This window comes from Harpia harpyja, chromosome 14 (assembly GCF_026419915.1).
Source record: "Harpia harpyja isolate bHarHar1 chromosome 14, bHarHar1 primary haplotype, whole genome shotgun sequence".
NCBI classification, from domain to species: domain Eukaryota; kingdom Metazoa; phylum Chordata; class Aves; order Accipitriformes; family Accipitridae; genus Harpia; species Harpia harpyja.
The window spans coordinates 24,498,532-24,637,007 of NC_068953.1; the positions used below are offsets into that span (position 1 = coordinate 24,498,532).

Below are 138,476 nucleotides of genomic sequence, written 5' to 3' on the forward strand. Positions count from 1 at the left end.
ATCCCAGTGCCAGTCCTGTCTCAGCCCAGCAAGCCGTGGGGTGTAACACAGATGCCTCTGCCATCCCGGCCTGGCGGTGGCAGAGCTGGTTTTGGGGATGTGCCAAGGGATGTGGCACTGGGTAACACAGCAAGGAGTTGCGGGAAGGGTCACCTCTCCCTCTGGGAACAAGGGTGAGCGATGGAAAACTCCAGGCAGAAGGGAAAACGGTGAGGGAGAGAAAGTGGAGAGAGAAGGGAAAGCTGCCTGCTGAGCAGGGAGGAGGAGATGGGTGAGCAGATAGCCCTGCCGCCCAGGAGAGGACGAGGGGGAGTTATTGACACAGAGGACACGTTGCTAAAAATTAAATCTGTCCCTTCCTCAGGCGGTGTTGACAGAAGAGGATGGGTAGGAGATATCAATGGCAGGCACACGTGTCCCAGGAGAGGGTGAGACACCAGCGGAGACGGAGCAAGAAATGAGCCTTGGACGGCTGCAGAAAAGAAACTCAAACCCTCTTCGGAAAGTGGGGGGCACCTACAGGCTGGGGGCACCCCATGAAACACCCACGCCTCCAAGCATCAGGGAGGATCCAGTGGCCACCAGGGCCTGGCATGGGCCCCATCGGTGTTGGGGAAGTGCAGGACTGTGCGAGGGGCTGGGAGACACCCTGCATCCCTTGTGCATGGAGCTTTTACAGCAGAGAGGGGTGCAGGAGGAAACCCTGAATGTCAGCTGCTCTGGTGGGGCTGTGCCAGGCCTCCGCTGCAGACAAAAACGAGATGGGGAAGAAGAGATACTGAACTCCCCTGCAGCGGGGTGGGGGCTTGTGCCTGCCAGGCTTAGTGTGGGGATGCTCCCTCCTCCGTTGGCCCTCCCTGCGCTACCAACAATTCTCATGCAGGCAGCCAAGCTGAGCAGAGCGGAGCCGGGAGCAGCCAGGGAGGGAGGGAAGGAGGAAGGCAGCAGCCACAGTGACAGGGACTACAGCCTGGGCAACCCTGTGATGTTCATGTGCTGGTGACCGGGAGCACGATGGCATGGTGCTCCTTATGGCATGGACATACAGGGGAGGATGCTCGCAGGGGCACAGCAGAGCAAAGGGAGAGAGGTTGGGAGATGCCACTCAGGACCCATCACACTGCTGGGATGTGCCCACAGGTAGAGGAGGACACGTGAAGGGGACAACCGGGCACCCAGGGAACACAATTACTCCAGCACCTAGAGTAAAGGCCTGAAGGTTGCATGTATGAAGCAAAGGTGGTTTGGGCCCAGATGGGAGAGAAAACCCATTTCCAGAGCACCTCCTCCAGGGGGAGATGACTTCAGAGCAGTCATGGAGGTTTGAGCTGGCCAAGGGTTTGGCTGGGAGAGGTTAGGCTGACATTTCTAACTTGATTGCAACAAAGCAGCTCTGCTGGGGAAGGTTGCAATGTTTATTAATGGTAGTGAAGGAAGGGACCAGCAGATTTTTAGATCCTTGCAAGCGTAAGGAGGGAGAATGGGCCCTTTCCCAGGTGTTGACCATGGACCGTGACCGTACTGCTTCACCATGGGGCTTCCCAGATGTCAGCCATGTCCCAAAAAATAAATGATGAAGAAAGGGGGAATAAACCCCAATGCAAGCAAGGTGGCACAAGCCACCCCTCTGCCTTAGGGCTTCTCTCGCTAAAGGCTCGATCAACCCTATTTTGGGGACCTGCAAGGCAAACCCCAAATGCAGAGCAAATGCCACTTGATGGGGGTCTCTCATTTCACCTTCAGACCAGGGAATCCCCATTTCCACAGCTGCTGGGTGCAGACCTGTGGTCCCACCATCGCAGCCTTTTCTCCCAGGTAAGAGCTTCCTTTGGGAAGGTGATTTCACTCCCATATGCACATTCCCTGGTTTTCTTTGGGGTTGTGTCCCCCCTTTAGCATCCCTTTACCCTATTAATATCCTTTGACTGTCCTCACACCTGCAGACAATCTGGTCCCCAACCACCTCCACCTCCCCCCTCCTCAAAAGCTTCCTCAGCTGTCTTGAAGTCGTAGCTGAAATCTGTGGTATGTAGGAGGAGAAATTCAGTCTGACAGCAGTTTAAAACACCGCACTACTTGGCAGATTTAAATGCTATTTTAAATATAAGCTATGACACAACGGACAAAAATAGCATTGAAAATACCCTGTCATGTTCCATATTGCGAGGAATAGAGAAGCAGACCAGGCTAGAAAGGAGCAGAGAGAGGGGCCAGATGGAGAGGAGAGGTTATTTTATTTGTTTTAAAGAAACTGGATAAATGTATTTTGTATGTGACTGGGTAAATGTGTTTTATGGAGCATGGAGCCAAATAAAAAAAAAATAAACCTTCTCATGAAAAATCTACATATTTTATTCTATGTGGGATCTGCCAAAGCAGGTTTGCTGGTAAAGAATTGGTGAGAGGATATATTTGTTACCAGGTTGTTGTGGTGATGCACAACACCAGCAGCCACCATCTATCGGAGCCCGCTTGGTCCCCTCTGAGCCTTTTTCTCCTCTTTATTTATCTATGATTTAATAGGAATTTTCTCTCCTTGAGAAAAAAAAAAAGCCACCCTAAAACACCTGGAAGTGATGGTTCGCTTGCAGGTCCCGGCTTGGTGACCCCGCAGTGTGCCAGGCTGGGAGCAGGTGCCGTAGGAGCTGATGTGTCGCAGTGCTGGGCTGGGGGTGTCGCTGCAGGGTCAGCCCGTGGGACCAGGGAGGGATGGAGGGATAGAGGGATGTGGGCTGAGCCGCCACCGATTTCCTGAGGCGTGTTGGTGTGTAGCTGGAAGATGCCGGGAGCTCTCCTGACCCTGCAGCACGGTTGCCCACCCGGTGTGGGTGCAAAGCGCCCAGAGCATCTGGGCCCTGAGATCGTGGGGCTGCAGGGAAAGGTTTCTTCTTCATCGTCCTTCCCGAATACAAGCGCTGCTCCAAGCTGCTCTCTCCTCCCAGCATCTTTTTTCCCACTCCTCCACACACCCCAACATACAGGGCAGGACAAACATCCATGCCCTCTTTGGGTTTGTCTCAGAGGAGTGGGTTTTGGTTCCTTCTGATCCCCCCAGTATAACCAGCAGTAAATCTGGTGAGAGAGGGTTGACCTGAGGACGGTCCAAGAGATTTGGGGAGAGGTCGAAGTGTGAGCGAGGCTCAGGCTGCAGCACCACACACCTCCCTGAAAAGCTCTGGAGATAAGGGCTGGCACTCCCCACTGAGCTGTCCCTGCCTGGGGACAGGCGCAGGGGTCAGCACCCACAGCACAGCGGTGCCAGGTGCCAGCTGTACCCCCCAGAATGGTGTAGAGTGTGGGATCTGCTCCCAGTACAAGATCCGAATAGCTCTGCCTCTGGCTGCCTGATTGCAATAGCAATTGCCCCTGCTTATGCTGGGGTAAGGATTTGGTACCCGACAAGCACCCGATGGCACAAGTTACCAGGGTGGCCAAGCTGCCAGCGCCCTGTTGAACTCCCCGGCAGGACTTCAGGGGCTCCCTGAGCCCCCTCCACCCACTGCTAGTCCCACTGCAGTGGCAGAAACCAGCAGCAGAGACCTGGAGTGAAACGTTTTTGCCATCACCTTCAGAAAGGTCTTTTTTATTTTAAACTTAGCATGTTATTATAATAGAAACACACAATTTAAAGAGTTTAACAAAACAGTTCAATGAAGCCACGTTAGCATTAGCAACCAAAGACTGAGATCTTTCAATCCCTTACAAATCACCATGGCCTGGGAAAACGTGCCCTTGGTTTTCCCAGCCAACATCTCTAGGCAGATTTCCCTGACTGTACAGTGTCGATGGCAAAAGCTTTTTACTAGGAGAGAGAACTGCCCTGAAGCTGTGCTCCCATCTCATCCCTTCACACTCTGGGTGCCTGCTCCCAGCCAGGGGCTTGCAGCTTCTCCTGACCCTCTGGCTGTGTCCACCCATGGGATTCCTGTGGACAGCAGCTCCGTGGGCACCATGGGAGTGGGACCTCGAGCACCGCTCGGCATCAGGAACGGCATTGCTGCTCACACAGCCAGGCAGGGAAGAAACTCTGCGAAGCTCTCGACACGTTACCATGACCTTCTCAGGCTCTAGGCTAAGGCAACCTGCAGAGAAGGGCATCCACACCTGCACATCTTAATAAAGATTTTAAAGACCCCCCAGTTGCCCTGCCTGATGCAGGCTGTTGCAGGGGCAGATATACAGCCGTTTCAGCGTGAAGTCTGGCTCTGGACTCTAGCACCAAGTGGGATGTACTTGTACAGCACCTCTTGGCCCTTGTGCACCTTGCAAAGGGGAGCGCGTGCCATTCTCAATACCTCCCTGTGTGTGCAGAAACCCAGAGCGAGAGGGAAATGGGAGGATCCCTGGTGAGAGGTGAAGGAAAACCTCCTGGCAGGGCCAAGAGAGGCTTTGCTGTGTTACAGCCAAAGTAGCATCACTGCTGCCAGAGCTGCTCACCGGGTGATTTTTATGCCCCATTCACAGAAGCAGAACCACTGCTCTGTAAAAGCAGCCTTTTTGTGCTTCTTTTCTATTTTAGATGAAAATAAAAGCATTTCTGTGTGTTTTGATCTGCCTTACTTCCTTACTGACACTTTCAAGATGCTCACAAGCATTTGGGCATGGCAGGTCCCCATAGCTCAGCAGGGTCCCCAGGACTCCCCAGGGAACTGCAGCCATGCAGGTACAACCAGTAGCAGAGATGTGGAGCAAGGATGAGATGGATGTGTCCCCAGTCCCTCTCAGCCTTTCCCCTGGCTGCCTCACCCTCTGAAACATCATCCCCTGTTGCAGTACAAGCCTCGGGGTGCTGTGTTGCTGATGCTCGGGTACACGGCAGGCACAGCCATGGGGGTACGTGGGGCTCATGGCCACCTGCGGCAGGTATCACAAGTCCAAAGCTGCTCACCAGAGCGGTGGCATTGCAGTCCTGCCTCCTTTTACCACCCTGCCCAGCTGCGACGGCAGCTCAGCTCCCTCCCTTGCTCTTTGTTAACCACTGAATTCATCTGACAACTCAAAGAGAGAGAGAGAGAGGGGAGAGACCCTGCGGCCCGCCGTGGCCGGCGCGGTTCCCCGGCTCCCCCTCTGCCCTCATTTGCAATGCTTGAGTGGGGATTTCTCTATTTACTAAGCTAACAATGTGGGTTCCCAGGGCCTGGGCTGATGATGACATCCCGGCGCTGGTGGGTGGTGGGGCGGGGGGGGCGGCGAGGGCTGGGGGGGGGATTGCATAATGCCGAGGCAGGCGTGGGAAACCACAGCATCTGCGAGAAAAGTCTCTGCCAGCCGCTTTCAGCCTGGCTCAAAGGGCTCCTGGGGAAGCCACGGGGCAGAGGGAGCCCCGGGGACCCGGTGGCAAGGGCAGAGGCTCACACCCACCTCCCACGACCCCAGCCCTGCTGCCACGGCCCCGCTGCCACCGTCTCTGTCCCTGGAAGGGTTAACGTGGGCCGCCACGGGTCTGCTCATTACAGGGTTAAGGGGGAGATGGCACTTGCAAATCCCTCAATTACCCAGGCCAGAAGGCTGCTCGGGAAGAGCTTTATTAACGGTTGCCGTCTTCATTAACCGCTTCTCCACAGCTGCCTAATTACGGCCGCCATTAGGCTCGCTGGGTCTCCCCACCACTGCCCTGACCCCCTGGCCCTCTGATTAACCTTAATTACACCTCCATCCCGGGGAACCGGGTGCTCACCTGAGCGGGGCCACGGCCAGGGGCTCGAGGGTTGCCTAATTGCAGGCATCCCCGGCGGCGTGGGGAGGGGGCCAGAGGCGGCCGGTGGCCAGCCGCCCGCAGCTCGCCAGATGTTCGCTGCTGAAAAGCAGAGGCCTGCCCTCGCACTGAGCTAAGCGGCGGCAATGAGATCGGTAGCAGGGCATTGAGGGAGGCGGTGAAAGGGTTTCCCACCTGAGCCGATGGGGCTCGGCCGGGAGGAGAGCGGGACTCGCCAGCGAGGGAAGGCAAGGAATGAGGGATGGGAGATGCTGCAGGTGCTGCTGTTGGTCCCCCGGCGCTCATCCCTGCCAGGAGGCCCAACACCCTTCTGGCTGTCCCCCACAGCCTCGTTCCTCTCTGGTTAGGCTATGGGATGTCTCCCAGGCTGGATGCAGCACATGGGGATGCCTGTCCCCAGAGGTGGGTGTACGGTGCATGCCCATGCTCGGTATTTCAGGCAAGGCCACAGGCGCTATAGAGGGTGGCAGAGACCCCGCTGCCCTCCAGCTCTGCCTTCCCCAGGGTGCTGCCACTGCTGCAGGACAGCCCCAGCCTGACATACCGCCCTGGTCTCCTTCCACAAAGAAGACGCTGCTGCTTTTCTTCTCTCCCTTGCTGAACAGGGCGAAGCACAGCTCCTCGCGTGCAGGGAAAATGGAGCCGCTTTCTCCCGCGAGATGCCCCCACCACCTTATTCCCCCTTCTCACCACACACCTCCCTTTTGGGAGCAAAAAAAAAAAGAGATAATAAAGTTCTTATTTCCACCACATTTGCCATTTCCTGGTCTAAGTAAAGAGTGTCATAAGAGTGACAAGCTAAAAGCCACTGATTACTGTGGATTCATGGCATTTATTCTCCTCGTGAAAAGAGCAAACATCAGAAATAATGTGGTCCGGCCTGCCTTGGAGCCTAACCCTGCAATTAATCAGCATTCATGTACAGAAGGTGCACGAGCATCTGATATGCAGAGAGGGAGTAATTAAAGGCAGATGCAATCCTTGCTTCCCGCAGGCCTGGGGAGGGCAACTGTGCCCCCCCCCCCCCCCCCCGTTGGGGTGCAGCCCCCCAAAGTCACCACTGTCCCCCCTTTCCTCTGCAGCAGCCGGTCACGCTCACCCTGTCCGCCTTTGCTGGGTGCATCGTGGACAGGCTCTGCTCCCCGGAGCAAGCGGGGCGATAGGGAACCCCCATCCCTCGGCTGTTCAGCAAAACAAGCAGGAGGGTTTGGGGATGTGGCATTTAGGCGAGCTTCCGATGCCTTGAACCCTGACATGGCTTGGTGACACCGCGAGGTCCCCAGAGAGGGGGATTGCTGTGGGCTGGGGCTTGTCCGGGACTATCACTGGTCTCCTCCTGCCGGGGTCTGCCCCACTGCTCCTGCTGATCCTGTCGAGACCTTTAATCCGTGGGGGATCAGCAAATTAATCCACTAAAGCATGAAGGGCCTGAGCTGTGTTTAATCGCTCCCTTTTGTGTCAGGGGACAGCTAAATGACCATACAAGAGAAAAACCCACAGAGGGGTCAGAGGGGAGGCGGTGGGCGATTAACCCCTGTCACCTCCCTCCAGGCTGCGGCGCAGGGTGAGACAGGGCCGAGCCCACAGCTGACGGGGCCGGGGCATCATGGGCATCAGTTGAGCCGGCGTCCCCTTGTGCCTCGATGCCCCGTGTCACTGATCAGGGATGGCATTGTGGCCCACGGAGCTCTGCAGCCCCCCAGCATGGTTGGAGCTGCCCCAGCTGCAGGCGAGACGAGCTGTGCGAGGTCTCAGCCTAGCTCCCAGCAGACAAGCTGTTATCACGGCAATTACCCCCCAAAACGCCCTTTGGGAGCTATTTTGGCCGAGGGGTCAGTGGTGTTGACAGCGGCCGAATCCTCCCCTTGCCCCCGGGGAGGAGGAGCTGTGCCGGGGGAGGCTGAGCAGAAGCCGTCTGCTTGCTCCAGCACAGATTGTGCCAACGCGTGGTTGAGCGCGGCAAACACTCACAGCCAGCACCCTTCAAAAATATCACTCGGGGAACAAATGACACCACCTCCCCCTCGCCATCCTCGCACACCAACGCCCTCGCCCCGGCAGGGGCGGCCACACCAGCCTGGGTGCCGCGGCCCCCCCGGTCCCCCCCCCTCCCATTTTCTTCAAAAGGAGAATAACCTGCAATATATATATATTTTTTTTTTCCTTTCTGGAAACTAATGGACTCCTTAAATAGCAAAAATTGCACCCTGTAATTAAGATCTTGCTTTTTAAATGATTAATCATTCTAACCCCTTCCAGCGGCATCCCACTTACTGCTGCTCTCATATTGAAATGCAGATCTGAGAGGGAGGGAGCCGAGCAGGTCTGCAGAGAGGAGCAATTAAATCTTCCAGCTGTCGCTGGTCCACCCCATCCTCCATTTTTTTCGGGAAGCCCTGGGCGTTGTCCGCCAGGCTGGCTCTGTGCCCTGATCCACAACCCCCCTTTTGATCCTCTCATCTCCATCCTCCTCCCTACCTCCATCCCTTCTTTTTCTCTTGTCTCTTGGTTTCCGGGCTCAGTGATACTTTCTCACTGCAAGGTCTGACCTTCTTTTCCTTGGAATTGCTGTCAGCTCCCCAAAAAGCCATCTGTCTCCCTTTTCCCAGGTGAAAGGGGAAAGGATGTGAACGCAGGGTTACAGTAACATCAGCCGGGGGCCGCAGAGAACCAGCAATCCCAGTCCAGCCCATAACAACCAGCTGCCTGTTTGGGGACTGCTGCTCTGCATCTCTGCCTACACCCGTGTCTGCAGCCCTCCGAGGTCTCACCCTTCTGTCCTTCTCTTGGCTTTCCCCTGAACCGCATCCCATTGCGAAAAATCAAATCCTGCAAAAGACACCCGTGAACATGTGCCACCTCCTTGCAAGGGGTTCCCCACAGCCTCGGCACGTCGCCTCCCTCATTCACACTTCCCTGGGACCAGCTACGGATTTCTCAGGATGCTTCAGCAGGAAAACTGCTCAGCTGTGTAGAAACCATAACCAAAAGAAGGTCCTCTGCCTAAATGCCTCCTGTAGACCCTCTTCAGGTTGGAGGGGATCCTTCAGGCGTTTTCTAGAAGCATGCAGTTGGTTTTTCAGCCCACCACGGTGAAGCTATGGGTGGATGGAAACCAACCAGGGGAAAATACATCTGGTTTCAGTCCCCAGCAGTGTCAGGCTGACAGCTTGGGAAGGGCAGGCTCTCTCCTGATCACCACCTGAAGGGGAAGGACCTGGGATGTGCGTTTCTGTTTCAATGCTCTGCAATAAATCCCCCTTTCTGTCACCCTCTCAAGCCAGTCCCATGGCAGGTCTGTGAGGTGGCCAAGACTCCAACCCGCATCCCCATGGGCCGAGGAGGAACCTGGTACTCTGGGTCTATTGAATTCAGTGTAATAGACACAGAGTTTCTCCAAGGAACCAGAGGGGGGTGTCTCCGGAGTTTCTGTGTCTCTCTGCCAGTTTGATTTTTCTGATATAGAAATAGAGAGGAGATAGGAAAGTGTATAACCATGTGAGATGGGGGAAAGGGAATGACAAAAAGGGAAAAAAAAGAGAGGCTGGGATGGGGAGAGGATGCTCCCGACAGAGTGGAAATGAGAGGAGAAAATGGTTTCCCAAGGCAGAGGAATGGGAAGGGGGCTCCTCTGTTACTGTTATCTCTGAAATGCTGCACCTGTCTTCTCAAATGTTTCAAAAAAAGAAGATTACCAGAAGATCTGAGGAAGGGAGGGAGATTGGAGCTCCTCTGGACCATCCATCCCACAGCCACTGCATGGTGCATTGGGCCAGCGCAGTGCTGAGCACCAGGGCAGAGCACGGGAAGGGTGCTCCACGGATCAGGGGAGCAAGGAGTGAGCCTCTTTCACAGTACACGTAAGATACTGTTAGCCCTCAGCATCAGCACTGTTTCCACTCTGATTTTCAGGTTTATTCCTTATATTCTGGGTTGCAACATCTGGCTATGACATGGCTATAGGATAGGACGTGGTTCTCCTCACCAGGCGCTGACCTGTCCCAGGACACAAGGCAAGACTGCTGATGAGGCCAAGGGGAGTTCCAGCCCTCCACCCTCATCCTCTCCACATGGATGTATCCAAGAGCGAAGAAGGTTCCAAGGTACCTTGTCCCTGCTGAATAGTGCTTTGGTCTTTATATGAATATGTTAGGGAAGAAGGTCACAAGGATGGCTTTTAATGGTGTGGACAACACTGATTTGGGACTTCATTCTCCACCCCCACCCCCCCCCCCCCCGCCCCAGCTAGAGCTCAGAGGCCTTTTTCCCATGACAAAATTGAGACAATATCAACAGGCCACATAATAATCAATGGGGAACCATGCAGAGCATGAGCTGCCCTTCCAAAGGAGTGACTCCTTGCAGTCTCCACGCTGCTCTGACACCTTCTCTTATACAGTCTGGATGCTCCAAAAAACCCAGTGACCCTCCAGGATTTTAAAGCATTAAATGCCCAGTTTGTTGGTGTTTTGGCTTTGGTCTTGCTGGGAAAAACCTACACAATCAAGCTTGTATGGCCAGAAGCACCTCAAGGGTTAACCAGCAGGAAGCGGAGTCAGGTACAGACTAGTCCTGGTGGGACCAGATTCCCAGAGTACCAGGAGGAAAGTCAGCAAACTCCACCAAGCTCTATTTATGGATCCCCGCTCCTCTGCATGGCCCCTTTCTTCCTCCTCTTTGCTTTCCTCTTTTTACTCCCTGGCCCGAGTTGTAAGGCACAGGACCCCGTCCCATCCCTGAGCCCCCTCCATGCCATCATTTGCATTTTCACCAGCCTTGATTAATGCCAGAGCCTGTTTATAGAGTTACAATCTCCAAATTAGGTTGCCGAAGGCATCCCAGGCCAGCCCTGGAAAAATCTCGGTGGCTGAAAGGAGCCATAACTAAGCCTCAAGCAGACGTCTTTATTCAGCTGTAATTGACGTTTAACAGACGTCTGTAACTTCGTCTGGACTTATAAAAAAAACCAGAAAAAAGTTCTCCCCTCTCTTTATGTTCCCCCCTTTTATCCAGCAGTCAAAAGTGTAAGAGCCCACCACACCGGCCCCACTCGGTCAGTGTGCAGCAGGGGCCGTGACAATAGTGGGGCTGAGACAAAGCCGCAGCCCACGCTGCACACACTGGCGCCTTGTATGTCTATTTACCTCCTAGAGTGGTTTATGCTAATTTATTGGCGAGCGGCGACCACTTCTGCATACTGATGTGCCGCCACTTCTTTCTGCGCGGGGGCCCTCGTTTGCAGGGAGGCCCATGGGGGGACCCCCTTCCCCACCAGTGGCACCCCAGAAAAGGATGCTGCAATTCTCGAGGCTCCCCATGTGCCCCCCTACCCATCCAAGCTGCCAGTTTGATCGCACGACGGCCTTTTATTTCGGTCCCTTTTGGACATAGGGTGCTGATACCATCCCTTCGCACAGGGATGTTCCAGGCACTGGAGCCAAAGTGAAGCAAACCAGACCCATAGCCATAGGATGGAGCTAAGGGCACAGAAAGAAATGCTATAGATAGCTGTGGAGACAGCCGGATTTTCATATAAATATATCTCTGCTGTGTTCTGCTGACATGTGTGAGTATGGAATGGTGCTCACAAGTCAGGAAGACACTAGAAATCAGGATAAAATTATTTTCTTCTTTCCTGAGTGCTTATATTGTGTACTATTCTTTGCTGCACAATGGTTTATTTCAGCACTGGGACATGAATTCTCAGATCAGGTTTTGCCGACTAGTCCTTGAAGGCAAATTTTCCTTTCTTCCTCAAGAAGATGTGGTGCTGCCCAGCCCATGGCCAGGGAAGAGCCCCTGTGCTCTCCCGCAGATGATCAGACCATCAGGAGGACAGTCAGGTATCTCTCTGCAGACCACATCCTTCCCAGAGGAGGGTTTTATAGAGCATTTTCAATGTAGAGACTACCCAGAGTTAAAGAGTAAATTGGTTTTAGTGGTTCAGGATTCCCCAGAGAAAAGTGAAGCCAAACGGGATGCTGCTGCTCTCACCCACAAAGCACTTTCCAGCACCTACCAAGCACAAGTCAAGGCGAAGCCAAGGCTTGGAGGCAAAGCCAAAGAACCAACCGAGGCAAAGGGAACAAAGTCGGCAGCAATTCATTTTGACGCTGGGGCCTTGCTGTTTGTAGCACATGGACCTCCTAGAAACCTGATTAGTGCCATGATGATGTGAAGGTTGGGGACAGTCAAACATGGGTCTTCATGTCCATGGCATGAGCATTGGGTCATCGTATTGCAGATGATAAAGTGAATGAGTCGGGCAGTTTACCCAAAAGGAACAGAGGCCATTTGCAGGTTTAACCAAGCAGTGGTCCAGGAAGCTTTAAGATGTATGTCAAAAGTCCTTTGGAACTCCCCAGGAGAGGATGCAGGGTGTGCTCCAGCCCCCCAGCTCTCCTACTGCTCCTCCACACAGGCAATTCATGGCTGCAGAGCAAGGCAGGAGACCTGTCTGTGCAGTAAAGGACGTGCCTCATGGCTGGCAGAGCCACCCAAAAAGAGTGAGAAATCTGGCCTGAAGTACCAGAGCAGTGGTAAGGTCCCAAAGCTGGGAGCTTGCTCCTGCTGTGGTGGCCAACAGCCAGAAAAAAAGGGTGGCAGAGTTAGTTGGACAGGTGGGACTGCGAGAGATGTCTCAGAGGTCAGCAGACCTTGCCTGTGCTTTGCTAGCTCAAGCCTAGAGACACTTGAACATGCCCTTGAGAAGCTGCTGGTTGGAAGGGATTTATTTGGGGTGGGTGCCTACTGCCAAGCAGCCTGCACAGCCGCTGCTATCCACAGCAAGCACAAACTGATAGAGCACCTGCACTGCAACACCACCTTCCCTCAGAATGCCAAATGTAGGTACTCCTATTCCCGGGAAGACTGGAGAAAGTCATCATGCCTCCAGTGTGACTTAGGACAACCTCAGGGCACTGGGAATCCCACCCTGCTGCCCATGGAGCTGGAGGTGGCCGTGGCATTGGCATCGGTGCTGCCCATTCAGCGACTGAGGGACCTCCCCAAACTGGAGAAGAGCTCAGCTTGCCAGAGAAGCCATTTTTTCAGCTGCTTTATGCTGCTAAATTTACAGAAAGGGGCTGTGTCACAGCCATGAATCCAGTCTTTTGTGTTTCAAACCCAAAGGCTCAGGGTTTCTTTTCTTTTTGTGCTGCTCAAAGCAGCAGTAACTTTTGCAGCCCCTCTGGCATCTTTCCCTGGGGCTTTTTGCACCAGCTGGGAGCATGGCATGGCTGTGGGGAGGGAGCAGCTTGTGATGCCATGCCAGAGTGGTTCCCCTTTCCTGTGGAAAGGGAAATGGCCTCCCCGTAGGTCTCTTCCACAGTCCTCCTGCATGTCAGTGCAATGAGCCCTGGTCATTTCCCTCTATCATAAGATCAAGGGCTTGCAGGAGTCTGAGGTCAAGAAAGTCCTCCCAGGCCAAGGTAGGGACAAGGGGGTTTCTCCAGGCTTCCTACAGCAGTGGAGAAGGAGGATTTCCCACATAGGGCTGAGCACAAAGAGCCTGAGCTGCCGTGCATCAGTAATACTCAGGGGTGCCTTTGCTTGGGGCCAGCGAGGGAGGTTCAACAGCGGCACTAGAGAATCACTGGAGGGGTACATGCACGAAGGAGAGCCTCCTTCCTCCCCCCCGCAACACCTTGCCTGTGAGGGAGGGCAGGCAGGGCAAGCAGGGCTCTGGGAAGGTGCCAGCCCAGAGCCTGGCAGCCTGCAGTCCTGCCTGCACCGCTGCCTTTCAGGAGAGGAGGGAGATGTGAGCACCATGTCTTAGGCGAGGGCACCTCATGCTGGCAGCTCCAGAAATAGCCTGGAAAGCCTTTGTTTTAGTGATTTCCCTTCTTTCCTGCAGGGCAGTTTGCCCCAGCTGGTGCTGGCAGGGGAGAGGGTGCTCAGGAGCAGCGTGAGGCTGCGGGGACCAAAAAGCTGGCCCAAGCCTGGAGATCACCCTCCTCTTTCCTCTGCCACATGTCCCCCCTGCAAGCCCATGCCCAGAGCCACGCCTGCATGAGGCCAAGCCAGGCTTTTCCTTGGCCACCAGCACCAAGCATCCTCCAAGGCCATGTCCCCAAGGTCCCGCTGCACCCCAACCCACCAGGGCATGGGGGCTGTGTGTGTGTGGGGTGGCTGCCCTTCCACAGCCTGACTAGGGACACCCCCACGCACGGCAGAAAACCCCAGACATTTAAGGCTGAGCCCCCGACCCCAATGCCGAAATCTGCCCTCCAAAGGCTTCTGCATCTTCCCTCTCCTCCCAGGGCAAGCTGCCTCGGCAGGGGCATCCCCAGGCCTCGCCGGTGAGCTGTTATCTGCCAGTCAAAAGTGGGTGAGAAAAGACACCCCCCCCCCCCCAAAAGCAAGATGTCTGGTGTGAATCTCCTGATCCTGCTAACCCAAGGGCTCCACTGGAGCTGGCTGCGTGCAAGCGGCAGCCCTGGGTCTTGCTTAGCAACGGGGCACGGAGCAGCCTGCGGCTGGCGGGAGAAAAAAGGGTCTTTTCTTGTCGGTGAAAGATTCATCGTTGGGCTGAAAGTGGCCCCTCCCCTCTTTCAAATACTTGTCAGCAGGGAGAATACAGCTTAGATACTGGGCTGATCAGATCATGGCTAATCTGTTATTCCTGGCCGCGAAAACTGCCGGAAGACTTTCAAACAACTTCACTGGGAGCGTGTGCGGCGGGAGGGAGCAGGCAGGAGATGCCGAGCTGCTGGCAGCCCCATGCCGGCATCCTGAGGGCATCTCCCGCTCATGAGGTGTGTGGGGAAGGCAGCACCGGTCCCCCACCCCGTGCCGGCTGGGGCTGGCAGCACCCTCTGTGCCACAGGCAGGGGTGACAGAGCGGAAGGGGTCAGTGCTGAGCAGTGGGAATGGAGAAGATGGATTGGCCAAAGCATCCCCTGCCATGAGAACCAGTCCCTCCTGGTTGCATGGCTTTTTCTCCCAAACCAGGTGGTTTGGAGTTGTTTGTCACTGTGGAAGGACCTTTGCCATCTGTACCTGGGAGCCTTGGCGCTGAAGAGAGAGTACCAACAAAAATGTGGACAGCTCGGAGAAAGGTGCTTTCCTGGTTACTTCCTCCCTCTGGGCTGAGATGTTTGCAAGGGAAAAAATAGACCAGGCAAATAAAAAAAGTCATACTCAGTGGTTTGCAGGAATTTCATGTGCTGGCCCAGATTCTGTTCCTGTACATGGGGGTACATCAAAGAGTTGCAGTTAGGGAGCACACTCACAAATATTCCCTACACATTCTCCTATGCCCAGCACTGGGGCCAGTGTGGGCAGCCAGCCCAGGGGACAGTGGCAATGCACCCTTACAGCCAGGAGCCCACTTCTCCCTACAAAACCAGGGTAGATGGAGCTGCTTTAACCATTGTCACTGCACACACAGGTAAGACCTGATGCCCAGGCCTGGCACATGCTGCTCTGCCTCTCCCCAAATGGCCTGCTTGCCCATGCATTTTGCCCAGGCGCCTCACCCTACTCCCTAACTCTCTTGCTGCTGCTGCCTTGCCCTGCCGCATACCGCTGCCAGCCTGGCTTTAGCCCTAAATCTACCTCTTCTGGGCTCAGCACTAACCATGGTTATTGTACAGGACCTGCTGTGGAAATGGACCCTTGGTGGGATGGCTCTGCCTGTGATGGAAAGGAAAACTACCCTCAAGTGGCTCAAGCTGATGGGAGCCTGTGGGAGGGGGATGGATGCCCAGCGAGCCTGGGGACTGGCTCGCACCCCGGCAGGCTCCTCTTAGTCAGGAATAATTAATTACCTTCTCGAGGATCTTAGCTTCAGCCCTTCCCTGTTCATGCCCCAGCCCAGGAGAGGAGGGAGGGAGGAGACGGCAGCGAAGAGGGTAGAGAATTAATTGGACATTGTGTTGGGAATCGCCTCCTGGTTGCTGTCAATCTTGGGAGTGAACAGCCTCTTGTCTCACTCAATAGGAACTTTATATGGTCCTTTAATCCTTCAGTCCGTATTGTCAGAGCTTCCCCCCTCCTCCTGTCTCTCCTTCCCACCACAGGACTTTTGATGACCCCAGCTGTCTGAGGCAATACAAAGAAGCCCCTTAACTAACACCCTGTGATCTATACAGGCAATAAAGAGGCTCCCCTTGACAAGGATTTGCGGGCAGAGTATATGCAAATGCTGGGAGGTGCATGGGTGGGGAGGTGTGCTGAAAAAAAAGCCGCTGCACAGCAGTGCATGGCTCCCAGCCCTGGGGATGTGGTGGCCCAAGTGGGGATGTGGTGCAGGTGAGAGATGGCCAGAGAAAACCAGGGCTGGCTGGGGCTGGCTGGGCATTGCACACTCCGCCATGGGCTAAAGCAAACAGTAGTGCCCCGTTCATCTGGGCTGCAAGGCCAAGGCATCCATGGGCATGTAGATGGGGGGGTCCTGGCCCGTGCCCCCCGTGCTTTGCTGCTCATCGGCCACCTCCTGAAGTCAGGAGGCCATGCTCCTTCCCACATTAGCACATGAATGGGGTTAGGGGTGGGGGGGAGGCGGGAAGGGGGGCAAGCCCCCACTGTCCACTCAAGCAAACAATTTGGCTAGCAAATTGACATAATTACAAGGGACAGAGAGAAAAGAAAGGCGAGCCCCCTCCCCTGCGCTCCAGAGGGCCCGACCCCTGCCGAGTTACTTAGACCCTTTGTGCGACTCAATGCTAGGTACTGATGAGGGGACGTATGCCCTTTTCAAGGGCCCTAAGCGACCGGCTGCCCTAATCTGATTACAATTTACAGCACTCCTTCAGAAGGGGCTGGAGCGGTGCTCACGCAGGCCTGGACACGCCGGGTCTGACACACACGCGCTCTCACCAGCACAAAGGTAGATGGATGTGCACGGCAAAGGTAGATGGACGTGCACGGCAATGCTGTGGCCAGCAGGCTGGCACGTGTGTGCGAGGGCATGCCGACACTGCTGGCAACATGGACAATGTGGTTTTCAGTGCTCTGGTTGCGTGTGGTCAAGAAGGCTGAAGGCACACCTGTGGGGACACAGCTTTGCACACATGGGCACACTGCCAACAGGAGATCTGCTGTGGTCAGCATGTGGGGCATGCAACGAGCCCATTTGAGCCCAAATCTGGGGCTTGCGCACTGTGCCCGCACCCACACGCAGGCACACCAACACGCACATGGGCACAGATGTAAGCATGTGACTCCCCTTCTCACGGGCAGGCTCGCAGACAGGGATCCTCTGCAGAGGCATGGGGGTCCCCACGAGGAGTGGGGGACAGCAGAGGTGAGCAAAGCCCTTCCCCCGAAATCTCTGCAGCAGCTCGCAGGAGCGGGAGTGCAAGCAAAGCCTACCACCTGCCTATTAAAAGCAGGATTAAACGATGCTGTTCCCCCCCCCCCTTCCTGCTCTCCTTAACATCATCCCCTTGGGGAAACCACCACCTTTACATGAGATTTTCCTTCTTTTTTTTAAACCTCTTTTCTGCTCTGTGCCCAATAGATCTCAGGGGATTAGCAGCCAGGCTGGGCCTTCCAGCCTCCTTGAAGGCAGGTTGTTTCAACCAGCCCCCCCATGGGAACCTGCCTGAGGATAACTTTGGTCAATGCCTTCGGTGCTTCCCAGCCAATTTGTACCACCTAATCCCCGCGGGTATCGACAGCCCCTTTCTCACACGTCCTCCCGCCAATCCTCTGCTCCTTGCGCTCCCCTGTTGAGAAACCCTCTGTCCACTGCTGGGGCCGCGACCGCACTTCAAACACGCCAGCCCGACCCCAGCATTGTTTGCCAGGGAATTAAAACTGCAAGGCCAGCCCCAGCGAGTGATTTAGGTACTGAGACCAGACTGAGCCCCGCAAGAGCATAGGCAATAAAATGCTTCGCTGCCCAGCAGCCTGGGTAATTTAGGTGTCTTCCCACGAGGAGGAGGCAGAGCCCAGAGGGACGGGGAGTGGGGTTGGGGCTCCTTCTGCTGGCACGTGCACATGGGGCAGGACCTTCTCCCAGTGCTCACTGACCTGCCCCACCAGAGATGCAGGCTGGCCACCTTGCTAAAGCAATGACAGTCACTCAGTTTTTGCCATTATGGACCCTTGCAAGCTACTAGGAGCAAAGACCGGAGACCATGGGGGCTGGATGCACGGCTGGATGCTGGTTTATCTGGGACATGGCCAGAGATCAAACGGGGTGAGACAGAGGGACAGTGGTCCAGTGACGCAGTAGGAAATGAAGTGCCCAAAAGGTCTGCTTCTGCTTACAGGTTTTGCAGACTTGGGGCAAAAAGTTTAGGACTCCCTTTTTGAAATGAGATTGTCTACAGTGCCTGTCACTAAACATCCCTGTGGTGGTTTCTGACGGGCTCTCTGGATGAAGCTATGAGCAGAATATGGCTGTTACATCCTTTCCCCAGTGCAAAGAGGCTGGGAGGAGATCTTCCTCCAGCGGAAAGCAGCACAGGGAAATCAGGAATTGCCCTTCATCTTCCCATCCGTGCCCTGGGGCAAGGGAGCAGCTCAATGTACACTCAGCCTTGTCAGGGATCATTCTCCGGAGACCATGTCTAACCCCTGTCAGACCTGCCTTTGCCATCATAAAAGGATATAGCATATACCACCAGCTGGCAAGAGGGCTAGAGCTCCTGATGGCCCAGCTACGATATTTCTGCATTTCCCCTTAGCCAACAAGCCGTTTCCCTGCATCCCATGCCACTGCCTGCTTGAGACCATTCCTGTGGACGATTTCAGGCCTTTTGTTATTTTGTTACTCTTCTTTTTTCAAGCTCGGTTGTCTCAGGCCAAACAGAGGCAGTGCCGGTTCAGAAGACAGCATTTCCTGCGCCTGGCTGTCCCTGTCCCCATGGTGGGGGAACACAGTGTTTCGGTGCCTCCTCCTCTGTCACAATGTTTTTCAGCTCCACCAAGCAAAGTGTCCAATTAGAGCAGAGCCTCTTGCTTCCATCTTTGCCGACATTTAATTAACATGCTGCTGCTGGCAGCCGCTGACAAATTCCAGAAACATGTTGTAAAGGGTTTTTGTCTTTACCCAGCATGGAAAATGAGGGTGTCATATCCCAAGGGGATGTGAATAGCTACTTTTGACTCCCCCCCCCCCAGGTGTGAGAATTACAGCTAGACACGGTGAAGAGACATATCAGTCCTCCTACCTCCTTTTTTCCCCATTTTTCCTCTCCTGCTCCTCACATCATATCACCCTGGAAAACATGCAGGTTTTAGGCCTGATTTTCATTCCTGTTTCTTCCAACTCTGGCTGAAGCCTGATGGTCTGGTTAAGAGGCAGGGGCTGTGCTCTGGCTTTGGGCTTTTACCACCAGGATAGCACTGGTAAGTGGAAGGAGTGGTCTGATGACACTGGAAGAAATGGCTGAAACCAAAGAAGAGGAAAGGGTCGTGCCAGCCTGCGCTATACATTTCACACTCCCAAGGATCTGATGGAGGCCTCAGTAGAGCAGGTCAAGAGAAGGTGATGGAGGAGGCACGTAAAAGTATAGACAGACTCAAAGCTGGCCCTCACCCAGGCCTTGGGTGGCAGCACGAGTGCAGGGACAGCTGCTGTACCCCAACGCCCCCCTCCCCCCCCCCAAAAGCGCCAGCCTGGCCTGTGCTTCCCACACAGGCTCAGCCCCCGCTCTGGAAGGTCTGGCTGCTGCTGCCAACTGCTGTATTTTAAGGCGCCGGGTGCTAAGCCAAGGGTCTCCACAGCCTGCGCTATCCCCGCATTGCCATCACTCGTGCATCCACTTTGGCCCCTGGGCACCAGGAGTGTCCCAGCACCTCCGCTTTACCCCCAGCAGCCAAGAGCTCTCCCAGTAGCTGCTCTGTTCCGGCAGTGGGAGAGACAGGGTCTGGGTGACATCGCATCCTCCTCCACTACTGACGTAAGGGAGCACAGGCCTCGAAAGAAGAACACGTTTTTATTTTATTCACAACAGCTCTTTACAAAAGCAGGAGAGAAGGGCAGGGCCGGGTGCCTCGTCGTCTCGGGGAGAAAACGAGCCTTCGCCCACCCGGAGCAGGGCCCGGGGTCCCGTGGTGGGGGAAGAGGCCGGCGGGGGCAGCCCCGCAGGCGGGAAGATGGCGGGCAGCCCCGCCGACCCCCCTGAGGGGGCAGCGCCCTTGGCGGGGGCACGGCGGACGGCCGCGGGCGGCTCAGGGCGAGGCGGGCTTGTCGGGGTTGTGCATGTGGTACACGTCGCTCTCCTCGTCCTCCGGCACCTGCGGCGCGGCAGAGCCCCCTCAGCGCCGCGCCACGGCGGCCCCTCACGCCGCGGGGCGACAGCGCCATCTTGTGCCTCCCGCCCCCTCCGCCCCGCTCCCGCCGCCGGCCTCGACCCCGAGCCCCGCCTCAGCGCCTCGGCCCGCGGCCGGGCCAGCCCGCCCGGCTCCCTCCCTCCCTCCCTCCCTCCCTCCCTTCCTCCTCACCTCCCAGTAAACGTCGTCCTCAAAGCAGTTCTCGGTGGCAGCGTCGCCCCAGACTGGCAGCCTCAGGATGGCCCCTGGAAGCGGGCGGGCAGGGCGGTGGGCAGGGGGCCATAATGCCGTGTGGGATGCAGGCAGGTGCGGATGGCCGGAGTCCACCCATCCCGGCAGCAAAGGGCGCAAATGCAGCCCTGGCACGGTGCTCGGTGCCGATCCCCCCTTTTCTCCAAACCCGTTTGGCCTTGCTTCCCCCCTTGGCTGCCCGGTTTCCCCTGCTCCTATGGTCCCACTGCAGGGCGTCCAAATGTGAGCAAGCCAGGGGCTGCAACCCTTGCAATGCAGGTGGGAAGGACGCATCCAGCCACAGGCAGGAGTACGTGGATGCCTCCATTTCAGCCACAGGCTGGACTCAACCCTCTCCTCTCCGTGCTCCCCTCCTGCTTACCCACAAGGGCCCCCCCGGCAAAAGCTATCAGCAGAGACACCAGAATGCCGGCCGCCTGGAACCCTCCCTGGACGCTGGGTGTCCGTGTCTGGTATGTGCCGGTGAAGTCAAATGCCTTGATGAACCTGCCGAGGGCAGAAATGGCAAGGATTGCTCCCGGCAGGAGATCTTCCCCAGATCTGGAAGAGCCGTGTTGTCCTGCTCCCTCAGGGACTCCTCCCTAGCCCCATCCCTCTTCTGCAATGGACCAGGATAGTGTTGCAATGACACCAGTCTGCTCATTTCCTTGTCCTCTGGCCCCTGGCAAAGCTTTACCTAGGAGGAGCCCAAAATACAAACATTTCTTTTGTATTTCAGACCTTCAGCCTTACCTGACCCGCCAAAACAACACAGGGATGGAGGGAGGAGCACCTCCCCACCCACTGTGCCCCAGAATAATGCCAAGCAGTAGGGTTGTGGCTCACTTTTTGAGGCTACCAGAAGTCAGCTGCAAGAGATGAGTCTTTTACACTTCAATAAGCCCGACACTGCCAGCGCACCCCATGTTTTTGAGGGGGAAAAGGGCAACTGAACAATTAACAAGGTCTGTTAGTTCCTCCTTGCTCCCAGCCCAAGAAGCCCCAGGTGAAATCTATTCTCAGGGAAGATTTTCAAGCTGTCTTACCCTTCCTTTCCATACACATCCTCCGTGGCTGCAGCTGCAGTGATGGCCCCCACAATGCCCCCAATGAGGCCCGGCATGGCGTGGAGGTTGTGGATGCCGCATGTGTCCTGGATGTGCAACCTGGACTCCAAAAAAGGCTGAGGGGAAGGGACGCAGAGGGAGATCAGGGACATGAGCACAGCCCTGGAAAGGATTAATTCCTTCCATGGAGGACTGGGATAAGCAGAGAAGGAAGAGTGGTATTGTGTTCCATCAAAGAGCTAAGGGCTTGTAGACAAAGATGTAAGCCAAGCTCAAGATAAAATAACAACATGTCCTCCAAACAGCCTCCTATTGTGAGACTGAACCTTCCTGAGCATTTTGGGGCAGTAAATGGAGTCAGAAGCGCATCTACATAAGGGATGGTGGAAAGCAGTAACCCTCAAAGGGAAGTGAATCCATTTCTGGTCTCCTTAGCAGGACCAGGGCTGCAGACCCTTAGAGCAGCACTCACCGTGAGGTAGACGTACCCCACCGTGGACACGATGCCACAGATGAACCCGACAATAAGGGAGCCGTATGGAGTTAGCATCATCTCCGCACTGGTGCCCACGGCCACACCGCCTGCCAGTGTTGCGTTCTGGATGTGGACCTGCAGAAGTAATCGCCCTGTCTTGGCATCTCGGGGAGATGCAATTGCTCACGGATGGTGCAAATGGCAAAGTGGGAGAATCAGCTCTGAAAATGTTTCTAGAGGAAATATCAGGGCCCATTTTCCTGCTTGTTGGTGAAAAACGGGAGAACAGGCAGCCTCTGTCTGTAGCACAGGCGCACATAGACTCCTACTCCCTGTACCACACACATTCTTTGCATCCACAGATCTGGGTGGGGAGTTGTGATGAGATGGAAATTGTCTCACCCATGTGTCATGCACGCTCTGCTGTCACAGAGACATGTCACCCACACACATAACACGTACAAGTCAGCCCCCCGATTGCTCACGAGCTGCCGCGCAGGCCCTGCTTGCCAAACATGGCTCTGCAATATGCCTATCAGTAGCTCTCTGGGCAGAGCAAGTCCAGTCCCTGCTGTGACTTAGGTCCACCATGTGCGGGGCATCAGTCTACACATCAAGCAGTGCAGGACTCACTTCCCACTTGCTTATTTTCAATATAGGCTCTGGGTTTCTGCCTGGATGCTGGTTTCACCATCATCCCCTGAAACCCAGTATCTGTTCAGCAAAGGACAAGTGCCAATCGTTTCCTGAACCCTTGATCAACCTCATTATAAGTCCCCTGGGCAGCACAGGGCGCTCTGCTTACCATGTCAAGCTTGCCTTTCTTCTGCAGCATGCTGGAGAAGGCCACTGTGGTGAGGACACAAGCAGCCAGCGAGCAGTATGTGTTAATGGCAGCCCGGTGCTGGGCATCCCCGTGATCAGAAATTGCTGAGTTAAAACTGGGCCAGTATATCCATAGATACAGTGTACCTGGTGGGATGGGAAGGAGGGGACGAAGAAGAGGCGGGGAAAAGAGAGAATACAGGGATTGAAAAAAAACCTCTAAAGAAGATCTTTCTGCACAGGGGGAAGTTAAATCCCATAGTCCTGCTGCCCTGGAGCTGCACCCCCCATGATGGGACCAGCATCAGGAGGGGCTGGCACAGAGGGGGATCAAAACACGTCCTTGTCTTCCCAGGTACCATCTCAGTCCAGCCACTGATGAAGGGAGCTGAGTAGCTCTGAGAGGTGGAAGACGGGGATACAGAGCTTCGCAGCCCCAGATCCTGGTTTCAGTTTGGTTTTTCCAGAGACACAGGAGGGACCAGTCCTCTGCAGCCGAGTGGTCCACATGTACCAGCACCCCTGAGGTGGGGGCTGACTCACCGATCATAGCGAAGAGGTCGGAGTGGTACACAGAGCCCTGTTTGTCCTTACTCTGCTCCAGGTTGGGTCTGTACAGGATGCGTGTCACTGTGAGGCCAAAGTAGGCTCCGAAGGTATGAATGGTCATGGAGCCACCTGCATCCTTAACCTGCAGCCATGGGAAAACAGAGGTTTGCTTCTAGAATTGCCACTCATTATGGAACTGAGGTCTGGTCTGCATCATGCCCACCTTGTCTGCCCACTCATTCTTCCAGCCTGCACTCGGTCATGGGGAGAGGTGGATAAAAATGCTCTGGTCCTGCTATCTATCCTCCTTGCTTGGTCCCATGCATGGCCATGGCATTCCTCTTAGCTTTCCCTTGGAAGGCATCGAGGCAGAGGGGAGTTTCTGACCTGTCCCAATGGCAGTGGGTTGCAGCGATAGCCAGGTTGGCTCCCAAGTGCACTCAGGTCTTCTGGGAGCTCATTTGCTTCCCAGCCATTCAAGCCCTCTCTCGGAGGGCAGGAACCCTGCCTCTGACAGCAGACATCTCGTCCTTTTTGTCACTTGATTTCCTTTTACAATGCCCATATTCCAGCAGGGAAAACAGATGAGAGGGAAATCTCAGGCACGAAGAGAGTGACTGGTCCTTTGTGCTAAGACTTCTTGTCTGCCTCGGGAGCCGTGGCAGAGGGACCCAGTGCTCTTGAATTGCCAGGCTTGTGTACAAAACCCCAGAAGATCTCCCTTCTCAGGGAAGTACCACCCGCTGACCCCCTCCTTCATAACCTGTCTACTTTTTCTGCCTGAATTCTTGCATTTCAAATGCTTATGAAGGCAGTGCCTTGGTGGAGCCATAGCAAAGGGAGACAATTTGGAGAGATGCGGAGAGGAAGGAGCAGAACCAGGTGGGTGCTGCCTAAAGCCTTACATGAAGCAGGTTGAGGAGGATGTACTCATTCACCGCGAAGAGCGTGACTTGAAACAAAGTCATGATGAGGAGCTGTATGGGGCTGGTTTTGCCCAGGATGGCCCCAAAGGCAATGCACACAGAGCCCACACAGAAATCAGCATTGATCAGGCTGGAAGAGGGGAAGGAAAATTGTGGTTCAATAAGGAAATGCTCTTCTGTAACTCACCCTCACCTATCCCCAGCTCTAGAGATCCCACCTGAAGACAAATAGGTGATTAGGAGAGAGCCCTGGATTTCCCACTGACCTTCCTCCCAACTTTACATACTCTCCAGGAAAGGTGCTTTCCCCCAAATTGTTTAAATAATGTGGAATATATGTGTTCTATGCACTGGCATCCATGGTACTTGGCCTGGGACTAAGGGGTGACACTCATCTCACATTTCCCTTTGAGCAGTACCACCATAATGGCAGGTACCTTTGGGCTAAAAGGTGGAAAGCAAGTGGAGGTATGCAGAGGGAAGACAACATTTTAGAGACTTGTTTGCACATAACAGAGGGACAGGCACTGCCAGCTGCTTGGCTCCCATCCCAGTTCTTCCACTGGCTAGTCAAGAGATGGCATCCCAGAGCCCATCTCCTCCTTACTTCTCCACTCCAATGAGGATCTTCCCGCTCTTGAAAGAGTGGAACCAGCCTTGCATCAGGAGAGCCCACTGGATCCCAAAGGCAGCAAGGAGGAAATTGAAACCCACGGCTCCGAATCCGTAACGCTTGAGGAACATCATGAGGAAGCCAAAGCCCACAAAGATCATCACGTGGACATCCTGGAAAGCTGTGCAGAGGGAAGGGACTGTCAGCTCTGTGGCAACACCAGGGCTGTGAATGCTATTTGAATTTGGTTGTGAAAGGAAACTAACCACATCAGTGGCAGTAGGGGGGAAATTCAAGAGAAAATGTGTGTTTGTCCCATGTCCCCACATTTCTAAGTCTGAAAATGGCTCAGTTTTCGGAAACTGGCTTTAGGTTAAAAGGCTCAGTCTTGAAAGTAAAAAATGTTTATTAAAAGCTGCGTGCAAGAAAAGACCGGAAACTAATGGAATGTAAAAAGGAAAACATTTTTCTATTCAGATTGTTTTTTCCTCTTCTGCAAAAAAACTTAGAAAATGTCACATAAAATGAACAGTGAAATTTGTTGAAAACACATGAATGGTTGTTTTGGGTAGATCCATCCAATGCAGGGTCCTGGTGACGGCTCAGAGCAAGAAGAGTACAAGAACAAGGGAAGTTTACAAATACATTTTTAAATGCCACTGAAATCAGTGGCAAAATACCCTTGAGACCAAGATCCCACCTTGTGAGATTTTGAGTGCTTAAACCAGAGAGACCCAGTTCTTCCCACAAATGTTCAGACCTGCTAACTTGAGCCCCTCAGATGCCCTTCCCCGGGGGAAACCAAACCTGCATGAGCCTCTTGAAAGAACTTCTCAGTGCAGTAAACCTGCTGTACTTTTTAATGCTGCACGTTTCTATCAGATAAGCATCACTCTGCAATTAAGTGAGCTGAAACACTGCATACTTACAAAGTGAACCATGCAAACCCTCACACTGGAGGCCACTCTGCCCATGAAAAGAGCAGGAGACCCAAGGCTGGGATCCAATGCTGGGAGATTCCCACTAGCAAACCTGCACTGTAGAACAGGTAAACACAGCATTGACGGAGCTATGCCAGCAAGTTCTGCATTATGCAGCACACAAACCATTATAGTCACTATAACCAGCAACATCTGTGCACCACAGAGAAGGCATAAGCTCAGGGCAAAGGAAATTCAGTGATTGAGAATCTGCTCTACCCTGAACCTGTGCTGAAATCCAGCAGCCCCAGATCCGCTCCTGCAGGGACGGTGGGGTTGTATCTGCTGCTTCCACTAAGGGCTGGGTGAGGATTTGGGTGAGGTGTAGCTCTGCAGGAGCCGTGACTTTTGTCCTTTGGTGCTTTACAAGATCTTGCAACTTGTTTAAGGACAAGCATTTGGACAGGCTCCAGAAATGTAATGCCATGTTGCCAAGACAGGTTAATCTGCTTGTTTTTATAAATGCCCCCCATGCCTATGAAATCACTCGTAAAAAAAGAAAGGAGACGAGATCTGCAGCTGGCACTGTTCAGCAGAGGTCACTTCAAATGCACTTCTCTGCATGTCCTAAGAACCAGTCTTCCTAACTCTGGTTTTACCATACAATCGCACAGGCTTTCCCTCTGCAGCTGCATTTATTCTCCCCACCTCTCTTCTCCAGTGTAAGCAGCACAATACACAGCTAGAATTATCTGCTGCCATTTGCATTATATATTCCCACTTTCATCCTAAAAACAGAAATACACAGGTCAGAGTTAAAGCTGCGGACTGTGTGCCCCCTGAAAACACAGAGGATCCCCACTGTGTGTTAGACCTTGTAAAAAACACAGGAGGAAGAGCAGGTCTTCCTTCAAACTGCATCCAGTCTAAAGCCTTTTTCTAAACCTTGCATTTGTTTTCCCTTGGGAAGAATAACACTGGCATTGCTCAGAGGCAGCCCAGGCACTGCCATGCCCTAAAGGTTTTTTGACCCTGCTTTTGTGGGAGGACAATTGCCATCAGTATTGAGAGGAAGTGTTTAGGCTTTGGGAATGCTACCTGTGCAGAAGAATGTAATTTCTTTTCCCTAGAGAGCAGATGAGTCACCCATTAGGGAATATCAATGTGCAATTCAAAATGAGACGGAATTGTCTCACTGACTGGACCTGGCAATCGGCACCACTGACACAAACATGCATAGGCTTCCCTCTGCCTGCCTTTCCAATCATCTCTGGGCTTGGAAGACCTGTCAGTTTGTCACTCCTATCCCACTGCCATTGCGAACAGGTCCTATGGACAGCAGTGGTCGCAGATACATTAATACAAATGATCCTTCGGTGTTCAACCATTGCACTCTCTTCTGAGCAGCGCTGGATGGACACAGGGATCAAAATGCCAGGGCTTGGCTGCCTTGCCATGTTTGTCCATCTTTGCAGAGAGAGAATATTTCTGATAAGATAATGGAGAAAAACCAGCTGTGCTTTTGGGCACGTGAGCCCTTCCTCAGGTTTGAAACAGAAACATAATTCAAAGCTCAACAGAGTTAAGCAGTTGCTCTTAGGTTGATTTAGTTGCATGAATCCATGTAGCCATTTGAGGGGGAATATTTGGTGCTGCGGAGCAGGGGTGGGAGATGAGGACAGAAAAGACGTCATGCCCTTAGCTCCTACAAGGTCTTTCTTGGACCGCTGATGTCCTCCCAGCACATCAGTGACAAGAGCAGCCCTCAGGCACTGCTGCTGCTTCATGCCAACCAATGTGGGGTTAGTCCCAAGGGCAGATCTCAAGGGAGAGCCCAGGGCAGCCGCGCCCATACACTAACCCAGAGGCTGGCTGAGCAGCAGGTTTCTGCAAGCAAATCCTTTTCTGAACTAGCTAATCCTTAGCAGCTACAGGTTTCTATAGCTCCTTTGATTTAGCAGGTGTTTTTAATGGAAATGTTCTAAATAGATGCATGACTCAGGCCTGTTGCTTCCTTGGAAACAATTGCCTACAGAAGCAGCCTGTTCTGAACGGCTCACAGAGATGACCAGCCCTGGAGATCAAAGCCAGCCAAAGGCACCACCTGGCCAGAAGGGCTTTAACCACCTGAATAATCCCTGTGGTAATACGATGCAGTGACCCAAGAACCTTGGGAACCTGGCAGGTTAGGAGGACTCCAGCATCAAAATGCCGGTAGCTAAAGGGTAATTTACTAGTGAGGGGGAGGATGTAGGAAGGGGAGGAAGATGTCACAGGATCTCAACAGCCATTCCTCTGTATGCACAGAAAAGCTTGCTCTGATCCAGAGCTGAGGGAGGGGGCAGCAAGCCGAAACTTGCAGGGTGCTGGGAACACGTCAGCCCTATTCCTGGAAAAAAGACGTCACGTACTGGTGTCACGGTACCCTGCTGACAGAGCCCCAAGAGCACTGGAGGGCCACGAGGCTTTTCTCTTGCTCTTACGTGTACCCCAAACCAGCCTGAAGGCAAGAGCCTGACTTTCCAGCAATTGGTGGAGATGTCGCCTCTGACAGGCTCTGCCACGGGATGGGCTGGGCTGGGCTGGGCTGGATGCGATGGGCTGGGATGGGATGGATGGGGTGGGGACCAGCCAGCACCAGGACTACGCTTCCCGAATACTCACATGGGTATCGGAAGTAGAAATCATTCTCTATGTCGCTGGTCAGGTTCATCTCTCGCTTCTCTTCCTCCCAGTGCGCATCAGCTTCGGGGCCGAAGCGCACGAAGACCCCGAAGAGGACGATCATGGCCACCTCCCAGAGGAGGCATACGAGCGGGAGCCGCCAGCGCATGTACGTGTTCTTTGCCATCCCCTGGTGCCTCGGACGCTCCATCCACAGGGATCCCCAGGGGCCCAGCAGACCGTGTGAGCCCACAGTGCCTGGCCAAGGCTGGCGACATATATAGGTTGGAGAGGGCGAGGTGGGGCCCAGGGAGGTGCCTGCAGCAGGATCACGTTTCAGGAGCTTCAGCAGGCTTGCTCCTCTCACGCTCCTTCTTCCCTGGGAGGAGGAACAGGTCTCGGCCCCTTTTCTGTGAGCTGCTCCGAGGACCTCTGAACCCTGCCTCCCCTGGGGACGAGTAGCCGTGGAGGCCAGTGCGAGTGGGGATTGGAGCCTGGGCGTCCTGCCCCTTGCTCTGCCCAGTCCCACACCCCTTCCCTTCCCCTTGCAGGAGCACCCTGACCCCCGCCGCCCCGAATGCCCTCCCTCCCTGCACTGGGTGCTCCCCTCGCCACCCCCCCAAGCTCTGCAAGCACCCTTCCCCAGCTGGCACTGAGGGTGAAGGCAGAGCGCCCCTTGCTCCAGCTCTCAGCTGTCTGCCCCTGTCTCATCGGGCACAGCAGCAGCCCCAGGAGCCCTTTGTCCCGGGGTGAGACTGTCCTGCTCCTTGCTTTGCAGCATGCATCCAGACAGTTGGCTGCACCCTGTGAGCCAGGGTGGAGGTGAGCCCCATGCAGGGCAACTCCCAGAGCCTCTTGGGCAACACCAAACTGTCACCAGCATCCGCTTCCTCCTGTGAGCCTCTGTCCTGGGCGCAGAGATGGGGGGACACAGCCCTGCTGCAGCGGGGGTCTGCCTGGGGCTGCCCGCCCCCTAACCAGAGTAGATGGTTCTCTCTGACCAAGAGCAAATGTGGCTGAGCCCAGGGGCCATGCTCCCTTCCGACGACCAGGAGAAGATGAGTTGTGGGGCCTCCCCACATCCCTGCAAGCAGCCTGAGTCACTGGGCTGGGCTTTTGGAAAAGCAGTCTGTGGGGCAGTCCCAGGAGGAAGAGGAAGATATATGCTTCAAACCAAAAGCCAAGATCCTGCATGCATGCACAGGCACGCAATGGCCCTGCCAAGGCTGCCATATATCTATAAGGATGTTCAAGTGACACACGTCCCATCATTTCCCGGAGTGATTTACCCAGCACATCCTCCTGGCAAGACAAGTTGGGCTGGGGCTGCATGAACCTGGGCAGTACTCTGAGATGGTGCTGGAGATGGGGCTAGAGACCTCAGCGCTGCAGCCTAAATGTCCCTCCTCTGGTATGGGGCTTCCTTTAATTAATAAATGTAAACACAATACTCCTTTTTTCCCATGGTTTTGAACCATGTGCTCTTTCTCCAAAGAGCTGGGCAAGTCCTTCAAACACATCCCAGCTCCTTCCTCTGCCTGCAGATCCCCGAGATGCCTGTCAGTCTTCAAGAGATGAAAGACTGCAGCCCAGGCAAGCTGCCCAAATTTGCTGATGGCATCTAATTGTGGCCCGCAGGCTAAGCAAGTAGCACTGATTTCTGTGTTGATTAGGCAATAATTTGAGTTTATTAGTTTTTCTTGTTTGCTTTCTTCTCAAAATGACAGATGGCAGAAAAATGCTGTGGATGGTCTTAAAGAGACTGACAGCCACACAAAATCATTCTCCAACCTCATTTGGGCCCTGTGCAGGCAGCAGGGCAGAGGCAGCTTTGGGAAGAGCTGGGGAGATGCAGCTCAGGAACACTTTTCTATGGCAGTGGGACCAGCTAGTGATCCAGACACACCAGGGAGGGTCAGCTGGGAGTAAGACAGTGAGTGAACCCAGACAGCAAGGGAATGCTGGACCATGGGAGACCATTGGGGTGCAGGCTCCTTCCTGCAGCCCTGGGGGAGCACTGGGAGGTCGGGGCCGCAAACCTGTGCTGTGCTTGTCTTGGCAAGGGTCCAGACCAGCACCCCTCCCCTCCTGTCCATGCCTGGGCTGAGGAAAAGAGAACCCCATCTGCCTAGTCCTTACCCTGCATGAGCTGAGCTTCAGCTGGCTGTGGCTGGACTGGGGTCACTTGGTGGAGACACCTAAAGCAAGTGGATGTTGCTGCTGTCCTGAGGACGGGCACTCCCTCGAGCAATGCTGCTTAGGGCCCACCCACTACGTTTTTGGGTCTCCCATTACACACAGTTTCTGCAGGGCAGTCTCAGCTGTACACACTAGGAAAGAAGAGATCTCCAGCTAGAAAGAAGCTGAAATCCCTAAACAATACCTGAGCCATAATTGCTAAAAGCAGTGTTGATAGTTGCATGTTCTCCTGCCAGCTACGTGGTAGGACCAGTCTTCAGCCCTATCCTAGAGCAGCTCTTAGACAGCTTGAGAAAGGCAACACAGGGGCACAGAGGAGCATCTTATAACATAAGGGAACTTGCTAAGGTACCGTAGCCACCAGCTATTATGCTTTGTGACTACTCTTTAGCAGAAGAAACTAAACTGCTGAGCTTTTCTAATCTGTGGTCTCACTGAAATGGCAGCGTCCCCAGAAAAGCAGCTTGCGAAGCCCTTGCACAGCCCAGGAGGTAGCAGCTCTGTCCCACCCACTGTCCCCAGCCCCTCTCCCCTGTGTCTGGAGGCCGAGGACAAAGGCTAATGGCTTTTCCGCTGGCCCAATAGTCTCACCTTGCCACACTGCCTTGTGCTACCCCTCCTTATCGACCTGCAGATCAGTGCTTTGCTACTGCAGTCCCATCATGGCTGGCATGCTCCACTGACTGCCCATGCTGTGAGAGCCCTTTAAAGGACCAGCTTCTCTCCAGGCTCCTTTGCAGGGCCAGGGTAACACTGGAAAGGCTGACAGGGCTGTGCCAGCACGGGTGCCTGCAGTGACGCTGGCAGGGTGCTTCCTATGGTGGGTTAGACCAAGTCCTTTGTATCCATCCTATGAGGTACCTAACTGTGTGGTAGGACGCATGGGACAGATTTCACCATGCCCCAGTCACAAATATCAAGCTGCTTAAAAGCCCTGTTGGGAACTCCATGCTGGTGTGAGCCAGCACAGTGCCTGCTGGAGGCAATGCTTGCCTGCTCCACCACTGAATTTGGCCCATCATGTCCAGCACCCGTAAGACCGGCAAGGTTTCCCCAAAAAATCAGTGGGATGATGCTGGGGGAAAAGGAGCAGGTACGTTTGCCCTTCTGCTCTGGAGACATGGGAGTAGGGCTGGCAGCGGTCAAGTCTCAGTTGCCTTGGGAAGGCTCTGTGTGAGGGTTGTACAGTACTGGTCCCAGCTGGGTCTCTCCCAGTTTCTCACTTTTATGAGCACTAACAATATTTGAGAGATGTAAAAACAAATTCTGAAGCACACAGAAATCCCTCCCTCTTGCCTAGAGGCCTCAGGGCAATTTCACCCTGGAGAGGAGGGAATGGGGGCTCCTTGGGTCACTGCGAACTGTCTTGGCAGATCTTATCGCAGCCAACGCTGGGCCAAGGCTCTGTGCTGGCTCAGAGAGGTGACCGCAAAGCCAAGGACTCCGGGGGCCTGGAGACACCCCGGGGGAGAGCAGAGCTGGAAGCACCATCTCCACCATCTGCAGCATTGTGGGCGCTGGCCTCACAGTCCTTGCCTGCTTACCCTCGCCTTTCCCTCCTTTATCTCCTGGCAGCTCCAAGGATTCACTGGAGTGAGGAGAACCAGGTAAAACCAGGCAATACCAGAACTTCTCCAGAGGAGGGACATGAGGCTGGGCTAGCCCACATGCAGCAGGCAGCGATCCTTGCTCCTGGCTGGATTTACCCCAGAGCTCATGCTGGCTTGCCTAGCTCGCTGGCAAGCAGAAGGGAAACAGATCAAATTCTTCTCTATTAAGACAGAGAACTGAAGAAGTTGCCCCCCAGGAGGCACCAGTGACCTTCCACATCATGCTGCACCCACGCCAAAGCCACCTCCAAGGACTTTAACACCCAAGAAGCACAGTCAACCCTCCCAGCTGCCGCCTTCCCTTCCTGCAGCTTCCTCCCTTCTCAGACAACTGTCTGGAGATCCACCAAGGAGCCCTGTGCCCAGCTTGACTTGCTTTCCAGAATTAGTGGGCAAAGCAGCAGCAGCCACTACCAGTAGCCTTTGTGCATGTGGGGTGGAGAGGGCACTGGAAGATGACAATATGGAGAGGCTCAGAAGCCTTGATGCAACACAAATGAGTCTCTGGGCATTGCCCAGCATCAAAGGTGACTCATTGCTTGTGCAGGTCCTTGAGGAGTGTCCAGAAACCAAAGTGTCTGAGTCAATCCAAAACAAAACCTTTTTTGGCTGGCTCAGCAGAATGGCAAACAAACTTTCCACCTGGGTGGGAGAGAGTGGTGGTATGGTGGGAGATCAAACAGTTCATTTAGGTCTGGGTTTTCTCAGCCCTTTTTTCAGCCCTCACCACTAAATATCACTTGGAGAGAAATGTTGGAAAAAGGTCAAAATAAAGCAAGACTTTTTTAAGTTAAAAAAACCCCTATCTGGATCAAAGTGCCAACCAAATGTGAGCCCAATTTACAAATGGTTTTTCCTGTGCCCTCTCCTTCCTCCCAAGAAACCACATTTAGCAGCAAGTAAATGATTGTCCAGAAAGAACCCAAGGGCTCTGAGAGAGAAGTCAGTGTCCTTGGGGAGCAGGCAGAGAGGGCGAACATCTCTGTGAGCAGTGCAAGTGCGGGACAGTGCAAGAAGCAGAGGCGTGAGCGACTCCGGCTGTCGTGTTGGGAAACATGCAGGTCACTGGGGCTCAGCCAACACTTCTGATGGCTCTCCCAAGAGTTGAATGGGCTTCAAGAGCAAATATGCTGGAGTGGGGAGGAAAGGAGCAGGGGCTTGAGCAGCCGGTGGCAATTCCCGCATCGGGAGCTGGCGGGCTTTGCTGGGAAACTCCCCCTGTGCCCCAAGTTTGTTTCTGGTCCCAGGTGGACCGTGATAAGGCAGGTTTGGTCACAGTCTGCTAAGCGTCCTCAGCGGGCTGCTGGGACGGACGCCAGTGGCTGGGCAATGGCAGCGGGAGCATGGTGGGGTTGGCTCTTCTTCAGGGCTCATACAGGAGAGTGATGTATTGATAAGCAGCATGAGATGTCTCACAGGGCCAAGAGCAACCCCCAGCCAGGAGGAGGGACCCATGGTTCCCCAGGGAGCCCACATCCCCAAGACCACAGGCTGCCCGCCGCCCTTTCAACCAGGGAGACCTGGTGTCCTTCCCTTGCTCTTGGTGGCAGGTTACTCCTGCGCACCCAAGTGGATCAGCTCCTCGTTCCAGCTCATTAAACCTGCCTGCATTCATAGTCACCAGCGAAGCCGAGTGGGTGCCTTATTGCCCGCTTGTCTTTGTTGCTTTATAAATACGACTGGCTGCTGGTGACACTGGTTTAGGCTGGGGCATTCAAGCTCTGGAGAGAAGGGTGGTGCGGACATCTGGGCAGCTCTGGTCCGTGGGTCTTTCTCCTCCCTGTTACCTGGTGTGATCCATCCACACTTGGATCACACCTTGACTGCTAACACCCATGGAGTAAAGATGTGCTCCAAGACCTGCAGGGAGACGATGCTCGGGGGCAAGGCAGTTGACAACAACCCAGGGTCTTCGTCCTCCACCTCCCCAGACGTCAGCCCCTCTCTTCAGGCGCCCCACCCCTACACCTTTTCACCCATACGGGCCCTAGGTTTTCCTTGCTGTCCTCCGGGGAGGCTCAGGGAGGAGGATAAGCCCTGGGGTGACACCTCCCCCGGGTCTGCAGGACCTTCCGGGGGAAGGCTGTCCCTCCTGCCCTGGGCTGGGCCTGCCCGCGGGCGGCCGATCGGCGACGGGGGCCGCCGCCGTGCCGGTTTGCGGGCTGGCGTTGACCTCTAGCGGCGAGCGGGAGCCTGCTCGGGTGCGGGGCGGGCCGGGGCGGGAACGGGAACGGAAACGGAAGAGGAAGCTCCTGCGGCTCAGCCCCGCGCCCGCCCTGCCTGTCCGCCACCCCCGGCGTGCGCGACCGCCGCCCCCCCATCCCCGCTCTCCGGGCTCCGACGGCCGCGCCTCCTGCCTCGGAGACCCCGCCCCGGGGAGGTCACGGCGCTGACATCATCGTGGCGTCACAGCCTTTACGCCCAATGCGGGGGAAAGGAAGGCAATGACGTCACCGCTACGCGCGCCCCGCCGGCTTTAAATTTTAAAAAGGCGGCGGCGGCCAATCGGCTCGCTCCGGACGCTGGCCTCGCCCTCTACGCTCGACACGGATCCTGGCCAATGGAATGCCGCGCTGCCCCGCACGCACGCCGCGGCCGGCCAATCGGCGGAGAGCGCCACTCGAACGGCCGGCGCCCCACCTCCCTTTCGTCCCCCGCCCGCCGCCAGCGCGGGCGCCGCATTGCGCAGGCGCGCTACACCGCCGCCGCCGCCGCGGCCCAATGGGGAGCGAAGACTGGGGGGGGCGGTCCCTCGGCGGCGGCCAATGAGGGCGCGCGAGGCGAGGGCGCCAGCAGTTGTACCGGGTGATGGCGGCGGGCGCGGCCTGACGGGGCCCGCGCGCGCGGCGGGGGCGGCCGTTGGGCCGTCTGTGAGGTTGTGGGCGGGCGTCATGGCGTGCTCCCACAGCGTGGTGTTCCTGCTGGACACGGCCAGCCCGGGGCGGCGGGCGCGGCTCCAGCGCGGCGCCCTGCGGCTCCTCAACCACCTGGGCTGCCGCTTCGGCCTGCCCCGCCTCCGCTGGGCCTTCAGGTTCTTCGACTCGCTTGGGGGGCGCGGCAGGGCCTCGCGGGGCGGCGGCTTCCGCCCGCCGGGGCCCCACGCCTGGGCCCGCTTCGAGGAGGAGCTGGCGGAGCGGCTCGGGGCGCGGGGACCCGCCGCCGTCCTGCCCGGGCTGGCGTCCCGCGCCGCCCTCACCCACAACGGCCTCAAGGAGACGCTCCTCGACTTCCAGTGGGACCGCCCGGAGATCGCGTCCCCCGCCAAGCCGCTCCGCCGGAGCCGGAGGACGGGGCCGGCCGCCGGAGAGCCCCCGGAGAGCCAGACGCCCCCCGAGGGCTTTGTGAACGCCGTCTTCCTCTTCTCCCCCTGCCCCCACTCGCGGAGGGAGCTGCGGCAGTTCGTGTCGGGGAGCGACGCCCCTTCCTCCCCTCGTGAGCTGCCCACGGCTCAGGAGCTGGCGGAGAGACTCCTGCCCAAGAGTGTCCAGGAGTTGATTGTGGACCAGAAGATCACCCTGTTCTGGGTGGACACTGCCGAGTGGCCTCAGGTAATGAGATTTACCGCACAGCTTTCAGCTGTGGGTACTAGTGGGCCATCTTCTACACTACCTTCCCGTATAAGAAGGGAGAGCCGTTTTATGCTGTAGTCTTTGAGTGGTAGGGAAAGGTCTGCAGTTTCTGTCACGTAATCTTGTTCAGCAAGAGACTGAAATCTGGAATGGTAGTTCTCCCCGTGGAGATATATCAGCAATTGAGTAACTGTACAGTGTTTTTTGATGGGTCATCTTGTGCTTTGAGTTAGGTTGGAGTTACAGCTATTCAGAATTCCAGATAAACAATCTGACAATTCAGGAGTCTAGATACATGCTTGAAAATATTAGCTACCTCTTAATTCAGTGGGAATAGTATTTTTTTTATTGGGTTCCTAATAAGGTTAATAAACTCCATAAAGTACCTGGAAAGCACTGTGTTAAGATGCTCTGTAGGTGTTTCTTATGCCAGTTTTTCTAAAAGCGTGCAATCTCTATTTGTTTGGATGGAAGTTATCTCACTGCCAACATTAACTTGAGATCTCTCTGTTACTTTATTTCAGCTGATCCAATCCCCAGATCATGTTGGATACTGGACAATGTTTGAACTGATCCATCAGATGGGAGGCACCATTTTGCAGTCTGAAACTTTAGTGCAATGTTTGAGTCACCACAGGGCAGATCTTGCTCATGGCTTTCTTGGAGACTCAGGTTCCCCGGTGCCACAGACTGTGCCTTGGACCATGCTTCTGCCATTGGATGCAACTTTGAACTGCTTGTTCTCAAAGCCGTCTGTGTTTCAAGCAGTATTCCCTCAGCAAGAAGGAACGGTGTTTCTCAGCATGCCTGGTAATTAAAAAAAAAAAGAAATTGGTGTGCAGAGTAATGACTGTGATCTCTCATGCAGGGTCCTTGATAAGTTTCCCTTGTGAACAGTATGGGTATAAGTAATTTCAGATATTTAAGAGCCTAAGTTTAAAAAAAAAAATTCCTGCATGTGCTCTAGTTCCTCTGATAAGAGAGCTATTAGCTCATATTTCTGATTTAGTCTCTTCAGTTTTCCATGCTTCCAGAGGTTTGGATGCCTGAAGAGCTCTTTGCTGGTCCCACCTTATATAGGTAATACACCCTTTTCTTCTAAATGCTTTGTCTCAGCTTCAATTTGGCTAAAGAAAGAACACAAAAAGTACCTTCAAAAGACAGCAGATTAGCTTTAAAGCAACATGAAGTGCGCATTGTCTCTTTAGGTCTCCCTTTGTGCACTTCGCTCCTCTATGAGAGCTTGGGAAGATCAGTTCTGCAATATGCTTATGGTAGAACTATTCCCAGTTTAATCTCTGAATTTGTTTTTCTTGCATTGAAGTTGTCTCTTCATCTAGATGAAAAACCTGTTTTATAAGCTTTATCCTATCCTTGCACAGGAGGAAAGAAGCAAGAAAGCTGTGCTGTGGTCCTGGAACCCCTAGCCATGAGCCAAAGACAACTGCATTGTCCAGTCAATATCTTCCTGAAAGGTAGCTTGACGTCTTGGAGCTTGATGCAGGCTGGCCACTTTCTCACAGAGAGCTGGATACTGCAGAGCTCACCGGCTGAGCAGGCAGAACATAACAGGTCACTGTTTCATCAGTTGTTAAGGAGTCTAGTGACTGAAGAACTGCACATGGTAAATTTTTTCTTTGCCTTAAACTAATATCTGTTCTGAAATGAGCTGTGACAAAAGGGGTGACAATTTATCATGTTGTGAAGACAATAGTAGAGGTATTTGTTGCACTGCAAATTGCTCACTTGGAGCTAAATTCAGAACATTCTTTAGAAGGTCAGGTAAATCTATAACCTGTTTGTAAAGTATCTGTACTCCTTAGGTCTCTGTATTTCTAGATAATGTAAACTTTGCTTTTTTTTTTTTTTTAATGTAGGTTGCTGAGGTATCTCTATGTAAAACTTGGTGCCCCTGCACGGCTGTCTTATCACCACTTTCTGAGAGCACTGCAGTTCTGACTATACTTGGTACTGAGAAGACTGCTGAAGTTCAGCAGTGCAACCTTGAAGGAGCTGTAGTGGAGAACTCTGCCCAAGACCATGCTCTTCACATCCCAGACATTGTGAATAGTGTGTTGAGTAAAATTAACACATGGGTGGAAGATTCTCTGGCCGGTATGGGTAGGTGTCAGCCAATGCAAAACTACCATCTTTTGATCATCTCTAGATCTGATTTGGCGTGGAAAAATCTAAAACTAATAATTTCCTCAGCAAGGAGTCTCTCATTTTTGGGACTTGTTAATTTCGTCTTGTCTTCTGTGGCTCAGGCCTTGTAATGCAGAAATCTGCACTGTTGTACCTTTCTGTTTTATTGATAGAGCATTAGTTTCCATTAGCTTGTAGACAAAGCGCAGCTACTTGTGCCTGGGGACAAGTTTTTAGAATGAGGTTTCCTAAAATGTGTCACATAGGCCAGCCCCGGCCAGTAAAGCCTTTGGGTGGGGCTGCAAGGAGGCTGCTTTAGCTCACCTGTTTTGTGTTATAGTAAATCTTAAGAGTCTCCCTGCCTGATGTATTGGCTATTAAGTTGTCTCCCCAGGAGCAAAGGTTTGGAAACCTCTGCTTTAGAGCCTCTGTGGAGGCTGGGACCTTCTGCCACTTCATTTAGTTTTCTAATTTTTTTTTTTTGGTGTGTCTGCTCACAGGAGAAGAAACTCCTATGCCAGAGTGGGTCGAACGGGAACTGTCCCATACAGGGGGCTGGCATCCTTCAATGCTTGAAGCATGGTATCCTGCATCGAATGCTTGTGGAGCAAGCTCAGATCTGATGGAGTCATTCAGGTATTTTTCTGAAACATGTCTCTTAGTAATAATCAAGGATTTCTGCTTCCTGTTAATGGAGTATGGCTGCAGTGTTGCTCAGAGTTCTAGAATTAAATGCTACTCTTAGTGTTTTTATTTCTGTACTTAGTTTACTGTGTGCTTTTGCTTCATTATGTCTTGGTGTATAGACAAAAGGAACTGGGAACAGGATGTTTGGGTAGCAGTTTGTGTGGATTAAGTTCTTGACAGTCTCAGGAGTGATATAGGTGACTTAAAATGACCTTAAGCTATTTGGGGAAATGTCAGACTTCATCTGCTCTTATGGTATGATAAGATCCACTGCAAGATACTGAAGATAGTGGTTGTGTTATCACAGTTGGGATTTAGTAGGAATGAATAAACCTGTTTTCTTCAAAAAGCTTGTTGAGTGAAACAAAAAAAAAAAGCCTAATGCAGGATAGCTTAGCGCAAAGCTGTTCATGTAGTTTTTTTGGCATGGGTCAGTGGCATATCTATTGTACATCAGGCAACTCTTGTTATACTTTTTTCGAACTTGGTGTGACCCTCTTAAGAGGGTGGTTTGTTTTTTTGTATCTTTTAAGGAAGAGTTTTGGGGAGCAGGCATCGGAAAAGTACTAGCATGCTTTAGTCACACTACATTGCTGTGGGCTGGCACCTAGAAAAACTGGATTCCTGTCCACTGGGAGCTTGGGATATGCCTCCCACTCCCATATTTTGTGATAACTGTATTAAATGGTTCTTCTATATAGTCTCCTGCAGGTTCCGTGTGCTAATGGGAAGGATGATGCAGACCAATCTGAAGTGGAACTCTTGGAAAGGCTATGTGAGCTGTACCAGAGAAAATTCAGTGAAACATCTGCTGCAGCTGGACCAGGAAATAATAAAAAAAGACGTATGTATACTTTGGGATTATATGTGTGTGTTGTCAATTAAAGATCATAAAGACTTCTCAGCAGGCCTTTTTAATGCATGAACCCTAGAGATCTGTACTCTGTACTCTCCTCTGAGTAGCCGCATGCTTTGGATTTTTTTTTTTAGAGACAGCATCATTTACATATTAATATTAGGATTGTCCTTTAGTACAATCCAAATGACTAATTCAAGGCTGTGCAGTGACTGACAAAGCTGTTAAAAAGCAGCATGCAGAGCTTTGCAGTTTCACTAACTGTTGAAATAGGGACCGCTCCAACTAGTAGTAAATACTGCAACCTCTCAACTTTGTTCTAATTTTGAGAAATAAAACACTTTCTTCTAGAAGAGTTTTATCATTGCATTTCAGTACACTAACCACAGTTGGTTATATTCTGACCTGATGTATCCCTAAGTCTTGCTCTGTCAGCTGTTTCTATTTCTGTGACACAAGATTGCTTCCTATATATGTAACTTCTGGTTATACCTGTGTAAGTTCTTATGCAGAGCAACAGTTTTCACCTGCTTTTTACTTTTGGCCATGTTTTCCACTAGAAGGTTACTAATCTCACTTGACAGTAACACAGAATTCAGTATTATGCTCTACCTTGGGTTGATCTCCTGCCCCAGTATGTCTGACAGTAAAACTCTCTTTTTGTGGCATTGCAGGTGGGGTTCCCCGAACTCCAGTCAGGCAGAAGATGAAGACCATGTCCAGATCCCTGCAGATGCTCAACGTAGCAAGACTGAATGTAAAAGCTCAGAGGTTTCAACCTGATGGTGTGCCACCAACAGTCAATGAGAAGGTTCCGCAGAAACTTTCAGCAAAAAGATTGGATGAAAAAGTGGAAGAAAAGGAAAAGGCACTTAAAATATCAGTAGGTATGCATTATCAGTTCTGATATCTGTAGGAGGTCATATGGGATTTGTATGGAAGGGAGAGGGAAGGATAATAACGGAGTATTGGGTGCTAGGGAGAAGGTCAATGTTTGGGTTACTGTATCTTCAGCTTGGCACAGAGTGGTTATTTTTTTCCACCGTTTTCCCAGTTAGTTTCTATAAATGTTTACAACCTAGTGTTACAGCTACTCCTGGGGTTAGTTTCTTGCCTTGTCTCTGTCTGAAAAAAGCAATAAGGAACTATCTTTTTTCTTTAACCAAAAGGAGTAGAGGGGAGCGCCCTATTTACTAATTATGCAGAAGTAAAGGAAATTTGACTGCTACAGTAACCTGAAAGCTTGCTAATCTACTCGGAACTAAGCTTATCATTTGTTATGGATCTGGACCTGGGACTGCTTCTATTAGTGTTCTGTGGTCTGGATGTGTCTTTGCTGGAGAAAATATATCTTTTGATGACCTCTGTTCCCCTCTTCAGCTGGAATGGGTGTTTTATCAGTAAGGTGTGGTGAACAGGCATTTAGTTAACTTGGACCATTTCCCTTGCAGACTTCAAAACTGAGGAGGAACTGCAGTTCCATTTAATTGCAAGCTACCAGAAGGCTGTTGCTGAGGGAGTTCTTTCATCTGCGTGTGCCCAGAATATGATTACGGTCATTAAAAGGTTCTTGAAAGTACAAGATACCAAAGAGAAAGAGGTAGGTAAGAGCATGTGGGCAGGGTTGTTACTGATCTGGAAATGAAAGCTTTTAATATTTTAGGCTACCTTTCCTTGATCTTACCTGGAGTTTTTATGCACAGTTGCATGTAGTCAAAACCACAACTGCTAACTACTTCTATCTGTGCTGACTCAATAGCAAAAAACTGTAGGTAGTTGTAAAGAGTGTAGGAAAATCCATTTTGGTTATCAGTTTACACCTTTACTAAAGATTGCAACAGATGTCTTTTTCATTTACATTGACCTCATTCTGAATTCTAATTTCACTTATTCAAAGACACTATTTTAAAAAATACATTCTTGAAAACCATATTTTAAAAAAGATGTATCTTCTGTTTTTTCTTTATATGGCAAATCTAGGCCTACTACTTTTCCAGGAAAGAAAAATAGTTCAAGGTATTTCTTACAATCTTTAACACTACTTATAGATTTAAAGTAACTCACTGAAACCAAAATTGGTAAATTTGTGAGTAATTGAAAAAAATAGTGTGAAAGACAAATCTTATAGTTACTGAAGAAGGCCTGAAGCTGCAAGCAAGTGTCCTTCTCTATGATTTTAAGCTACAATTTCTTCTATGTCTCATGTCATTGTGACTTTGATACTAAAAGAAAAAGAGAATTCTTTTCCTTGAAGGAGAAGAGAAAAATTGAGCTATTCCCAAAAGAATGGGTCAACAGAGGAGGGGGGAAAAAACCTGTCCTGCAGACAGGGAACAGACTTGAAGTTTTTGCTGTAATTATGTGTCTCTGCAGGTGGCCTGTGTGGAAAGAGTTAGAAACCATCTCCTGAAGACCAGCAAAATGCTCAGACAACAGCATGGCTTACAGAAGGAGGCCAAAGTCAGAGAGTATGAGACACTCTATTTACTTCAACTTCTGAGATACTGTGGAGCTGGTTAGCAATTTTTAATGGTGGCTTTTTTGCACAAGTGGAAGAGTATTTACACGGGGTAAATATTCCAAGGAGAATCTCTGGTCACAGTAAAAACATTTCATTAAATTCAAATATACATACGCTGTGTGATAAGCATTGCAGCCTATATCTGAAATGAGGCATCTCCCCTGCCACCAAAATGAAATGCTAACCAAGTTATGCTGTCAGAAGGAGCCACTTCCCCTCCCATTGCTTTTTTGAGCATACCTTTTGCAGTAAATACTCTGTTTCCACCAGAAAAAAGGCAGGGAATGATTACTTGTTTTCTTAGGTGCCGACTTCAGGTGTTTTTGCGCCTTGAGTTATGTCTTCAGTGCCCTTCACTGCAAAGCAACAGTGACAAAATGGAGCAGCTGTTAGAAGAGGCAAGTAAATTATACACCAGGTTGTGTTTCTGGATGGCACTAGAAATGTGGACTTGGAACCTGTAGTTTTCCCTTGGTCTTACTGTAACACTTTATATTACTTGCTAAAGAAATCTGGTGTTGCAACTGTCACAACTTAATCTGTTTTCCCACTGACTTTCTCTTCCAGATGACAGATATGCTGCGCATTTTATGTCTGACTGAAGACCCAGGGTATCTTACAAAGTTTCTAGAGGAAATATTAGAATTGTAAGTTCTTTAGCATGACTTAAGTGTTACTGGGGACTGTGGTTTTGGTTGGATATCTTCTTTGAGTAAACAGCAATCTACAGCTTTGATTTCTTGCATCTTTGTAATTTTCAGAAGTTTAGGCATGTGCTGTTTGTTATATCTTGATTAAAGAAAGTAGCTGATAAGCAAGTAAACTAATGAAAGAGAGTTGATTTTCAGTTGTTTTTTTTTAATTGACACTTAAGAACAAAGATTTAGTTCAAACCTTGGGATTGAAACACTGACAGTTTTATGGGGCATTGTATTTTATGTGGGTTCTCTCTGATGCTCTAGGTATGTGAATTCTATACCAAAGACCCTTGGAGATATTTACTACGGTCTCGGTACACAAATACCCCTGAAGCTGGCATCTGTTCTGCCTTCAGACTTCTTCAGTGATGACTCTGTGACTCTGGATAGCAAATCTCCAGGCCTTCCACCATCTTTATCATCTGCCTTAACTCCCAGTGCTGTTCGCCTACTCACTGAGAGTGATCAGCTGGAGGAGCTGCGCACCAGATCTGCCAAAAAGAGAAGGTAATAATTCCAAATAGGAGGCAGCTTGTTGCAGCCTGGGCTGTGGCTGAGGAGTTGTCTAAACTACAGCTCAGTCATAGTTTCTGTTGCTGGAGAGCTAGTTGGGGCAAGCTGACACCTGCTGATAGCTCTGCAAGCCTGAGAGAAATATTAATTTTTCATTTTAACTTGCTATTGTTGACTATATCAAAGTGTAATCTTGATTCTGTATGTGTATCTTTTGCACAAGTAGAGTTCACGAGCATCTTCCATGAGAGAAAGAGAATGTTCTACTGTGCAGTAGGTGACCCTATATTGTTAAAGTTAAAACTGCAATTTACTGTAGACCTCTATGTGGGGGGTCCTGTGTACATCTTAGCAAATTGTGAAATGAGCTTTAATACCAACCTTAAAGTTAGGTATAGCTATTTATATTGCAAATCATCTTTCAGTTGTTGTAATGTGAAGTACCAATGCAATTTGCAATCTGAATTTAGGTAAAGACTTCCTATCTTTAGAGTCAAACCTAAGTTCAATCGTCATTAGGTTGATAACTATGCTTCTGATCTTATTTTAATTTAATCTTTGTATACTTTCTAAAGGAATAGTGTATTAGCCAGACACAGGAGCATGACAGAAGCACCACAGAACCTGCGTCAAATCGAGATTCCCAAGATAACCAAGAATCCCATCAGAAAGGTAAAACCTTCCAAGAGGATTGTGTGTGTTTTGCTTCTGTAGGGGTGCAGCAATGTTGTGAAGTGACGCTTGAGTGCAAAAACTTTTGCTCTGTATTCACTTAGTAAGTATGCCCTGTATCAGCTGTGCAGAGATCAAAATTGTTTTGAGGGAGAAATTGAAATAATGTGTGGTTCAGAGCTTACAGTTAGTATTCTTAATAATTAAACATAACATGCTGGTGAGGCTAATTTCTTTCTTGTTTCAGGAGAACTTGCGTTCTTACCTTGCCACCGAGAAGTCCCAACAGATGCCTTTGTTGCAGAAAGCAGCAGTGCAAGGTATATTGACTTCTAGCTTTTCCATGGAAAGGTGCATCTTCAGCACATGTTCTCCCTGTAAATTTTAGTGAGCCGTGATGAAATTATGCTGAAGCATGCTGGAAATCGAAGGAAGTTTTGCTGAATTCTGCAAAAACTTTGAGGAAAAAATAATCACTGTATTCTGTGTGTGCTCACATGCAGAAAACTTAAATCATGTATCCTGAAAAGAAAACCTTTCCATTCTTCCTTGAACCTTGTAATTATTTCCATCTTCTCTGTCCTGAAAAGAAAATGAGGACAAGAGTGAACTCCTATATCTGGAAACAGGCTAGCTCTCTGCAAAATACGTAATAAAATTAAATCCCACATAGCGTTCGCTGAACCAACATGTACTTCAGTGGAGATTTTGTAGCTCACTTAATGTTTCTCTGTCTGGGATGCTGACTGGTTGCTTTTTCTGCTACGGATCTGCTCATAGCTTATTGCTGGGATAATGCAAATTTGTAAGAGAAGTCCAGGATGGACTTGTTCCAGTAGCAGAAAAGCAACTTTTCAATGCTTTGTGCCCTCTAAAAAATTGTTTTTCTATGCTGGTATGTGATGTTCCCATCTCTAGTGGCCTGACAAAATTACCTTCCTGTGATTTCCCCCCCCCCCCCCTTTTTTTTTTTCCCTTTTAATCTGATCATTTCTTGCTTTGTCTTGCCTCACAGAGGTTACAAAGGTAAGGAGGAACCTCTTCAATGAAGAGATACTTTCACCATCGAAAAAGTCTATGAAGAAGATGCCTAGAAGCCAGTCAGTATCTGCTGTGGAAGGCTTAAGATACAAATGCACTGATGAAGGCACTAAAGGTAGGATATGACTTGCACATGTAGGATTGTTGTGGAAGAGCTTTTGCTAAAATTCCTATTTTTGCATCCTCAGTTCTATGAAACAATTAATTATGACGTTTTTAGTGAAAGAGGAAAATATTTTTAGGTCACTGCTGTGGTGTTTTGGAGGGTGAATAGGATGGTATTGAAACTGAAACCTATTTTTTATTGAACTCTCTCTGTCTCATAAAAAAACCTGTTAAAAATGCTTGGTTAAAAAAGGATCGGAGAATGAAAGTTATCTCAGTAGGTTAATTATGTCTGACAGTCAGTACTATTAATATTGAGGGAGTGGGAAGGAAGTGTAGACACCGGACTCATAGCTTATAAGCTATGATGATAGCTTATGCGTGCTGAGAGACTGATGCACAATGATTCTATATTGGCTGTCATTCTTCAACTGAAGCCTGTACAAAATGTATGTATGTATTTGTCCTAACTGCTTTATAATTGTGTGATGTTATAGCTCTTGCTTGATTTTTAGATCATCGCAAGTTATTGACCAAGAGAGTTGCAGAAACACCACTACATAAGCAGGTCTCCAGGAGACTACTACATAAGCAGATCAAAGGCCGGTGAGTAAGCTCTTTCTGAATTTCTTCAATAAGTATCGGATGCCTAATTAATGGCTGTGAGCGCAAGAACCAGGTATCTTCTTTGTGGTCAAAGTGTCGTCTTCACCTAAGGCAGTAAGAGAACCAGTGGGGGCTAAGTTCTGTTGTCTCACTGGGGAGAAATACTGCTTGCTTCATCATGTAAGTCAGGGTGCTTTAATTCCTGCAGCTAGCTACTGTTTAGGTTCAGCTGCTGTTTCGAGGGCTTCTGAAGAAAAGGCCTGTGCTGTGTTTTGTGGACTCCAGGCTGAAATTTAGCATTTACTTCCATGTAGAACTGTTACCTATACAGCTAGACAGTTACCCATACTCAATCAAATGTTAATAGGAGGCAAAGTGCTCACTAATTGCTCACTTAGAGTAGCCCACAAAGCAATATATTGTTGTAGAATAGAGTACTGCTTTTCAATCTATGTGGTAAGTTCTGTTTTTGGAAATGTGAACAGTATGCCAAGTCCAAAATGTCTGCTGTTTCTCAAGGTCTTCTGATCCAGGTTGTGACACTGGTGTTGTAGAAGAATCTCCAGAGAAAGCCATAAATGGTAAGCACTTATTTTTTATTAAAGGTGGTTTTGCTGTGTTGTAGCTCCTAAGAGGAGCATGCTTCAATTTAGGTAATTCATGAATAGTCAGTACAAAAGTATTGTGCTATTCTGTTGGTGGAGCACAGCCTTCTCTGACAGAACCACTTGCTGCTCGCTGCTTTGACAACCCTTTATAGTAGAAGTTAAGAAAGGTAGATAGTAACTCTCTTAAATGAAAATACATTAAGGACTTTGAGGGTGAACAAGATTCTGAGCTGCTATAATTACTGTCAAACCAGCACATGCGGGTGTTTTTTTTAATGTAACTTCAACATGTTGTGCTGTGGCCCTAACACTGCTCTGATTTCTACTGTAACAGATAGGCACCTGGCTCTGTGAAGTGTTTCTATGTTATGTTGGCTATTGCTGTTTCTTAGCACCAGGAAGGAAGGAGAAAACAGCATGGTTGGGCAAGTGGAAGATGAAATCACTAGTAAAAAGAGACAGGAGCATTAACTAATCATTTAACATGGATGTAACTTGAATCGAACATGGCTTTTCTAGCATTCCTTTCCATATAATTGCTAGAGAGAGGGATGAGAGTAATCGTGACTTAGAGGAGGGGGCATCATGATTGGAAGAAGATTTGTATGCATTAATGTGCCAAATCCCCAAGAAAGTTGAAGCTTTCTTCTTCGCACGCTTGCCTTCCTGCATGAGATAGTTAGCTGTGTGGAAGTTTCTTCTTAGAGTGTGTTCTTTTTGGTTATGAACTGTTCCTGAAGATGTCCCCATGGTTGAGGGAGAGAAAGAAGGCTCAATCTCCAATATCCTTACCTTTTCAGAAGCAGGCTTGAGAAGAAGCCCACGCATCAAACAGCTGTCTTTGAATAGGACCTGCTCTGGTGTTTTCTATTCCACTACACAGCCCAGCTCACAAAATTCACACCGAGTCCATCAGGGACAAGAAGAGAGCTGTACACTGCCAGATGTAGAAGGTACTGAATGGGATTTGAGCAGGCTGATATTGCTGATCTGAAGAGCTGACATGGATAGCTCTGATTTGATTTGTCTCTACAAGAGACTGTAAGAAGTTAAGAGCTATCATGTAGTATCTTCTGTAGACAGAAATTCATCCCCAGTAATTATTTTTGAACTGGGATACTGAATTTGGACGATGTTAAGGCAGCTATTTCTATGATGAATACACTCCCATCCTAAGAAACCAGTCAGGCCCATCTAACAGAATACCACTGATTGTCAGTCTGCATTCCCTAAATGCAGTGAAATCCCTGTAAAATATGGGACAGAAATCCTAAAGCTTACTTCCAGTCTACTTTGGCAGCATAAAGGAATGACTGATGGGATCTTCTTTGCTGGCTTTCTCAGTAGGATTATCAGCTATAAATGGTTCTTTATATTGTACTTACTAGAATCCTTAGTTGTGAACCAGAACTTTCTTAAGCTACAAGCTATAAATAGAATAAGAGGCTGAGCTATTTTGTACTTTTTTCTGCTAGAGCACTCTTTCTACAGATGGATATTAGTTTTGTATTGGGAAATAACAATAATTCTGGTGAAGCTTTAACAGTTGGCTAGAAAAGAACATGCCAGGGCTATAGGCTTTGTATGCTACTTGTCCATACATCTGAAGTGATTGAGACAATTGTTCGTGGCAGGTTACTTGGTGTTAGTTGTATTGTACTGTTCCACTTTATAGGCATTAAGCAGCATTCAGAGAGCCCCACTGTCCAGACTCCCAAGAGGTTTTTCTTTGGTGCAGTCATTGACGTGTGTAGTCCTGCAGTGAAGCATTCGCCTGGAAGGAGGAGAACAAGAAAAGATTCTTTAAACTTAGAGGAGCTGCCTGCCTGTCAGGTAGAAACACTTACCTCTCTCTTCCTATCCCCTTTTTCAATTCATGTTTAGTGAGACCTACACATCTTAAATTTAGTGTTTCTGTTAAGTCTAATCAAATGTTCTTTGTGTTTTAAATCTTGAGAAGTAAATATCAAGAGGGGTAGATAATACTGCTGGAATAGAACAAGCATGATTCTTTTTTTTTTTTTTTTTTTTCCCCTGCAGACTCCTAGAAAAACACCTCATAAATTTTCCCAGAAGCCACTGAATTCTGCCAGTAAGCTACCAAGGAGGTCACCTCGCATTCTCCACAGGACACCACAGAAGCTGGAGAAGGCTGTTGGCAAAAGTCCAGCTGCTAAGCAGACTGCAGCTAAGTGTCTGGGAAAGTACTTTTCTCATCCTGTACAGAGGGTCAAATCGCCATCTGCGTTAACTGAAAGTAAGAGGGTTCACTTACTCCAAGTAATTTCTAAGGATTGTTCTCCAGCAGAAGGACTTTCCCCTCCTTGCAAAGAGGCTGGCTTACAACTACCAGAACCTGAAGGGTTTGCAGTGCTCAATGCTTCATTATTACCTCTGACATCTTCAAATCCAGCTGCTTCTTCCCTCTCTGCTGTCCAGGAAAGATGTTTTACAGAACTGCAAACTCCAAGACGTTCTTTGAGATACCTCTCAAAATTAGCATCTCCAGTTAGTACTCGGAGGCAAATCCTCTCAAAGGAAATTCAGGTGCAGTCAGATCCGTTATCTCAAGCAATTAAAAGTACTCCCAGGAAACCTGAAGATCCAGGTTCAAAATTATGTACCAGCCCACTGAGTGCAAAAATATCACAGCTTGCTGTGAGGCTAGAGCCTCCCTTCAGTTCTCCTCTCTGTGAAAGTTCGACGAACACTGTAGCAATCTGCTCTCCTTCCCACACACAGGCTAGGGAGCCTGACTGGGAGCTTTGTGCATTTAAACCATCTTTTCAAAAATCTCCAGGTATTGCTGGCACTTCACTGAGGTCCCTGCTTCACACATCCAAGCAGGCCAAATGTGGACCAAATTCTGGAGGAGAGAACCTCACACTTGCATGTGCCACACCTTCTGAAAATAAGGACAATCATCATGATAGTGGTGGTAACTCTTCTGTAGAAAGCCTTCAGCTTTGTCAGTCCCCAGTTACAGAAAATACCCCTTTATCAGAGAAAAATAAACAGATGGATGTAGTGTCTCGAAAGTCTTTTCCAAGAGAGGAAGCAGAAGACTTGGAAAAGCATTTGTCTCCAAAGCCTTCTGCTGGAGGGCAGGTACATGCACAGAATGCTGAGATAGAGTGTGAGCAATTGGTTAAGGAGGGAAACTCCAGTGCAAATACCTGTGAGTCGTTCCTAAGTGGTTCTCAAACAGTTAGTGATGACTTGGAACCAAGAACCCTGCTGAGAGAAGAATATATGGGGCTGAAGGCTCCAAGTCTTAAGAGACATTCCAGATTTTCCCTGAATACTACACCTCCTATGCCAAAGTCTGCTCCTGCCTATTCTTTACGCTGCACTGCAGACAGGAGGCAGCGGGAGGCTGCAGCACGGATGGGAGATCCTCAACTTCTAGCCAAGTTCTCTACTCCTAAAAGTCGTTGCAAACCGCCTTCTGCTAGGACACCGACTTACGAGGTTGAACTTGAAATGCAAGCTTCAGGCCTGCCCAAACTTCGCATTAAGAAAATTGGCTCTTGCTCATCGTTGGAAGTTCAACCTGAAGCAAATGCCAGCAAACCCAAGGGAGGACAAAGCCCCTTTGGTGATCTTGCTATGACCTGGTGTAGCAAGCACCCGGGAAAACTAGCAGCTGCCTGTGTTTCGCCATCCTGCTTTCGCTCTTTCCACAGTACACCTGGGAAAGGTAGAGGACAGACCTACATATGCCAGTCATACACCCCAACAAGCTGTGCCTCTAACGCCACCTCGCCATCCCGCTTAGAAGCAGGAGTTCCCCGGACGCCTTCTCCAAAGCAGAAAGGGAAGACTACCCCTGATGGTATCAATGATTGGCCTCGGAGAAAGAGAGCAGCAGGCAGCACTGCTAATGCTAGCTGTGGTCAAAGTGAGAAGAATGCTGATGAACAGAAAAGAACGTCAACAGGCAGAGGAGGAGAGATGAAGATCTTGGAGCATTGTAGCAGCAAAGTAACAAATACTCTTGGGGAATTTGAACTGGAAGGGATTTACAGGCTCCAGGACCAGGCATCTCCTAGTGACTCTGAATCCAGGGCTGATGAGGACTCTGCCACGGGAACTTTTGGCTTGAAATCTCGGAAGCGGGTCTTTACATATCTATCACCAGAAAAGGAGGAGAATCATGATGCCAAGAGATCTTGCACCGATAGGGGCAACTTGGATCTCACTGACTTTTCCAGAGATGAGGGCAACAGAAGCAAATCAAGGATGGACTCTGTACTTCCTGAGAAACAAGGAGCATGTGCGCTCATAACTCTTGAGCAGTGCAGTTGTGTAGGGGATGATGATGTCTTCCTTTTGTCAGGTAACTAAGTGGCATGAGTGACACTCCATTGAAATTCAGAGATGGTTAAAAGTGTGGGGTAGACAAAAACAGGAACACAATTGTTTTCTGTCTGACTATCTGAGGGAGAATGAGGTGGAGGGGGAGAGTGGGTTGTAAATGACATGGAAGTTAATTATGTGGAGAGGCAGACTGGATGTGAGGAGTTCATCAATGGAGTGTTAGCGATGGGAGAGAGAGATCAGAGAAATATGAAAGAGCAGGAGGCTGGAAGAATTAAAAGGAAAGTTTGAGAACTTGGGGAGGGAGGATCCCAATTGCATATGACTGGTGATTTATTTGGGTCTGTGTTGATGCTGCTAGCTGTTTCTGCCCAGCATCCAGCACTGAAGCCAACTGTCTTAAGTCTAAAGCTTTAGTATAGACTGGAGCCCTGGCAGGGTTAGTCCTGTGGATGTTGGTATTTACTGGTGCTCCAATTCTATCTGCCTGCAGTGGCAGGCCCATTGAAAGTGGGTATCAGAAATGATTGCCTTGCTAGCAGTAATGTTGTATTGGTAGGTATTTAACTTTACCTCTGCTTTTGCTGTGGGTACTGATGATTCAGCTGACCTTGATGAAACAGGCTGTCTCAGCTCTGTAAGCAAGGCCTTCTGAATTTCAAATACTTAATCCGTATCGTTCTAGAAACTAGGTGTTACAGGGGACTATGGCAGATGTTGTTCTGTAGTCATTGCATGCCCTGAAGCATTAAGCTTTAGTGTCTGTTTCCTCTTGCAAGGAAAGGTTTGTATACAGAGGCAGTGCCTTACTCATTCAGCAGGTATCACTGAGAAAAATGGGCAAACTTCAAAGCCACGTTAGTCCATATTCAGGACAGGAAATAATAGCAGTATTTAGCCTTAAGCTGGTCCTGTAAGAGGACAGTACCTACAGACCTTGTTTTTTGTATTTACAGATCATCATGGTTGTAACAGGGTTTTTTTCAGGACACATGAGTTAACTGAAGAGTAACTATGTTTAATACGAGTGAAGCGCTTTTCTACTAAACCACCTAAGAAAATTAAATGTGCCAAGAGCTAATTCCAGACTGCCGTTTACCTTTCTTGATGCCAGAAGCCCACTGTGCCAGCCTAGATTTTGTTTCAGATAAACTCCAAGTATCACTTGTACTGATGGAAATTTTGAGGTAGAATAAAGGCTGTGTATGAAACTTACGTGAAAGCACTCTTGAGTTGTCAGTTTACTACAGCATCTCACTGTGCTTCTCTAGGCTCAACTCCACCAGTGAAGAGTGTGCTCTCTGCTACCAGCCTTCTAGCACTGACCCAGTCTCCGCTGTTGTGCCAGGGGCAAACACCACCATCTCGGAGAAAGTGTGTTCAAGGTAACCACCTGTGCTGTAAGGAAAGCCTGGGCTTGAGCACACTAGGTGTGCTCTCTGCTTGCCTGCAACTAAATGAGAACAAAAGCATACTGTGCTGGGGATTGGTCTTTGTGCAGAACACCTGTGGCTGTATCTGCCATTTCTGCATTCAGTGTCCCGATCTCATATGCTTCCACAAAGCTTGGCATGAAGTGGGAAGTTTGGAAGGGAGGGGGAGGTATCAATGAAGAAAGAGAGCAGCTTAGCAGGAAGGGTGCTGTACTGTTCTTGTTTCCAGTTGGTATTTGGCTTCTTGGAGTCACCAGTAAACTTTGGCAAACTGGCTTTAATTTATTCTTTCTATTTTGTAGAAGAGGAATGTGATGCTTTCCAAATTACTGCCAACCAGGAGCTGTCTCCATTCCACATCATGGCTTCCAGGAAGCATCCCCTTAGCAGGACTTACTCACGGAAGAAGCTGCTCAGCTGAAGTTTGGAGCCACAACAGTATGGGAAACTTTGCATTATTCCAGCTGTACAACATTGTTTTCAACAAGGACCGTATATTTGGTGCTGGACTGGAGCTGTTTTGTGTTGGTAGGAGACTGGATGCAAGCATATGACAGTGGAAATAAGGCCCACTCTAAAAGTTTGGGTTTTTTTTAACCTCAATTGCAGCATCTCTCCACCCATTCAAAGCCTAGCTCAGTCTTTCTGGTACTTCTCCTGCACGGGGTAGCCGAGTTCTGCAGTGAAGGTTCAATTCTGCTATGTAAAGAGGGAGAATTGTCACTTTTCTACAGCTTTCTTGTAAAATAAACTGATGTGAATTTTCATTGTGTCACTTAATCAGAAATCTGTCTTTAGCCCAAGTCATGGGCAAGGGATTGGGGCTGCAGGAAGAAGGATGCTGGAGGTGAATGAGTACAAAACAAGTTGCATGCTCCTGCTGTGTATCTTGTCCTGATACTAACTGGATCCCTCTGTTAGTTGCATCTAGTTTGCCACAGCTTAGTGGGAAAATAACAAGCAGATTAACTCTGATAGAGTAAATTGCTCAGCAATGCTTGACAAATGCCAGAAGAGTACAGAGGAAGGGAAGGATAACTTAGCTGGGAACAGGGAGGGAGAGGAGTTTGATTCTCCCTCTTTGTAGATCACTAATGGTTTGGTGTATCTGCTCCTAGCCACTGCTGGGTAAGCAGGTGCTGATGGAGTAACTTTGTTGTCCTTCCCTGCAAACTTGCAGTGAGCCAGAGAGGACTGGCTGGGGAAGCTTCCTTGAGAGATAAAACTTGGATGGACTAACTGGAGATGACAGTTCAAAGACTACTACTGTACCAAACTGAGTCACTGATTAAATAGTGATTTAGGTGCCTGTGACACAGGTGCCTGCATTCTAACCCCATGAAGACAGCTGGAGCTGTGATTCAGTGCCTGAGATGTAGCCTACAAGGGGCTAAAATTGTGCATTATCTTGGAAGGGCTGAGTTTTTTTTCCTTTAGGATAGCTATCTGTTTGTGCATGGCAGGGTATTGGGGAAGTCACCCTACTGTGTCTAGTGAATGGACAGGAAGCAGAGAGCTATGAAGATAGTGTGAGGTCATCCTGAAATCAGGCATGGCAATGCAGAAGTTTGTTACATAGCTTTAAGGCTTTGAGGGGCTAGATAGTATTGAATGGCATTTGTTTCCCAGAAACACTTGTTTGTTGCAGGAAAGCTGACTTTCCTTCTTCTAAAAGAGGAGGAATGCTGTACTTACGAGTGATTCTTTTGCTTGTGGGAAGGGTGCATCTGCTTCAAGGATGTGGGTTGATAAACAATCATAGAGCTCCAAGACTACTACTTGAAGCTTCCAAGTAGGATGGATTCTCCTTTTGCCTACTGAAGATCTTTATTTTGAACAGCAGAAAAAAAAGTCTCTGAACTTAAATCTTGTGGAGCTCTGCCATACCCAGAGACCTCAGTAATGTCCCCCCTGAAAGCCATACCCCTACAGGCAAGATCAAGTATGTAGGATGAAGTTCAGAAGGTGGTTTCTACTTCAGATGCTGGCTTTTAACTTGGTGTGTGTTACTCCTCAAATGGTAGTTGTGGTACCTGTGTTCCTCATGATTTCAGGCTGAAGCAGTGGCTTGCTTTCTGGGGTTGAGTCGCCAAGCTGCTGTTTTCCCCTCTTGCCCTTCTTAAAGCAAGTATCTGGGCTTTCTTGCTCCGCCAGAGTTAAAACTTATGTCCCCCTTCCTGAGGTAGATGGTGTCAGTGTTAAGTTGCAGGATTGTATTTAATCATCTCCCTCGCATCCAGACTGGAAGTTTTCCCAAGAATATGGAAACGCTGCTTAAAGCAGCTTAGAGACACCCTGGATGCTTCAGACAATTGTGCTGGCTGGAGATGCTTTTCCTGCAGCAACTCCATGTAGGAAGCCTACCAGCTCTGGCTGTGAGCACTTTACAAAGCAGATATTTAAACATTAAGACAACACTGTGACAGCAGCTGAGTTCCCATGCAGTGACGGTTAAATAAAACTCCTTTCCTACATACCTGGAATAAGTGACCACTGGACCCTCTGACAAGTGACTGCTTCATAAAAGTCACTCTGCTTTATTAGAAAAGTTACAGTAGAAATGTAAAAAACCAAAGTTACTACAAAAATCTATGTACAAGTTCTGCAGGACTGCAGAGCATTTCCCTCTGAGGCTGCTAGGGCTGAGCAAGCCCCACAGCAGAGGTTTCCAAATTGTAAACAAGTTTTTTAGTGTTAGAGGCCAGGATGGAAGGTATCTCCCACTTCCCAGTGTTTAAGCTGCAGAGGGTGCAGGAGGGAAGGTGTGCAGTCAGCACTGTCTGGACTGGCAGCAACATGGAGAATGCAGGCTGGTGGTCTATACCTTATGTGTTCCTTTATGATGAGAAGTCAGGTCTTTTTCTTCCTCAGGCCTCTGAAATGTAACAGGTTTGTAGCCAGGCTGGCTTGAGGGGCAGGAAGGCTCTTAAGCTCACGCCAGCAACATCTGCTCCTCCCTGCCCTGTGCCAGGTAAGCGTTAGGCCTGTGTCTAGAGTGGGTTCTTCCTCACATCTATTATTGCTGGGTGGTAAGGCACTGGGGTCATGTTCAGGCTGGCTCTGCGCAGCTCCCGGCGGGGCTTGGAGGCAGGAGCGAGGCTCCATAGCGGGTGCACCTCGTGGGGCTGCCCCGCTCGCATCGAGTGCTCGGCATCCCTCTGCCGAAGGTCCCCAGGGCTGTCGTTGGGCAGGGAGGAACGCCTCCATGTTGATGGCAGAGGGGCATGCACCAGGTCCCTGCTGTCGTCCCTAACCCGATGGCTTTCTTCAGCAACAGCCAGAGGCACGGGCTGTTCCCCAAGGCTGGATTCCTCGCAGGTCCCGAGCGCAGGGGGAACTCTGTCCCCAGCCCCGTGAAGGCTTCTCTCCATCCCTCCTGGGAAAGATTGGGGGTACAGTGAGATGAGTATCAGGATCTCTACGTCCTCATCAAAATTACTGCCTGTAGAGCACTTGCTCAAGGACAACATCCACCTACGCCCGCACTGCTCCTGACTCTGCTCCAAGCTCTCGCTCCCAGGGAAAGGAATTTAAACTCCCTCCCTTTTAACTTGGTAGGAACAGCAAAGCCCCAGCCTGGGTTTCCCCTCACCTTTGGTCTGTCCAGGATGGAGGTTCATGTTACTCAGCCTCTGGTTCAGCTCCTGGTTTGCCCACATATAACGGCTCAGCTCCTTTTCCAGCACCTGAATCCTTGCCTCATACTGCAGCTTGCTGCTGGCCAGCCCCTCATCCATGTGCTCTACAAGGAAAAACAAGGCCATTTCAAGCTGTGAGCCCTACGAAAGACAAAAGCCATGCCACTGCTGCCCGTTTCAGGAGCTGGGGGGGTTACCGCGGCTCTGCTGGAGCAGTAACTGCATGTTTTGCTCGTGCTCCTTCTGCTGCAGGGTGAGCTGGCGGTCCATCTCCAGGCGCTGGCGCTCCACAGCTGCCTCCAGCCAGTACACCAGCTGCTGCTGCTCCTCCAGCTGCATCTCCAGCTCTGAGAAGGCAATGTGCTGCCTGTGCTGATCCTCTCGCAGTGTCACCACCTGGCCAGGGCCCAAGAGCAAGAAACATCTCAGCTCCCTTCAGAGCTTGGAAGCTTTCCTGCACCACTAAGCCTGAGGAAGTTTTTTGGTACAGCGTATGAAGGTTAGTAGTCCTGGGACGTCACAGCTGCCTCACACAGGGAACAGCAACGTGTGGCTGCACTGATGTGGCAGAGCCACCACAGGGATCCAAGCCTCCTATGACTAGTTCAGCCTCTCTCCCAGGTGTTGGGACAGGTGGGGATCATGGTGCTGTGGCTTTGTGGCCTGACCTTACAGGGCAAAAGTACAATAGGAGGCAGGCAGAAAGCTTGAAACTGAGGAAAACAAAGAGTTTGGCTGGGTACTACAGCTCCTACCAGCACAGAGGGCAGTTGTCTCCCACCTTGTCAAAGTACTTGCAGAGCAGAGCTCGGGTCTCGGAGGAGGAGAGGTAGCTGAGCTTGGCCATGAGGTTCATCTCACACTGGGACAGCAGGCTGGCCGAGGCCCGCAGGACTCGTTGCCTGCACGTGATGGACTCATTCTTGTACTCGATGGCTGCATCCAGAGCCTCGATTGCCTCATCCAGCTGGAACAAGATCCGTTCTTCCTGCCAGGGCAGAGCTGCAGTTACTAGGGGACAAAGGGTTTGCTCTGTCTCACCCTGCCCTAACTTCCCTTCTCATCTCAATAGTGCTGGCAAGAAGTTGGGATGTGCACAGTTTGGGGACATGGGGGAGCATCTGCTAACCAGCCCATGCTCAGGTCTTTACTTCTCTCTTACTACCTCATGCTCTTGCAAGCAGAGCCGCCCAGCCCAAGAAGAGGTACCTCTGGGGACAGCAGGGTGCCCTGACGCAGCTTGTTGTCGAGCTCCAACCTCTGTTTGAGCAGCTGGTCCTTCTCCTGGCGCAGGTTGTTGATCTCCTGGCGGATCTGCTGCTGGTCGTGGGCACTGCCATGACGCAGCTGGCCGTTCTTCTCAGTCAGCTCCTTTTCCAGGTGTTCCAGGCGGCTGGACACGCGCACTATGTCATCTGTTAGGGCCTGCAGCAGAAGATGCTCAAGGGGATCCGCTCTAAAGGCAAGTCAGGCCCTCAGCCCCTTTCTACTCCCTCCATAGGTCAAGTGACCCCACACGCACACATAAGCCAAGGCCTATCAAACCAACTAGCTCAGAGGCACAGCACAAGCAGGCTCTTCTGTAGAGGCAGATTTCCTACCCGCTTCCCAACACCACCTCATCCTGGCCTGCAGCCCTCTGCCAGACCCAGGATGGCACCCAGGTCTTCCAGCCTCCCACCTCTGCTGGAAATCAAGCAAGGGGTTGAGGTGTCACACTCTTGTCCCACCTGGCTGGAGCGCAGTCGTTTGCTCTCCAGGCCGTTCTTCTCCTGCAGCAGGGCTTCCTTTTTGGCCACGATAGCTTCCCGCTTGCTCAGCTCATCTTCCAGCTCATCCAGGGCCCGGCGCTGCTCAAGAACTTTATCCATCTCCATGTCCAGCCACTTCTTCTGTTCCTCAATTTTCTGACGGAAGGAGAGGCAAAGGGCACGTGTGTGCACGCGTGCGTGCAGACAGCAGCAGCAGCAATGCCCAGGACTGCTAGACTAAAGAGCAGTGGGGCTGAGATTAGAGCGAGAGTCTTGATCCCATCTCTGCTAACCCCTATAGCCCAGACTTCACTGGTTTTATCCTTCCAGCTCCTCCAAGAGGCAGAGCTAAGCTAAATCCCCAGCTGCCAAGGAGTCCCTGGGGGCCACATCTCCCACCACCCTTCTGCTAACAGACAAGATTTCACAGCTTCTTTACCAATGCTAGTATTTAGAAGAGATCCTGGTCCTGGGGGTAAGACAAGATTTAAGTCCTCTGCTACTAGATGCAAGTGACATTATGGACTGTCCTCCTCAAAGGCAGGATGGGCTATGTCCCCCGTCTCAAGCTGAGGTCCCTGCTTCCAGATCTCCCGTCAGCCTGTGGTCTGCCAAGCAGTCCCCTTCAAACAGGAGACAGGAGGCAGGCTCGCTCTGCCTGTACCTGCTGCTGCTCCAGGCTGATCACGGAGCCGTTGCTGCCACTTCCGCCGCTTCCTCTGGAAAGCTGCGATTTCCTCTGTTTTGATGCGCAGGATTTTCTGGTGCTGCTCGTGCTTCAGTTCCAGTTCCTGCATGGGAAAGAGCAGCCATGAGCGTTGAGGGGGTGGAAGCTGTTTGCCCTACGGCCAGGGGCTGAGGGACAGGTTATGTTCTCTCCTAGCTCCTTGAATACTCTTAAAAAAAATCCTCTCGCCATCTCCATGCTCTCCAAGACAACCACAGACCCAGCCAGAGCTACCCTGGCCTGCCCAGCAGCTTACAGAGCCAACCCATCGTCATCCTCGCAAATACTGCAGCAGCACAGCTGCTCCTGCCCATTCCTACCTTGACTTGGTGCTGCCGCTTATTCACCTCCGTCTCCAGCCGCCGTTTCTGCTCGCTCTCCTCCCGCAGCCGGCGCTGCAGCCGGCCCTGCTGCCGCCGCATCAGCTGAATGTTCCTCTCCAGCTCCTGCACTCGCTTCTCGCTCTGGGCCGAAAGCGACACCAGCCTCTCTGTCGCCTGCTTCTTCTTGCACAGAACCTGCCGGAAGGCGAAAGCTGCCCTCGGGCTCGGCGTCTCCCCTGCGCGCTTTGCAGAGATGCCCCCAACTCTGCCCCTGCCCACCTCCCCGGGTGGGCAGAGCCCTTCCCACTCACCCGTGCCTTGTTCTGCGCGGCCCGCCACGCGTGTGCGGTACTCCTGCAGCTTGCACTTCTCCCCGGGGTCCCACAGCTCTTTGCCCTCCAGCTCCTGGAGCTGCTTCTGGCTGTCAGTCAGCTCTGCCCGCACCTGCTCTGCCTCCTGCTCCAGCTCGCTGATCTTCTGGCAGTACTGCCTGTTCAGCGCCTGGGCATCCTTGCCTGCAACACAACCCCCCTCCGCCATGACCTCCAGGCCCCCTTCCCTCGCAGCCAGGATCCTGCTGAGGGACAGACCTTTCCTCTCTCTCCCCAAGTATTTTTGGCTACAGAGACTGAATGCTCCCTTTCCCTCAGCTACTCCAGGGAAGGGAGAAACCAATGGGAAGGGTCTCAGTCAGCCGGAGGGACGGAGAAACAGGGCTCTGCTGCCTGCAGGAGAAGGGACCGAGCATAAGCAACGCAGGGAGGGAAGGTGAGGATGGGAGTAGAGACCAAGCATCACGACTGGGAGGAGATCTCATGGGGAATGAGTGCATATTTCCACCAGCAGCTCTGCACCTGTCTTAACAAGCTCCGTGATCAGCTCCTCCTTCATGCGGATGTTGATCGCCAGCTCTCGGATCTTCTGCTGTGCTTGTGCCAGCCTCCACTCGGAGTCCTTCCCTGGCAGGCGCTCCCACGGACTGAGCAGCGGCTCCCGCCTCCGACAGACCTCTGCAACATGGATTCTCAGGTAAGGAAGGTGTCCCATCTTAGCAGCCGGCTGACAGAAGGACAATCCGATCTCAGATCTATAGCCAAGATCTGGCACAGCATTGCCCAGAGTCACCCGAAGCTTCCACCGAAACACCCAGCTGTTGCCAGATCCCAGCAGTTCAAGTTTCTCCTTAACAAAAGCAGCTAGACTGTCATCTGCTCCATTTTTGTCCTCTGGGCTCATCCAGGTGGGACATCAAGAGCACCCAAAGAAGCACTGCCAGCCTGAGGAGGACTGTCCAACAACTTACGGTTGCCACTTGCCTTTTGATAGCTCCAGCTGCTCCTCCTGAATCGAGTGGGCATTGCCTCCGCTCAGCTCCTCGCTCAACTTGCAAATCTCTTTCTTGCTCCAGCTTTGGATCCCGTTTCTAGAAGGAGCAGCAAATTAATCAGTTGGGTCTGGGCACTGCTAGAACTGTTCCCAGTAAGGACCCTCACTTATCCACAGGCTTCAGAGGGAGTTAGAAACAGTAGCTGTGGTCAGGAAAGATGGTAATTAGCTCCCCAATGAGCAGGCAGCTGTCTCAGCAGAATCACTGACCTCAGTGGCAGCATTTGCTTCTACATCCTACGTGAGATGTGGGACTGCCAGGTCACGCCACTGCCAGGGCACTGCACAGTGCTGAGACAGCTTCAACTCACCGGCGCTGGGACAGGGACCGTTTCTGTTCCCACTGCTCCTCCTCCTCTCCCGAGGACAGCTCTGATGGCTTCTCCAAGTCCTGGCTGAGCTCCCTCCTCAGCACCACATCTTTGACCTCTGGGTTGCCGGTTGGGCACTGTGCGTGGTTCAGGTGCCAGCCTGCCAGGTCCTCCTCCTGGAAGGAGGGGTTGCTGTCGAGCTTCTGGGGCAGAGAATTGGAAAGAGAGGAAACATGCTGCATGAGAGCCAGTGCTAGAAAAAGCAGCTCTCAGCTGGGCATCGCTGCTACACACAAAGAAAAGCAACGAAATGGAGTTGAGCCTATTTTCAGGAGAACTGGTGTGTTGCTAGACCCCGCTGCCTGCCCTCCTGCCTTCTGCTGCTCAGACGCTGAACAAATCTGGAACCTGCCTGTAACATCAAAGTAAAAGCCTCAGTTTTAAAGCTGGGCTGTTTTTGCCGGAGTTGTGAAACTCTTTGGATGTGAACACTGACTGCAGTCCTCTGGACTATTCCTCTCACAAGGTTCACGTTCAACAGAAGGAAAAAAGCAGTTCCTACAGTGGAGGGCACCCAAGTGAAAAGGCAGCAGCTCCTCAACGGCACAGACTTATGCCCTCACCTTCCTGCAAAGGGCTCTTCCACTCTGCTCGGTGGGAAGGAGCCCCGAGGGAACCTCGCTGAGGCCATGGGACAGTGCAGCATCCAGTGGGGCCGTGTGAGGTCTCTGGCTGGCAGTCACCAGGTGAAGGTTTTCCAGCAGTCCTGGCACACACAGGTTTGGCATTGCCATCTCCAAGCGCACGTGCAGCTCTGAGATCTTATCCTGCTGCTCTTGCAGTTTGTCGCTCTAGGAAGCAACGAGAAAAATGTGGTTATGTACACGTGGATCCCAGACCTGCTGCAGAGGAACCCAAAAACTGGGCTGTGCTCTCCTGGGGAGGACGGGGAGGAGTGGGGCCAGTCCCTGTAAAGAAAGCACAGCCCAGAAATACCTGCAGCTTATACTGCTCCATGGCATCCTCCAGGGCAGCCAGGAAATCACGGTTCTCCTCCTCCAGGCGCTCCACTTGCCTCTGCAGTTTGGCCACCTGCTCATCTTTGATGGACTCACACCTCTTCTCGGTGTTCACCTGCCCCCCAAAATATAAGACAGGCGGCATCAGCATCCACCTTTGTCCTTCCCTTCCCATGCTGGACTCTGCACAGGCACAGCAGCTTTGTGGACCCTGGTTTTTCCTGCGAAATAAATCTCTCGGCTGCAGATGAATCCAACTTCTCCCTGCGTGCTGGGAGGACCACGTCTTTCTGCCTCCCTACAGTCTCTTGGCCAGGTTGCTGCTTCTCCTCTCCCTCTCCTGACCCTTCCACCATGCCATGCTGAGGCTGCTGCCTTCAGTGGCCATCGGATGAACCCAACCTCAGAGCTGCAACACCCCAACCATTACCTGGGCTTTTGCCAGCTTTGAGCCTTGTGCCTCAGGGCTCTGGTCTTCCGCAGAGGTGCTCTCGATGCCGCTATCCAGCCCGGCCGACGTCAGCTCACTCCTCTCGCTCTCCACCGCGCACAACCACTCCTTAACCCGCAAGATCTGCTCCACCGTCAGGTTACTGTCCTCCTGCAGCTCCATCAGCAGCCGGTACGCGGCATCAGTGCAGGTCCGGTAATGTGCGCACTCCGCCAGCAGCCGAGCCGTGGGGTCTGGCATGCATCGTTTGGTGGTGGCCGAGCGGTTGATGATACGAGTCTCAGAGCGGTGCCGCTGTTCCAGCGCCTTCTGCAGGTTCTTTATCTGCAGATGAAGCTCTTCGACATGCTCCGTCTCCTTGCGGCAGTTCACCACAGCCTTGTTCTGGATGTTTTGAGCCCGGCTGGCGTAGTTCAGCGTGTTGAGGCTCTCATCAAAGTCGGAGGAGGATGGGCTGACACAGGCTATCATCACAGTCTGGGCGTTCCCCCCCAGAGAGTCTTTCAGGATCCTAGGGAAGAGCACAGTGATTAAAATAGCTGAAATACAAATAATGGAGGAACCAGAAGGTTTCCAACCCTTTTCAGAGGTTAAGCCCAAGGAAAATGATATCCTTGCTCTGTGGCTGGTTCGGCACTAGTGAAGTGAGCAGAATCATTAAGGAGAGGAATAACAGTTTGCACTGTGGCGAGGTTCCATCTGAGTAATTCCTGAGGCTGGGAGCTCCCTGACTTGGTGATCACTGATAGGCACGTGCTGCACGGGAACCTGTTGGAGATTGCAAAGACCACCCGCTCGAACTAAAAACTAACTGCAGACCATCAAACAAACCTACTGGAAGCATTTTTTATTCACTGCCAGGCAGGAAGGGCAGGATAACCCATGGTGACACCCCATCTCAGCTTCAGCAGCATGACTTATGCAAGCCTCGTCTTCTGCAGCACTGCAATGAGCTAGTCCGTCATTTCGATCCTGGCCTCATTGCTCCTGAAGCCTCCCTACATGAAAACCATAGAGGGTACACCTGTGTATTGGGTCTGAATGAGACGGAGTTAATACTCCCCATAGCAGCCCTCATAGCACTGTGCTCTGCATCAGTAGCTAGAAAGGTGTTGATAACACACCAGTGTTTTGGCTACTGCTGAGCAGTGCTGGCACAGCATCAAGGCTGTCTTTCCAACATTTTTGCCCCCCCCTCAATGGCAGGCTGGGGCAGGGCAAGATCTCGGGAGGGGACATAACCAGGACAGCTGACCTAAACTAACCAAACAGATATTCCATACCATATGACGTCAGCTCAGATATAAAAGCTAAGTAAAGGGAGACGGAGGGGGGGCATTTTTGTCTTCCGGAGCAACCACTACACGTACTGAAGCCCTGCTTCCCAGGAAGTGGCTAGACATCGCCTGCTGATGGGAAGTAGAGAATAATATCATTTGTTTTTCTTTGCTTTCGCGCGTGACCTTTGCTTTCACTTTATTAAACTGTCCTTATCTTGACCCACAAGCCTTTTGTTGTATTTTCTCCCCCCTGTCCAGCTGAGAAGGGGGAGTGATAGAGTGGCTTTGGTGGGCACCTGGCATCCAGCCAGGGTCAACCCACTACAACCTGTAAACTGCTGTGAGGCACAGCGGGTCAGCTGGCCCCATACCATCAAGCAGTCAGTCTGAGAGCCCTGGTGTGAGAGCAGAAGGGACAACTGGCCCTGCAAGCTCCTCTTGGCTAGCCTGGGGACTCTGCCACCAAACCTGGCAGGCTGGGCATGGGAAAGGCAGGGAAAAGCATCACATCCCTCCTGCTGGGCCATGAGCCCGTGAGATGTGGGGGTCCTGGCCCCAGCTGTACCTGGTAATTTTGGAGTCCCTGTAGGGGATGTGGCTGCTCTTCCTCCGAGGGTCTCCCAAGGCACTGATGACGTTGCCCAAGGCCAGGAGACCACTGTTGATCTGGATACTCTCCTTCAGCCTCTCCCCCGTGTTTCCCGTCTTCACAATTCGCTCTGAGCCTGCCAGGTCCACAAAGTGAAACTTGGAAACCAGGACCTGGCCCGAGGCAGGGACAGAGGGGAGGTGGTGGTGCAGGGGGAGGCGGCCAGCCCCACGCCGCTGTTCCATGGTCACCGTGAAGATGGTGTGCGAGCGGCTCGACTGCCTGTTGACGTGGGTAGCTCCCGTGTGCTTGGCTGTGTTCCCCATCTCCAGCAGGCTCAGCACCTCGTCCAGCCCTTCCACTTCTGACTCCTTCACACCGCAGAGCACTACAACGGCAAACGGAGCTGTGGCTGGGAGGAATGGGCTGCCCGAGGATGCAGCTTCTCTGCACAGCCTGGTGCCATCGCCCTGCCCGTACTGTACCATGCACAGATCGCCTTTCTACACTGAACAGGACTAAGCACAGCAATCTGCTGCAGGAGAGGGACGGAGGGATGGAGGGAGAAGACCTGGCTCTGCCTTCAGGGATAGATAACCCAACCCTGGCCTCGGGCACGGGGAGAAAAGGGAGCCCACGCGCAGCCACACATACCAATGTTCCCCTTGTCATCCTCCCGGATCTGGATGTCTTTGCTGGCTGTATCCACCTGCAGCAAGTCCCGAAACTCCTCCTTGTACACCTCCAGGTAGGACACTCGGACCGTGTAGTCGATCAGGTCATTCTCATCGATGAGCCTGAAGGTCTCAGCCATGGCTCGCGGGATGATGCCCTGCTCATCTTCATTGATGGAAGCTGGCAGAGAGATACACGTGGTCACGGGGAGCAGCGAATGCCCGGGGAGCCCATGCTGGCCAGGGACAGAGCTGCAGGCAGGAGCCTGCCTGCAGCACACGTCAGCTGGAAAGAAGCAGCCTCACAACCCTCCCACAGCTCAGCCCTCGCAGCCCACATTAAACATCCCTCTGAGTGTTTCTAAGCCACAGGACCTTGGGGCAAATCCTATCCTACGGCTGTGCTGGATACCAGCCATGCTGTTCGTTTCCAGTCCTTCCTCAAGAAGGAAAAGGCACGTTAGCGTTTCAGGAGGTAGCAAACACCATGCCTGCAGCTACAGCATGCTGTCCTTTGAAGCCAGCACAACTCCACAACTTTTCCCAGCTCCAAGAAGGTTTTTTTGTGCTTGCAGCCTGCTTGTATCTGGTCACAGCACCCTGCTGTCTGAATTTTAAATGATTTTGCTTTTGTCTCCAACAGCTGTGTAAAAGGGCAATCCCCAAATCTGGTGCAATGATAGCCTGAAATGGGAAACTGAAAATAGAGGTAGATTGAAAATACGGAAACAATTTAGTGTTTACAGACTATGCAATTAACTAAAGCTGACTGAAACATTTACAGTATGTCTTCTGCAAGATATCGTAATACCGTTAAACCAGCACTTATAGGAAGGAAAAGCTTCCTCTTTCCCTGTCTCCATCACATAAACAAACTAACAGGATTAACCCCTGCAAACCTCCCTCTCCTTAGGGCTTATTTCAGGACAAGGCTGACAGATTCAAGCCAGCTGAAGGCAGCGGTGCCCTCGGAAGATCACCACCACCACCTCCAGACCAGACGCAGTCCTCTCGCTCGTCCTGCAGCGGTCTAGGAGAAAACCTCCACGCTGCGATCTCAAAGAAGGTGTTGCCCGCGGCGGGGGGGTGGTTACAGCAGCGTGGGTGGTGGTGGGGAAAGGCTGTTGGGGTGGGCAGTTTGGGAACGGGTGGTGGGCGGGTTGGTGGGCTTGGGCCGGGGGGGGGGCCGGCAGCGTCGAGCGGGAGGGCGGGCTGGAAGGATCGGTTGGGACGGCGACGTCGGCAGCGACGGGGCCGGTGATGTCGGCGGGTCCGGGCGGAGAGGGCGAAGCTGACGGGATGGGGGGGGGGGCGGCAGCACCGGCGAGGCTGGCGGCTGCGGAGGGGCGGCCGGGCCGGTGGCTCGGCTTGGGACGGAGGGAGGCGGCGACGCGGCGCTGCCGGGGAGAGCGGAGGAGGGTGGAGACGCCGGCGGGACCGCGGTGCCGCCGGCCACGCCGCGACTCACCGACGCTGGCCTCCCCGATGGTGTAGGTCTTGCCGGAGCCGGTCTGCCCGTAGGCGAAGACGGTGGCGTTGAAGCCGCGGAAGAAGGCCCGCAGCAGCGGCTGGACGCAGGTCCGGTAGACGGCCGCCTGCCCCGCCGCCTCGGGCAGCACGGCGGCGAAGCGAAAGCGGCGGCGGCGGCCCAGCGCCACCTCGCCGGTGGCGGCGTCGCCCCGCAGGCAGGGCCGGTGCCCCCGCAGCGCCTCCCGGGGCAGCAGCGGCCGCACCCGCACCGCCACCCGCACCGCCGCGCCCTCCGCCGCCATGGCGGGGCCGCCCCGGGCAGCGCGAAGAGCCCGGCCCGGCCCGGCCCGGCCCGGCCCGGCGCGCCGCGATGGCGTCAGCCGGCTCCGCCCGGCGCCGCGGAGGGGGAGCGGCCAGCGCGGCCCCGCCGCCCCCGGCCTCGGGCTCGGGCTCGGGCTCGGGCTGGGGGCTCCCGAGACGCTCCTTCGCTCGTGAGATGCTCCCTCACTCGTGAGACAACGCTCCGTCACTTGTGGAACAACGCTGCACCGCTTGTGAGATGCTCCATCACTCACAAGAGACTCCGTCTCTCGTGATGCTCCACCACTCGTGAGATGCTCCACCACTCGTGAGACAACGCTCCATCGCTTGTGAAACAACGCTGCACCACCCGTGAGATGCTCCATCGCTCACAAGAGACCCCGTCTCTCGTGATGCTCCATCACTCGTGAGACACGCTACCACTCGTGAGATGCTCCCTCACTCGTGAGACAACGCTCGTCACTCGCGAGATGCTCCCTCACTTGTCAGACTGCTCCATCACTTGTGAGATGCTCCACCACTTGTGAAACAACGCCACACCACTTGTGAGACACTCCACCACTTGTGAAACAACACGCCATCACTCGTGAGACAACGCTGCACCACTCATGAGATGCTCCACCACTCGCGAGATGCTCCATCACTTGGGAGACAATGCTCCATCACTCACGAGACGCTCCACCGTTCCTCACAGGCATTCCCACGATCACTGTGGGGAAGGGACAAGGGGCTACGTGGCCCTGCCAAGGGACGACGTGCTTGAGGTGCAGGCGTGGGCAGCCTCCTGGGATGCAGTTTGTGGAGCAGCTGGTGCAAACAGCTGGTGCTTCCCAGCCGCCTGCCGTGCTGGGAGCTGGCAGGGCCAGCTCCGGGCACTGACAGACATTCGGGACAATCTGAGCGATAACAAAGTTTTTCATCTGGCCTCCTGCAGCTCCCTCTGCACCGCCCCTGCGGCTGTGGGGAGGGGTATGGCCCTCGTGGGTCCCCTGGGTGCCGTGGGAAGCGCTGGCTCCTCGGCTGTGCGGAGAGGAGTCGCACACGCCGCTGGGACCGCTGGCGAGGCATGGCCGTGCTCGGCATGGGGCTCCGGCTCCCGCTGCGCCGGAGCGCCAGCTTCACCCCTGACCACCCTGCCCTCATGGAGATGCCTGGCCCCACTGCCCTGAAGATGGAAGCAAATGTCCTCATTATGGGAGCGGACAATGTGGGGAAATCAGGTAAGAACCGACCGTGAGCTGGGAGCAGGGGTTTCCCAGGCAGGGAGACCCATTTCTCTCCCACAAAAAGGGTTGAAAACTGCAGCAGCATTTGGAGAACATGCTGCAGAGAGTAGCCCCACAGAGCAAGGCGGTGAGATGGGGCTGAGCTTTTGGGTGCGGCCGTGATTCGAGGTGGGGAAGCCAAGCACAACCCTGTAGGCAGTGGGCAAGCAAAGGTGGAAGGTATTTTCTGCTGAGCTGCAGTTTGCTGATGCTGCAGTTCATGCTGTGCCTCTGCTCTGCTCACAGACCTGCTGGTGGCTGGGAGAGAACCAGAGGTCGTTCCTGCTAGTGGGAGTTTACAGGGGGATGGTGCCTGACTGCTGGGTTGAAAAAGAAAAATCCTTCAGGTTTAGGGTTATGATGATGATTCTTATCCTTCCCTCTGCAGCTCTTACTGTGCGTTTCCTGACCCGGCGCTTTATTGGGGAGTACGGAGACATGGGTGAGTGCCAAGCCAGGGCCAGGCCAGTTCCCGTTAGGGACTGGGGTCAGGAGGCGAGCCTGCTTCTGCCTGCAGGATTTCATTGCTTCCCATCCTCTTCTGCCTTTCTCCAGAGCCTTTGCCTGCTCCTGGGGGGCTTGATAGTTGTATTTGTTCAGTGACCCATCTCTTTGCTCCAGAACTGCTTCTCTGGGGTGCAAAAGGTCCTGGGTGGCAGCTGGTGGCACTGGTGTGCCCAGACTGAATGCTGGGGTGGAGGCAGGCTGGGGCAGTCACAGCTGTGAAGGCCACCATGCTCCATGTGGTTGTTGCTGTACAAAAAGAGCCCCCGGACCTTGCCTTGTGGAGCATGGTCTCCCAGGGTGCACGTGACAGGCTTGTCCCCAGGAGGAGAAGACCTGGGTTGAGGGAGCTATCTCTTGGGTCCATGAAGATGATGATTTTTTTTGTTTTGGCAGAATTCATCTACAGCCACAACCTGACTGTGGATGGCCGAGAGATTCTCTTCCACATCTGGGACGTCCCCAGTTCCCAGGTGAGAGGGCTCCACTCCTGTCACCCGTTTTCACCCCAGGGACAAAAAAAATTCTACTAAAAGTTACCTCTGGGGAGCCACAGGCTGGGAGCTCCAGCTGAGTAAAGCTCTAGCATCAGATGGTTTGTAGGTGACCAAACCCTTCTTGCCTGCAGAGCACAGGGCAGCAGCATTGCTGGCAGGGTAGCAATAGTCACCGTAGCCCATGGTCCTCTGGCTGAGGACATTAGAGCTGAAGCACCAATATTACCAGCCCAGACTGAGCACAGGACTGTGCTAATGAAGTGGAAGTGCCGCTCTGAGGTCCCCACGCTGTTATCACCTACAGCCTGCAGTGCTTGGCAGCTGGGTGATAAAGTGAGGACAGTGATGCTGAAGCCCGAATCGTGTCCCCTTGGTGAGGTCTGCCAGGAGCTGCTCTGCCTTCCTCAGTACGCTTCTTTCTCTCTGTGCTCTTTTGCTGCTCACTAGCCATCCCTGTCCCAACAGGCTCAGGATTGCTGCACCCTGTGCTAGCAGGCAGGCGTGGAGGGAGGGAACAGATAAAAAAAACCCCTTCCTTTTCTCTTTCCCCAGGAGCAGGCAGAGGAGGGCTCCTCAGAGGAGAAGCGAATCCAGTGGGCAGACAGCTTTGTCCTGGTCTACAGCATCTGCGACCGTGCCAGCTTCAACATCCTGCCCCTCAAGATCCAGTTCATCAAGGCAGCCAAGGAGGGGCAGAGCCAGGAGAAGGTGCCCATCGTCATTGTGGGCAACAAACGGGACCTGCACCACCAACGGGTGGTGTCCAGCGAGGAGGGCCGGCTCCTGGCCCTCTCTTTAGACTGTGGTTTCTACGAGGTCTCTGCAGCCGAGGCTTATCACGGGGCCCTCATGGTCTTCCATGGACTGGCCGAGCGCATCCCTGACACCAAACTGGCACTGAAAAAGGGTACGGGGATCCGTGGCATCGTCAAGACCATGTCGGCCGTGTTTGCCCGTAAGCGAACAGACTCTCTCTGAGCTACGGCATGGGTGTTGCTTCTCTCTGTGCTGCCCGGCTGGACCAAGCCTCCTCCCTGGGTGCCCATGGACATGGCATGTGTGTTTCCATAACTATGGTGGGTGGGTTCCTTGTTGTCCTCCTAATGTCGGGGTCTGGGTGTCCTGCCATACACAGCCAGTGCAGCCAAGGACTGTAGTGCCTTCCTCTTCGGCCCCATGATGGGGCAGAGGCTCTACTCTTCGCTGTACCAGCTTTTCAGGTGCCTCCTGCTTTCTCCTTCCATCCTCCAACACTGGAAACCACCAGGTGTTTTTGCCACAGCTCCAGGCAGCGTAATGCCCAGCTCCTTTGGCAGGAGCTGCCAGGGCTCTCAGTGAGCAGGGAGGACACGCCGCTTCTGCACGGCTGCCCGGCTCCCTGTCCCCCCGCTCCTACCCTGGGATCCTTATTCCTGTTTCACGCTCATCAGGGTGCTCTCCGGTAACACCGGAGCACCCATGAGCTGGCAAGGTGGGGGTTTCTCCGCCGGGGAGCCACCGGCAGTTCCCACATGTGCATCACGGTGTCAGAGTGTCCCAGAGCCTGTGGCACCAGCTGACCCCAGAGGACCTTGGTGAGGGCTGACGCCTCCCATCCCACCCGCCTTGCTTTTGAACTGTCCTGCTCATGTCCTCTCTCCCACAGCCTTTCAGCGATCGCAGCCATTTCCCTTGTGCGAGCACTGTACTGGCTGTGCCTGGGAAAAACCAGACGCGTGGCTCGTTCCCAGGATGGGGATCGCACCATGCGCCTTCCCAAGCCACTCCTTCTGTAAGGCTGCCTGTCCCTGGGGAGGAAAGGAGGTGGGGAAAGGGGCTGCTGGGCTCATCGCTGAACCCTTCTGCTGCTGGGAGGTTTTTCCCTGCCTTTCCCCAAACCCTTCCCCTCGTGCGCCTGGGAAAGCGGTGTGTTGGAAGAGGGTTTGTGTGTGTGGTACAGACACGGATTTCTCTGCTGTGTTCTTCTGGAAATGCAATAAATCATCTTTGGCAGGAAGCCCCCTGCTCCTCGGGGCTGTGAATTTGTACTCAGGGCATGGGAAGAGACACGTACTGTGCTGGGCTTGAGCACCCACCGTCCCTGTGGCAGCGACCCGAGGATGAGTTTCCCGGTCCCTCGGCCCTTGGTTGGGTGTCTTTCCCCACTCTGCTCCCTCGTTTTGGTGGCTCGCTCCCATAAGGCAGCCGAGCAGACATGGTGAGTGGCAGGTTGGGAAGGTTTATTACTGCAGCGGATACAACAAGGTGTTGCGGGAAGCCAGGCGGTCCTGCGGGAGAGAGAGGCTCCAGGAGCTCCACCTGTTCTCACCAGTCTTCTTCCTGACCCCACCATCCATCCCACCATCAGCTGGGGTGGCTGCCCAGGGCTTTCAACTCATGAGTCCTGCTGCTTGGTGGGGACTTTCAGCTCCTCCATGGAGGAGCAATCTGTGGCCAGGGATGGGCCCTGTAAGGGGGGATGGAGCGTAGGAAGGATGGGGAACCGGGGTTGCTACGGTGATGTTTGATGGCTTTGCTGTCCAACCTGCTCTGTGCACTGTTCTCAATGTGTAGCCCATCTAAATCCACGCTATCTGCTCAACAGGGACCAGGGTGGCCCAGTGCCAGGCCTGGCTGGACCCTTTTTCTCTTTTCTGGTCTCACCTTTGTTTCCGTGTCTCCTTTACCTCTCTGGTCCCCTCTGGTCCCACCTCCCCCTACCTTCTCCTTCCACCAGCAGGGCTTTTGGCTGCCTTTATTCCCCCATCCTGGCCCTGATGCACTCCAGAAGAAGACATCTCATGGCACGTCTACCACTTTGAGCTCCTGTCCTGGTACAGGGGTGCGTGCAGGCAGCTGACGGGGGCCCGGGCAAAGCGTGCTGTGGGGGGATTAGAGGGGGGCTGGGATGCGCTCATCCTCCCCACCAGCTCAGTCCTTCTTGAAGGCAGGACTGTAGAGGTTGGTGTAGTAAGCCCGGCTGTACATGGCCTCAGGGCTGAAGCGGTAGGAGCCCTCGCTCACCCGCCTGTTGTAGGGGGCGAAGGCGGATTTCCGTGGGAGGGGGCACTCGGGCTCAAAGGCAGGGCTGCGGTAGAGGTTGTGCCGCAGGAAGAGGGGGTCCTCGAGCCCCAGGAAGGAGAGGGGGTGATGGCCACGGTACAGCCGCCAGTCGCCCCTCAGCTGGGATTTCTCCTCAGCGGAGGGGGCGGCGGGCTTGGCATCCTCCTCCTTCTGCTCCTTCTCCGGGCTGGGCTTGCTGCCCGCAGCTGCCTCCTCTTCCTTCACTGACTGCCTGCGGAGCTGAGAGATGGGGTGAGCACCTGGCCAGGCTGTACCCACCCGCCAGCCCTGCTCTCCCTGTGCTACACAGCCCCCCCCAAAACTGGGGGAACCTCAGGACAAGCCAATTTGCCCCCAGAGAGGTCCCCAGCAGAGGGGAGTGGGTGGCTGTAGCCCCTGGGCAGCTTGCGGTGGAGAGATGGTCCCAGGGGAGCAGCAGAGTGGGGGAAAGGAGAGGGGGCACGGTCTCAGCCTGAACTTTCACCTTCCCAGGAACTCATGGTCGCACCCTGGCTTGGGCATGAACTGTGTGAAGGTGCCACTGCTGGCTGACCTGCTGGCTCTATGGGGGGGACTCGCTGTCACGGCTTGGGGGGATGCTCAGGAGGAGGATGGGACTGAGGTGTCCTGACAGCACCCATCTCACCCCTCTAGTACCCCCTGGCACTGCCCGGAGCTATGGGGTGCTCATGGGAGGAGGTTGGGCAAAATGGGGTTTGCTGGAGATGGACGGGACCCGGCTGGGGACAAACTCACCGGCACGTAGCTGTACAGGGTGCCCAGCAGATGCTTGGGGGCACTGACGAGGGTCCCCCCGAGAGCATCCACCGTCTCCATGGCCTTGGATAGCCTGCGGGGGGTGAAGAGGATCAACCCCTCCGCCGCATCCCAGGCCACGGCCGGGACCTTCTTCACGCTGGAGATGCCGGAGGCGCAGGCAGTTTGCAGGTTGTGAGCCATGCTGCCAACCAGCCCAGGGTCATCCCCTGCCTGCAGAGAGAAACCAGCTCAGCTGCTGGCCCCCGCCCCACCAGACCGGACAGGGGTGGCCCTGGGCTCCCCATCCCCTCCGCAGCTTAAAGCCCGAGTGCTTCGGCTCGCTGCTTTGCAAAAGCCACTGCAGCCCTTTGCAGCAGGGTTGCTCCCTGTCCCCCCCCCCCCCGACTCCCCCCACTCCCAGGCCCCTGGGGACCCTCTGCCCCAGGCTGCTCTTCCGCTGCAGGCAGAGGTGAAGGGCAGTGACCCCGACCTGCCGCTTCCCGTCCCCACGTCCCAGCGGAGCCATTCCCAGCCCCGCCAACTCACACCACCCCTGGCTGCTGGGACCATGGCGGGGGATTTTTCGGGGGTGTTCAGGGGCTTGCTAGGGAGCTTGGTGCTGACACCCCACAGCAGCAAAGAGGTCTTGAATGTACAAGCCAGGGTGACTCTGCTAGGCGCAGAGGCTGCCCCCAGCCCCCAGCTTTGGGGAGTCGGGGAAGGGGGCTGCTGGGGCTGCCCCCTTGCCAACCCCTCTCACCTCCTCCAAGCTGCAGTTCAGGGTTCAGCAGAGATGGGGGCCTTGTTCCCAAGGGTGTTGGGGGGAACATCCCCCATGCTGGCATGGTCCATGGGCAGAAGGATGCTTTGGAGTACCCCCGGCTTGCTGGCCCCCTTTTCTCCATACCTCCTTGGTGTGGTTGTTGTCTTTCTTCCCCGCCTTCTCCTGTTTCTGCTCTGGTACCTTGCTCTGCCGCCGGCTCAACCAGCCGGCCGCGGTGCTCTGCCCATCACTGTGGACCCGTGGTGCTTCGGGTACGCTCGGCTTGGCCAGGTTGCCCTGGAAAAGGAGCAAAAAGCCACCACTCGCAGGGACCTGGCAGGTCCCATTCACCCCATCCTGCTTAGCCTGAGGATTTCACGGGGGGCCCTGGGGTGTGTAAGGAGCAGAGGGTTTCATTTATGCACGTGGGAAGAAATCCTGAGGGCAGCAGGGAGCTCCGGGATTTTGGCACTGGTCAGGGAAGGGATTCCCACCGCAGTGCTGGGTAGGAGAGGAGAGGTGCCTCCTTCTTCCCATCTTCTCTGGGCCTCTGCAGGGGCTTTTTGCTTTAGGAAGGATGTTATGGCAAGACCATAAATTAACAATATATATTGGGAGCCGGCTAAAAATAACTTGTCCCACTAATAGGGTACAAGGTTGTGTGTGAACATGCCATGGGAACCACTGGCCCTGGCTCATCCTGCTGAGCGGGGGAAACAGCAGCACCCACAACTCTGCTCTTGGATGTGCTCCTAGGAGCCTGAAATGTCTCATCCGAAAGCAGAATCAGCCCAAAAGATGGTATGGGGGAGCAGGAACCTGGCAGGTGGGTTTTGGCACTCACCAGGATGGGGATCCAGGTGGCCAGCTCCTGCCCTTTGGCTTTGGCACGCTGGAGGCTTTGGGTGGTTTGCTGGTAAGCGCGGTGGGAGACAGTACCAACCAAGGCGCCGATCCGGCCCAGGGTACTGGGAGCACTGGGAGTGCTGGGCTGCTGCTGGGAGACCTTTGCTACTGACTCACGTGTCTCTTTGGGCTTCTGATCTGAAGGCAGAAGAGCACAGGCAGAAGAGCAGCAGGGGGTTTATGTCTGGTGGGACAACCCTCCCAGGTAGCCCTACACCAAAATCTAGGAGCTTCCTCCTGCCACGTGCACCCCATGAGTGAGGTGCCACCCGCGTACAGGCAGCCCATGTCAGACAGCCTCAGAGGGGATTTGGGCATTGGGACTACCTGCTTCTTCGTCCTCCTCTGGCAGCAGGTACTCCATCAGCTTCTCCAGCCCTCCCAGGGCTGTGTCGACCCCCGCGGCTGCCATCTGGCTCACCGAGTTCCTCCTCGTGTACCTTGCCGTCGTTTCCACCGTGCTCTTGGTGGCCTCATAGCCCTCTGCTGCCAGCTCTATGATCTTATCCACGGAGTTGCCAATGGTGCTTTTGGCACTTTGGAGGGGGGAGGAGATGGTGCCCTTCAGTTCAGATGCAAGCTGTGGGCGGAGAGATGGAGAACAGCCCTGCCGGTGTGCTTGGGGTGGCATGGGACAGTCAGCAGGACCATGGGGACCCCAACCATGGCCATGCCAGTAGACAGCCCCGAGAGGGGCATAACAGATCTCTCCAGCCTGGGCTGGAGGTAGCTCGCAAGGATGGGACACAGGATGCTGTTGACCTATATTAGGGAGCACCCCAACCCCCGCCTGGGCTGCAGGAGCCCCTGAAGGAGCCCTTGCTTGGAGGTGCTGCCTTGTTTCCCGCCTCAGCAGCCCATCACCATCCAGAAACAAGACCAGAGGAGACATGCTGTGGGCTCTGCAGAGGGGCTGGGGGGTCCCAGACTGTCCTGCCTGTGACTTACCTTGTCGACAGGGTACTGGAGGGCAGGGATCTTCTCCTCCAGGTGGTCCAAGCCCCGGCATGCCAGGTCGTTAGCCACAGCAACTGCCTTGGGCAAAAGCATGGGGTGGGTTGGTAAGAAAAGCTCACGGGCTGTGCTAGGCACCTGCTAGTGCCAGCGCTGACCCACCAAGAGAGGCTCTGGTGGGCTCCCCCCGCCGTGTCCCCCCTGGTGGATGGACTCACACTGAGGCTCCAGCCTGCGCACCATGGGCTGCACGCTCCACATGGCCAAGGCGCTGGCACCCTGCACGCCCCGCTCGTAGACCTCGCACACCGAGGCCATGAGCGGGTGGGCCTCCTTGGTGCTGGCGTAGGTGCGCTGGAGGCTTTCGCAGGTCGAGCTCACCACTGGCAGCTGCAGGACCCTCTGCAGCGCGTTCTCCTGTGTATGCAGACAGGCATCGGTTAGCCAACAGCCCTTCCCCGAGGAACGCCCCATCGTCCACGCACTGGTGGCATTTGGTGTGTTGCAGTGACCACAGAGGACCTCAGCTCACGCTGGAGGAGGAGGGCATTTCTCGAGCCCCATTGAGGGTCTCCCAGCTACGTTTCATACGGCACAGCCGTGGACAAGCAGGCTGGCTGCTGCTGCTGAAGGAGCAGGGACACCACAGGCAGTGTTGGAGAGGTGACGGTCCCCACTCCCCCCATCTCCCAAGCCCGACTGTCCAAGTGCTCCCGCTGGCTTTCCACCCTGCTCTGCTGCTTCTTCCACCTGACCCAGCCCTTGCTCCTGTCCTTGGGCCAGCAAAGACCAGTGCCTTTGTGGCACCTCTGTCCTGTCTGTCTTGTCACCACTATGACAAGTAAGGGATACGGACCTCAAAAAGGAGAAGGGGAGAGGAAAGGAACAGGTCTGTCCCTGAGGGTGCACAGGGCTTTGGTAGGAGCCATTGCTCTAAGAAGAGGGCACCAGAGCTCTCCAAGGCAGCAAGGCACTATGTCCCCACACCCTGCTAGCACGGGAGACGTGGGATGCCAGTATAAACCAGCACAGCTGACACCTGTGTGTGCTGCCAGTGCCAGAGCACAGCTGGAGGTAGGTCCCTCAAAGCTGGGTGAGCAGGATAAACCTGCAGCTTCAACCCTCTGGTCCTGCTCTCGCCCGGTGCCCACCTGGCGAGGTGAGACAACTGAGAGACATTGCAGCCCCAAGGGAGGACCGAGGTGAACGTTGGCTCATCACAGCAGCCATGAGGCAAGAGCTCTCTGGGTTGCCCGGGACAGAGCAGAAGAAGCAGCTGAGCTTTCCCCTGATCACCAGTGGGCGAGAGGCCACGTTTGGCTTCATGTCCCACTTGTGACCACGACTGGGCTGTGAATCTGCATATTTGAGAAAACCTGTATTTTTTGGTGCTATATTATGCTAATTTTGGCTTGACACAGAGCAAGTCCTCCCACAAATCCCACAGTTCAGCAATCCCGGGGGCTCTAGCTGTTCAGAGCAGTGCTGCAACCACAGCAGCATGATTGCTGGCGCTTTGGGGTCCACAGTGGGGACACAGGTGAAGGACAGGCACTGCCGGGAGGCATCACCGAGAGCTCCCATCAGCTCAGGGTTAACTTTCTTGATTCTGAACTACTTAATTTCAAGCAAGTGAAGGCTTTTATCCTTTCCCTTTGATGATGCTCTATATTGTTGCAAGTAAAGATCCATATAAAGATAAGAGGGGGACACATGAGACCACATGAGATGTGACTCATACTCATCCAGCAGAGCCAGTACATGCTACGTGGCGCCCTTGGCACACCTCTGCCCTCCCCTCTCTCCCTCTTCCCGCACCCACCTTGGCACTTCCATTCTGCAGAGTCTGATTCTTCTTCACTGTCATCGTGACACATCCACCTGCAAAGCAAAGTTGGGAGCCGCAGACCCCGCTGCGAAGGCAGGGCTGGCCTCGGGCTCCCCCCACTCACTCCTGCGCTCCCCCCTGAGCACGGTGGTGCTGGGAGCTGGGCTGAGACACACACCTCCCCTGGGTACAGTGGATGCGGCATTGCCTAATGCTTGACTTTTCACCAGTTAAGCTGTAAGACTAATGACTCCATACAGCCCTCCCCCGCTAGTGTGTCTTAACACCCAAAGATGCAAAAAATTAGTTGAGAGGCATCTAGTTTGGAGGAGCTACAGTACAAAGCAGGATAAAAAGCACTGGCAGAGCTGTAAAGCAAACTCAGAGCAACCAGGATGCTCATAGATGTGGATGAAGGCCAGGCTGAGAGATGCGGGCTGAGAAGGGGTAAGAAGGCAGGACAGGAGCAGAGAGAGGAGCTGCAGGTAGGGATGCAGCGAGCTGCCCAGCTGCAGTCAGCATCCCCCTCCCGGACACCTGCAGGCAGCTCTGCCACTCACAGTGCCAGCGCCTGTCCCTGCACAGCCCCAGCTCGATGCGGGGGGCAAAAACACTGCGAAACACCGGTCTCCACTGCTCCTGGCTGGGTGACACCCGAAAGCACCACTCCAGCTCTTAGACCCAGCACAGACTCCCTTTTCTTAGCAGCAGATGAAATTCAGGAGATTCAGGGAGAGCGGGTGATCCTTGCTCTCACCCCCCCCAGTCCCGCTGAAGCTGTCCCTGGAGCGCCCGGTGGGGACCGGCTACTCACCAAGGGGCAGCCCGTCCCCGGCAGAGCAGGAGCAGAGAGTGGTGGCTGCACCGTCCTTTCACCCAGGTCCTCTGAGAGTGATGCACCGTGCCCCGGCCACTACCACCACGAGGCCCCACCTCCCAATTGCACGGGTTTGGGAGCTGGCGGGTTGTGGTGGAAACTGGCCAAAGAGCTCCCTGAAGCCACCGTAATTTGGAACAGATGACGGCAGAAAATCCCCTTTGTCGTCTTCTCTGCAAAGCCCAGAAGCTGTGGCACAGCTGGGATGCACCAGAGTTTAATGCCTCTCCACCAAGAGAAGATGAAAAGAAGCTGCCCTTGGACCTCACCACCTCAAAAGCAACAGATCATGAGCAGCCAGGGAGAAGGGGAAGAGTCAGGCAGGGTTTCCTAAGAGATTAAAACCTTCCTGTATTTCTGTAGCCCATTATGCCCTGTGGTGGACCAGGATCCTATCCTGTTGGGAAACGCAACACAGACCAAGAACAGTTTCTCCCCAGGAGAGTTTACTAAGTTTACAATAGTTTAGAATTTACAATGAGCAGAAGGCAGGCATGGGGGACATGTCCTGCATAAAACAATCTGGTTTGGCCAGGTCTGCAATTTCTAAGAGAATTCATGGAGGGTATTGGCGAGGAGGCTTTTAGCTGAGTGTCACGGTAGACACTGCATTAGGAAAGCTCTAGGCATTTGGAGTGGACAGAAATGGAAGAAAAAATCAGGTTGGAAGTGATCTCTGGAGGTCACCTCATCCAACTCTTGCTCAAAGCAGGGCTACCCTTGAAGCTAGATCAGGCTGCTCAAGGTCTCGTCCAGTCTTGAAAATCTCCAAGATTAAGATCTCCATCTCTCTGGGGCCCAGCTCCTGTGCTAAACATACTCGTGGTAAACTGTTTTTTCCTTATATCCAGCTGGAATTTTCTCTGTTGCAATTTGTGCCTGCCATCTCTTATCATTGCTCTGTTCATCTCTGAGCAAAGTTTGTGCTCCAGTCTGCGCTGGTACGGCATGTGATCCATGCCCCTAAATGTCTTTCTTACCCTCTCAGTGATCTTCTGCTGGACTCTACTCAAGATCTTTCCTGTGCTGCTGGGGCCAAAACCTTTCCCCAAATGTGGCTTCACAAGTGCTTCATAGAGAGGAACAACTGCTCCCCTTGACCTGCTGGCAACACCCTCACTACTGCTGCTCTTTTGTGGCCAGCCTGCCTCACTGCGTGGGAGGTACTCTGCTGACTCACACCATAATTAACAAATCTGTTTGCAGTATTGACTGAAAAGAAAGAAGACACCACCTGTATGGAGCTACGATAGGTTTTGGTTATTGACTATGGAGATCAAGGATGAGCTACACAGATGAGACAAGGACAACATGGTGGAAAGAGGACAAATGCTGGAGAACAAAGCAACATCCAAGGGAATCAGTCCAGATGAGTGATCCAGGCAGCCTGCTGACACAAGGCTGCTGTGTGTCCTGGACCACCCGGCATAAGGCAGGGAGACCCTTGGCGTGTGACTCGGCATCAGGGGAGGCCCAAGCAGCAGAGCCAAGTCCTTGAACATGCGCAGCTGCCTGGCACCCCTGTGCAGGACAAGGAGGTGTGCACCCAACACGGCTCCACGGCTCCCTGCTCCTGGCTGTGCTGCTCATACATGGGGGTGGGAGACTTCCCAGGGACGTGGGAAAGCCACGCATGGGAGGAAAATACCCCCTTTTCTCCCAAAGAACCTGGAGTTCGCTTCCAGCCTGGGCCTCTGCAAAACTCGCAGACCTGCCTTGCTAGCTGGGTACGGAGGCATATGAATGTCCTGGGCTGTCTCCAGCTCGGTGGTGGGGTGAGTCACTGCTCTCCAGACAGCGGGACAAAGGGCAGCAGCAGCCTGCTCAAAAGTTTGCTCTCTTGGCACTGAGACTTTTTCCAGCCCTGCTGGCCTTGCTAAAAGCGCAGGGGCCATGCCAACCTTCTCTCTGCCTTGGCCGGAGTTGGGATCAACAGACAACGCAGCCTTTGCCCTACTAAAGCCTTCGCTCATCCCCTCCCCTTCCTCCGGGGCAGAGGCTGTGCCAGCCCCGGGCTCTGCAGTGCAAAGGTACCACCGCCTCCCCCCCCCCACCGCACCGCACCGCACCACACCAGAAATACTTTCTGTGTTTCTGCAGGCAACGTTTAGAGCTCACCGGATCAGCTGGGTGCAGGGAAGCAGTTTTACACCCTTGCCTCCACAGTCTGCTCCATGCCCATTAATATACCATGGTGAGGGGATGAGCCAGATCCCCAAAGACCTGCAAGGCATCTTTACATTTAGGTCTGGGAGGGGGCTGAAGAGGTAACTAATTCATTTTTATGCCCTATGGCAGGATCAGCACCCCCTAAACCACTGCTTGCAGATGTCTGTCCAGTTTCTTTTTAAGGACTGCTTTCCTGGGCAATCCATTTAGTCTTTTATTTTACAGTTCAAAAAAAAAGTGATTTAATTCTCCTTTGCTGCAATATAAATGTATTACCTCCTGGATGGATTCAGAGACCAATTGATTGCCTTCCTCTTGGCAGACAACCTTTTAGATGCTTCAAGACTTCCCACACCCTCCCCCAGTCACCTTTCCTCTACAGAACCAGTTCATTTGGTCCCTCCCTGGAGATGCTGGTTTTCAGACCTTTGATCGTTCTTGCCATTTACCTGGGAATCCCAAATGGCTCACACATTTCTTGAAATATGCTAAGCATGGTATTAACATTAGGAAGGCCTTGTCTGTAAGTAAAATAGAAGATGACTTTGCACATCTCACACAGACCACTCACCTGTTAAGTTTCCATTACGAAATGTGTGTGAGACCAGTAATTCAAAAGGAAACTTGTGCTAAAATGTTGCTGAATGCAATGCTTTATACATTGTTCAGGAACTGACATTTTGGAGCTTCCAAGTTCGAAAGGCTCTTACTGCAGGGGATAGGAGCTAACAGTAAGCTCGGTTTTAATGGTTGTCCCGGCTCCATGCCTCCCCATCTCAGCTGGAGATGTTACCCTTCACTCCCTGCCCTGAACAGACGTTGTTAAACAGCTGCAGCAATTTGCCCTACGACACTAAGACCCATCCAAATGAAAGGTTGTTTATAAGATACTAAAATGCAGCTACACCCGTTCCTTTCACTGTAGCTGTGCCTACACTGGGCAGAAGGCTCCAGCTCTCTCCGCTGGTACTTAAGGGCAACTGATGGCAATTCTGAAAAATGTCATTTTGCATCAGGGCATGTCATATGCAGTTTTACCATGTACTCACGTATTTACTTCTTCACGTTTTTGCAGCTGAAACGGGGATTGCCAATGAATCTGACGAATCTGTCTGCCACCTTGCTACTGCGAAAGGACAGCTCTATAGTCCAAGAGCAAATACAGGCGCTGTCTCTTTAACAGCATCATCCTTCATAAAATTCAGAGATCAGAGGGAGGATTCCTCCTTCGGCATCTCTTTTCCCCACCCTTTAAGTCACACACAGACACGGTGTCACACTCATCTCAGTTTATTGCTTGTGTTCAAACAGCTGTCCTTATTTCAACTGCTGTATTAGAAACAAACAAAGGCACTGAAAGGATTTTCTCCATATGATCGTGATTCTATGGCTTCAGTCACATTACATTAAGGTATATTAAATTGCTAGCCTCCAGCTGGGATGCAGAAGGCAAGTATTAGTGCTTAACATCCAGTAAAGAGAGTTAATCCTCTAAGTTCCAACCCACATCATGTAGAATGGGACAGGTAAGGCTGAGACAGGCTGAGACAGGCTGAAAATTCACTGCCCCATCTCCCACATGAAGTCCATACTTGCTAATCCATGCCAGTGCCTACAGAAGAAACATCAAAGCCTGGCTCACGGCTTTGCCTGGCACAAGGGAAAACCCCACCCTTCTCCCTCCACAGGGCACAGGGAGGTGTAGCTGCCTAGGGGCCATGTCACTATATTAATTCATTTCCCTTTACCTCTGAAGTACAGGAGAAAAAGACAAATCAGTTCACAAACCAGTGAAAGAAGTATTTTGTGTCTGAGAGCTCCCCTGAGAGGAATTCAAAATGCATTTTTTTGCAAGAAGATGAAATTCTGTAGACAAAAGGCAGCCAAACCTCTGCTGCCAAATCTTCAAGACTCCTCTTCCTTCCTTACGGGGGTTGCTACACACTGGGGTAATGATCAAATCTGACCAAGGGGAGGGATAGGATCCACACTGCCAGGAGCTCAAAGGCAAATGGAGTAAAGAAACAAAAAACCCCATTGTTAAAAAGGAGAGAAAGCCCTTGAAGACAACATATCCCATACATAATGCTCTATTATAGTCTGAACCACCAGTATGCTCTACTTTTAATGGTATTCATTTCTATATGAAAAAGAAGAGCTGCTGCAGGCCACATTTGGTCTTCAAGCACACTTAATTACCCTGCCCAGCAATGTCTTTTCTCAAACACTTCATTGGCACGCTAACACTTCAGATTCAAACTAGAAGTAATTCCAAGGCCAACCATGATGACTTAAGGTAAACTGGGGCACTGCCTTACTGTGTCTACTCAATTCCACAGCCTTCACCTTTTAATAGAGACCAACACCTTTAAATTTCTGTTTTCAGACAGCATCAGAATTAATAAGAGAGTACCTTGGTCCAGGTTAGCGTAGTCTCTGTTCACATCTCCTGACAGATTAATCAAGGAGTCCTTGTACCAGAAAGTAGCAGAACACACAGGCCTAACTCTGATGAAGAAATATGATAATTTTTTCTCCTATATAATGTGCAAATTTTTCTCAGGTGGTGTCAGAACTGGTACTCTGCAAAGTCAGGAGCAACAAAGACTGCATGCCGTGTTAGACAGCCGGACACAGCATTTCTCCTTTAACCTAGATTACACTGCCAGGCAATCATTCCCAGCGACATAAGTGATGAGCAATAATGCAGTTGCAGGGCAAATGTAAGGCATTTTCAAATGGTAGAACCCATTCAGCCAGCGAGGGAACACACAAGAAATCTTGTGGTCATGAGAGGGGAGGATAGGGGGACCTGATAGGAAAATCTAAACCATGAATGCCCAAATCCAGTAATAAGCTTTCCTTGTCACAGGGGATTCTGATATTATCATGACCAAGTCCATTCCCTTCCCTCCAGGAGCTTACACAACTAGAACACACCCTTGCAGTTTTTCTGACTCAATGAGCTCTGGGCCCGGCTTCTCTCCTTAACTGCAGGTTCCAAAGCTCCTTATTATACTGGAATTTTTCACATAAATTTAAAACAGCAAAACAAGCTCCTTATCACAGTACGATTAATGGAAAATTGTTGCACTTGGAATCACAGGGGTTTGGGAATTAAGGTGCGTGTATAATGGGAAATTCAGTGCTTGTGAGTGATTCCAGATTCACAGCTTTGGAAACCCAGTTCTCTAGAAATCACAGCATCATCAGCACTCAGACAAGCTTCTCCCACACACTGTCCTTCACCAAAACCCTCAGCCATGGCCTGCTGAAGAAGTCAGAGTTGGTGGCCAGTGGTCCTTGGCTCACATTAACGAAGGAAAAGAAGAAAGTGCTGATTTCCTGGGATACAAATTGGCACTCGCTAGACTACAGATCCAGCGTCACCAGTGCACGTTACAGAGATCATTGGAAGGTCTGATCATACCTCTCTTCAGTTAGCATCACACTGCATTCAAACCACTGCCTACAGGTAACAGGATCCATCAACCCAAACCCATCAGAACACTCGTACTTGACTTCAGGCCATTTTAACCACAGCTTCTAACTTGCCTGAGCCCATTATAGAAAATCTGACTGTAGGAACCTTTGATGGGTGAATTCCAGCTTTCCAGTGTAAACACAATTAGTTATGAGTCATATACCTATTACAGTTGTCTATGCAGCTATTTCACAACCCTGTATTAAAATATAGGAACATCAGTATTTCCTTATCTAGCAGCCATGTTCCAAGTCCTGTTTCTCTTTGTGAAATATTACTCTGCCTTCTCCCATCTCCACTCTGTCAGGGAGCGTGTCATAGCACCAAACTCATCTGCAAAGACATGGGGAAGGAAAAAGGGTAGAATTCACTTATTCAGAGGACAAAATTAATCTTGAGGTTACTGTGAGACATGTTCATTTTGAAAGTGCCATATGGAGGATAAAAACCTATCAGATGATCAAAGCTGTTGGCTCACTGCACACTATGCAGCTCCTTTTATGTCACTGTTTCAGCTTCAGCTGTGGGCTTGCTAATGTGAGGATCCCCACCAGGGAGGAGAGGACGCCACAGAAACCAATCACTCCTGGGTTGGTCTTGCAGATCCCTAGCATATCCAAAGGACCTGAGAGATCACAGAGATTCTTCACCAAGTCCAGCAGCAAAGGAGGATGTCTTTTCAGTATCTGAAACAGCAGGAGGAGAAAACTGTGCAAACCATCACATCTCACACAGTTTAGTTCCTGATTGTGTTTGTCCCAGAAGGAATTCTCCTTTGTCTTTTCTTCCTGTACAGCTTGTTCCAGCCTCCAGGAGATCTCATACCAGTCCCTGGCTAGATTCATCAGGAGTGAAAAGTAGTAACACTTGGTAGCCCAATTCCGCCACTTCAGCTTATCGACATCAGGTCGGAGCCCAATGCTCTTCAACCACAGGACAGCATCGCAGACGAAGTAGAGGGCACGGGTCAGGTTGGAGGCTGTAAGGCAGAAGCGAGGAACCACATCTGGCAGCTGTGTAGTTCTCCTGGCTGCTACCAAGGCATGCACCATGTTGCCCAGTCTGAACACTGCGAGAAACCCCAAAAGGTTAGCATGGCCTAGCCTTTTCCGCAGAGACACAGCCCTACGCAGGACAACTTGGCATGTCACTGTCCACATGTACTTTTAAAAGTGGGCTTTGGGCATTTGTATGCTTAAGCATTTTCTTCTCACAGCGTGAGACGCTAGTATTAGTGAGGAAAGGGGTGTAAACATCTCAGTTCTGTCCTGCACCGGCCCAGGACCTACACACAAATTTTGTCAATAGCTAGGACTTGCAGCCTTCTCCTGACGCTCTGTTCTCAGCGCCTGGGTGCCCTCTGGACCAATACCACTCACACATCTGAACAAGTCAGTGTCAGCAAAAAACGTGACACAGAGCCTCCAATTTCAGCTTCACTGGATTTCACCTAACTCTGTGGACAGGAGATGTTACAGCATTAACCCCACTGCAACCATGAGCTACAACTTTCCTAAGCTTCTGTGAAAGCTGGTGATTCATGTGCCGAGCACACTGAGACCCAAGTCCCTCCTCAGCCATGAATTTGTCAGAGGTACACGTAGTTGCCTGCAAACAGGAACAGCGTATTCCATTTCAAGCTATAATATATGGCAAGCCTGATTTCATCCACTGCACAGTTTAGGTTTCACCCTGTGAATGTTAATCCAATATTATGCAAAATACTTTTCATAACCTGCTGCACCATCACAGTGACAGATGTTGGCAGCACCCAAGCTTAGTGGAACTGCAAGAGTCCTGAATTTAGGCCTGACGTCTATCAGCGAATTGTTTAGCAGAAGCAGCAGAATTATGGCTATGCTGATAAACCAGCTGGCCTCTCGGCTAGAAATCACCATACTCTGGAGCTAACTGGAATTATAAAACAAATCCATGGTAACATATTAAATGAGAATATTTGCCTCATGTATTGAAATTGTTCCAGGATTGAGCAACTGGTAAGTAGGTGTAAGATCAACCTGAAAGCAAGCAATACAACCACAGCAACAGCGTGACCATAATGGATGCAACTGTGACACAGAATGAAGTGATGGAAATGGTTAGACTGTGAGAAAAGTATGGAAGGGTATATAATTTAGTAGAGTATAAATGCTGAAGAAAATTAATATGTGAAGTAGGATATAAAAAGCCATATTGAAGGATGGTCCTTCAGAGGTGATTTTATTGGCATGATGATCTTTGACGTTAGGCCATCTCAACCCATTAGCTGGAAGGACGAAGGAAAGCTCAGTAAGCCAGCCTTGCATCGTAACTCTGCAGTCTGTCCTTCAACAGAGATGACAACTCGATGTCTGCAGCAACCGTTGACTGTTAACTTATTTCTCTAGTTCTCTCAGCGATAATTAAGACTGCCTGATCGGAGAGGAGGCTGAGGAAGCAATAAATGTCTCTCTGGCCCTATCTAGCCTGGCAAGCCAAGGCAGGGAAAAGGTCTATTGACAATTTTGTGAATGTACTAAAAGAGGTTTTGTGGCTCCAGGCAAGTTAACTACAGAAAACGCAAGGCCAGGAACTGTTTTGCTGGAAGGAGCAAGTGAAGACGGACTCATCCCTCTAGACACCAGGTACTTACTTTTCCGGCCAGAGCTCATGCTAGATTCCAACTGCTTGAGTTTCATTACCAGCTTCTCTTTATCAGCCTTATGCTCTATTAAATAGCTAAGCAACATGCATGTGTACTGAGTGGCTCTGGAATGGAAAAAATGAGGAAAACGGCACACAGGTGAAACACGGAGAATTTGCAGCAGGGGCAGCGTTTATTTCCGAACTTAAGGTCACCCCCCTCGCACCCGGGCGGTGCCGGGGTGAGTTATACCCCTCGGGGGAAGGGGCACAAGCGCAGGTGGGGCGGCTGAGGACAGGCAAAGCGGCGAGCGGCGCGGCAGGAGAGAGGCCGGGGCCGGGGCCGGCCCGGGGGGACCGGGCAGCTCTCCTGCCTGAGGCAGGGGGCCCTAGAGCGGCGGGGGGCTGCGTGAGGGGCCGGCCGAGGGCCCCAACACCCAGAGGGGCGGTGGGGATGCTCCACCCCACGGCGCCGCTGGCCCCACGGGGGTCCCCGGAGAGCCGGCACCCAGGGGCCGGGGCCGGGCGGGCTGAGCCCCCGGCCCGGCACGGGGAGGCCGCCCGGCCCCGCACTCACCGGAAGAGCTGGTCGCGGCCCTGGCTGCGGTTGGTGAAGTCCACAAAGCCCTCCATGGCGGCGGCGGCGGCGGCGGCAGCCGCGGGAGGTGTGCGGGGGCCGCGGCCGCCCCGCCCCGCTCCGCCCTGGCGCCGCCCCGCTCCGCCCTGGCGCCGCCCCGCCGGGGGAACCCTCCGCTCCGGTGCGCGTTCCCGGCCGGGCCCTGCCGCGCCGCGCCGTTGCCACGGCGACCGTCAACAGCGGGGCAGGTGTCCCCGCTAAAGGCTCCCCCCGGCCGCGCCGGCGCCGTCGGTGGTTGCGGCGGTTCCGCTCGGGGAGGCTGGAGCGGCTCGGCTCGGCGCGGCCCGGCCCGGCCCCTCGGCTCCCGCTCCGAGGTTAGGCCGCTGTGTGGGGTGACGGCGGTGGAGGTGGGCCCTCCGTGAGCCCGGCTTTGGCCTGAGGTGCCCCAGCCCCAAGGGGGAAGCTCAGAAAGCACCCGGGGGCTTGGAAATGAAGTTTATAACGTCCAGTGAAACCACCCGCTTTCCAAATTAATTGTTGGGATACTATCTAGGCCGAATAAGTCTTTTAATGAAGAACAAGCTAATATTTTTTAATGCTGTGTCGTAATTCTTGTACAAACTCGTGCCAAAGCTTTTGCCCGCCCGTTTTCTGTGGGTAACCTACAGCCGCCTGTGTGGCTGATATTCCCAGAGCAGGACAAAACCCCTGAGTAACAGAGGCGATGCAGCGAGTAGAAATTAGCTACATAGAACAGGGTTGCTCTGGCTATCGATACTGAAAGGAACCCCCCCTTCCCTCCTAGAGATCATTAATAATCTTTTTCTTTTCCCCCATTACCGCATGAAAGTAGATATTGCACGATTCTTCGTTCTTCTGCATCTACTGTGATTCCTGCATCTGTGGTGTGTTTTGCATCTGGACTGGCAGAACCATGGCTGTGTATATCCGGAAGGATCCCCTGGAGATTCCTCCACCATCTGAAAAGGACTGGCTAAAGGAAGACGAGGAAGATTTCTTCCTGCAGGATCCTGATCGAAAGCGTGATGCGTTGCCTCAGCCCTTCAGGATGGTCAACAAACTGGTGATGCTGGTTTTTGAGAATGCTATGGAAATCATTGAAAGAAGGGAGATGTTCCGAGAAGTGCAAAAACTAAAGGTCCAGCCTACAAAATGCTTTCCTACAGCTGAATTCCAGGTACAGAGCCCCTCACAGAAGAGATAGCGTTAGTCACCATAGCAGTTTTTCCAGAGAATAGCCATTCAGTTGATTTTACATTCTTCTGTTCATCACCTTCCTCAGAATCCACCACCATCTCACTGATTCACTTCAAAAGGCTGCAGCTTCTAAGCTTGTCTGACAGGTTCTGCTTCCCACCCATCTATCACACCTCTCTGAAAAGAGAGAAGCAGATATTAAACAGCACTAAATTCACCTTCTGCTTCTCAGGCTGGCTCCACCCATGTTTGCCAAGGAGAAGTAATTAGTCAGCAGCACATAAATGGGCAAACTCAGCTCTGTGTTACGATGAATACCCTAATGGGAGTGTTGTGAGCAGAAGGGCAGCGCTGCCTTCCCCATCGTTATGTGAAGGATACGCTGGCGTCTGCTGGTGTTCTGTGACTGCCCAGAGGAACTCAGCATCCTGTCACAGCTCTGCGTTTGCAGTGGGAGGGCTGAGTACTACTGAGGTCTTGGCCTTTAAGGCCCCTTCTGCTTATCAGAAGGGAAAAGGTGGGAGCAAACTTTCTCATTCCCAGCACAGGAACAATCTCTGTGACAGAGATGAGAGCCCCTCCCCTGCTCTTCTGATGAAAGCTCATGCAAAAATTTTTCCCTTGTAGAATAAATCAGCATTTTCTGTTGGTGAAAGGGTAGGATTGTATCGCTAGTATGGCTGATGTACCTTCCACTGGGGAAGCAGTTTGGTACACTCATCTTTTCCCTTTCTTGGTAGGTAACTGGAAGAGCCAATTGCCTTGCAGTGTCTGGAAAATACATCTTTGTCGGTCTGTCCGTGGGTCTGGCTGCCTTCAAGGTGTCTGACTGTAAGGAGGTCTGTGCTTGGGATGCAGTCAAGACGGAGATTTGTGCCATCCATGCTTCGGATTCGGGGAATGAGAGCCACGTCCTGCTTGCTGTGGATGAAATGGGTTAGTGTGACATGGATTTCCTTGACCTAGCTGGGGATGGCTGTGCTCTGGAGCTGAGGAGTTGGTAGCTGCATTATGGAAGAGTGCTAAGTCAGGAGGAACATTAGAATGGCTGACAGGTTTCCTAGAAAGCCCTGCAAAGAGGGCATTAGATAACAGGTTGTAGGGTGACAGAGTGGCCCTTAGGGCCTTGTGATTAGTAGAGGGTGGGGGTTTGGTGTCCTCTCCGGAGCAGCAGAGGCAGGTGCAGAGCTGAGAGTGAAGTGCAGTAAATTTTAGGAACACCTTGGACCAGGGAGAAAGAACCATTGCTAGGTATGACCTCCTGCCTGTGCTTTGTTTCAGCACCTGTAATTGCACAGCCCTGTGGTAAATAGGTTGGTTTGTTGATTCATCTGAAATGTATCAATTCTGGTGGAGATACTTTTCAAACTGGCTTATCCATCTCTATGTACAATCGAGTGTTTGCTCGTGCTGGCATAAGGAAGCCAGCAAAAATTCAGTGCTGGAAGCGGTGGGATATTCTTCCTTGAGCCCAGGAGAAAATGTAGTCCTGTTCACTCTCCTGCATGTTTTAACAGCCATCTCCCAACAGCATGGCTACTATCTGTTCACTTCTCTCCTCCTGCTACTGTTACTTTTGTATTTCTATTCCAGGGCTTGTCTGGCTCTTCTGCTTTCACAAGGGAGGCTTCCTACTCGTTAAAATCCTAAATGAAGTGGTAAGTACTGAGTTAATTCCATAGACACTGGGCAAAGGCTGGTAAGTAATCACTCATGAGGAGTACTAACTGCCCTCAGGAATTTCTGTCATGGGCAGCAGCACTCCAAGAGTGCTGCCCCATATTTTTTCCTGTTCTTCCAACAATCTGTCTGGCCTTCACCCTGTTGAGAACTGTGTAGGGCCGTGGAGCTCTCTGAATCGATGATCTTGCTTTGATGCCAGCCCGTTTTTCTTTGGCAGGAGGATATCAGCAAGCGAAGTACTTGTGAGGAGGTGGTGCTGTCCCCAGGAGGTGATTATGCAGGAGTCCTGCTGCAAGGCAAGTGCAGGAACATGGTGTGTTGGGTGATGGCTGTTGTGTTCTAGCAGAGGGGCCAGCAGCAATGCTTTTAAAATGCTCAAAGTGTTCTGGGTTCCAGGGATCCTCTTCCTAACCCTCCCAGTCCTTCCTGCAGCTTAGAGAGCTGCTCCTGCCACTCTCTGTCCTCTCCAAAAGGCCTGGTATGGATCAGGACTGATCCCAAACTGAGCTGTCTGGAACTGGTCAGTGCAGTTCCCAGCTCCCAGAAGGCTCAGTGAAAGCAGGTTTCCCACTCATCTCCAGAAGTACCAAACCCAGTTCTTCCTCTGGTTCCCTACGGCTCACTGTTACACTGGAAATATGTACACTTGAAGAATTTTCTCTGCAGACATAAGCCAGACAGCATAGAGGCAGTCTTTAAAAACACTACAACAAACTCCTTGCTACAACGTTCTTCTGCTTCATGGCAGCTGCCTTTGTCAACCCATTTGCTGCTAGCAGGTTCTTTGAACCTGTTTGGTGGAATCTGCCTGGACATATGCTGAGAATGAGATGCGTAGCATCCACAGAGAACCAGTGTGAGACCATGTCTCACTTTCTACTTTACCTCAGAGGCTACAGGTCAAATTCTTTGACTGAGTTGCTTAATGGAATTTGTTTGGTGGATGTTGGACCTCGAGGACTTGAGGTGGAGGCTGAGACGTCAGTCTCAGTCAAGCATGTGAAGCATTAAGTGGGAGGAGAGGTGGGCTGCGTGGAGTTCACAGGGATTTTATATTTCAAAAAATATCCAAATCTTGTTTTAAGGATATAAGATAACAGAGGCTGCTTGCTTGAAAGACCTTTTCTCCTCATTTCCAATTGCTCAACATGGTTTCCCAATGCAGACAGCACAAAAGCTTGGCTGGAGATCTACCGATTGCCTAAGGATTCCTGGCTGAAGGAGACAGAAAAGAACCCAGGAGCTGCAGCAGGGCTGGCTTGCAGGGAGAGGAGGCCAACTTGGACATCTGTGGTACAAAACAGATCCATCTCCCACTGTGCTATTTTTTCTTGCACCCTTTTGCCTACAGGTCTTTCCCCAAGCCTTGCTCCTGCAGACAGCGACAGCAAGATACAGGCTGAACAAGTCTGTCGGCCCCGGGGAGATGGAGTATATGTCTCTACAGCTGCTACAGCCACCCATCCCACATTTCACAAGGCCTTTTTGTTATTGGGACATGTTTACTCTCCCAAGACTGGCTTTCCAACGAGGTTCCCTTGGTCCCAGGGCTAGCATTCCTGTTGCCCCTCCCTGAAACTGGCAGCTCCTTTCCCAACAGTATTGCCCCATCTGAGGAGGCCCTGTGTAAGGGTATTCCCACAGGGCTTCTCCCTTATGTTACTGGGGGAAGGTGAAAGAGTGGGAATCAGGCCTGATAGCTCCACTTGGGAGTATGGTCCTGAACCAGGGTTTGTGTTTTAGGCTGTCTACCAGATGAGCCTGGTGGGGTCACGTCCGAACCCACTAGAGCAGGGCAGGGTCTCTGCCTGTTTGCACTAACCACTGCCACCTCTGGTTCTTTGGCAGAAAAGTCTGGAGCTGCATGGAGACGGTTCTGCAGAGATGGTAACTGGCCTCGATGAATGTCCTGAGCTGTTATGGGGAATTTTAAATGCTGAGTCAGTGCTTAACCCTCTCCTGCATCGCTTTCACCCTGCTAGATTTCACTTCTCAACCCACAGGCACCTTCTGCTCAGCACCTCCAGCTAACCCTCTGTGATACCTGCCTTGTAACTCTTCCCTTCTCCTTCAGCAGAGGCTTTCCTGGCCATTTAAGAGGGAGCTGCTTCTCAGCCCTGTGTTCAGGGCAAACATCCCTCTTAACCTGGCCAAACAAAAAGCAAACACCCAGGTGTTCCCTCTTTGCTGATTCCACGTAAACTACCCAAGTTCCTGTCACTTCCTTCTCAGTCATGGTTGATTATTTAGCCAGATCTTTTCTATTTAGTCAAGTGTCAATGTGTGTGGGTGGGGTGGTAGGGACAGACTGGTGCTAGTCCCCTGTAGTACTTTCTATTCCTAGCCAAGCACATATGTGACCTCTTCCACTCTGGGCTTTCTGAAGTAAAATCTGGTTGTTGTATTCAGGAGCACTCTGCAACCTTTAGTCCTACTTCTTCTTTTTTTTTTTTTTTTCTCTTTTTTTTTCCTGAGCCTTGATGTGCCCCACCCAGGCCTGTGCTGCAACAAGAGTATTTCAGAGAGATTAGTAAAACCAGAAGTGGAGGTTATTTAGGGCACAAAGACAGGAGGTGTCTGGGCAGGACATCCTTTGTAATGTTGTTGAGAAAGCAGTGACCTCCCTCAAGCTTCTGTGTTTTGGCCTGAAGAATGGTCTAAACCCAGTATCTTCTAGGCAGTGTCAGCCAAGCTTAGCATACACTTATGTTAGGAAGCGTTTGATTCCCATGAACAGGTGAAAACTCAGCAGCATAGGGCACAACACAGTTCTCAAGCCAACATTTTTCTGTTGCAGGAGTCTCCTGTGTCTGCAAACCAAGCTGATGCAAAGCTGAGTCTCCCAGTGCTGCTGCTGAAAGTGAAGCCACCCAAACCCATTACAGGTTAGGACTGATTCTGTACTTGCAACCTGCAGCCTCCTTCAGGTGGCAAAGGAATCATGGCTCTTATGACTACAGAACAGGTCAGAAAGTTTCAGTAACATGCTCCCTGGTCCCTTCCTGACCTGTCTTTGTAGTTACATGTAATCCTGTAGTGGGAGTTGCTTCTTACCCAACCATCTCACATGTCACCTTAGCACAAAATACTTCAGCATGTCTTAAAGTGGGTGTCATACACCCTCGGCTTCATTGTCACCAGAGAGGGAGGAGGTTGTTTCCCAGATCCTAGCAACCTGACGGCACCCCTAGTTCACCGCTCTGAGTCCTGAATTCATAGGAAAATGCTGAGAATGGGGACAGAGCAGACCTTATGCTGGGACACTTTCAGGGAGAATGACACAGAAAGGCAAGGTGAGCTGGGTCCTCAGATGACTTGCCCTAGTCCCTGCCTTCAAATACTGGAAAATGGGCTAGTGATATAGAAAGTCCCACAGAATATATTCTTAATGTTGAAATACTTCTACCAGGAAGATGCAGTGTGTCCCTCTTCAAGACAATGCCACCCTGAAGGCAGGATGGTCAAAGTGCCTCTGAGCACTCCATGGTGTCTGCTTCTCCAGGGCTGTGCCTTTTCCCTTTGTGTTCCCAATCCAGGCAGTAGTTTTAAAAGCCCTTTGGATGCCTTGAAGAAAGTGGATGATGAGAGCATGCTTGGCTTGGGGTACAATCACCTAATCAAGGACTCCCAGTGGGAGCAGCAGGAAGCAATCTTCCGCAGCACTTATCGGGAGTATCTGGAGGCTGAGGGTGTGAGAGAGAGCAAGGAGGAGATCCCCAGGTGAGTGGGAGCACCAGCCAGAATTTCAGTCCATGAGACTTCAACACAGGGCACTTTTTAAGTGTAGATGGAAGCCTCTGTCTTAGCTTTGCCTCCTTCATCCCAAGGCTTCAGGGCAGGGGGCTAGAGCCATTCCAGGTCTTGTCCCAGTGCTGCCTACTATCAAGGCCTTTCTTTTATATGTATTTCATACTTCCTTTTTTTCAGACATGCTACTTTTCATTTTCTCCTGCCTAGCCGGATCCTACAGGTGGGACCTGAAATGAAAGTACAGCCAGGTAATCCAAATGGGCAAAAAGCTGTTAACATATGAAGCACATCATTGCATGATGTAGAGCTCCAGTTAGAGCTCAATGGCTCTGGCTTGGTTCACTATATAAATTCCATCTCCAAGGACATAAGCCTGGATAAAAAATGTCAACCTTAAGACTTATAAGTCAGTCACTGGCATGGAGTCAAACAAACTTATCTCCATAGTTAAAAAAAAAAAAACCAACACTACACAAAAAAACCCCAAAACACCAAAAAAGATGAGGGGGCACATAGGCAAGATAAAAATAACAGGCAAGGGAAGAGTTTGTTGTGGTTTAGTTTCTGTGTGAGCAGAGTTTCTGTAAGTTCCATCAAGGAAACCGTGAGAGCTCTAATAAGAGCTTTCTAATGGTATTTTAGTGTCCTGGATTGTTCCTTTCTTTGTCTCCAATAACCTTCTCTTTTTTATTGTCCCCTTCTTTGTACCAGATGTTCCAGCTGGCATCGGTGTGCACTGGGATGGAAGCCACAATCTCTGCTTGTACTTACTTAACCGTCCACTCAAGGAGAAATCAGGTAAGAAAATCTTGCTTTCTCTAGCAGAGCAGTCTGTGGGGAGTGGGAGTATTCAGTGGCCAGTGGCTGTCATTCAGTCAGATCTTCATGATTCAGGGAAATGAGGAATGAGGAGGAGAGCTGCCCCATATATTGTAGGTTAGGCTGGATTGTAGGGCTCCATGTTGTGTAGGCTGGCAGTATTTTGAGTGAAGCCACTCTGGCAGGAGACCCCAGAATGGTGCATATTTTATTGGGAAACTGGAAGCTGGTACCATGAGAGAGAATGTTCTGCACCTTCTTACAGTTACCTCTCTTCATGTCCTTCTGTTTAGATTCTGATCCAAAGCCTGATGTTGTGTGGCCATGTGCAGCTCCAATTGCATGCTCGGCTGTCAGCTCCTGCTCCAGGTACCTGGCACTGGCATGTGAAGATGCAACAATAACTATTTGGGATAAACACCTAGGTGAGCTTGCCCTTTGGACTGTGTATTGGAATCACAGTGGATAAATTGCTCCCTTCCCTAGGAGTTTGAGGCTCTGGCTTGGTATGAATAGGGGACTGGCAGTGACTTTACAGGCAAAACTGAAAATAATTTGGACTCCTTCATGGGATGCTTGGCCAGAAGTTGCCAATGCAGTGTGACTGCCTTAGCCCTGACAGAACCCTTCCCATCCACAGCAAAGGAGGGGCTGTGAACTGAGGACTGATGCCTGTCTTGCCCTGAGGCTGTGAGACAGTCACTGCTTTGTCACTGCACCCTCAGGTCATCTTTAAGGCTGTTGTGGCATCACAGTCCAGGCTGCCATCGGTGCTAGTGTCATCCTGCCACGATGCAGGGATTCTTCTGGCAGAAGAATCTTCTGCCATCAGGATTGTTCTGGTGGCTGCTGCCCCTGAGCAGGCCACAGTCCAAGCTAAGCTTTCCTTGGATAAATTGCCATTTCCTTTTTCTTACTAAATTGCTGTCTTCTGTCTTCCCCCCCCCCCCCCCCGCTGCTTCCTCAGGATACCCACTGTCTGTGACTGCCATTGTAGGGGAACGTCTCATCCGTAGTATCCACTTCCTGCGGTGTTCTGCAGCTGTTAGCGACGAGACACCTTGTCCTGGCACAGATTCTGTCTGTCCCATCGTGCAGCTTCTAGTGCTATGTACAGACAGCTCTTTCTATTTGGTGAAAGCACCCAGGGCCGGGAAGTCCAGCATCACGCTCCTGGCAGACAGGTGAGGTAGACTGATGGACCTTACACCAGCCAAAGAAACCATGTGGTATAGTGGTCAGGTCCAGCAGGGAGCCCCAGATTTCTATGGAGTAGAGAAATTTCTACTGCTTTTACCCAGATAGCTCTGCCGTGCTGCTGTCAGCAGCAAGAGTGGTTTTGCTAGGAGTCAGTTCCAGTGCTAAGATCCAACGGTTGTGCCAGAATTGGGGGTGCTTCTGAGTTCTTCTGTGCACCAGAACACAAGTGCTTGTAGCACTACTCCAGGGCTGAAGTTCAACTAGCTGGGTCTCTGCCAGGTACCCAGGGGAATTTTTTCTTCTCTCTTCTGCCCTTGCCAGAGTAACTTCCCCCTAGAAGTCAGAGTAAACATTTCTTGCCAACTTCCTAGCAATTTTATGTTCACTTATCCCCTTTTGAGGAGAAGTGTCAACTTTGGGGAAGCTGCTGCTCTGAAGGCTATGGTTTCATGCTTCCATGGCAGGCAGGGGATTTTTATCTCCAACATAGTTCCTAGGCAGGTTTGCACAGGGATGGGCCTTGGGGGTTCCTGCCCAGGAGGAGGCAGGCTTTGTCTCCATGGGGAAGGGGCTTGGCTGGAACTTTATGCCAGACTGTGCCACAAACTGCCATTGTCATTATCGCAGCCTCTCAGTACGTGCCAGGTACATGAAACAGTGGCATAAGCCTGAGTCTGTTTTACAGGCCTGAAGATCCAAATCTTGCTGTCAGCGCGGTGGTGCCTGTCCTGGCATTCCCCAGTGCAGTGAGTATTACTGCCAGCTCTCAAGAACTCTGTGAGAACACAGGTCCATCTGGCCTGGGATCCTGTTTCCAGTAACGGCTGTAACTGTGTGCCTAGAAGATAAAGAACAGGGCAATCAGATATGGTACTGCCCTCACATCCTTTCCCAGCCTCCAACTATTTTTAGCATGGGGACTTCCTGCACCAGTTACAGGTCTGTATGTAGCTGGTCGCTCTCAAAGGATTTCTCTTCTGTGATCTTAATCAGTATCCCCTTGCACCCATGTCCTCTAATTGACCACTGATGTGGGTGGCACTGAAGGCCTTCTGCACATGGATAGGTCCAACTGCAAAGACAAGAGGGTTCAGCCATGAAGCTTCAGGCATCAAGGTCAAATATGAGAAGGCATCATGGTGAGCAGAATTTACAAGCACAAGTCCAGCCAGACCTTTCAAGTGGCCTCAGAAAGTTTTCAGGCATGGGGAGAAAAGGACTAAAAGCTGCTCGCCAGAGCCAGCCATGCAGAAAGCTGGATCTAGTTAATTTCTAACCTTCCCTGCTGCCTTTTTCCAATCCCAACCTGCAGCAATTCCAGTCCAAGTTCCCTGCGTGGCCTATTCTTGATCTGCTGTGGCCCTATGACTACTGGGCAGGCAAAGAAAACAGCATCATAGTTGGGGATGTGAAGTCCTGAATGTCATTCCATGTCCTTTCCAGGAAATGCCTTTCACTTCTTTTACATCTATTTCTAAGTGTCAACTTGCTGTTTCAGGCCCTGGTCTTCTCCTGGGATGGCACGGTGTCCCTGATGAATGCTGCCACATCGCAGATTGTTTACTGCTTCAGTACTCCACCTTCTCATGCTGTAGCATCCTCCTGGCAGCCAGTGTTCATAGTGGATGGTGTGAATCAGTGCTTGCTGCTTCGAGGTGGGTAGCGCCTTGGAGTGGTCTTAGGTACATGGTCACTGGGTGCATTCAGCTGTGCACTGATCCTTGATAATTCTTACTGGATGACTCCTGATGCAATAACCCACTGTTCTTTTTTCTGTCTAGGAGATAGGCAGCAGAACACAGATGCACTGGCACAGAGCAGAGCCAGTCACAGCACCATCTTCCTTTTTGACTTCAACTCCTACCCACTGAAGGAGGCTTTCCCAAAGGAACCAGATTTGCCTCTGAAATCCTTGCAGAACCTGCCATGGATTGAGAGATGTAACATTTTCTTACATGATAGGTAAGGTTCTCCTTCAGACTGATAGGTAAGTGCACCTGCATTATTGTAAGCTGTGGTGTTGCTCAGGTCCATGCAAGGTCTCGCCCTGGAGCTTCTGGGTTCTTCTGTGTGCTGTGACAGATTTATGTCTGGGTAGGGTTGATGTTCAGGTAGCTGGATTCCTGACAGCCACCCAGAACCCTTCCTTGTCTCGTCTGTCATTCCTGGAACAACTTAACTGCTGTAAGTCAGGATGCCTGGGGCAGGCTCATCATTCCAGGTAGAGAGGGCTTACTAGTTCTAATGTGCTTTTGTGCAACACAGATTGTGCAAGATTGTCTGGGATATGATCCTCAATCGTCTGCGTCTTTCTTCTGACCCCATAGCCAGGCAGAGCTGGATCTTTTTTGTACCTTGCTCCTCCTCTTCGTTTCTACGTTCACTTGATGTTTAGGTAGATTTGTGTTGGAGGTTTCTCGCTTTGAGAAGGTCTCCAGAAGCCTCAGGCCGAGGTTGCAGTCAGAGCTTAGCTGATGCATTGAGTTCATGCCGTCGCTAGATGGCAATGTGACATCTCTTATTGGGTGACTTTTTCCTTGAATTACTTCTTTTGGCAACCTGGAGCCAGATCCGCGTCAATGATACTCTGCTTGTTCTTTTCACTATGCCTTAATTCTCCAATTTGAAATGGAACCGGTGGGTGCAGGTATGACCTTACAGCACATATTACCTGGTAGCCATCCCTAATTCCTTGTGTCCAGTGTGAATCCTGTGGTGTTGTCTGGCTAGTTAAATGCAGAAAAGTTTCATCCTATGCTACCAGCCACCAGTTCTGTCCCTCATTCTCATAAAGCTGGAGAGGAGACTCTTGTCTGCCTTATACCAGAAAAAGTGGGGAGACATCACCTCCAGGGATATCTTGCTCCCTGGGTACTGAGAGCTGAAGCCAGAGCAGAGCAAATACAACTGCAGAGAGACCTGTGTCTATAGAGGATAACAGGCAAAGAGAAATATGGAGGTCATTGCTGTCAAGAACAGCAAACTTGAGTGCTGAGGGGCATGAGGGAATCACTGAGGTTTTTTGGACACAAGAAGTCTGAACTGCTTAATTTGTTTTGAGACCCAGGGACCCTTGAGGGAACCAGGCTAAGGTTGTCTGCGCACTGGGGGAATGGCAGGGACTGTTTTAACCACCCTTTTTTTCCCTCGTTAGGCAGCAGAGTCGGCTGGGACTCAGGGAGCAGTTGCCTGAGTACTGGAGTCGGCTGCAGGCACAAGCAGCTGCCATGGACAAGGAGAGACAGAAAGTGAAGGGACAGAAGAAGCTGTAGTCAGCCTTGCATCCTGAGGGCCAGGCTCTGCACTATTACAATCCTGCAGACCCATGATCCAGCACTAATATTTTGACAGCAACTCTATTCAAATCTATCCTGCTGCTTTCCATCCTGGGGCAGTTTGTCATCTGAAATAACTGCTTACCTGCCACTGCTCAGCCACAAGGATCTGCACCCTGCCTCTCTCCTTACCTAACCCTCAGCCTGTTCCAGCAGGGTTCAGCCACCCCTCATCGGAGACAAACACTGCTGATGGAAGAATCTTGAGGTAGGAGAGGCCTCTCACCAAGGTGGCAGGCCCAACACCTGTGTGGTTCAGCTAAGTATTTGTGCTGGGTCTCTGAGTCCTCCGAGACCTGGAGCACCAGAGCAATATGGTATGTTACAATGTCCCTCCTTAATAAAGCCTTTTCTCCAGTAAAAGTCTCTTGCTCTTCATAGGACTGGGATTTTGTCAGACTCTGATGTTCTATCCTTCTGTCTCTGGGGCTCACCAATGTGTCCCATCTTCTGCTCTGACCCAGATGGGCAGGCAGCAGCATCCTTGTGCTTAGCAAGAGACCTGGTCTTCAAACCAGGCATCAAATCAGCCATGAAGGTGGCATCCCCCAGAGCATAGCAGTGACACTGCAGAGTGTGTCAGGCCTGACCTAGGCTGTTCCGCAGTCTAGTTGTTTCTTTTGACTTCAAAGCAGGCAGTTTTGAGATAAGACTGCTTAGGAATTGCAGCCTGGAAATGTGCAGACAAACTCTGTGGGTTAAGGTCAGGCTAGAACTGGTGTTAGAGCCAAGAATTTGTCACTGGGAAGCAGGACAGAAGCTGGGGGGTTCAGAGAAGTCCGGGCTGTGCTGAGCTGAAGACAAGCCAGGAGCATGGCCAGCACGTTGGTCAAAGGCTATAAAAAGCTGAAGCGTCCCTCCTACAGGCAACACAGGACAAAGAACTAGCAGGGACAATTCAAGGCCAAGCATCCATATCCATGTATTTGTTTCTTACTCCAGAAGTGTATTAAGTTAGTAGCTTGCCCTGTATGCTTGACAGATGGGGCAAAAAAGTATGCAGGCTCCCTGGTCAGTCTTTCACTTGTCAGTATTTTCAGGTCTGCAGTGCCGTGGGAGACTGGCAGCATCTAGATCTTGGCTGCAGAGTCTGATTGCTCAGTCATGGGCTGACAGCCTACCTGCATTTTGCACTGGGCATTTTTGTTGCTCTTCAGGCAGTCAGGGGTCCTCTGAAACCTGAGGGGCTTTGGGGCAGGTGACCCAAAATATCCATTCTTAAGTATAGCAAACATATGCTTTCTTGAGCATAAAAACCACGAGAAAGTCTCAGTCCTTTTACAACTGATTGTGCTTCCAGGATGACTGCCTAATCCACAAAGAATCTGACAAATTTGCCAGCAACCACTCCAATCTGTGTGCATGGGTGAGCTGTACTTTTTCCAGGTCTCCCTCTAGTCACTCCCCCAAAGGTTCAGCAAAGCATCAATGCAGGGTGCTAGGGATTCAGCACAGGCTGAGCTATGCAGACATTCCCATGCCAAGGTCCCATTTCAGTTTTTTATAGCAAGTTGTCTTGTTTTGTTTGAGTTTTGATGGGAGGTCTCAGCTCATCCTCTGGAAATAAAATCAGTCAGTCTGTTGTGGAGGTAGTCTTGTTTCACAGTCTCAGATGCCTGGTTTTGCTCTGGAGAAGGACAAGATGTACGAATTAAACCTTCCTATTTGCTACCTTTGTGAAGGGCTTTGAGGGCCATAGTAAAGCCTTTTGTGCTGTCATTTTCCATCTGCCACAGATTACAGCTTCACAGCTCATCTGATTGTTACGGATATTGATACTGGGTTGTGTGAGCACTTGCCATCTGCTTCAGTGCAAAGTCAAGAGGGTTAGCTCAAACCATCTTCAATGCCTGTTTAAACTGAGCCACCTGGTTCAGCACTGAAGTGAACAAGGAACAATACTTGATCTTTTCTTCTGTTCTTGCTGTGGTGGCAATAACAACTTAATTATTTTGTTTCTGTGGTACTTTAAGAAACAATGGACCTTCTGCCATAACTGGGCACAGGGGATTACTCAGGGCGGGAATTCCTATTCCTACATTGCTTCCTGTGCTGCAGAGAGCCAGCACAACTAATACGTGGCCCTTTGAACAGCACTGGGTCTAGTTCTTGCTATTTGTGCAAATGTAAAGGGCTTGGGGATCTGTGCCCTTAATCCTACCCCATCTGCTTTCCATTCAGAAGAGGAGCAGGGCTTGCCTAGCATGAGAAGAGGCAAAACAGGATCTGCTAAACGGTTAGATGTACGGTGCCTCCACCAGTTTGTGTGTATTCATCTTGATATGTGCTTGTTTGTTTGCAGTTTGAATTTGCTCTAAAACTCTAATCATGTGCTTGGCCAAGATAACCAGGAGCTGGCAGGCTCCACAGAGAAAGGAAAACAACAAGCAGCTGCAGGAGGCTGATGAAGAGCCTTTGTTTTTACTCATGACTTCAGCAGGGGACCATTTGTCTCCTGATTCTTCGAAGGGATACAGAAAAATTGGTATGATCAGCATGTTGACATGTGCGTTGGTGATGGAGCTCTGTACTAAGCTCCACAGCACATTCTGGAGAGGACCAGAAGCACCTGATCGCTTATTCCAAAGATGATGCCCTTGGCAGCTATTCTTCTATTCCTGCTCACTCCATGAGCCCTAGGCAGCTGTAGGTCTGAACCAATTTGAGCTATTCTGCTGCTGGAAACTATAGAAAGGCCTTGAGAGGTATCATAAATATCACCATCAAAAGATGAAACTGTAAGACTTCTGGCTGGGCCAACTCGTAGCTCAGTGCCAGGTTCAGTGAACTCAGAGGTGCTACCTGTGTCTAATAGGAGCAATTTGGCTCCATATTTAAAAAAAATAAAATAAAATTAAAGAAGCAGTTGGTGGTTTGAGGCTTGTGAGAGGGAGGAAGAAGAGCTCAGATCCACAGAGAGGCGCTCGAGCAGCATCGTTCCAGCGGAGCCAGGTTACTGCCTAGCCATGCAGAGATGGTTTCTGTGGGAGAGGAGGCTGTGCTTTAATCTCCCTAAATTATCTGCTGTTCTCTGCAAGAAGCCAAATGTCATCTCACTTCTTTGCATACTTGCTTGTGCTGTGGAAGCAGAGGAAATCAGAGGCTGATCTGATAAGATTCCCCCACTCCTGAGGGCCAGTAAAGGTTTGGGCTGTTTGGGTAAGCCATGTCTGTGCTGTTGGAAGGAGTGTGGTCCTCAGAAGAGCTGAAGTGTCGTGTGCTCCGGGAGCTGCACTCCTTGCACCTGTGTTGCCAGCTTTAATGCAACAACCCACATATCCCATAGTTCCTCACCACATACAACCTGAAGCCATCCTAAGGAGGAATCTGCAAAGACCTCTGTGTCCCATCTGAGGCAAATAATGTCCCTGCAAGACACTGTGGGACATGCAGTGGTGCTTAGGGCAGGATAGTCCCAGCAAGTGCTTTCTCTGTTTGCTGTGGAAATAGGGGCAGCACAAGGTCAGGCTTTCACCCCTGCTTTACAAATCTGTGTCTAGATATAGGTGAACCTGGTACTGCATCCCATTCCTAATTGCTCAAACAGGTCTTGTTGTCCAAACTAGTGTTGCCTCATTACCTCTAAATGCCAGTTCCCTGTACCAGGGTACAGTTTCTTGTTTTCTTTTGAGTCCAGGCTATAGCTGTCGAGTTGTGCTGTTCAGCCAAGCTATGCAGATTAACTCTTTTGATCCTCCCCAATGCATTGTGCCAGACATCTCAGTCTGGTTTAATTTGGGGTTTCTGCAGACCCCTTCCAGTTTGTCTGTTTCTGTTCCAGTTTGTTGCTGTCCAGTGTTTCTGGTACTGCTCTGTCAAGGACCTGGTACAATATTCATGTGTGGTCTCTCCTGGGGCATGGGGAGCCAGGTTCTGCTGGCCTTCATACCTGATTTTGCAAGAGCAGTACCATTGGCTGGGATGAGAAACAAGCTGTGTTTTCAAGGCCAAAATACAGGAGGAGGTTAGCTGAGCCTAGCTGAGGGTGCTAGAGAGAAAAGAGATTTCCATGATGACTAGGGTGATGCTGTGTTTTGGCTCTCGCCCTGTTGATTTACAGGCACTTTACACAGCTGAAGACGGACAGGGCTCGTGCTGTGAAGAACTTGCACCCTACGTAAGCCACGTGCTGGGGCCGGGATGTAGTGCAGAGGACTGGTCATGCAGTAGGGGAGGATTTGTCATCGCAAGAGCCAGGTCTTCACGTGGCACACCTTTGTGCAGTGCCATGTGTTGGCTCGGCCCCGGGAAAGTCCATGCTTTAAGCGGAGGGGAAGGCAAATGACTCGTATCACTGCAGGGCTGCTGATTAGGCAGGAGGGAAATGTACAGTATCTGAATGGTGAATTGGCCTGGGCTGCCAAGTGTGAAACACTTTGCCTCAAGCTTGTCCCACTGAACAGCTTGTTTTGTTAGAAACTTTGTTTCAGCCCACTTGAGCAAATGGCAGCTCTTCTGCATGCGAAGGGCTGGAGTTGTTGGGGTGAGGGAATAAGTTTGTCTTGTGAGGGGGCGTGCATAGGAGATGGAGATCTGTAGGGGGAAAAAAACAAGTCCCGCACTGAGCAACAAGGAAGAAACACTAATTAGGCAATGAAGAGAAACCTGCCAGGTTGCAATCCTGACCTAACAACCAATTGTAGGATAATATAGCACAGTAATGCAGGGTAAATACTAAGTAGAGGATGTTTCTGAATTAATTCCTTTTTGAAACACAGTGATCATTTAAAAACATCCGGTATCCTAATTTTAAACTGCCCATCATAGATGCCAGCACAGCCTGTAGTAAATTGTCCCAGTTGTTAAATTACCTGCGCTGTTTGAATTTGCACCCTGTTTCTAATCCAAATAGGTCACATTCCAGCCTCCAGTCACTGGATCTCTGGGAGATGGAAGTGCCCACCAGCAAAAGGTGTGGTTTGTGTGGAAGGACTTACAAGCCATGTATGTGTGCAAAGCAGATGTAGGGAGACTAAACAGTTCTCTGTGTCCATGGTGGAGCAAAGTAGTGGATTCAGGTTAGGTATGAGGGGAAATTTGTACTGGCTGTGAGGACAGCATTAGCATAGTTTTTCTGGGGAGTCCTGCAGTGTCCATCAATGGACGCCTTCTCAAACATCTGCCAGGAATGGCATCATATAGACCTTGCCCTGACCAGGGAGATACACTAGTACAGGGGGAACTCTTGAGTTCTTTCTAGCCCAAATTTCCTGTGATTCTCAATTTCTAGAATTAAAATGGTCTGGGTTCCTGAAGCTTTCCCCATACATTCTGTGCTCTGGTCCTTGCTCTCCCTGAAGGCTATAATATACTCTTAGTGTGGTGGAGGAAAACGAGGAAAGCATTTAATCCAATTCCTGGGGCAGTGCAGAGAGGCAACAGGAGAGGGGAGACAGACCGGGAAAAAGATTTGCAATTGCCCAAATGGGAATTGAATGCTCAATTCCATTACTAGTAGCTTTTGCCCTTTATGGATCTCCCCCATGACAGACTCCTGGCAGAGACTGCGGCAGTGATGGTGGATGAGACAGGACTAAACAGATCTGCCAGGTTGTACTTCCCTCGTGCTTCAATAGCTCTTACCCTTCACAGTGCTACTTCACAGTGAGTAGGCTTCTGGTGCTGTCTCTGTGGAAGTTCATATTTTAGCAATTCATTTCCTTAAAAATATTTCTGCTAAAAGCATTACCAGAAGGTCCCTTGGCACTGGTAAATGTTTGCAAAGGCTGAATTGTGTTGATCGGCATTGCGGACAAGCACCCTTCCTGCAGATTAAATCGGAGCCAGTGCTGCTCAGTGGAGTAACAAGGGGTAAAGCAGGTATGAGTGATAAAAAGAGGAAGCCCTGAGTTATTCGGCTTTGCTATGATCACTTTAATCAGTGGTTTTCAGGAACAAGCTGTATTTTTCTTCAGTGCACATTACCAGTGTTGTAAATCATCATTCCTCAGGGATCAGAGAGGCTGAGGTTATTTACTTGGTGGAACCAGAGTGAAGAGGTAAAGATAGAGACTTACACATTCCTTTACAAAATGAATCTGAATCAAACGCCTTCCTCTATATATTCTCTACCTCTTGAGGGAAAACCTGAAATCCAGATCTGGATTTTACATGCGCATCTTGCTATGACTGCGCTGATCCTAATCTTCCAGATTGGGGAAGAAAATACAGAGCCTAACTGTCATTTAGGCTACGTGTTCTGCTTATGCGCTTCCATTTAAGTCAGTCTTAACAACAGTTTCTCTTACTGAACACATTAGGGCAGTCTCATTATAACATAATTATTTTGTTGAAAGACATGCATCTTGTTGCCTCATTCCAGAGCTTCCGGAGGAAAAATGCTAATACAGTCTGCAGTTTGATTATCATTGTGGTGACAGTTGTTTTCCTATTTAATTTTGACTTTGTTTTCATTCTTTGGGAACAGAGCAACTGCTAAAGCCCCTCTCCCTCTTTCAAAGATGCCATCCTGCAGCTAGGCAATGTTTAGCAAGGCACTGGGGCAACAGAAAAAACACATAAAAGGCACATAATGAAATATGATGAATTGTTGGTGAAAAGATCAACCAATTAATGCTTTCAGCTGTTGCAGCGCAAAAAAGACATATTGCCTCTCCCAAAGGTAGATCAAGTACTGTTATGAATTCCTAAAGCATCTTTAGAGAATTTAAATGCATCTTCCAGCTCTAAGCTGTGGACTCACGTAGCATTCCAGCAATTATATTTTCCCAAGGATGAACTGTTCCTGAACAGAATGGCCACTGAAGTGCATTTCATATGAGGGATTTCAAGTTAGCAGGAGCTTATAGTTCTATAAGTAAGGCATGTATCATCTGTTGGAAAGCTAAGCATTTCCCCAAGAAGTCTGGAAAAAATCCTGTGAAGACATTTTCAAATTCTGAGTACAAATCCAGTGTTTTTTTCACTTGCCTTTATTATCTAATTAGAGGCACAGGGTGAAGAAGGAATAAGAACACTAAGGACATAGGTTTTATTTTTTTATTTTTCTCAAAGGAGAAATATTGCTGTATTTTGTTTCATTAATTAAAAAAACCACAATCCTTTTCACTGAAACGGTCTTTTGAGCAAAAACTTGTTTCAGCGAGCTCTATGCACATGCTCAGTATTTTGGTAAAGAATAGAGGCATGGTTTTCAAAACAAATGAGTGATCTTGGATTTCTTTACCTTGTGATACTCAACTAGACTTCCATCAAATGGACTGTTTTCATTGTCCCCAAAAGGAGTCCCTCAAATCAAATCAGAGTATCTTAAGGTTTTTCAGATGAACATAAGATATTTGCCTAGAAAATGCACTGAAGTTTTGGCTGTTATTCACGTGAGGAAAAAACTAAATCTTCTATTGCCGCATAAAAGTTCACTAGGCTAATGCTGCAAGGGCCATTTGACTTGAACAGTTTCAGTGTCCACCTGAGACTGTGAAATAAACTTCCCTGGGTCAAATTCACTCCTTGTGTGGCTTCCTTGAATGTGCTGACCTCAGTGGATTTACACGAGGAAAAAAACATTTCCTATTTAAATCAACAGGAGGGAACTTTAGTTACTTGCAGCCACACTGTTGATTTATAAGCGAGCAGAAGGTGGGTATTACTGAAGTACCCCCTATATGTCCCTCAGGCATTGCATCAGGGGTACATTTGCAGAGCCATTGGGCTTCACTGCTTCAGAGCAAGGGTCTGCTAAACTGCAGTGGCTCTCTGCATCTCCAGGCAAAGGCAGAGCCTCATGAGCTTCCATCCAAACCCCTTCTTCTGGAGCAGCATGGCCACCCCAGCTCTGAAATGCAGCAAAGTAGCAATTATATTTATCAGCCTACTTGAACATTAAGTTCTGGGTAAACCATGAGCTGAGCCCTGCATTTGCTGCAACCCCTTGGGCAGAGCCAAAGGCCTGGAATCAGAAAAGCTGAGCAGGGCTGAAATTGTGGACACATCTGCAATTCTGCCTGCAGCCCTCCCTGCTAAAGCTCTGTGCTGGTGACAAATGGCTCATGTGAATGATATTGTCCAGCAGACACAATGCAGCTAATGCCCAGGCAGGGGCAGGAACCTGGAAATTGCCTCCCACGTTGCTGAGAGAGTAAGGGGAGTTTGAACTAAATCTGCTGGAGACTCAGAGGTCTTCTGGGAAGGATGCTGAAGAGGGCAGGGAGCTGCAGGTTATCTCTTTTTCAGGGGCAAATGCCTTTTATGCAATTATTTTAGACCCCTTCTTGGCTTCAGTGCCCTCCCCACGACAGTAAGGCTGATTATTTGTGCTAATGTCCTCATCTCTGGTGAACAATATTGCTGCTATATTTAATATGAGGGAGGGTTATTACAGTATTATCTAGAATAAGCCATAACCATTATAGGTTACTCTGTATCTCAAAGCTAGTTTTAATTAAAATTGCCAATAACTTTTGAGGTCTTTGACTTCTGGAGTTGAAGCAAAGGAACAAGATGCTCAGGTGGTTTCATTTGATTGTACGACTAATTATTAGAAGGGTGGAATCAGGTTCACTGCAGCTGATCCCTGCAGTTTCCGTGCTAGCTGTGAGAGTCCATCAGAGTCCAGCTAGGCTGGCCTTCCCAACACACATGTATATTTGGGAGCAGGTTATAATTTCCACAGGCCCATGGAAGGACATGTTATCCTCCCTCACTCCACTCAACTTGATTTTATTGTGAGCCAGAACTGTGGGACTTCATCTTGCCTGGGATGCTATTTGAGCAAACGCCCCGCTAGCGAGAAATAAAGAACTGGGTCCTCAGCAATTGCTTGGTCTGGTGTAAATGCAGAGAGTTTTCCTGCTCCCTCCTGAGCTTCAGCAAACCTGGACACCACATCTGCTGCTCTACCAACATGTGTGACAGAATACGAGGTCATGTCTCCCTTTACCTGCAGAAAGTAGAAAAGAGCCTCACAAGTGCAATATTAAAAGACTGTAATGAACATGCAATTAGAGATCAGAGAAGCCTTCTTGCAGGAAAGTGCTAATTAGTCCAATCAGAATTTCTGTGTCTCTCTTTTCCTGTGCACATCAGAGTTCAAGCTGTTGATAGTCACAGTAAACTTGGAAAAATCCATTTATATCCAAAACCTGATGGCTGGTATAAGCTATGTAATCGATCTTCTTTACCTAGACCTTTGCCTATGGCCTACATGCGATCAATACGCAAGCGCGGCAGAGGTGAGCTTGAGGCTGTAGTTGACACTGAAGGCAGTTTGCAGTTGGATACACTCATTGGTTTGAAGCAATTCCAATTCCCCCTTTCACCACGCCCCTCCTCCACCCTCTTGCCCTGTAAGACTGTGGACGTGTTTGAGAAGTTACAGGTAATGCATGGGGCAGATTTCTAGCAGGGAGAGGGGAAATGGACTGGCATTTCATGCACGTTAATGCAGCTTTGTGAGGAGGGGACCACTTCAACCCCAGAATCAAAGAGGTGTAATGAAGAATTAAATGACCTTTCCCTCCCACTTCCTCTGCCTATGCTTCCTCTCCTGAATATCAGGACCCAGCAAATTTTCTTCTCTGATGTCCGTCGATGGGCAGTTTCCCCACCTCAAGTACTGATGGGTTTCCACTATTCACTAACACCTCCCATGTGCCAGTACACTTAGCACTGTAATCACTACCTCCAGGAGAAGAATCATCCCAGATTTACCCTTATAGGAGATTTACACTCAAATTTACAACCCGTCCCTTTCCTAGGAGCATAGAGACAATCCTACACCATTACATGGTTTGAATAATCTGGAATCCCACCAAGTCATCCATCCCATTGCTGCAATGATATGATTAGAGGCCTTTGTAAGAAACCGTGTGTACTTGGGCTTTATTTTGGTATCTAATCAGTTCACATTGAATCAATATTAGCACCGTAACATGAGGAAAAAGACAGCATATTTGTTTGGGAAAATAAAGGCAGGCAACGATGGTATGTGTGAGTGATATTCCTTCTTAACTGTGCCATGAAACCATTTTTTCTCAGCCTGAAACTTCAGTCTTGATTTCCTTAATAGCCAGTTCTTTCATTTTGTTCTCCTTGTTCAGCCTTAAAAATTATTTACAAGGTACTTCTAAAAGCGGGCGATTTAGACTGCTCTAATGCTTGGTTTGTTTTTGTCTCATCAAATTGCCTGCTGACCTGCAAGCAGCGGCCAAATCAGACTGAAATTAAAAAGGTGGTGGAATATGCCCCAGTCTCTCCTCAATCAATACCAGCCTAAATTACTGCAAACCTGGAGCCATGGTGCATGTAATACATCATTTTGTAACCCCATAAATTGCTTTTAGCCAGTCTCTTCTGATTTCTTTTTAATGGCCTTTCAGCTAAGATCAAGTGTAACATCGGTTTCGCATCAGCTGCGTACCCTACCCGGGGACCGTCTCACACTGGCGCTGGGATGAGCTCAGCCAAATTGTTGTAACTCCTCGATGTTGGTCATTTGGAAGTTGCTCTGAGATGTCCCTGCTTTGTGAATTGCATTCAGAGAGGCAGTACTTGCCTGCCACGGACTGTGAAGTGCTGCCCGGGGCTGGGTTCTTACTTATCTCATCCTTGTTTTAGGGAAGGAAGGAAGAGAGGTGGAGAGAAGTTATTGGACTTTGGGATTTAACCCGTGGGTTACATAGCTCCGAGGCACTAGCCCTTCCTACGGTTTCTTTTGGGCAAACGGAGCTGTTTTAATCCCCAGTGGGGACGTCCAAAAGCTGTGGTCCCACAGACCTCTTGCTGTGGCCTCCAAAAACCACAGCTGGGGAGGTGGTGCCCTGGGCAGTGCATCTCCTGCTCCTGGATCATCCCTTTGCTTGCACAGAGCCATGTGAGACTCGAAGAGCAGGTGTCAAGCCTCCTCTCCTCCCGAGATGGCCCTGCAGCTTGTGCTGAGATGGAAGATCCTCACCATCTGCTAGCATTGCTGCCCTGGCCACACCACTCTTTTCCCAGCAGGTATCTGCCTGTATCACAAAACCCACTGCAAGAGAGGCCCCAACCTGCCTTTAGACCAGCTGCCTCCACAGCTGAGCTGGCAATATGATGAGCACTGAGAGAGCAACTTGATCCCCTCCAGTGATCCTTTCTAGAGGCTGTGTCCCCAGAGTTATTTTCAAATAACTTTCAAGAGAGGTAAGTTAAGCCCAACCCAATCAGAAGCAGGACCAGCACTGCATCCCTTCAGACAGGACTCTCACTTTTTGATGCCTTTCCCCATCCTGAACTCCCTTTTCTGTGGCTGTTTGCACAATGGTCCCAGTTTCAGGAGACGCCTTCTCATTTCCCACGAGATGTGCAGCAGAGAGACATCTGCTCTGGGTGCAGCCCCTTCACCTGCACCTTTCCAACACTTCCCACATAGGATACCAACTCTTCTGTAAAATAAAGTATATTCTTCCCCGGGCTTAATTTCAAGGGAGGTGTTGGGAGAATAAGAGATAGCATGTCCTTTGCATTATGCAAGTCCCACTATCCCAGACCTTCCTGGACATGAGTAGCTGGGAAGAGAAGTCAACTGGAGGTTGGCTACTCTGCTTGCTTCCAACATTAGTTGAAAATGAAAAATTTTCCTCTAATTTCAGTGCCATTTATCTCAGTTTTAACCAGAGGGGTGGGTATAAGGGAACGAACAAACATTTTACCCTGAGTTTTCTTTCCTGGCCATGCACCTAGAGCCAGTCACAGAGCTGGATGGAATTTCTCACCCGTCTTCCCCAGTGAGGTGTACTTCTGCCACCTAACAGCAAGCTGTGGATGGGAGTTCAAGGGATGTCACTCCCCATCCCCAGACCTCTTCTGCAATCAGAGCATGGCTTCAGCCAGCTGTTAAAATTGTCCTCCTGGTCCTGCCATTCCCTTTCTCCCTTCCTGCCCCCTTGGGATCCTTCCCCAGCCCGTGCAAACACAGGGGACCTGGAAGCAGAGCTGCTCAGAGCAGTCACGTAGGGCCCCTCATCCGCTGTCAGCCAGGCAGCGAAGTCCAGCCCCTCTGTGGGACTGGGAACATGGGCTTTGGGACGCAAGTGTTAAATCCAGCAGCAGATGTTTCTGGGGTGTCATGTTGGAGGTGCCAACCACCTCGCCCCTTTTTACCTTTGCTGAGAGCCAGTAAATTTAGCCATTCCTCTGTTGTTGTAAATGCCACAAGAAAACCGAACGGTGCTTAGCAGCAGACAAAAATGCAATTGATTGTGACAGATAAGAGGACTATATTTTCCAATATAAGGAAACTGAAAAGATTTTATAGAGCTCCACTGAAAAGAAATATTTTTACAAGAAAGTAATGAGAACTTTTGGAAGAAAAGGTTTAACTTTTAGCAAGAAAAGGTCATTTGTCTGTGGGTGCTTGCTGAACTGACGGCTATGCTTGGCGCTGACAGCAGCTCCTCTTCTCTTGGCTTTTCTGTTCCATTTTTCCCTGGCGATTGTCTTAAAGAGCTGTTAGGAAATCTTGGAAGAACTGTGGAAGTAGCTGTAATTAAAGTACCGCCTTGGTCTGTGTTGGTGCAATGTGTAAGTGAAGCGATTCCCTGGGCTGGAAGAGACATAATGAACTGAATTACCCATAAGATGCTTAAAATTTGTTGACTTGATCTGTGCAACTTGTAGCACCCTGAAATGAGAATGTAGGCTGTGTTGCAAAGAGCTCAAAACACTTTCAGATGTTCAGAGATGGTCAGAGATCAGATTTTCCTATCAGAAGTATCAAACACACCCCCTCCTTCCACCAAAACACAACCTTTTTAAAAACATCTAAGTAGGAAAACGATGCCTGCTGTTGGAGGGCAGAAATGCAAATGTCCTATTTCAAGTTGGTGTTTTAAAATGAAAATTTCCATTTTGTCTTGTTTCCAGTTTTCCCAAGGGGAATGCCAGCATTTTCCCGTTGGAACTGCTAGCTTCCTTTCAAATGATTTTTAGTTCGGAAGAAAATTAATTTTTCTCTTGGGACAGTTACAGGGTGAATCTCAAAGGAAACAAAACACTTCTGAGACTCTGGGAGAAAATGCTGTGTTTCCCCCTGCGTACTAATGCCCCCTTTACTGCATAAGCCACTTGTATCGTTTTACATAAAAGAAAGATGCAAAGGGAAGCGGGTGTGTTGGGGGAAGACATGTGCAAGCAGTGGCAGAGCAACCCACGAGTAACTGGCCTTTATTTTTCTAGGACCTTAAAATCAGATGCTACCCCAGGGCAACCCAAAGCAAATCAGGGTGGGATTTCCCAGCTCCGGCTGCCGAGAGAGAGAGCAGCGTAACCGCTTTGAGGCTACTTTGAGGTTATTTGTATGTCTACCGCCTTTCATCAGGAGTTGACAGAAGTTTCAAGGTGACACGAAGAGGGAATTTCTATGGCCTTTGCCTCTTGATGGGCTTCAAGTGGATTAACGGCTGCCCAGAAGTCACCGCACCTTACAAGCAATGCAGTGCTGCCTGTGTGACCAGGATGTTGCTGGCAGCTTCAGAGGAGGGTACCACTTATCACTGTTATTCTCCACAGGGAGTCTTAAAGCTCCTCAGATCTTCTGTAACTGAATAAAATGCACATGCAGCTGCAAATTTAATTCCTTTTCCTTTCTCTCTGAATATCAGGAGCAGCATGCTATAGGTAGGTAAGCCCTGATGCATTTTTACATATCTTTTTTTGAGACCGCAGTATTTAAAACTTTCTGTTAATAATAATAAAAAGCCCTCTTAATTAATAGAGCTTGTAATAGCGACACTGGCATACAGAGCAAAATTTGACAAGAGAAATTACTTCTGCAGAAACATAATAATAAACTTGTGTGCAGATCACAATACTGATAGGCATAATGTACTGCATCTGGTTTCAATTTACAGGTTTGACCTTTCACCGAAAATGAATTTTAATAGGCAATTGACTTAAATAATTGGTATGTGTTCAAATCAATACTGGAATGTGATGGCTAAGTGGTTAAAATAATTGAGGTGTATGAAAGGGTTTTTTAAAGATTTTCAGATTCAGATCAGAAGGATGATGTTTGTGGAGATCGGAGCTCAGTTCTATGGCTGCGCTATCACTAAAGTACCACGTACGGCCATCACTTCAGCAAAACTACTTTTTTACCCCCTGGAGCCCTCCCAGCAGGGTGACTGCTTCTCGCAGCTGCACAGAAACAGGCTCCAGTGCTCACTCCTTCTGCTCTTGCGCAGGGGTTATGGAGATGAGGAGGATGCCGTGCTCTCTGGATTGCTGCGGGAGGGAGAATCCGGGTGCACATCCACCCCGGTGTAAGTTAGAGCCACCGTGGGCATGCTGTAGTGGGCACACTGCTCTCAGCCCCTGTGGCTGCCCTGAGCTGGCCGCGTGCAGGGGTTTCGGGGTCCTGCAAGTTAACGCCTGTGTGATCTTAGCGAGCTCACGTTTTGCACGTGCAGAGGAAAACCATGTTTTGCAGAGCATCGTTTCTGCAATGGTCCACAAGAAGGTTCCCTTTGATTGTAAAGCACGGCTGTCACTCCGACTTTCATTTATAATGCATGGATAAGAGTAGGGGATGCCTCATCGCACCCCAGCAGCAAGCGCTGACAGGTATGTAGTGTTGGTGACTGCTAAGGACCTGTTATCTCTTCTGAAACTAATGCAAACGAATTTAACCCTGCGCATTAAAAACAGAGGCTGAAAGATGAAGGGCAAGACAGCACACTGTGATTCGAGATCGCATTCTGACAGGTCATGGCTGCTAACCAGCCCCACTAGCTGCAGTGAGGGCTTTCTGCACAGGACAATTTTGCTGGTGATTTATGAGGTGGAGTAGACTCCAGGTTGTTCTTCCATCGCTGACCTGGTGCTGCAGATGGAGCAGCAGTGCTGGTTTGTCATCGGTGGCATAGGCAGATATGCCTCAGTGACACACTGGTGCTGAAGTGCAGAGCGGGATGCAGATGCTTTTATTACATCTGTATATACGTGTTATTTTTTTTTAGCAGAAGATGTGTGCATTGCTGCTGAATCTATGCCTAATGTTTTTATATTTCTATCATATAGAAAGGTTTGTTTCTTTGTCCAGAAAGAAATAAAAAAACACCAGAACACCAAAAGTATTTCCATTTGGACACTCTCTCAGCCCTTACCTCCAGGTTGGCCTCTCCTCTCTCTCCCATGAAAGAACACAACTGATTTGTCATTAAAGTCACACGTTTTCTCCCTGGGCAATCCAGAAGACTGGGGTAAGAGCTTTCAGGTGGAGAAGATGGGCTTTTTTTGATGCATTGAAACCTGACCACCTGAAAATCATTAAGGGCCATGAGTTTATAAAAGGCTCTTCCCCAGCTTAGAGGGATGGTGGTGGGTGAGGTGTTCAGGTTGGAGGCTTGCAGGATGAAGAGCTTTTGCAGAGAAGGGGGATGGCTGTGGGAAGAGGAGCTGCTTGAGAGCTTGGATGGTAGGTTGGGGTGGTGACTGCTCTGGTTTTGCTTGTGCTTGAAACAGCTGCTTCACTTTGGGGCTCAATTGCTTGTTGTGGGGTGCTGAGAAGCAGAAGAGGGTTTGTACTTGGGCAAACCAAGTGAGAAAGCAAACCTGCTTAAATATGGTGAAGTTCTCTGGTTGTTCAGGGACCACCTTTGGGGAGAGGGGGCTGTGCCAGGGCAAGCTCTTGCAGTTCAAGCATCTTTCAGTAGAGCTGCTCCATTTGCTGCCAGGCAAGTCAAATGTTGACCTGAGTTTGTAATGAGAACCCAGGAGAGATATCCAGGTATGAAGTGCAGCGCTGACTTTGTCAGTAGCTGGCAATGTGGTCTGTGTTCTGGCACAATTTCTCTTCTGATATGCATTTATATCAGGAAGAGGAGGCTGAGCTGCAGAGCTGGTTAACCTGCTCGACTCGGACAAGGGGGCTGGAAGGGGAAGCGCTGTGGACTCTGGCTGTTGCACTTACAACAAATTCTGCATTTTTTTGTGTTTTACCTGTCTGCTTCTCTTCTGGCTGCAGAGAGATGAATTTTGTGGAATGTATGGATGCATGTTTCAGCTTATCAGGAATCATTATAAAAAATAGTAAACCCCAAAATCTAGGGGCTTTTGCTGTTGGTTAGATGATGTGATAAAGCCACTAGGTACCTTTGGGGCAGGTCAGATGAGCTGCCTTGCAATGCTTTGTGTCTGTCTGGTGAGGCTGGCTATGCCTGGTAGGGGATGGCCCAGGGGAGGACTGGGGTGTTGCTAGGGACCACAGGCTCTGTGGTGTGTGCTGCTGATGTGCACGAGGGTGGCACGGAGAAACCCAGCGTTTCCTGAGAGGAGCCGAGCATGCCATGGTGGCTGCTCCCTGCCAGGAGGCATCTTGCTCCCAGCAGACCAGCCTCATTCAAGCAGAGTTTTGCTGCATCTTCTGAAGCTAAATTTATGAGACTATTTACAAAGAGTTGCCCCTATTTTTAGCCCAGATCAATTCCTCAGTCTGCTTTTGCTATGCAGCTGTATGTACAGCTGTACTGGGGTGATGGAGGGAGTAGCAGGGGTGTCCCTGTGGCTGTGCTCAATTCATGTGAGGGCTCTGAGCTCTCCTTGGGTTTGAAGAGTATGTGTGGGAGGGTAAGAAATTTGGTCTCTGGGGCTGGTCTGACCCTGGGTAGCTGCTGCAGCTCTGCCATGTCCCCAGGGATTTTCTGCTAGCACCAGTGTCTCTGCTCACCCCAAACTGGGTAAGGCTCAGTCCCACCTGGGAAACCAGTCTTTTAAGTGCAGGCTGACTCAGTGATGGTGTAAACCCAGAATGCAGCCTCTGACTTGGCTGGGTGTGCAGCAAGCTGAGGCTGAGCAGCATCTGGCTCCAAATGAGGTTTCTCTCCTCTTTCATCTGCTCTTGGTCTCAGAGTTGGACTCTAAGATGACTGAACAATGAGATCAACATTGTTGTCTGTATTTTAGCAAATACTTCATGTTTTAAGACTCTTTATTGAAAAAGGCAGGCAGGAGCTGAAGGACTGTGAGGAGAGACATGTTTTGCACAGGCTTTCCCCCCCCCCCCCCCCCCCCAGAAGAAGTTGTAAATTCTGCAGACTAGAAAACATTTTTAGCTATATTTGCTCTCAAAATGGAATGGCTGCCAGCTCAAATATTTTTGTGGTGCTTCTGTAAATAAGGTTCACAGGTATAACTGATACAGCAATCTATCATTGTGCCAAGTGGCTGCTCCACTCTGTGACTGCAATTTGATCCTGATGCAGAATAACTTCTTGAATATATAGGAGAAATAATCATAGCTTGTTTTCCCAGGATATCCCTTCTTTAGAAAGATAAAGAAGCTAAATCCTTCCATCAAACCATGTTTCTGCTTAATTAATGCATGTCGCAGACCCTTCGGTAGAGTTGCAGTTCCCAAGTGTGACAAAGATGAACGTAGCAGTGGATGGCAGATGAGTCTGATACAGATAGAAAGGCATAGGGGAAAAAATTTACCCTTTTCTCTTTGAGTAACTGGACATCCTCAGCAGTGCATCTGTCATAATGCTGCCGAGATAATCTATCTTCTACAGCCTGAAATCTGATAGGATTTGAGACTGACAGTGTGGAAAATAGAAACTGTCTTGGCATTGAGCAGACTGGCAGGGAAACCTCTTCCTGGGGGTGGGATTGACGGTGTGGTAAAACCAATTACTGTGGACCCTGGTCTCGGCTTGCAAGGGCTGCACTTATGCAGACAACGCTACTGGTTGCAGTAGCTCTGCTTGTGCTCAGGTGAGCAGCTGCCATATGTTGAGAGTTGCAGCTTTCAGGGCTTTTGCAGTATTGAACTGCTGTATGGAAGTCACTTTTTATAAAATGCTTTTTGCAGCTATACATTATGTACTTGAACTGTTCTACAGTGCTAAAGCAATGCCTGGAGGAACAGTGCCTTCTGGAAACATCACTTCACTCCTATATCTTCTGGAAAGTTCATTGCTGCCTTGGCAAAATTCAGTTTTTATTAAAAATGATTAATGTCTATGAATTTAATCAAGGCGTATTCACACAGTGGCGGTTTTACTATAATAGTTTGATTTTAAACAGCTTGTGTCCTGATGCGTGAGGTGTGTTATATTATTTGACAGCGGTGACATTTGTATTTGTAATTACTAAATGGTGGCAATCCATTGGAAAGCCTGCCCCACTTGAGGGAATGAAATGGATGGAAACGCACAGCATCGAAAAGCACAAAGTGTCACAATACATCAGCGCATCCTGAGATTAAAAAAGCCAGGGATGGCATTATCCTACCAACAAAAGCACATATATGTTCCCAAACAAATTGCTGAGTTTTAATTATTTCTTTTGTATTCATGAAATATTCTCTTCCTGCTTATTGCCTGACACAGTTGCCTCTTCATTTCATAACACAGGAGCATCTCAAAAGCAGAAGATGTCATGCGTGGGAGTCATGGGCCTCTTGGGGTTTGATTACAGAATGCTGAAAAATTGGGCAAGTCAAGCTGGAACAGAGAACCCAAATCTGATATAAATCTTGATAAATTGGTCAGGGAAAAATATGTTTGGAGCTGCTGTTTTTAAAGTGCTGAGGTGTAGGATAAACTTATCACCTGGTACAAGCTATTTTGAAAGTGGCTTTGGACTATTAACACTTTGCAGATATGATCCCTCCCCCTGCAGAGGAAACTTGGTATTTATCAAAGTGCCTGAGAAAGTGGGGTAATAGGGAAAGGAGATATTCTCAGGCCTGCTGGTAATTAATGGTACTTGTCTCCTAGTTAAGGAAGAGCTGTTGGGTGAGATTGCTACCTGGATTGTGCAGACGTAATAAGAACATGGAGATCTAAATGAAATTAATAACTTAGATGGTTTGTCACCTGCTGGGATGCCTGGTGACACTGGGCTGCACTTGTTCTTGACACCAAACTCCTCCTCATCTGCATGGTCTATTAGGGCATTTCCAGTCCATTTGGGTCTCTGTCCTGGCCGCACAGCAACTCATAGGAGAAAAATAGACCTTGTTGAACCTGCACAACATGCAGAAACCTTCTGCAGAACTGCTCCTCTGGAAGATCTAACACTTTCCAGCTAGCCCTCCAACAACCTCTGAGCTGGTGCCAAGCTGGGGGTTGAGCATCTGGCTTTGACGCAAGCAGCATGGACAGGACCTGGGGACCAGGCACAGCCAGCAGCGTGTGGGAGAGACTCCTCCATATTAGCTGGATTATTAAGGCAAGACACCAAGTTCTAGAGCTATCCCAGGTCATTGCAGGGTCTGACAAGGTGGTCTTCAGAACAAGTGGGAGTTAGCTGTGAGCAATCAGGGCATGGACAGTCCTGCCTGGTGGCTGGAACAAAACTGCATATCAGACTACAGATGGAAAATACCTGGGATGCTAGGGGCCAGCACACAGACAGTGCAGAGCACTGGTGGGAGGGGAAAAGTAGCGAGAGCCCCAAACCAGGGGCCTCAGGAAAAGCTAGATCAGAAGTGTCCCATAGTGGAGGAAGGGGTTTGCCTTCAGGGTCTCCCAGGCTGCTCCCCAACAGCTTGTGCTATCTGGGGGCTTTCTAGGAGCTCTTAAATGTTAACTAACAGCTGAGAAGGATGGTGCTGTGGCTGGAGGAACATGCTGTGCAAGAAGCATGTGGCAAAAGATTTGCTGCCCCCATTGTATTTCAAAAAGCTTGCACCAACTGGGGAGCCACCTTGCCTGGCTCTGGCAGAGCTGCTGGCCCCAGAGGAGACCACTGTGGTGGGTGCTGCAGCTTAGGTGGGTGGACCCGCTTACTTGCTTTACAGAAGGCACTGAATGTTGTGCTCTGGAGCTGCCTGCCCCTGTTTCACCCTTACAACCTCTGCTGTCTGCACAGTGCTAGAGCCGTGCTGCTGCCCTTAGCAGTTGGTGTAGGTGGTGCTGCTGCTCAGGACTTGGATATGTCCACCCTTTGTGATCCTGCCGGGAGGATAGTCTCTAAATGTAGATTGATGCTAGCTTGGTGCACAATGGATCTGGATTTGCCTAGCTGGGGTGGTGTACACCCATCTTCATGGTGTCTGAGTAGATATTAGTCTTGTTTTCTTGCAAAGCTCCAGTTGCTGAACAGGTCTTGCTGTAAATAACAATCTTGTGACTTCCTCAAGTGTGTGTTGCATCTGGATTTTTTCCTGATAGTCAAAATAGATATTTTCTCTTTCCTTGGGTATTGGATTTATCCTTTGCAGGTGCTAATTTATACTGATTGCAGCTCATCAGTCTTGCATCTTGTCTGCCACAGGGTTTCTTATGCTTTCTAACTTTCTGAAGGGAATGTGTATTGACAGCCCTCAATGAATTCTACAATACAGGAGGTGCACACAGGGCTGAATCCTTGTGGTGAGTCCTAGATAGTCCCTGACAATGCCTAATGGTTTTATTCTCAAGTAAATGTTTCATTATATTAATCCAACAATGGCAAAAAGTAGTGCAAGACTTATGATAGCCCTCTTAGTCAAAGTAAAAACACTATCAAAAATAGGTGACCTATCTGACTTCTTGCCATGGGTTCTTTGGTAGATAGCAAAAACTGTCTTTTAGATAAGACTGAAGTCCTCTTTCCCAAGTGGTTTTCTAGGTTTTTTAACCAAACTTTGCTTTCAGGAATGATCTATAAACTCTATCAGTATTTATGTAAAAAGAGGTTCATAATTCAAAATGCAGAAATGAAATATTTAGGTAAGATTAATCCTGAAAACATCACTGCTCTAGCTGTATAATCATTTTATGACATGGACATATTTTTTTGGCTACTAACTTTTCCTTTGAAAAAATCTAGTTCCATTGCAGCTTAAAATATTAAAGTGGGGAGAAAGAGAACAAGTTTTGGATAGGAACAGTATGGGAATAGAAGCTGATGGCATTTAAACCAAAGGTAAAAAGCCATATGTCTGGCACAGAAACAAAAATAATTAAAACTGCTATGTTTTGAAGGTGGTCCCTGACCATGTGTACCTGCTTAGTGCAGCTCTGCAGGTTGCTGTCCGATATGTCCCTGTAGAGGCAGCAGGATAATGTAGTTGCATCACCTTTCTCAGTCTGGGGGAGATGCACTGATGGTCCTTTTCATCCTGGAATAGGTTAAAACCTTTAAGGTAAGAACTACCTAAAGGACATCTTTGTAGCAAAGACAGGTGGTACTGATCTCTCCAGGCTACCCTTTGGTACCTGGTGGGTCCCTCCATCTGATGGGTGCCAAAGCCCTGTGCTCTCATGATGCTGCTGAACGCTGTGGTGGATCGCACGTGGCCGGCTTTATTAGATGAAATTGAATTGCGAATGTCCTGAGGCTGAGAGAGATTTTGCTTACTTGTCTATAGTATTTCCAGACCTAAAGCTTGATTGCTGTTGTGTCAACCTTGAACTTTTGCGGTTTCTCATCTTCCAGCTAAAATGATTCAGTCTGGCAGGAGGCTGGTGAGGCACCAAGCTGCTTATGAATGCATAGCTCGTATCAATAACGGAAATAATTCCTCAAAACCATGCAATGTGTCAGTTTTGCCACAGTTTAGTCAGCTGTTCATTTTTGTGTTGGCTTTTTATAGTTGAATTTTTTTTAAAATGCACCGTGCAAATTATACCCTGCCCAGTTTAGGATGACTGATGGTGCACAGGCTGAGCTTGAGGTTTGAGTGGGGTGAGTGAATGGCAGGGACCAGTACTCCTTCAAGTGCAAGGTCTTATGAATCCTGCTGGGAAATAGATATGGAGTAGAAAGGTTTCACTGAGCAACTTGATGTGTGAAATCAAAATCCACCCAGATCTCAGGCAGGTGGAGCCACACAGATCTTCCAGAACATGTTGAATTCCCATCTTGGGACAGTCAACTCTAAACAGGGCTTCAAAGGAGTACAGGGACATGGGTGTAACAGTGATCAGCTGGCAAGCTGAGCTCAGGTAACTGTGCAATAAATCTCTAGTCCAGAAGATGCACAAAATATGTCACATCCCTACAGATCTGGGGACTAAAGTACAGCAGGTCTTGCAGGTTATGCAAGGGCCAGCACTAGCTGTTGTGTCTCCTGGGTCAGATGTGCTACTGACAACTGCTTGGTATGCAGCCCTGCCCTTTTACAGGCAATTTGGGACTGGGCTGAGGAAGCTGGGTAAATCCCGAGGATGCCATTTTCCCTGGCTTAAACACCTTGCAGTGCTTGAGTAGTTGCCTGTGGTCTACAGGAAGTCCTCTAAATGCAGGTTACCAAAAGGCAAAATTAATGTATTAGTCCTGACTGTCTCAAACCTTGACTTGCATTTATGCTGTGCTTGCTACTGCCCCAGAAAATGCATGAGATTCATAACAACTTGGATTTAAACAGGGCAGTTAGAGCTATGTCTTGGCAATGTCATTGCACTTCAACCAGGTTCAGTGAGATCTGAGGGCTCCTGTTCCCCTCTGCATTACCCATGGCCATCTGCTCTGGTGCATGGGAAATTTAAGGTATCTGTGTTTCCAGGGCCTTATAAGGTTTTAGCCTTTGAGAATAATGGTAACAAAACCATCTTATGGGCAAAAATGTCTCTTTCCTGTCTTGTGCTGCCTGCTCCCCTCTGTGCTATGGTGCCACCTCCTGCTCCCCCAAAAATCTGGATGGGAGGTCTGGTGAAGGGGTGTGATTAGCTGAGCTATGCTGTATTCAGAGCATTTAAAAAAGTGGAGATCCTGTAAAATAGCAACACAGTTAATGCTGTTGGGACCCCTCTGAGGGCAAGTGGTGGTGATGGAGATGCTGAATTATGGCCATGAGCTCATGTGAGGTGGCTGAGGTGGTGATGCTGCCCTGCAGGTGCAGGCAATGGGTGTGGGTTGTGTGCCCAGAGCCTGGGGCATGCTGAGGAGGAAGATCAAGATGGTAATGAGGGAGCTGAAGGGAGGTGTCATTGCAGCTGGAATGGATGCCATGCAGAGAGGAGTGAGGGGATGGACCAGGGCATTGGAAAAAGGAAAGCTGTTCCTCCTGTCCTGTTGAAGAGCAGCAACTGCATGAGCCCCGAGTTATTGCTGTGTGCTGGTGACACTGTGCTGAATGCACAAACCCAGCTGAGACTCACCCATCCTGGCTTTGTGTGGTTTTGTGCCCACTTTCAACAGCAAAACAGTTGTACAGAGCATGAAAACAAATGAGCTCTCAGGTGCTGTGCTTCTCTCTGATTTATCCTTAGAAAAGAGCATCCTGATGTCCCATCCTGATGGGAAGTAGCTGAAGCCAGTTGGCTGTATTTACAGCTTGTGGTGCTCTGCAGTGAGCCTGACCTCTGCTCCACAGCAAAACCCTTTTGTGATGCAGGATGGTACTGGAGTGGAGATAAATTAAAGGCCTGAGGGTTTTAATAGACTAGAGTATGAATGATAAAATTGCACTGGCATTCCTGCAGTTGTGTAACTTAACATAAGATTCAATTAGTTTTATCCTGCCCCTAAATTTTTAATTTTTCAATGTTAAACTTGCCCCACCCCCTCTCCCCCCTTCTGAAAAAAATTGCAGTTGCTTTATGGAAATAGTCAGTGATGAGGAGACTGAAAAATATGAAGAGTTTTGCAGATGCTACTGGGGCTTTTGGTATCCACACAAATTGCTCTGTGGGTTTGGGGAAAAAGGAAAGTAGTTGAAAGTTTAACTGAGTGTCTTGACTCAAGGAAGAATCCCAGTCCTGTTCAGGGATCTTGCAAGCAGGTGCTGCTGCTGTGGTGTGCTCAGCCAGCCTCCCAGCGGAAAGATGGTTATCAATGAAAAGATAAAACGATGCTGACGTAGACATTGGTGTGGAAGCACAGCATGAGCAAATGAAGTCCAGACCAGGCTGTTACTGGCTGTGCCACAGTGTCACCCTCTCTACATCGTAAGATGCCCTTTAATGGGGGATGCCTATTTCTCCCTCTCCTCCTATGGGAAAGCTTTTCCAGACTTGCTTTCATCTAATGCTCAGACACCTAATTTCCAGCACAAAATTATTTGTTAATTATATGCAAAATTCTTCTTGTGCCAAAACTGCTTTTTGTCTTGCACATCTTTGGTGGAGATGGGGATCACTCCAGCTCTTGGGGGTCTCTGTGTAAAAATAGGCAGGGTCTGATGCTAGTAATCTCCCTGATGTATTCAAAGACTGTAATTGTACCCCTGGTCTTTCATTTGCAAAGCAAAATGAGCTATTTTTAATCTTTTGTGAGATTAAACATCTATGGTTCTTTGTACCTGTTCCAGTCTGAATTAGATCTTTCTTGAATTGGGATGCCTGGGCTTGTCCTGTTTTTCAGATACCTTACCGCTGCCTGAGCAATGACACTAATCTCCAGCTTCTCCTGAGCAGACCTTCTGTAATAATTGCAAAAACTCATTAGCCTCTCTTGTGGCCCGTCATATCATTGGCTTGTTCTATCAACAAATACACAAAGGTTGTCATCTTCCCAGGGGCTATCCGTTACACTCAAATAGAAACTATTTTTTCCTGTCCCTGTTTCAATAATTTCCTTGAAATGAATACATGGTTGTTTCAGGATCTCTGCAGGCACGTGGGATACTTGCAGCCACCAGTACTGTGTGTCTGAGAAGCATCTCTTGCAACCGAGAGGGCAAAGGATATCAGGCCAAATTTGTCAGTACTGTCCAGCAATTCTGATGCCTTGATAGCAAGTCAAAGCAGCTGTGTTAAGGTTAGTGTCTGGCTGCCCTGCATGGTAAGAGGTTGAAGGATTACTCTGTAGATGCTGGGAAGATGCCTCCATGGTGATGCTTTTTCTCTCCCTGTGGGGGTATTTCTACAGACCCTGCAGGTGTCTGGAGGGAAGGTTGGTGTGAGCTTCCCAGCCTTGCCTCTACCTGGTTTAGGAAATGGCTGGTTACCTGACATGGGAATTTGAATGTCTGGAGGTGGATCTGGGTTTTACTGCTGTTAACTACCCTTGACTGCTTAGAGACTGTGCTGTTGTCTTTCTGAGCAGAAAAATCAGAAGGGGTTTCTGTCTTTTGTCAGGAAGGCTTTAGAGGAAGCATTGTCATTACCTTGAGGAGCTGTGTGGAGCTGCTTCAGTTTGCATGGTCCAGTCTGCCCCTCTGCACTTCAAGCTGTCACAATGTAAAGCTATTTAAACACTAGCTGTTATAGTTCTCCCATAAAGTCAAATGAAAAACAAGTATGTTGTACAGTCATTCTTAGTCAACAGTAGTACCAAGTGGTGCTTAATGGGTCAGGTTGCCTCAAGCACCCAAAATTGTCCACTCATAGCAAGCTACGGTTTTTTTTTTCTTGCACTGGATGAAGTAATGCACAGTGCACTGTCTCTAATCATCAGGTCAATTCCTGTGGAAAAAAGCTGATCAAACCCTTAATTTATCTTCAATTGATTAGATAGCACTGTCATGTTGAGAAGACACTTATAAAGACCACTTCAACCTTAATAAATCTGAGAGAAAAAGAGACAGTTCTTAATTTTCCAGTTGGCTACATAGAATTTGTTAAAGCCATATTCTGTGAAAATTGGCTCACCCTAGAGAGCTTCCAGTCAATCACATTGTGCCTTTAACAAAGGGCCTCAGTAAAGCAGCAGATGAGCACTGAAGACATGAATGGCTGAATGTGGTAGGTGGTTTAAAAATTACTTATTAAAGAAATTGTTAGTGCCCTTGTGAGTGATACAGCTGCTTTGCAGCATTCAGTGCTCTCCAGAAAGGAGACCTTGATATCATCAGCAGGAAATACTAATTGATGCGGCCAAGATGGGTGTGTTTTGAATCTGCAAATTGCTTTAAGTCTTAAGAGAAACTTACTACTTTTTTTTTGTGTTGGCATCTAGCCACCCAAAAATGCAATGGGGGCTGTGCAAAGTGCCTGGTCATTGTCAATGATGTGAAGACCCACAGATGTCTGAGTGCCCGCAACTTCTGAGGAGTCAATCCATGTGAGCTGGAGCTGCTCAGAGCACAGTGCAAGGCATAGCTATTTTTGTGGGCTCTCATTTACTAATAAAGGCTCTTTGCACTGACTTAAGTGAACAGTCTCATTCCTTAATGGAGCAATTACCTTACCAGCAATGTGAATGTGTGAGTTCCTCATGATTTTCTTTTGTGGATGTCTTGCTATAAATCTGCTTTATATTGCTATTGGCTAAGCTGATACCCATATAGAGGGGACTATTGCATAGTGAGGGTATTGTGGAAGGAGAGTGGGGTGCTCTATCTGTGGGGATGATGCATCCACCTTCTGGCTGCTGTTCTTGATTCCAGAGCTACGCAGGGCTGCAGTATTTGTAGAGCAATCCTTTCAATATTTGTTAAAGCTATCTGCAGTATTGGGTAGGGCTTCCTTTTCTGTTGAAATAGAGTTACTGAATGTATGCACAGAGGTGTTTCCAATAGGATTATTTTATAAAGCAGAAAATAAACTGAAGCGCTGTCCAGCTTGAAAAACACACTGGATTTTTCTTGAATTCCTACTGAATATAGAAATTAAGGCTATTCTTAAAGAAGATTTCTTTTTCTTCCCCCTTGCAAGGCCAAGTCTGATCTTGGTGCCATTTGTTTCACTGATTTCAGGGAGCACTGGGTCCTAATTTGTAACCACAAACTTTCTACTACATGAATTAGAAGAAGTAATTAAAATCTAAATGGCTATTTCTGGCTGGAGTCTATGGACTTCAGATACTTAGCTGCTGAAGGGAACATCTTTCAATTGGATATAGTTGAGCTTTGTTCCTCTTTAGGACTTGGGGGAAATGGGAGTTCAGTAAACAGGAAAATGCAAAATTTCAAAAGCCTTATTGTTGAGGGCAAATATTCTCTTCCCCACATTTGTTCCCATTAATGTTGCTCTTGGTGAAAACAGGTGAATGAAGGCTGTTTTCTGTGAGGAGTGGCGTGGATCCGTCAGAGCAGATTAGGAAACCGAAGCTGTGGTCTACTTTCCAATTCATTTTTGGTGGCTTGAAAATGAATCCTAGTAGAAAAGTTAAGATAAACCAAGTTCCTCTTGATCTAGTGATTTAAAACCAAAGATGAGGAGTGCAGGCAAACACCTAAGAAAATCACTGTCTCGATGTGAACTGTGGGACAGTCTCACTTCTGTCTTCCACAGGTGTGTGGAAACAAATGATGTGAGATGAGCTCTGGCCAGATCCTGGATTTTCATCGCTCCCCACCTTGAGTAATACATTCTCAAGGGCAAGCTGGAAGCACTGGAGCATTTTGTCTATACTGCAAGTATCACAATAATGAAAACTTCAAATCATTGCATAACTCCAGGACAATTGGACTTTTTTCATTAAGAGCAAGCACATTTCTAGCTCTTGTGCAGAGAAACCTTGAGCTAAGTATAGCCTAAAGCATTTAAACAGACGGCAGATGAAAATAATGCAATGGTTGGAGATCTTTTAATAATGACTCTTAGGGCTTAATTCATGACTTTAAAGCTCTTGGGGTGGAAGCCTGAGGACTCCTGGGGTTGGAGGCACATCAATAACAGTAATAGTCTCTCTATGGATTGATGAGCTTAACTGAGAAATGAAGGCAAACGGCTGTGTTCAGTAATGATGGCAGATACATCACAACTTTTGAGCAGTGCCCTGTCTGCATGTACCTAGGATGCTTTTACTTGGCAAACATGGACCTGAACAGTTCAGGAGGGTATCCTGAGCCAGTGCATGTAGGCTACAATTCTCAATCAAGTTGGAGACTTCTACATCTCCAGCATGTACATATCCTTAAGGAAGGCAGGTATCAAAGATGGTGTCCAGGCCCTTCACAGTGCCCCCCACTTGTATTATGGTCCTTTGTCTAAATGGAAATGTGTGGTCCTGGTTTGAGCTTTTGAACCTCTGTGTCAGAGCCATCACCTGGGGGTTAAGACATCTTTTGCACATTGAAGAGCTCTGCTGGAGATGCACAAAAGTAAAATCTCTGGACCTAGATGATTAATGGTAGGCATTGTAGCTGCAAATCCATGAATTTTGTTCTTATAGTAAGGCAATATATCCTGGCTGTCAGGATAGTGGTAATTCAGGCAGAGCTGCTATTGCTAAACTGGAAAGCTGTTCCTTTCCAGCAAACAGCTGTATGAGATTCCTACTCCCTCCTCATCTGAATGGAGGAAAACCCAACCCACCCTGTTTAGCAGGCAAGTCAGCTCTCCTGCAGTCTGATAAATACTTGAGGCTTGATAGTCTTGCTTCCTCCACAGAAATGTTAGTAGCCATTTGCCAGCTGTTTGCTCTGACCTACAGTCATCGATGCCTGTCAACACACTGTTTTTCAGAGGTGGCAACATGAGATCTAGCAACAATCAAGTAATCTGCAGCATTGCCTGAAGATCTATTAGGCAAACTGAGTGAGGCAAGAGGCAGAGCTGGAAATTGCCTTATGCTTCCAGTCTTAACTGCAAGAGGTATTTAAAAAAAAAAAAAAAGACTTTCAGATAAAAAAACCACTCATAAACTAGGCTGCCTAGAAACAGCTTATGTGAGAGCATCTATTTGGACTAATGTTGATTGGATTTAAATTAAAATATAGGAGGGAAAGAGCAGTTAAGTGGGCTTTTATGTGCCTTGTGCATAGGAGAAGGACAACTGTGTGTTCCTTTGGCTAAACTAAATTTCATATTGGTTTGCCAGGTGAGATTTGTTTGGTGAAGGCTTTGTTGTATGCTGGATAAAGTAATGCTGTGGCTGGAGGGCTCTAGCTGGTGCTGCTGTGGCTGGGCTAAGGCTCTGTGAGGAGCTGGAGGGAGCCTGGGAGCTTTGAAGCAGTGGTAGCCCTGTTAGCTGATGTCCTTTTGCAAGGTCCTCTGCCTCCTTGACTTCAGCCCACAGGGACTGTTGCACCCCAGCTAACAGGATTTCATGGACATGGATGAGTAGCTTGTGCAGCTCCCACCTGCTCCATCTAGTGCCTCTTGGCAGTCCTGGTCCCATGCAGAAGGGGTGAGCTGGTCCATGTGTGTGCAGCAGAGGTGTCAGTTTTTTGGACCTCTGGGAGGTAACATCTGTTATTTGTCCAGACAAAACTTCTGATTGGGAAAAGACCTGTCCAGGGGAAAGAATTTTGACCTGTGTGAGTGTACAGATTTTTTTTTTGCACATCCCATAAATATTCTGCAGCAAGTAGCAGTGGATATAAAACAAAAACTTATATGATTTCGTTATCAGCAGAACACTTATGCTGTCACTTGAATTCTCAATCAGAAACTTTGCCAGACCAGCGTTTTTTTTTATTGTTGCAGCCGACAAAGTTTTTTGGAAACAAAATCACACTCCAGAATTAATAAACGCTGATCTGAAAGTTCCATTTCAAGGGGATGATTTGCTGGGCAGGAATTCAAGTTCTCTTGTTTGTCTGAGGCAGCTTGTTCTCTTCTGAAGCACTACGTGCATCCCTATGCTGCTGTGAGGCAACACCTGTGCCACTGAGGGTGTCTCCCACTGGGGTCTGGGACACAAGCTGCCACCAAGAGTGGGATGGTGATACATGGCTCTGTGTCCAGCTCTGCAAAGCAGCTGGTGCCTTCAGCACTGCTGGGCACAGCTTGCTGTTCGTTCAGCATCTCCTGCAAGAAGGACGTTCAGGTTCTCCCTTTGTCTTTGCCAACAGGCCTGATACAATCTAGGAAAGTGGCTTTTTCTCCACCTTCTTGCAATGTTTCTTCTCTTTGGGTAGTGGCAGTTGGGATTGAAAAGTCTCTGTGTAGGGACTCATATGAGCGAGATGGCAGCACAAACTGAATGTGTGTTGGTGCAAAGCATGCTGCTGCAGTCTATGTAGACTATGTTTTGGTGTGGTTTTTTTTTTTTCCCCCAATTATGTAGTGTGAAGAAGGTACAAGAACCCTGGTGTGTTTCTGGAGCTCGGTGCCTCTCTAAACTTTTTCTTTCTGCCTCTCTAATTTCCTTGCACCGTCCTCACTAACACATCAGGTAGGCGTTGGCCAGCACAAAGTCAATGGCCTCTTGGATGCTGTAAGCTTAGAGCCAAAAAAGCTATTTTCTGTCTGCAAGTGGAGCTGGTGGCACAAGGCAGTGTGACATGGCAGGAGGCAGAGTGTCTTGTGTTTTTATAGGGCAAGGGATGCCCTTAACAAGGGTCCCCTTTTCTTTTAAATGTTTTTGGTGACCAAAAAGTAGGTACAATGTGAATATCCAAGCCCCATTGTCCTAGAGGAGTGGTTTTTGGATTTCCACCCTCTTCCTAAGTTTCCAGCTATATAAATTGCCTTTAAACCTTTATCTCCTTCCTTTCTTTCCCTCTTTTATTAATACCAGTGTTGCTTAAAGACTCTGGAACAGTGAAAAAACTTAACCCAGGAGAGCAAAGCAAAAACCACCACTGATTTTCCAAGGTGGAAATCAGTGGTGTATCTAGAGAAATGACTCCTCAGCTGTTGCAAAGGAGAGCAGAGACCTTGCTGCCCCAGCTAAGGCATGCTGGTGAGCTTGTTGACAATGTTTGTAAGAGAGATGAGCAAGACTCATCTTCAGGCAGGGTGCAACACTGTGCAAAGTTGCCATAATAAGCCAGAGCTGCTGCATGGAGAGAGGCATCTCCCAGTTGCTGCAAAGCTAAGACAGAGGTTTGTGACTGCAAGTCCCTGCTGTGAGTGCCTTGGTTGATCTGCTGGTTTTTGTTGGTCTCCCTGTGTTGTCCTTTCCAAATGAGCTTGCAGGAAACTCTTCTAGCTCACTTCCCATTCCCAGCTGTGCCCAAGCTGCTCTGTTGGGATCCTGATATGTGAAACAAACTGGTATTGGACCTGAAGAGGTAATTTCCTACTCTCTATTTAGTGCTGACACTTGAGGTCATCGGCTGTCTTGTGTTAGACCCTTAATGAACTTAAGTTCAATTACCTCTGTCTTTAAGCCAGCTAGGTGTCTTTGCCTCTAATTACATGGCCTGCATCTCTAGCACACTTGCTTTCCTTACTAATTTTCTCAGTGTTCTTTAAGCCTTTTGCTCTGCATGTTCCCAGGGACCCTGGGTAAGACCAGCAGCCCCTGTAAACCAGAACAGTTTGACTTGAGCTGACTGCTGTGCTGGGTTTTAGACTGGCTGTCCCTCTCTTGTCCCCAGCCTGTGGTCCTAATTAGAGGTACCCTGTTGTAGTGCCATACCCGTCTGCCTTGGAGTGGCCTTTTAACCCTTCCTGGTTCCTATCACTTGGTAGCTCACCTGATGCTTTTGCGTGGACAGCATGGACAAGGCAGTCCAGCCCTCTTGTCCCTCAGCTGCCAGCCACTGTCACTCAGATCACTGCAGAAATTAGCTTGCATCAGTAAGGTATAAAATGAGAAAAATTTGAGGTCAATCAGCATAGCTGTGCCCCAAACACCTGTCCTATGTGTTCCTATCTCACAGGTTGATGTCAAGCACCTTGACTAACCTACAGATGTAAGCCTCCATCCTTGTGACCCATTAACTGCAGCATGAAGAGACATCACAATGGGGGAGATGGAAAGCTGCTTAGTAATGCTGCTGGGCTTTAATGGCCTCTCACCTTCTGAGCTGCAAGAGTTTGTTCAACAGCTATAGGTAATTTCTTTGGCTTAAGCGTGCATCATAACTCATTTTTCTGAGTATCACTTGGAGAGTTCTTGAGGTTACGGATGTACCTTAATAATTCTCGTACTCTGAAGTGCAGAGGAAGCATCTTTGATTTCTTATTTTCCCTGATGTCTTCTGTCCCCCTCTTACTTTTCCTGACAGATAACAGGACTGGCTGTACTTAGACTGGTAGGATCAAAATAAATGCCTGATGGAGAAGTCTGTTTTCATACAGCAGCTGACCGCAGAGACACCTTGCCTCGATGGGCTGGTGTGCTCTGTACAACACGAAGGTGCCTCACCTTGCAGCTCTCACTTGTATCTTCAAGGATAAGCAAATTCAAGCTGAGAGGACCACACTGGTGTTGCAACTGCTCTAAACATTAGGCTCTGAGCTCCCTTATATGACAGCAATAATGACAGGCCATGATGGGCACAGATATCCCACCTCGAGGTCGGGGTTTGGGGAAGCACACCTTGCACTATGGACTTGCTGTAGATGGGGCCAACACATGTGTGCAGGGACCTGGGCTGTGTCCTTGCTGGTCATCATATCTGTGCTAGCAGGAGAGGCACTGTGTCTTGCAATCACATCCTTATCTTGTGAATGACACAGCTTCTTGCAGAGCTTCCATGTGGCAGGAGTGCTCAATGGATCTCAAAATATTTGCCCTCTGTCAACTATATACCAGTTACCCCCCATAGCATGCAGAGCAAGTGAATTCAGGCTAAAAGTGTCTTACTTCATGAGGCAGTACAGCAAAACCCAAGCTGAACAGCCATTGCCATTTAATTCTTGGCTGATGAATGAGCCAGCAGTTTCCTTGAGAGCAAGTGCGGGTTTATTTTCTTTAGGTTATCCTCATTTTTCCTCTTCTCTGTTGTATTGTTTCTAAACCCATAGCCTACAGCAGTAGGTTAAGAAAACAAGTCTACTTGGTGAGATACACCAGAGCCTCTGGAAAACACTGCATGGAGACAGTAAGCTGATGTCTGTATTTTGCAGAGTAATCTGCACATAGTGCTTTGGGAGTGCTCTTGGCACTGGCTGTTTATGTTAATTGGGCATCACTGCTGGAGCCCTAAAGTGTCTCAGAGACACAATCCAGCCTCACAGATTTCCATGGTTCCCTTCTTGTCTCCTTGACTTAAACAGCAGAAACCTGCAACAGTAATGTTTTATGTGTTGTATTCCCACATCACATGACATGCAGCATTAAAGGCTTTGCAAAGTCACTGGCACTGAATAAGGGCCTGTCCTTGGGGTGATGAAGCAGGTGTATTCCATCTCTCCACCCAGGCAAACACACTGCTGAAGTATAGGTAAGGAGCCCTGGGGATATGGGGGTTTAGAGGGCTTGTAAACCTGCTGGTGCTGCTGCTTGGGACCGCTTCTGCTGTTACAGACTCTTCTCTCCTTTAGGTAACAACAGATAAGCCAAAGTGACTATTAATCTGTCTTGTTAGTGCTCTCTGCCTTTTGCTGAGACTTCAGTGGCACTTGCTAGGACAATGTTGCTCCATCTTAAGATCTGATCTAGTTGATGACATCCAACCTTGATTCCTCCTCATCTAGCTTTGACTTGGGGAAGTTATGCCAGGGCAAAGCTTCACACTAGCTGACAGACTGTTGTTGCCCTTTGCTGTATGCTGCTACTAACTCCCAAAGAAGTCTGTGCAAAGGATGTTTCCTGAGATTTGAGCATCAGTGTGCTTTCAAGTGCCTGTGTAAATCAAGGCACAGGCTGTGGCCAAGAGCCATCCAGCTGTGAAGTGCAACCCAACCAGTGATCAGGTGGGATGCACACACTGGAGGCAGATTTAGCAGAGACCTTGACTTGGTCAGTTTGTGGCCATACAGTAAGCCCTGTCCCATCGTGAGGCAGGGAGGTGAACCTGGACCCCTGTCTGCTCGGCAACCATCCCTAGTGTGTGTGGGGATGGGAGAGCCAGCAAGAGGACCTCTTTGGGTGTCCCACAAGGGAAGATGAACCCTGCACCTCTGCATGTGTAACTTATTTTCCATCCTTTAAGAGCTCTTTGGAACAGTAAAGTTGCTCAAGAAATGTCTTCACTAATGTTGACATTAATCTGAAAGAAATACTAGATTACACCTCCCAACAGCAGATTTTAATTTTGAGACATGTATTTCAGCCTATCAGAAGTGTTGTTTAGGTATAAAACAAATTAATTACAGTGAAACTTACTGAATAAGCATTAATTGTTTCAAGTTCATTAAATGTGATACAGATTATTTTCAAGAAAGCCTTAATTGAAAAAGGAACTGGAGACTTTTAACTGCTTATCTGCCAGTCTCGGCCAATTATTCTCTGTAGCCAGAGTTAGAGGATGAGGTTAAATATCTTTCTACTGAAACAGGATGAACATGCAGAAAATAAAGAGCCTTCGAATATCCTTGCCTTAGATTTCAAAGCAGTTTCTCATCTGATAAGATGGAGCTGAAGATACTCTTGGAGTGTGATAGCCTTGTCCTCTGATAAGATAGAGCTGGAGATACTCCTGGAGTGTGATAGCCTCATCCAAAGCCTTTGAAGACAATAGGGCTAGGGTGGGTTGTGAGAACATCCATAAAGTACTACCATGGTCTGCCTCACTTGCCTGAAGAATTTGCTTGAGCACCAAAATCAGTATTTGATCAAGGAAGAACTGTCATCTTGTCTTGTACAGGATCTCTGTCAACACTGACAAGACATTGTACCATTCTACAATTAATGCTAAACTGAGGAGGCATTTTGCTGCTTTTGGGCTAACCCTGGGGGAATTGGTGGACTTGAGGGCACTCAATAATAACTTCTTCCAATTTAATCACCAAGACTTCTGGAAAGATTTCCAAATGCACTTCTCAAATCCCTAAAACCCCTTCTGAAAAACCTTTTCCCAGCTTAAAGAGCTGTGAAGCATTTTAAGGACAAACATCTTTTACTTTCAAATATTACAGGGGTTTAAATCCTCCTCCCACTCATTCCTTGTGCTCTATTTTCTGCAAAGCAATTATCAGCCTTTGCTAATTTTTATCAGCATTATTAAATGCTTGTAGTCTGAAGTAGATCTTACATTCACCTGATGAGTTAATACTCTTCATATTTAAACCCTCTCACTGTTTTGATCTCTGGTCCTAGTGTACACTCAGAACATGTCTGTGCTTTCTTGATTGTGGATTTTGCACCAGGAATGATTTGCTGGTACCTCTGTAGCACTGTTAGCTGAGCTATTTTGTACTGCCATGGAGACCCAGCCCTCATGGGTGGTGTCACAGGCTTTCTTCAAGACTCAGCATGGATCTCCAGTGCTTGGGGCGAGGCACAGTTAATGTAGACAAGTGACCTGCTCCTGTTGGAAAAGCATGTGCGGCTCCTGCTCTCCAAACTGATTCTGTAACAAATGTTTTGCCAGGCTTCTCAGCAGCACAATGTGCTGAGTCGGAAAAATGTAATTCACCATATATTAGGAAGAATAAGCAATTATCCCTTGTCAATTAAGCCTTCAATCAGTGCATACAAACAGCTGGTGATGCAGAACAGTCTTCACTTAAAATTAGAGAACCTTTTTGGAGAGCTTGTTCATCTCCATATATTTACCAAATTTTCTTCCTATAAAAATACCATTTCTTCTTTAAAAAAAAAATAAAATCTGTGACTTAATCCTCTTGGTCTCCAGGGCAAATGATGTATTTTTAGGAGTGACTAATTAGTGAACATGTGGAAGGGGGGGATTTTAAAGCTGCTCTGAAAAGAGCACTGTCACTTGAAATGTTCAGGCGATGGTTGCTGGTTATTATGCATTGCCAGCTGTTTCTAGCTTGGACAGACAAGGCTGGGCTCCCGAACCACAAGTACTGAGCACTTGCCCACTAGCTTTGCTGGGAGCCTGATGCGTGGCAACTAGCTGCAGGCAGACCCTGGGAGGGAGCAGCATCAGTGGTGTGCGTGTGGGTGCTCCTCAGCGAGCACCGCTAATAAGCCATTATGAGGCGAAGCGTAGCATGCATGGCAGTTAATTTTGGCTTTAATTTTATTTAATAGTTCATAACATTTAATCTCAATATTTAACTAGCTTAAATAGAACAAACATCTTGTGCACTTTCTATGTTAATTGGCAATATTTTGCTGCTGACTGCTCCTGTGCTCTTAGTCCTCCTAAATCTTTCCCTTGACCTTAATTGATGCTCTCCAGGCTTTCTGCTGTGACACAACTGAAACAGGTTATTTCTTTCTGCTGTTTGTTACTACCTTTGAATAGAGAATATTCACCAAATAGTGGAGAAACGATAGCTGAGTGGTGCTGCCTTGGATGGCTGTGTGGTCTGGAGAGCTGGGCACCAGTCAAAATCTTTGGGGAGAATTTTTGCCCTTTCTCTTGAATGGCAATGCACAATTTTACTTGCAGACAACCAGTATTTCCAAACATAAATGCTTTGAACCACCTGAGGCTGAGTACAGGCTGCAGTTCCAAGTGGAGGGAGGAAAACTGCAGATCTCTTCCAGGACTAATATGCTTCATCTACCAAAAGAAGTTGAATTTATTTTGCTTTGCTAAATTGCCACTGGTTTAGGTCAAAATGGACTTTACCAAGGAGTGGAACAAATGACACCATTTTGAGGGTATGTGCAATGGATGGCTTGGGACATGATTGGCTTTTGGGAAGAAGCAAAAGCGAATGAACAGCTCTCAGTCTATTTTGTGGAGAAAATGCCCTCAACCCTCACCCCCAGTGTGGCAGTAATTCTTCTCCACCAGCACAGCTGAGCGAGGATCATTTTTCTCGTTTTGAGGGATGATGGGTGGAACAGCAGCAAAAACCCTGTGCACCGTCTTCTGTCTGATTAAATTTTAGCCAGAGAACTCCCTTCTATCCACAGCCTCTCTGCTTACCGCTCATAAAATGAACGGAGTACAGTAATTCATCCAGCCTGCGTCCCCCTTAATAGAGTACATCATATTATGGGGTCTAATAGGTACTGGGACCACTATATAACTCATCAGTATGCTTATGGAGTGCATTTTCCCCTTGCCTTTCTCCAGGGTATCTGTAAAAGTATGGCTATGCAGTCTGGGCTCATCATTAAACTGGAGGTAGTAGGTATTATTGCTTCTCATGGGATTGTGAAAGTATGGTCTGTGTAAACTCATTTGCACCAGCCAGAGGTTAGAGGCCTATATCTAAACTTCATCTTATCACTGGAGTTAATATATGGTGATAGGTGCTGATAGTAGAATGATTGATTGACTGAGGTTAATTCGTGCACTGAGGGATATGGGTAGAGAAGGAAGATGTCCATCTCACGAATTGCATGAATGCTTGTTCTATATATATATATATATGTATTGAGATCAACTGCTGCTGCTCAGCTTATCAGGAGGAATAGAAATTTGAAGCTATGTCAAACAAAACTAGAATTATTCATGTCTCTGTCACTGCTGCTCCTTGCCTTGGCTGGGTCAGCCTGTATAAAGTGTGGGACTTGCACAAGTTGGGATGTGGAGGGGCTGTGCCCGGGGGGCTCCCTGGGGTGGGGCATGTCTCTACCAGCAAAATCCAGTGTGTGCAGAGCTGCTCGCTGCTGCTTTTGGTGCAGGGTCTTGCCCTTCCTGCCCTTGACATGCTCCTGCATCATCAGTTGCTCTGCACTAGCACCACACTGGGATGACTCTCCAACAGCCCCAGTCTGGCTTTCCTCTCTTGCCAGAGGAAGATCACATGTGTGGAGGCATTGATTCCTCTTGTTGCAAAATGAGTGCTCCTCATCAGTCAAGTCCTATGCAGCACATGGGCAATAGTACCCTCCAAAACTACCTGAGGCTCTGATAATGCTACTAGTGAACAACAAAGCATGCATTTTGCTTGGCTGTGCCCTTCAAATAGGGAAACTGGGCAAACCCTCATAATACTTACAGCAGTGGTGGCATGCCCCATGGCAGTAGGGTGGCACCTACTCCTCCTGCTCTCTGCTCTTCCCTCCAAGAGTTTCCAGCTTGTGAACAGAAATGCTTAAAGCCAGGTACTGACTTGCAGAGTAAAATGATTCATTACTCCTCCCTGGCCTATGAGTGAGCCCTACAGGAGTGAGCAATGCCATGATCCTCTATCCTGGTGTATTGCTGAAGAGCTTAGCAGGACTGGTCCTCAGTGCTTGGAGCACCTCTGCAGCTAAGTTCATAGTGAGCTCAGCTCTTGGCAAGGGAACAGAACAGCTCCTGGGTTGGAGAAGCATGGACCATGCCAGCTCAAGCTGTTTGTTCTCCATGGGAAGAAGTGTTAACAGAAATTGAAACTTATAAAATGCTGCTACACAATTATTTAAGTGTATATTAGTCTCTCCCCTTTTCTGCCTCTTTTATGGGTTGATGCAGTCCCTGTTCTGCTCAGACTCCAGGGGAACCAGATGACCACTACCATCTGTAATAAGTCTAGGAGCAATAACAGGAGCAACTGCAGTTTAGCAGTTGTTAACTATGTTCTTTATTGAATTTTGTTACAGCTGTGCAATTAAGCTCAGCATAGTATGTTACAGCTAATGTGTTTATTAAGAAATCTAGTGAACCAAACCAAACATATCCATACCTGATCTGACAAACTTGTTTTCCACCAAAGTTAATTAAAGAGGATTCCTCCTGACTTAAATGTTGTCTTGCCTTGCACCTTAAAACCAGCTAATTTTAAGCTAATTGGATTGTTAACCATTCTCAACAGAAAGCAATTCTGACCGCAGGGGTTTCCCACACACATGGGGACATAGTGGGCACTGTGCAGGTTAAGCAAGACTGATCCTGGTGCAGGGCAGCAGGACAGGGTATATTTTGATGTATAGATCAGGTGGTGAGGAGGATGCTGGTTCTCCGAAGCCAGGAGCTGAGATGTTCAAAGAAATCCCTGGGCAATCTTGCTTTGGGTGAACTCAGCACTAACCTGGAGGCCATTGGTAGTCTGCGGACTATTGCATTTTGTCTTCATCTTGGGGGAATTTTGCAGTCTGCAATACTGTTCATTTTATCAGGCATGCTGGTTTTTGACAGCACTGTCTCTTTCAGGTGGATGTTATTGTGGGATGGTTATACTGTGGGAATTGTTGTGTTGAGGTGGAGCCTGTTTCACAGTGTTCAGCAAATTCTGCAAACTCTTTATATGTTCATCTGTCTAGAGAAGGAGGTTTGCAATATCTGTATTAAGGTAAAAGAAGCAGTGAGGAAGGCTTCCAGGCAAGTATGTTCCTTCCTATTTTGCTTTTTCTTTTTCCCAAGTACATCACTGTTCCAATAAAATATAGTGCTTCTTCCTAGAATCCTCGTGTCTCACTTATAGACCAGAGGATATCGATTTCCTTAAATCCTTGGAAGGGCAGATGAGCCCAAAAAGGTGATGAGTAGAGGCAGTGTTGAACACCAGCACCTGAGCTGCCCCAGCTTCCCCAGTGCCACTCAGCTCAGTGGGGTGAAGGCTGTGTCCTAAGGGGGCTCAGCTGAAAGCCAGAGAGGGAAAAATCCCTTTAGGCAGGCTTTTTTGGTGCTGCTCTCATGATGGTTGCTGTGGGTCTTGGGTGGCTGAGCCCCAGGAGGTGCCGAGGCTGTGCTGCCCTGTGGCTCAGCAGCATGAGCATCCTTTCCCTGTGCCAGCAGCGCAGCCCGTCCTCCCCCTGTGTGGTGGGCATGGGGGCCTGCAGGCAGCAAATCGCTGATTATAGGCAGGGTATGAAGAAAACTGGAGATTTAATTGCAGGTGTTTTGTTAGTGAGCCCATAAACTTCACTGGGGCTTATGGCTGTGTGCTCTCTGCAGGACTGTGAAGGTCCAGCTGGACCAGACACTGGAGAGGGCATCTGCGAGACTGGGGAGTAGCTGAGCAAGCTGCCCTGGTGTCAGAAACAAAGTGCTCTTTTCATCTCTCTAAAAGAAGGCTTTTGGTGAAAGCTATCACAGTTTTTCAATGGAAATATTTCAAGTTATCCCTTTATGGGGATGAGCAGGAATAAAAAAATACTGATTATCAAGGTTATGTATTGCCTTTTGCCATAATTGTCATTTCAGTTAAATATCAACTCTTAGGACACGATGTTCATATTCTCCCCAAAGGTTAATAGTAGTAAGAGAATAATTAAGAGAAATAGTAAAAGCTTGGTTCATAAACTGTATCAGTTTTCTTGTGTCTTTTTGAAATCTTATATTTAACTTTTTGCAAAACAAAATTTGTCTTTTCTAAATTTCTGACCATCTCCATGTATAGCTGATCTTTCCCAGAGAGCTTCTGAGACAGTGACTTAAACATTTGCAAGCAAACTTTGTTTTCTAAAGACCACTGAAGAGATACTGTCAGCTCTGTCATTTTGTTCAGCTTAATACTGCAATCTCTTTAAAAGCTGTCATTGCGTCTGCTGCCTGTTGAATGGTATTTTTTAGCAGTGAGAAAACTGTTTACTTATGTTTGAATGTCATCTAAGATTAAAAACTTTATTCAATTACCTTCTGAATGGTACCTCAGTATGATCTGATGATATACATGTAGTAATGCGAACTGATTTGACTTTCTCTGAGACATTCATCACAGGAGGTGAAAAACCAAAATATTCTTCAGCAGTAAATTAATATTCTTTCCCCTCTCATGAAAGATCAAATGCTTGTGGTATTCGTATATTTTAAGCTTGTTAAGAGTAAAATTGTGGATGGTTTTGTAAAGTTTTCTGTTGCCCTTTGTGCGGAGTAGCTGTTTATTCATTATTTCTGTAATGAAAAGTGAGCTCTGGCTCATCGACATTGATTTCCATTTCACAATGTCTGAACCTCTGGTTTCAAGGAAGGCAGAGCCATGAATCAGTGCATAACTGAGCCTCTCTAAAACAGTTAAACCATAAATTATGTCAGGACTGGATCTTCTTCTGTCTCCTGTTGGAAAGCCAACTTCTAATTTTAAGTGCTGTTGCTCTTTGCAGGTGTTTTCCAGGCTGGTTGAGCACCTTCCCACCCTGCTCCTAGCCTCCTCCC

General features: G+C 49.9%; 7 protein-coding genes across 9 annotated transcripts; 3 read left to right on the plus strand and 4 right to left on the minus strand.

The window, feature by feature from the left end:
- Nucleotides 1-19,693: 19,693 nt before the first annotated feature.
- On the minus strand, nt 19,694-28,426 carry RHCG (Rh family C glycoprotein). Its single transcript, XM_052808148.1, has 10 exons — nt 28,216-28,426; nt 24,626-24,812; nt 23,998-24,148; nt 23,087-23,234; nt 22,524-22,690; nt 21,716-21,853; nt 21,223-21,359; nt 20,559-20,683; nt 20,117-20,190; nt 19,694-19,909 (listed from the first exon to the last, which is right to left on the minus strand). The coding sequence occupies exons 1-10, from the start codon at nt 28,424-28,426 to the stop codon at nt 19,844-19,846; spliced, it is 1,404 nt and encodes a 467-aa protein (XP_052664108.1). The 3' UTR covers nt 19,694-19,843.
- Nucleotides 28,427-34,833: 6,407 nt separating this feature from the next.
- Nucleotides 34,834-52,565, plus strand: TICRR (TOPBP1 interacting checkpoint and replication regulator). Of its 2 annotated transcripts, XM_052807590.1 has the most exons (22): nt 34,834-35,572; nt 36,118-36,403; nt 36,976-37,217; nt 37,471-37,714; nt 38,239-38,374; nt 39,127-39,269; nt 39,956-40,168; nt 40,733-40,881; nt 41,655-41,749; nt 42,107-42,200; nt 42,370-42,449; nt 42,765-43,007; nt 43,589-43,685; nt 43,933-44,005; nt 44,701-44,841; nt 45,347-45,437; nt 45,957-46,018; nt 46,846-46,998; nt 47,721-47,878; nt 48,086-50,384; nt 51,637-51,750; nt 52,101-52,565. In XM_052807590.1, the coding sequence occupies exons 1-22, from the start codon at nt 34,916-34,918 to the stop codon at nt 52,217-52,219; spliced, it is 5,889 nt and encodes a 1,962-aa protein (XP_052663550.1). In that variant the 5' UTR covers nt 34,834-34,915; the 3' UTR covers nt 52,220-52,565. The 2 variants fall into 2 exon arrangements, with proteins under 2 accessions (XP_052663550.1, XP_052663551.1); XM_052807591.1 differs by lacking the exons at nt 34,834-35,572; nt 36,118-36,403 and adding an exon at nt 36,420-36,673.
- Nucleotides 52,566-54,308: 1,743 nt separating this feature from the next.
- On the minus strand, nt 54,309-65,749 carry KIF7 (kinesin family member 7). The gene is given in 20 exon segments (XM_052807592.1): nt 54,309-55,174; nt 55,391-55,540; nt 55,634-55,832; nt 56,218-56,424; nt 56,646-56,861; nt 57,167-57,343; nt 57,852-57,893; nt 57,895-57,978; nt 58,235-58,432; nt 58,549-58,569; nt 58,571-58,752; nt 59,092-59,247; nt 59,554-59,660; nt 59,935-60,134; nt 60,558-60,785; nt 60,931-61,068; nt 61,384-61,915; nt 63,250-63,661; nt 63,928-64,128; nt 65,416-65,749. Coding segments are annotated over 20 exon segments (4,140 nt in total). The 5' UTR covers nt 65,720-65,749; the 3' UTR covers nt 54,309-54,788.
- A 163-nt stretch (nt 65,750-65,912) lies between these two features.
- Nucleotides 65,913-70,025, plus strand: LOC128151328 (ras-related and estrogen-regulated growth inhibitor-like protein). The gene is given in 6 exon segments (XM_052808666.1): nt 65,913-66,769; nt 66,771-66,818; nt 66,820-66,958; nt 67,392-67,445; nt 67,904-67,980; nt 68,557-70,025. Coding segments are annotated over 6 exon segments (1,167 nt in total). The 5' UTR covers nt 65,913-66,346; the 3' UTR covers nt 68,983-70,025.
- A 177-nt stretch (nt 70,026-70,202) lies between these two features.
- Nucleotides 70,203-77,276, minus strand: PLIN1 (perilipin 1). 2 transcript variants are annotated; one of them, XM_052808667.1, is made up of 9 exons: nt 77,071-77,276; nt 76,251-76,309; nt 74,647-74,845; nt 74,423-74,505; nt 73,802-74,054; nt 73,413-73,612; nt 72,713-72,865; nt 71,803-72,036; nt 70,203-71,286 (listed from the first exon to the last, which is right to left on the minus strand). In XM_052808667.1, exons 2-9 carry the CDS (start codon nt 76,293-76,295, stop codon nt 70,915-70,917), a joined length of 1,539 nt encoding a protein of 512 aa, XP_052664627.1. In that variant the 5' UTR covers nt 76,296-76,309; nt 77,071-77,276; the 3' UTR covers nt 70,203-70,914. The 2 variants fall into 2 exon arrangements, with proteins under 2 accessions (XP_052664627.1, XP_052664628.1); XM_052808668.1 differs by having other exon boundaries at nt 76,251-76,341.
- Nucleotides 77,277-80,438: 3,162 nt separating this feature from the next.
- Nucleotides 80,439-86,094, minus strand: PEX11A (peroxisomal biogenesis factor 11 alpha). The gene is made up of 3 exons (XM_052808539.1): nt 85,986-86,094; nt 85,419-85,534; nt 80,439-83,855 (listed from the first exon to the last, which is right to left on the minus strand). The coding sequence occupies exons 1-3, from the start codon at nt 86,039-86,041 to the stop codon at nt 83,290-83,292; spliced, it is 738 nt and encodes a 245-aa protein (XP_052664499.1). The 5' UTR covers nt 86,042-86,094; the 3' UTR covers nt 80,439-83,289.
- Nucleotides 86,095-86,278: 184 nt separating this feature from the next.
- WDR93 (WD repeat domain 93) lies at nt 86,279-98,353 on the plus strand. Its single transcript, XM_052808538.1, has 17 exons — nt 86,279-86,359; nt 86,839-87,183; nt 87,944-88,139; nt 88,797-88,861; nt 89,104-89,186; nt 90,056-90,179; nt 90,735-90,773; nt 91,684-91,771; nt 92,423-92,606; nt 92,814-92,884; nt 93,348-93,434; nt 93,749-93,880; nt 94,423-94,639; nt 95,341-95,401; nt 96,154-96,310; nt 96,437-96,617; nt 97,810-98,353. Exons 2-17 carry the CDS (start codon nt 86,920-86,922, stop codon nt 97,925-97,927), a joined length of 2,067 nt encoding a protein of 688 aa, XP_052664498.1. The 5' UTR covers nt 86,279-86,359; nt 86,839-86,919; the 3' UTR covers nt 97,928-98,353.
- The last annotated feature ends 40,123 nt before the right edge of the window (nt 98,354-138,476 follow it).

What these genes read in the sequence shown, in the direction of transcription:
- PLIN1 (XM_052808667.1), bottom strand. Translation starts at nt 76,295, where the DNA reads ATGACAGTGAAGAAGAATCAGACTCTGCAGAATGGAAGTGCCAAG. An exon ending in TGCAGAATGGAAGTGCCAAG is followed by an intron (nt 74,846 to 76,250) that starts GTGGGTGCGGGA and finishes CTGCATACACAG; the next exon opens with GAGAACGCGCTGCAGAGGGT. An exon ending in CCCTGTACAGCTACGTGCCG is followed by an intron (nt 71,287 to 71,802) that starts GTGAGTTTGTCC and finishes CCCATCTCTCAG; the next exon opens with CTCCGCAGGCAGTCAGTGAA.
- RHCG (XM_052808148.1), bottom strand. Translation starts at nt 28,426, where the DNA reads ATGGAGCGTCCGAGGCACCAGGGGATGGCAAAGAACACGTACATGCGC. An exon ending in TTTCTACTTCCGATACCCAT is followed by an intron (nt 24,813 to 28,215) that starts GTGAGTATTCGG and finishes CCCTCTGCACAG; the next exon opens with CTTTCCAGGATGTCCACGTG. An exon ending in GATGTGTATGGAAAGGAAGG is followed by an intron (nt 20,684 to 21,222) that starts GTAAGACAGCTT and finishes TGCCCTCGGCAG; the next exon opens with GTTCATCAAGGCATTTGACT.
- TICRR (XM_052807590.1), top strand. Translation starts at nt 34,916, where the DNA reads ATGGCGTGCTCCCACAGCGTGGTGTTCCTGCTGGACACGGCCAGCCCG. An exon ending in AGGAAATAATAAAAAAAGAC is followed by an intron (nt 39,270 to 39,955) that starts GTATGTATACTT and finishes GTGGCATTGCAG; the next exon opens with GTGGGGTTCCCCGAACTCCA. An exon ending in TGATGTCTTCCTTTTGTCAG is followed by an intron (nt 50,385 to 51,636) that starts GTAACTAAGTGG and finishes GTGCTTCTCTAG; the next exon opens with GCTCAACTCCACCAGTGAAG.
- PEX11A (XM_052808539.1), bottom strand. Translation starts at nt 86,041, where the DNA reads ATGGAGGGCTTTGTGGACTTCACCAACCGCAGCCAGGGCCGCGACCAG. An exon ending in GGCCGCGACCAGCTCTTCCG is followed by an intron (nt 85,535 to 85,985) that starts GTGAGTGCGGGG and finishes TTTCCATTCCAG; the next exon opens with AGCCACTCAGTACACATGCA. An exon ending in CATGAGCTCTGGCCGGAAAA is followed by an intron (nt 83,856 to 85,418) that starts GTAAGTACCTGG and finishes GGTTTCTCGCAG; the next exon opens with TGTTCAGACTGGGCAACATG.
- WDR93 (XM_052808538.1), top strand. Translation starts at nt 86,920, where the DNA reads ATGGCTGTGTATATCCGGAAGGATCCCCTGGAGATTCCTCCACCATCT. An exon ending in GAGACGGTTCTGCAGAGATG is followed by an intron (nt 90,774 to 91,683) that starts GTAACTGGCCTC and finishes TTTCTGTTGCAG; the next exon opens with GAGTCTCCTGTGTCTGCAAA. An exon ending in TCAGTGCTTGCTGCTTCGAG is followed by an intron (nt 96,311 to 96,436) that starts GTGGGTAGCGCC and finishes TTTTCTGTCTAG; the next exon opens with GAGATAGGCAGCAGAACACA.